General features: G+C 36.1%; 14 protein-coding genes, 1 long non-coding RNA gene and 1 pseudogene across 19 annotated transcripts; 5 read left to right on the top strand and 11 right to left on the bottom strand.

Annotated features, from left to right (window-relative positions):
• Positions 1-2,827: 2,827 nt before the first annotated feature.
• Positions 2,828-10,756, bottom strand: LOC137733567 (cyclic nucleotide-gated ion channel 1-like). 2 transcript variants are annotated; one of them, XM_068472702.1, is made up of 8 exons: positions 10,497-10,756; positions 9,804-10,242; positions 7,058-7,279; positions 6,320-6,606; positions 5,867-5,978; positions 5,410-5,688; positions 4,431-4,692; positions 2,828-3,250 (listed from the first exon to the last, which is right to left on the bottom strand). In XM_068472702.1, exons 1-8 carry the CDS (start codon positions 10,574-10,576, stop codon positions 3,027-3,029), a joined length of 1,905 nt encoding a protein of 634 aa, XP_068328803.1. In that variant the 5' UTR covers positions 10,577-10,756; the 3' UTR covers positions 2,828-3,026. The 2 variants fall into 2 exon arrangements, 1 of the variants encoding a protein (XP_068328803.1); XR_011068496.1 differs by having other exon boundaries at positions 3,137-3,355; positions 4,137-4,692.
• LOC137735779 (U4 spliceosomal RNA) lies at positions 8,523-8,652 on the bottom strand (annotated as a pseudogene).
• A 4,435-nt stretch (positions 10,757-15,191) lies between the features above and the next one.
• Positions 15,192-15,717, bottom strand: LOC137733566 (uncharacterized). Its single transcript, XR_011068495.1, has 2 exons — positions 15,597-15,717; positions 15,192-15,515 (listed from the first exon to the last, which is right to left on the bottom strand). It is a non-coding gene; the product is annotated as an uncharacterized lncRNA (long non-coding RNA).
• A 13,529-nt stretch (positions 15,718-29,246) lies between these two features.
• On the bottom strand, positions 29,247-30,032 carry LOC137734415 (putative wall-associated receptor kinase-like 16). Its single transcript, XM_068473689.1, has one exon. It carries the CDS (start codon positions 30,030-30,032, stop codon positions 29,247-29,249), a length of 786 nt encoding a protein of 261 aa, XP_068329790.1.
• A 3,645-nt stretch (positions 30,033-33,677) lies between these two features.
• On the bottom strand, positions 33,678-37,922 carry LOC137734667 (protein MAEA homolog). Its single transcript, XM_068473927.1, has 7 exons — positions 37,543-37,922; positions 37,028-37,222; positions 36,247-36,369; positions 35,458-35,643; positions 34,748-34,881; positions 34,082-34,268; positions 33,678-33,993 (listed from the first exon to the last, which is right to left on the bottom strand). The coding sequence occupies exons 1-7, from the start codon at positions 37,861-37,863 to the stop codon at positions 33,892-33,894; spliced, it is 1,248 nt and encodes a 415-aa protein (XP_068330028.1). The 5' UTR covers positions 37,864-37,922; the 3' UTR covers positions 33,678-33,891.
• Positions 37,923-40,300: 2,378 nt separating this feature from the next.
• LOC137735078 (uncharacterized) lies at positions 40,301-45,174 on the top strand. Its single transcript, XM_068474451.1, has 6 exons — positions 40,301-40,648; positions 41,287-41,370; positions 41,780-42,107; positions 42,242-44,132; positions 44,256-44,462; positions 44,658-45,174. The coding sequence occupies exons 3-6, from the start codon at positions 41,848-41,850 to the stop codon at positions 44,970-44,972; spliced, it is 2,673 nt and encodes an 890-aa protein (XP_068330552.1). The 5' UTR covers positions 40,301-40,648; positions 41,287-41,370; positions 41,780-41,847; the 3' UTR covers positions 44,973-45,174.
• A 206-nt stretch (positions 45,175-45,380) lies between these two features.
• Positions 45,381-45,905, bottom strand: LOC137733508 (embryo-specific protein ATS3A-like). The gene has a single exon (XM_068472656.1). It carries the CDS (start codon positions 45,903-45,905, stop codon positions 45,381-45,383), a length of 525 nt encoding a protein of 174 aa, XP_068328757.1.
• A 1,924-nt stretch (positions 45,906-47,829) lies between these two features.
• Positions 47,830-50,137, bottom strand: LOC137734982 (deaminated glutathione amidase, chloroplastic/cytosolic). The gene is made up of 9 exons (XM_068474329.1): positions 49,867-50,137; positions 49,621-49,757; positions 49,402-49,530; positions 49,249-49,307; positions 49,002-49,114; positions 48,824-48,916; positions 48,609-48,711; positions 48,391-48,473; positions 47,830-48,107 (listed from the first exon to the last, which is right to left on the bottom strand). Exons 1-9 carry the CDS (start codon positions 50,065-50,067, stop codon positions 48,066-48,068), a joined length of 960 nt encoding a protein of 319 aa, XP_068330430.1. The 5' UTR covers positions 50,068-50,137; the 3' UTR covers positions 47,830-48,065.
• Positions 50,138-51,988: 1,851 nt separating this feature from the next.
• On the top strand, positions 51,989-56,134 carry LOC137734949 (probable protein phosphatase 2C 38). 3 transcript variants are annotated; one of them, XM_068474290.1, is made up of 5 exons: positions 51,989-52,529; positions 52,901-53,328; positions 53,999-54,381; positions 54,982-55,218; positions 55,396-56,134. In XM_068474290.1, exons 2-5 carry the CDS (start codon positions 53,007-53,009, stop codon positions 55,618-55,620), a joined length of 1,167 nt encoding a protein of 388 aa, XP_068330391.1. In that variant the 5' UTR covers positions 51,989-52,529; positions 52,901-53,006; the 3' UTR covers positions 55,621-56,134. The 3 variants fall into 3 exon arrangements, with proteins under 3 accessions (XP_068330391.1, XP_068330390.1, XP_068330393.1); XM_068474289.1 differs by having other exon boundaries at positions 52,915-53,328; positions 55,396-56,133; XM_068474292.1 differs by having other exon boundaries at positions 52,915-53,328; positions 54,014-54,381; positions 55,396-56,132.
• A 293-nt stretch (positions 56,135-56,427) lies between these two features.
• On the top strand, positions 56,428-58,363 carry LOC137734414 (glutathione S-transferase L2, chloroplastic-like). The gene is made up of 7 exons (XM_068473688.1): positions 56,428-56,568; positions 57,452-57,550; positions 57,628-57,730; positions 57,789-57,868; positions 57,990-58,097; positions 58,166-58,240; positions 58,331-58,363. Exons 1-7 carry the CDS (start codon positions 56,428-56,430, stop codon positions 58,361-58,363), a joined length of 639 nt encoding a protein of 212 aa, XP_068329789.1.
• A 1,143-nt stretch (positions 58,364-59,506) lies between these two features.
• Positions 59,507-62,711, bottom strand: LOC137734716 (CDP-diacylglycerol--glycerol-3-phosphate 3-phosphatidyltransferase 2-like). The gene is made up of 7 exons (XM_068473983.1): positions 61,900-62,711; positions 61,393-61,490; positions 61,234-61,284; positions 60,973-61,086; positions 60,317-60,373; positions 60,110-60,195; positions 59,507-60,002 (listed from the first exon to the last, which is right to left on the bottom strand). The coding sequence occupies exons 1-7, from the start codon at positions 62,483-62,485 to the stop codon at positions 59,882-59,884; spliced, it is 1,113 nt and encodes a 370-aa protein (XP_068330084.1). The 5' UTR covers positions 62,486-62,711; the 3' UTR covers positions 59,507-59,881.
• A 4,728-nt stretch (positions 62,712-67,439) lies between these two features.
• Positions 67,440-74,725, top strand: LOC137735117 (uncharacterized). The gene is made up of 18 exons (XM_068474493.1): positions 67,440-67,742; positions 68,298-68,367; positions 68,673-69,293; positions 69,381-69,566; positions 69,678-69,791; positions 70,398-70,456; positions 70,678-70,744; positions 70,837-70,888; positions 70,980-71,072; positions 71,168-71,251; positions 71,385-71,803; positions 72,118-72,179; positions 72,661-72,730; positions 73,294-73,374; positions 73,472-73,573; positions 73,771-73,892; positions 74,070-74,181; positions 74,327-74,725. The coding sequence occupies exons 1-18, from the start codon at positions 67,687-67,689 to the stop codon at positions 74,444-74,446; spliced, it is 2,490 nt and encodes an 829-aa protein (XP_068330594.1). The 5' UTR covers positions 67,440-67,686; the 3' UTR covers positions 74,447-74,725.
• A 460-nt stretch (positions 74,726-75,185) lies between these two features.
• Positions 75,186-78,457, bottom strand: LOC137735022 (probable serine/threonine-protein kinase PBL7). The gene is made up of 5 exons (XM_068474379.1): positions 78,314-78,457; positions 77,362-77,552; positions 76,727-76,916; positions 76,031-76,422; positions 75,186-75,800 (listed from the first exon to the last, which is right to left on the bottom strand). The coding sequence occupies exons 1-5, from the start codon at positions 78,411-78,413 to the stop codon at positions 75,513-75,515; spliced, it is 1,161 nt and encodes a 386-aa protein (XP_068330480.1). The 5' UTR covers positions 78,414-78,457; the 3' UTR covers positions 75,186-75,512.
• A 1,680-nt stretch (positions 78,458-80,137) lies between these two features.
• On the top strand, positions 80,138-82,306 carry LOC137735573 (elongator complex protein 6-like). Its single transcript, XM_068475002.1, has 5 exons — positions 80,138-80,432; positions 80,633-80,702; positions 81,103-81,299; positions 81,396-81,542; positions 81,973-82,306. The coding sequence occupies exons 1-5, from the start codon at positions 80,217-80,219 to the stop codon at positions 82,093-82,095; spliced, it is 753 nt and encodes a 250-aa protein (XP_068331103.1). The 5' UTR covers positions 80,138-80,216; the 3' UTR covers positions 82,096-82,306.
• Positions 82,307-88,850: 6,544 nt separating this feature from the next.
• On the bottom strand, positions 88,851-100,122 carry LOC137734054 (two-component response regulator-like PRR37). Its single transcript, XM_068473309.1, has 9 exons — positions 99,721-100,122; positions 98,840-99,219; positions 97,980-98,141; positions 97,739-97,872; positions 97,411-97,581; positions 90,736-90,832; positions 90,194-90,650; positions 89,314-90,100; positions 88,851-89,210 (listed from the first exon to the last, which is right to left on the bottom strand). Exons 2-9 carry the CDS (start codon positions 99,144-99,146, stop codon positions 89,103-89,105), a joined length of 2,223 nt encoding a protein of 740 aa, XP_068329410.1. The 5' UTR covers positions 99,147-99,219; positions 99,721-100,122; the 3' UTR covers positions 88,851-89,102.
• A 1,807-nt stretch (positions 100,123-101,929) lies between these two features.
• LOC137735220 (probable adenylate kinase 6, chloroplastic) lies at positions 101,930-104,367 on the bottom strand. Of its 2 annotated transcripts, XR_011068621.1 has the most exons (5): positions 103,953-104,367; positions 103,728-103,868; positions 103,077-103,349; positions 102,596-102,873; positions 101,930-102,258 (listed from the first exon to the last, which is right to left on the bottom strand). XR_011068621.1 is itself a non-coding variant. In XM_068474630.1 (4 exons), the coding sequence occupies exons 1-4, from the start codon at positions 104,259-104,261 to the stop codon at positions 102,730-102,732; spliced, it is 867 nt and encodes a 288-aa protein (XP_068330731.1). In that variant the 5' UTR covers positions 104,262-104,367; the 3' UTR covers positions 102,326-102,729. The 2 variants fall into 2 exon arrangements, 1 of the variants encoding a protein (XP_068330731.1); XM_068474630.1 differs by lacking the exon at positions 101,930-102,258 and having other exon boundaries at positions 102,326-102,873.
• Between the last annotated feature and the right edge of the window lie 4,179 nt (positions 104,368-108,546).

The raw sequence follows: 108,546 nt of genomic DNA, 5'->3' as shown, positions 1-108,546 counted from the left end.
AACTCAATATATAACTCAAAATCCAGTAAGCTCTTGAACGTATACTACTTGAAATCAATTAAAATCTTAGGATTAAAATACTCATGGAATTACCGTCTATGATATCATTTTCCATTTCATTGAAATATGGCGAAGATTGTCCATGCTCATTGCTCCTCTCCTCTGTACGCACGCTCCTTTTTTTTATTCTTACCATTTTTTTCTCTTTGAATTGTAATATTTTGTATGTCTTTTATAAATGCTTTCAACTTGGAATTTTAACAAGGAGAACTTGACCCCAATTGGCTCCAATCGACTCTTCCAAGTGACAAGAAGGATCTGATTATTGGGATTTCTTAGTAGGTAATAATGTTTTAATCTTAATCTATGATTGTGTTGAAGTAAAATATTGGATTTTATTAATGGGTTTTGGATTTTGATTTTGACCCAATCCACACATTGATACATAAAATCGAGCTGAATGAGAATATATGCTTTGATTGCACTTTTTAATGGCATACAATTGTACCTTTATGTTTGTAGATTACAATTTTTTCGTTTCACAGTAGGCTTATATCTTCTACACTCTTGTGCAAGAATATCAGATTGTAATATTGTATATATATTTTGACTTCACATTTGTTCGTTTGATTTCAGTAGTTTTATGGGTGATACGATTACGAAGGTACTGTAGGAAGTTACAGAATTTCATGAGAACTTTTAAGGTTCTCTCTCACTTTTTACTTGAATGTTGATCGGGCTTTAAGTATTGTTACTTAGTTATTTTACTTTGTTCTTTTTCTCAATCAAATTTTTTCACTGGAAAATTCATTTTATATTCATCAATAAATAAAAATAAGTTAATGTCAATGATGTGTCTTTCTATCTGTACGCTATCTCACTTAGTTTGGGGTTAACTAATAATTAGGACTCATAAGAAATTTATAATCCACTCATGGGAAAAGTTTTTCCTGCACTAATCACTACTATAGTTTTAACATCTAATTAGATTGGGAAGTCATTCAAAAATTCAGAACAGAAGTTCATTGTAATCTCTGTCTCTGTCTCTGTCTCTATCTCTCTCTCTCTCTCTGTCTCTCTCTCTCTCTCTCTCCCTCCCTCCCTCCCTCCTATTGCATTTAATTTTGGGTTTCCCATGTTTCTCTTTCTGTTGATCTAATTTGGGGTGAATTTGTTGAATTTTGGTTGAATTGGAATGTGGGTTTAATTGTGTTGAGTTTTTATTTAACTTTTGGAGTTAGTGGATTCACAATTAAGAAATAGTAATTGGTTGTAGTTAATCATATAAAAATTGTGTATGATTTTCATATTGCATGTGAGATGTTAAAATACAATAATTTTATTCTTAGTCTTGCTGTTAAAAGTTGTTTCTTTGGTGTATTTACACCCTTTTTTGTTGTGGATCAGCAGGTCCAGTTCAAGATATAGATAAAAGAATACAAGCTCTTACAAAAAAAGGTAAATTTATTAACCCTTTTGGCAGGTTAGGAATATGTACCCCTTTCCTTGCTTCGGTATGACTATAACAATTCTTTGGCAGGTTAGGAATATGTACCCCTTTCCTTGGGGTTTTCAGTGGTGTTTTTAATAGAATAACAGATTTGAGTGATGAGTTTTTTCAGTGGTGTTAATTTTTTAACAATTTCTGATGCTACTTGTAAAATTTAGTCAGAATTTTTATTAACAACTATTATATTGTTTTTTATTCCAATTCGTAATTACTTCTTTTGTTAAATTTAAGCTTGATTATTTTAGTAAATTTTTATACCTTATATCCAAATACATATACAATACTGTGTATGTATAGTTTTCATAATGTTGCTGAGCATTTTGATAGCATTTTTTGTGTAGAGTGAAGAATGTACTGTTCACAAAGGCAAAACAGGGAACTACTACTAGTTCATATGGGAAGAAGAGGTTAGTTTAATTGTAATTATTTTTTTTTATTTGATTAAATTTGAAGTTGGTTGGCTTGCATCTAATTTGATTGTTTGCTTGCACAGGTTGAAGTCACTAGTTTTATTAATGCTGGTGACCGAAATCAATCCAAGTTAATGTTAAAACGATATCATTATTTTTGTTATGGTGAGGACTGAGAACTGAGAACTTTTTTCTTTATATCTTTCTCAATTTTTAAATTAAGAAATTTTCTTTTTAATACCTCTTTTGTGATCATTTACTGAGAATTTGTTAATTGTTTTAATATGTATGAGGTAGGATTTCTTTGTTCATTTCTCATCTTTGGAGATTGCTGGATTTCAACATTCATTTCTCATCTTTAGGGATTGCTGGATTAAATATTATCGAATAGCTTATGAATTTTTTATATTAAGTGCGTTAATATGTTCTTACTTAAAACAACTCTTGCTTATATTGTTTATTTTAGATCATTATCAACTTTCTCCTGTCCATTCTGCTGCACAAAGAACGTTGAATCTTCCTTTTGAACAGATGTTATTTTCGCACCTCTAATCTACATGTATCGAACAATGTTTCTCTTATTTTTTTGGTATGTAAATAACTCTCTCTAATCTAGGTTAGACAATATTTTTTGCATGTACTAGCCTAGCAATTCTCATATTTTGTATCTAAATGCTGGTCCTGATCTGTTATCTAGGTTGAATAATATTTTTTGCATGAACATAGGCCGGCATTTTCTAATGCTCTCTGTCTAAATGCTGGCAAAAATTGTATAATCTAGGTTGACTAATATTTTATGCATGTACTTAGTCTAGCATTTTCAAATCTTTTGTGTACAAATGATGGTCCCAGTTGAAAATTGGGTGAAGATAATGAACCGCAGTGAATGATTACAGTGTTTTGTATATCTAAATTTATCTTCTTGTTTTCTTCAACTATCTCTGCATTTTTCAGGCATAGTGATCAACACAATTTTTAATCTCGCAGCAACACACGGGCAGCATTGCCTAGTATAGCACTAACATGACTCAAACCGAATACAACAAACTAACAGATTACATACACATAGCACTAACATGATTGGCTAATCTATATTAGAGGACTAACTAAATGTCATGAATTCGCTTCCGCTTTACTTTTTGACCTGTGCTCATATCTGATTTGTGATCATGAAAATAATGTTCATAAGCATCAATTTGCTCTCCAAATCTAAAGCGGATACCCTCCATATCTTCAGCCATGATAACAAGGGCTTCAACATCACTAAACGCCTTAGCATACTCCCCATTTGACCGAGATCCATATAGAAGAAGATCTTGTCCACATAATTCTCCTGCACCTCGTTGTGAATTACTACAAGAACCATCTGAATTTCTGTTTTCAATGTCTACAAGTCCATCCACAATGAAGACCATCACTTCGAGTGGTTTACCCCCTTCAATAATGATATGATTCTTCAGAAATTTTTTGGGTTCAAGATGCTGACAGATTTCTCTCAACACAATTTCATCCAGCCCACTAAACACTTGTGATTAGTACATAAGATGCATTTCAATGTGCATCGAGTGTAAATGAGAAATGGGATTTTACTTATTAATAGTAAGAAATGTAAATAAGATGGAGCTAGCTATATAATTAAGATTGTATCAATATTATTATATAGCCTATATAGGTGTGGATCAAACTTAACTAATTTTTTACGATTTTCAAATTTTGGATTGGTTTTGGTTTTTAGTTTTCACTTTTTGGGAAACTGGGTACCAAACAAAAATGAAAACTAAAAAATAAAATGTGATTATAAAACAACCCCTAAAGTTTGCAAAAGCATCTTCAATGTAAATATGCAAATTTGAGATGTCAAAGTCACATTTACATTCCATTTTACATTCTCGAAAAATATAATATTAGTCATATTTCAATGAGAGAGATAATTTTGAGATCTAGTTTAGTTTTATCTTTTTGACTGGTAGTGTTCATCTCTAAAAGATGTAAAAAAGATTTTTTTTTTTTAAATGCAAAATTTGCATATTAACATTTTTCGGCCACAATACGTATTTTAGATCCGTTCAATAGAGTTTTCTGGCAAACCAAAATGTAAAATGTCAATTTTAAAACATTTTGCATTTCCCATCAAAGATGCTTTGAATAAATCTTATCTCACATATGGCAAAGCTACTGCTTAAACTAAGTCCAAGGCTTGGATCGAGGAAACTTACTTGCTTGAGTTTAGTCAAAGGCGTATAAAAAAATGTACGCCCTTGAAAATCCGAGAGACGAATGTGGAGAACATCATCCAAATTAACATCCATGTTCGATTCAATTACTTTTTGTACGTTGCAACTTCATCTCCTTATGCGACCTTGTCGGAATGCCATTTGTAAGTAACAACTCTATTTCTCGACGGAGCTGTTCTGTCTTTCGTTTCTCTTGCAACTTGTGGATATGCTCTTCAAATCTAGAGCGTACATTCTCTATTTCTTCAGCCATGATAACTAGGGCTTCAACATCACCAAACGCCTTAGCATACTCCCCATTTGACCGAGATCCATATAGAAGAAGATCTTGTCCATATAATTCTCCTGCACCTCGTTGCGAATTATTACAAGAACCATTTGAATTTCTCTTTTCAATGTCTACATGTCCATCCACAATGAAGACCATCGCTTTGAGTGGTTTACCATCTTCAATAATGATATCATTCTTCTTAAATTTCTTAGGCTTAAGATGCTGATAGATTTCTTTCAACATAATTTCATCTAGCCCACTAAACACCTGTGATTAGTACATAAGATGCATTTCAATGTGCATCGAGTGTAAATAAGAAATGGGATTTCACTTATTAATAGTAAGAAATGTAAATAAGATGGAGTTAGCTATATAATTAAGATTGTATCAATAATATTATATAGCCTATATAGGTGTGGATCAAACTTAACTAATTTTTTGCAATTTTCAAATTTTGGCTTGGTTTTGGTTTTTAGTTTTCACTTTATGGGAAATTGAGTACCAAACAATAATGAACACTAAAAAAATAAAATGTGATTATAAAACAGCCCCTAAACTTTGCAAAAGCATCTTTAATGGAGATATGCAAATTTGAGATGTAAAAGTCACATTTACATTCTCAAAAAATATAATATTAATCATATTTCAATGAGAGAAATAATTTTGAGATCTAGTTTAGTTTTATCTTTTTGACTGGTAGTGTTCATCTCTAAAATATGTAAAAAAGATAAATAAATAAAAAATGTAAATTTGCATATTGACCTTTTTTAGCCAAAATGCGTATTTTACATCCGTTCAATAGAATTTTCTGGCAAACCAAAATGTAAAATGTCAATTTTAAAACTTTTGCATTGTTTACCAAAATAAAAAAATAAAAATAAAAGCATTTTGCAGTTCCCATCAAAGATGCTTTGAATAAATCTTGTCACATATGGCAAAGCTACAGCTTAAACTAAGGCCAAGGCTTGGATCGAGGAAACTTACTTGCTTGAGCTTAGTCACAGGCGTACATTTTTTTATACGGCTTTGGAACGCCGAGCGAAGAATGGGGATAACATCATCCAAATTAACATCCATGTTCCCTTCAATCGCTTGTTGTACCTTTTCACTGACCTGCGACTTCATCTCCTTATGCGACTTTGTCGGAATGCCATTTTTAAATAACCACAACTGTATTTCTCGACCAATCTGTTCCATCTTTTCTGTCACTCGCAACTTGCGGTTACGCTCCTCTCTTTTTGCATTCTCAAATTGCATATACATCTATCCACAGCAACCAAACCAACACATAGATGGTCAGTTCATTACTTCACAGCTCGCGTTTTACGTGATTAATTAACAGTTAGTTATTTATCAATCCTAATTAAAATTTAAAACTAACCAACGATCCATGTAATTAAGAAAAAAGACAAAATTATAACATTAAAGATTCGGCACAAACCTGCAAATTTCCAATGAGATATAAAAACAGGAGCAAACCAATTATAGAAATAGAAGTCGTAAAAAGGTTTTCCCATCCATTTATACTGGGTTCAAGGTTTGAACCGAGGGAACTGCAAAAATGAAATGAAGTTATAAATTAATTTTTAATTTATTCTAAGTAAGAAAGTCTGCAACCATTTTTCTAGCATGGGAATTCCGGAAGATAAAGAAACATGGTAATATATATAGATATAGTAATTAAAAGCAATTCATGAAGATCCTCTTGGAATTACGAAACATATGAGTTGCATTACAAAAAGAGCTCATTAAGCAAAACATATGAGCACCACATCCCCACATGTAAGACTTTCGTCAAAACTTGTGTATTTTTTGTTTTTTGTTTTTTTTTTTTTGTGGTGCCACGGTTCTGCTTTATATATATGCCTAAACAAACAAGAGAAAATGTTCCAACCTCAAATTTCGTAAGCCCCACCAGAAACAGTTTGAGAACTTTTGAAAATAATTGGTTGATCCTGTTATGCCGGATTCAAGAACACTAGTAAAAATGCCAAGATCAAACATTTTTGCGTCTGACGGATTTATAGGGCATAACTCATTTAGAATTTTGATCTTTCTAAATGTGCGATGGTCATGACAATCAAAACTACTTCTCTCACATCCATCTTCTTTTTGACATGCAGAATGCCAACAATCTATCATTCGTTGAATAGCAAAAAAGTACCATACGGCTCCGAATACCTAAATAATCAACAAGTTAATTAATTAGATCAAACTGTAGAAAAGATTTAAAAAATATATATATTCACAAAAATTAAATGCAACTTCACTTAAAGTAACAAATTAAATAACGTCTACAGGTCTTAAAAAAAGTAGTATTAATAAAGTTTACTAGATCGGATGAAAAAAATTATTTGTGTAACACTTGCTAACCACTTATTTGATAGAAGTATGTAGATTCCACTTATGTATGCGACATCCACGTATATTAGAAAAGTGGTCAAACAATATAAAATAAACAACAGACAAATTCACAACTGTTTTCCAACTGGGATTCATCTTCCCATTTAAGCAGATCCCATTAATGAATGAACAAGAACCTAAATGTTAATTTATTTAAGCAAACTTTGATAAAACTTTTAGGAGTTCAGTTAATAAAACTTTTAGGAGTTTAATATATAGTGAGACTTACATGACTGGCAATGATGTACATAGAGAAATTCAGTATAGCTTTAATCCATATGGGAGTCTGCTCAATCCCGTCTTTAGGAATCTTTTTCAGTTCACTGCATGAGAGGTAGATTCGAAGAACCCGTGGCACATATTGTAACAGAGTAAAAAGGTTCATGATAAACATCCTTGTAGTCAAAGATCTCAAGTCCCTCATATTTGAAAAGAATATGAGAATTACTACCTGGATAACGTACATTGATTACAAACACTCAAATCTAATTATCATCAATAATAAACTTGTAAATCAATAATTAAGATATTAAGCATATTGAGCCGTTTTAATTTCATATATATACCAAGTTGTGTTATGAATATTCTTAATTGTGGTTGTGTAAATGCATTCAACAATCTCTCTGGTCTCTCTCTTTGGCGTACCCTCTTTTGGTCCGCTTAAGGCCAGTCACGACCCAACCTTATTCTACACTTCAGTTGATACCTAGATACGAGCCTGGCATCTCGCATATCCACGTCTTTGGTTGTGCGGTCTATGTGTCGATTGCGCCGTCTATACCTACCAAAATGTGTCCTAAGAGAATAATGTGAATCTATGTTAGTCATGATTCTCCTTCAATTGTTCTTTACTTAAAGTCTTTGACAGACGATCTGTGTCTAGTGGCAAATTTTGAGTAGATGGTAGTGCCACGTAGCTATGTCTAGTGGCAAGTTAAGCCTTACATAAGTTTTTCTTTCAAGTGCCACTCTTATGAAACAGTTTCTCTCACCTTTCTCTTCTTTTGAATGCCCATCATCTTTAATTCAGGCTCCAACTTGGAATGTTACCATTTGGAATTAACTTGAAGATTTGATTTTTTTTTTTTTTGGTCAAACAATAGATTTGTCATATTAGATAGTCGACCGGGTTTGAACGCACGCCGGGTGCAAGGGCGACACTTTTCTCCACCACTGTGGTAGAGGGCCACTTGCTAAAGATTTGATTTGTTAGAAATGCCAAATTTCAAAGATTGGACTGGGTTTTATCACAAATGGTCCATGAAATTGACTCTCACTATCAAGATGGTCCTTGAAATTAAAAATCAATCAATGTAGTCCATGAAAATAGGTGTTGCAAATCAATGTGGTTCTTCCGTCACAATTCTGTTTAAATTTTCATTAAGTGCTGATGTAGCACATAAATGGGCCCCACAAGATTTACGGATTTTTATTACAAATGATCCCTGAAATTGACCCATATCATCAAGATGATCCCTGAAATTGACCCACACCATCAATATGGTCCTTGAAATTGAAAATCAATCAATGCAGTCAATGAAAATAGATGTCACAAATCAATATAATCCTTCCACCACAATTCTGTAAAAAAAATTTGTTATGTGCTGATATGGGTTTAATAATTAATTTAAAAAGTTGTCTAAATACCTTTTTGCACAATGGAATTTTCTTTTTCTTATAGTAGGACCTACTATGAAGATAGCTCCCTTCCATAAATTCTCAAAGGTACAAGACTTAACCAAGGCCTAAGAGGGGGTGTGGAAATAGTTTTCAACCAACAATGGAGGCATCTCGGTTATAACCTCATTATCTCAAGGCAAACCTTGTCATTCTTTGCATCACTAAACCACCAAGGAAGCGCCAAACAAGCTCTCTAAAATTAAGGTTGTGAAGATGTTGATCGCCTAAATGTTAACAATGATGTCCCAAAATTCATTGCCAATGGGCCAAGCAGTCACCAAATGTGATCTCGATCCAAATTCAATTCGGTAAAGGGTGTCGAAGTGTGTAAAGATGAGTGTATTGAGATTTTTTTTTTTTAAGAGAACAGAGAGTGAAGGCGGTATGTAAATGTGAACTGGGATCGGAGGTGATTGCAGGACTGGATTTTTGGTTGACAATTTTTTTATTAACTATTAAATTATTAAGCCTATTTGTAATTTTTTTTTTAAATTTAATTAGACTTGTGTCATTCATTTATGTGTCACATCAGTACATAACAGAATTTTTGACAGAATTGTGACAGAATGACTACATTGATTTGAGACACCTACTTAAGGGGCTACATTTATCAATTTTCAATTTCAGAGACCATTTTGATGTCGCGGGTCAATTTGAGGGACCATTTTGATGTCATGAGTCAATTTCAAATCCCATTTGTGAGGGAAAAAAAAATTTAAAAAAAAGGACTTATGGGGCTCATTTATGTACCATAACAGCACTTAACTGGTTTTTTTTTTTTTAACATAATTGTGACGGAAGGATCACGTTGATTTACGACACCTATTTTCAGATACTACATTGATTGATTTTCAATTTTAAGGACTATCTTGATGGTGAATGTCAATTTCAAGGACCATTTGTGATAAAAACCTTTTTTTGTTTTGCATATTGAATTTCTAGAGTTATTGTGTAAATTAACCTGATTTGTACATTTGGTTTGGTAGTGAACTCTAATTTTTTGTTTGTCCTAGTTCCTTAACGGTTATGATTTATGGGTCTTATTACAAAGCATAAGTTTAAAAATATAATGACTTTTTAGTCAGTAAATGGACTTACATCTAATTATATCTAGAATAAAAGTGTTTTTGAGAGAAGCATGACTGGCTATATATCCTAACATGGAGAAAATAATTTCTCATGCTTTAATAATGAAAAAAAGATGGTAACATGGAAACCCCGCCGCAAGTAAACAAATAGAGAGATTGGGAAATCAATTAACTCCAACATGAGGGGAGGGGGATTCGCATAGTTACCTGTGGAAGGGGGAGAATGGCTAAAATGTCGATTAAGATGTTCCATATCGTTGGCACACAAGATCTCCGGGTAAGTAATGAACGTAGAAACCTGCTTGGTTGCTTGATAAAACCCGAATAGTTCTCAAATCCATAAATCCGAAAGATAATGTCCAATATATAGAAAAGATCGGTGACTGATCTTAAAATTACGGCGGCTATCTCCAACTTCCGATCCAAAAACAGGCACTTTACATCATCTTTGATTATTGGAACGTAAAGGAATAATGGATCCACTAAAACACCACACAAACATGATGCTACAAATATCTTTTCCCAGTACTTTTTAAGGAAAGACTCCTTTTTAGGAATCTCGTCCACCTTCTCTGAGAATATGTTCCATTCATGGTTGTCTTCAGATTCTTCCTTCATGTCCTTGGAACTTGAATCAGGATTATTACTGGACAAAACACAAGGAAATATAAATAAATATGCTTAAACATATATATATATATATATATATATATTAATGTGTCTATCAGATAGCAGCTTTTATGTAATTAAATATGCTTAAACATGTGAAATTGGCCTATTGGATATTTAGATTTTTCATTGTTGGAATAATTACATGTTTAGATACAAAGTTTATTCAGCCCTGGTGATTTCTGAATACAATTCACATGTCAGACTCCAGAGATTTAAAAAACATCTAACCTTGTAACTTTCTCTTTCTGGTTCTGCATGTCTAAAGCTATTTCGGAGTTAGCTTTCTCTTTCGGGTTCTGCATGTCCATAGCTCAAACCTTTTTCCGTTTTTTGGGCAGAAACTGAATCTTGCAGCTACAACTCTGGAAATTTGCAAGTTCCCTTTGAAACCAAAAATTGAGATCTCAAATTTGTAGAACCCAATTGACGTTTAAGTAGAGAAGTTCTGCACGGTTTATATAATTCATTGACTTCAAATTTTATTTATTTTCTATTTCATTATCGCAAGTTAGTTTTAATTATAAATTATATGACTAGATAGCGAAAAAAAAAAAAAAATTATATACATGGACTTGGTGTTGTTGAGAATTGATTACCCAAATTTTTTTTTTCCTAAATTCATGGGCCAAGATCTGCTGTCCCCGGAATGGGTGTCTCCTTCCATGTTTCCTAGCTAATATTGCTACACGTGTCTTTACACCATCAGAGCATTCACACCGTTAAATCCTATATAAAAGTATAATTAAAAAAATAAAAAAAATAGAAAAGAAAAAGAAGAGATTAATTTCATAAAAGTCCTGCCTAGTAAAATGTAAACCCATTAATTTGATCGAGTAGTATCCTCCTTATATCTTCAGTCCGCGACGGTCTCGTCTTGATCCAAGCACTAGTTCCTGTGTTCTTCCTCAAAAGTGTTTCAATTTGCTTTTTAAGCATGTCTGCAAATCCTAACTCTCATGTTCTTATAAACTCAAATTCTTCAATTTTGAGAAGTTGGAACCTGTAAGTTTAGATTGAATCCAATAATTTGTCAAGAATGAATTTTATCTGCATCCGTTCACACCCAATCTCTAGAAATCTCTCGTTTGGGCCTTTCGGACAAATGGTGACCAAAGATAGAGAAGCTCGCAAGAGATTCAGAGCATAACACCCCGTATCAAGTCCGGCGATAGCTGACTTCTATGACGTTGCTAAAGCAATCGAGTCCAGGCTGTGTAATGAGACATGGAAAGGAGGTTCATTTTTTGGTAGTACGGCTGCGGTGGCGGCGGCAGACCGGAAAGACAGGGAGAGGAGATTGCTCGCTGAGATCAAGACGAGCGGCGGCGGAGGACTGAAGAAATAAGGAGGAAAACGACAGGGTGAAATTTAATGCCTTCAGACTTTTAAAGGCAGAAGGACTTTATCAAATTAATCTTCTATTTTATTTTTAATTATACTTTGATATAGTATTTAACGGAGTGAATACTCTGGACCTCTGGTTTCTGTAAAGACATGTGTAGTAATATTAGTTACGAGACATTCACTTCGGGACATTCACTTCGGGACAGCAAATCCTTGGGCAAATTCATGATGTAACAAACGATGCATATAATCAACATTTAATTAGATCCTTATTAATTGACAATTTGATATGAAATGTACATATCACTTATTACATCAAATAAGATATCAATGAGTAAAAAAATGTTTTTCTTCGAAAACTCTTTCTAATAAATAAATAAATTATTTTCCTTTCTCACCAATTGGGATTATTGTGGGACGGATCAGATCCAAAACAAGTGTGTGACATAGGAAATAAATTAAGAGTTCATTATGGCAATTAAGATTTCATAAAAGGATAATGTTAAGAAGATTAAATTTTGTAAACTAAATGACATAAAAGCTTATGATTAAATTATTATTTAAATGTTGATTAATGTGCTCATTTTTTCTTGATAACATGTCATTTACTTTGCAAATTTAGTCTATTTAAAAAAAAAAATTAAAGTCACTCTTCTAAATGCACGGTAAAAGTGCACACATGCAACATTTTTTTTTACAACCGATGTAATTTTTTTTATTTTTTATTTATTATTAAGGGGTTGAGACGGTTCAAAACTATTATAATAATTTGGACAATGAGTTTCAAACTCATAACGTATGTGAAGAAAGTCAACACCTTAATCATAGTCACAACTGATGTAATCCAAGTTTATTGTACAACACATATTCACACAACATCTATCTGTGCAGTAGTCCAAATTTTATATAACTGATTCTTAATACATTTATATTAAAGAAATAGGTTGGTTAAATAATACAATAAGTTAGTAATGATTTGGTATTAAATTTGCTATTTGCAAATCTTCAACTTTTGGGTTAAAACCTTAAATTTTTAACTTAGAAAATTGAGGTTTTAACCCAAAATTTATTTTTTTCTGATCCAACCCTTCTAGTTAAATTTTTAGCCCGAGATTATTAAGAAATGAATTTAGGCTAAATTATGTCCATTAACTAGTTTAAAAATAAAATTTACGTAAATTATCTTAATTTAATTTTTATGAACGTTTTAATCTAAAAACATTTAGATTTCGATATATAATGAAAAATCATTAAACCGACCATTTTCTCGAAAAAAAGCATTGCACTTAGTTGTTGATTTAATTTTAGATCATTATATTTTTATTTTTTTTTGTTAGATTTAATCATATTAGATCTCACGTATTGAATTTAATGTATTTATAAATTTAAAATTAAATACTTTTAAATCAAGACGGTTGGTAACTGTCCAATAATCTATGTCGTCGGATCAAAATAATGCAATTGGGATTGCACATGGGCGGCTGACAACCTCATAACTACTACTGACATGCCCATGTGGGTGGACCTAGGGCTGTATGTTTTGAGAAAGTGTGGGACCTTGGGCACGTCACTCCTTGCGTCTGGCCAAGTTTTTTTAGTGCGTCACTCATTGAGTCTAGTTAAGTTTTTGGGCACACTCACTCTTAGGCCATCTACAACTGAAGGGTCCAGAGGATCAGAGGGTTCATGGAATTTGAGAGAGTCTCACGGAATCTGAAAGGGCCAAAGGGATAGCCAGAAAAAATGAAAATCCTATCAGTTAAAACCGACATGAATGTTTTGATTTTTTTTTTTTTACAGTTTTATTATTTTTTTTTATTTACAAAATTTTTTTCTATAACTTCTAATTTTCATTTTTTTAAAATTCTATTTTTTTTCTATAACTTTTATTTTACAAAATTTGTTTCATTTTTTTTTAATTCCATTTTTCTTATAACTTCTATTTCATAAAATTTGTTTCATATTTTTTTTTAATTCTATTTTTTCCCTATAACTTCCTAAGCCATTATACAACATTAAATTAAATTAAGTACCATAAAACAACATTAAACAATATGAAACAAAATTAAATAACATTAACCAACATAAAAATTATACTACATAAAAAAACATTGAACAACATGAAACTTAAACAACATTTAAGTTGTAGTTTTTAAATAAATTATGTTTGGCCCTCAGTTGGAGACAGTTTTTTGTGACATGACTAAAACGAGTCATCTAACCCTTTGGCCATCGGTTGGAGACGAAGGCAAATATGATTCTATACTGTTCATTAAAATATTAATATCTTAGAAGACTAGAGAGCTACAACGAGTCATCTGGCCAACCCTCGGTTAGAGATGATCTTAGTGGACCAGCCCACTAACCCAATCTCAATTTGTAGCCAAAATTTGTCCTAAAAATGAGTTTTAACTCAAAATTCATTTTTGGCACATGAATTAGAATAAGTTAGAATAAATTTAACTCTAAAAGTTGGAGTATGTCTAAAACCACTTCTAGCAAGTTTTTTCTTTTTATAAATTTTAGTGGCTAGGGGTTATTTCTTTGATTTAAAGCGTTCGGTAGCATTGAATTTGAGGATCAGGTAGTATTGAATTTAAGGATGGATCCAGAATTCTATGTCTTTTCCCTAAATCTTTTTTTAATAATCTCTCAAACCAAAACAAATTTTAGGGCAAATGTTTTTTAAATGATTAAAAGCGTTTTTAGATAAAATATTTTTGAAACTAAATTTAGTAAAAACGTAAATTAATTCTAAAAAAACACTTGAAATGCTTCCAGCAAAAAGCTCATAACAAGTGCTTTAGCAGAAAACACTTCAAACGTTTTTTAAACTCAAAAACATTTTCTATTAAAACGATTTCGATCATTTAAATGTATTTACCAAATGAGCCTTTAGTTTTACTGCCAATAGATCAACTTAATTAACAAGTCTTCCAATAATCGGATGAGATCATACATGATGCATCAAAAGCAAATAAAGATTTCAATCCCTTATTTGCCGGTTGATTGTTGCTAGTTGACAAACCTCCAAAACGACAGGAAAGAAAGTAATAATAAAACTACCAATGTGTAATATGCAAATTGCTATTTAATTTGGACCTGTAGACAACTTCTTTCCAAGTCTTCGCTTGAAAGTAACATTCAATATTCACTGTTTGTCTCAGACAAGACCAATATATTAAGAAACTTGGAATTATTCAGGTAGATATGCTGTGATATAAAAAGGAAGACCAACCATCACGATAATTTATCACTTGTGTATGGTTTGCAGTTAAAACTTAAAAAGTAAAAACAACTTATCGTTTAAACATCTTAACGTGATCACATAAATATGTGACTTACCATCGTACATCTTGAAACAAGAATCATGCACTTACCATATTTTGTATACGATATATGTAACACTTCTTTAATAAAAATGAGACACACTTGTCTTAGCTAATCTTATTTCTATTAGAAGTGTTGCAAAGATGATAACTGTAAAATTACTCATCTTGAAATGACCTGCTTTTCAGTTCAATGAATGCCAAATAATTTAATTCACCATTAAGAAATTTAACATGAAAATAAAGTGTGAAACGTAATCTACGCTTATATGCATGTTTCAACTTTCGAGTGCCCAAGAGGAATACAAGAGTAAGAGTAGAGCATCGATCCCGGGGCATAGTTCTTATTAACCGAACTCAATATGGCAGGGGAGGATTTATGTACGGATAGCACAGGACATTATAACAGCTACAAATTCCCGTATAAATAGATAACAAACCAGAACGACTGAACAGGCCATGGTATGTAGATTTACGATATATATGCCTTCACCAGATCAGTGTAACTGCAGATCAAGCCTGTCTTTGGGCTAGTAATCTCACCATCATTCTTCCTTGCCGTTTCTTCAAGAGCCTGCCGCCAAAACATGTTAAAGAAGAATATTTCAAGACTAAATAGCCAAGAACATTAAGTACTTGCAAAATGCAAGCGAACCTTAGAGCTGTAGACATAACCGTTGGGCAAAACTTGCGGTGGGTTCTCTGTGTCCATTAGTTCCTTAGTTATGTAGCAAACAAGCTTCGAGTGAAGCTGCTTAGATGGTAAGGGCAGAGCTAGTTTCCGAAAATAGTGTCAGTTTTATAATGATTGAGTATTTATTGATTACATCCCTTAATGCATTTGTTAACAATATTTCATAAAATTTTGAAGTCACTCATTGAAACAGTGTAAAGATGCACACATGTTAGTTGTCAGTTGCAAAGTCAATGTGAGCTCTCTGGAAATCTGTAAAAGAAGATGCATGCGGCACGCCCCCTTTGAAACCAAATTAATCTGACAACTGATGTAATTCAAGTTTATTGTAAAACACATATTCACAGATGAGGATTTTCTCTGGAATTTCTTTGTAGGAATTATAGGGTTCTTCACATCCTAATCATTTATCGTATATCATTCGGCTATTTTCTTTAGGTACTATTTGTGTTCAATTTTAAATTAAAAAAATCAAAATGATTTCTGACAGTACAATGTACGATGAACAACTTAAATATTATGATCTCTAGGATCCCCATAATTTAAATCTGGATGGATCCAAATCCCATATTCACACAACATCTTTGTTTGCACTAGTTTATATTTATATAATTGATTGGTTAATCCTTATAATAGGCTATTAACAATTTAATATTTAATTCATTATTTACAAAAATTCAATTTAAGATCTCTCACTTATGTATAAAAGAGTAAATTGTCATTTGACCCCTTGAACTATTACTCAAGTTGAAATTGACCCCTTGAACTGTTTTTTGGTAAATTAACCCCCTAAACAATTTGAAATCAACCAATTGACCCCTAGTTAGTAGATTTCATCCACTATTTTGTCAAATTCAAAGGAAAATTAGCCTTTCCTTCATCAATTATTACTTGTTAATTATAATCACCAGTGAATTTATTACATTTGAAAATAGAATAATGTGTAATGACAATGTATCTCATTATAGCTGTGTCCATGTGTCAAAAATTTTATTGGTGATTATAGCTTATAAGTAACAATTGATAATGAAATGACTAATTTACACTTCAATTTGACATAATTGATTCGGCAATCTAACATCAAGGTGTTTAGTGACTTATTTTAAATAGTTCAGGGGGTTAATTTACCAAAAAATGGTTTAGAAGGTCAATTTCAACTAGGGTGATAATTTATAGGATCGCACCACAACGGTACCCTGTATAAAAATTATGCATCATTCTAGCAAGTTTGTTTTTATTTTATAAAATTTCAGTAGTAGCCAGTGGTTATTAAAAATAAAAACTTTTTATTCAGATTTAAAATGTTAGGTAGCATTGAATTTCAAGATAGATTAAGAGTTTTAAGAATTTTGTTGTACCGAATTACCTTGAATTCGATTAGCCATTTAACTTTTAAAACTTTTCAGAATATATATTTGTTTAGTGTGAACATATATCACATGCCACTTTTTCCGAACTTATCACAATAGTACATGATATATATTAGTAGGCCCCACATGTTAATAATTGAAATAAAAGTTTTCTTATCTTTTTCCCTTATTTTTTCTTTAGTGTACCACATTGACATGGACGACAGTGCCCACTCACTAATTTTTTCTTTGAACATGACTAACAAATTCATTTTTGTTTGGTTTTCATCATGAAAGAGCAAGTTGTCGTTTTCTTCCATAAAAAGAGGGCAGCATCCCCTTTTCTTCTCAGCCGTACGTGTGGCTAGTGGGACCCACTCTTTCCTTTTGTTTCTTCTTCCTTGGTTGATTGATTCTTCTTTTTCTTTTTCTTTTTTTTATTTTTTATTTATTTATAATTTTTGGGCTTTTTGGTCTGCCATGCACTTGTAAAAGGACAACATGACCTTTACCTATTTTGTTTCTTATGTTTATCCTGCTGCTGCAACTTTTGAGAAAAAGAAATGTTAAGAAACTCTTTTAAATTAGGATTTTTATAAATTTTTTGTCGTTTTAAGAATAAAATTTTCTCCGAATTCTTTTTATGAAGTTCTAAAGCATCAATTAATCGAGTTTGTTCATTGTTACGAAATTAAATTTTAAGGAAAATTCATTATAATGGTTTGAAAACTTTGAGTTTTAATCAAAAAGACAAAAATATGTTGCAAGTGAATAGTACTAAGAGTAACTTTTTAGAGCAAAAATGTCATTTTCATTAAAAGTAATAGTACCTGGAGTGTTTCATTAAAACTCCCTAAATTTTAATATTTGGTTACTGATATAAAATTATAAAATAGTAAATGTGAAAGTAATAATTTGAAGTGAGAAATTTATACTATGTTTTCTCGTTTTCTTAGTTTTTAGTTTTCAAAATTTTCAAGTGATCTGGATCAGATATCAACAGTTTTTCTTCCATGGTACGTATTATTAAGCGGTCTCGAAAATCAAAGAGATCGAATAGATATTTGCAATATTTAGATTTTACATAGAGTCCATGCCATTGAAACTATAGTTGATGATGTATGGGTGACACCCCTTATCACGCAAAAAATTCATCATGTAGAAGTATATGTTGCGAAGTTTATAGGTGGCAAAACCCATTCTTCGAAAATCCATGTTTTCTTGTAGCGTAAAAGGGCAAGACGTAATATGTTTGAGAGAATTTTTAATAGAGATCTTTGATGAAAAGAGCTTGAAATAAATTTATTTTAATCAAAAATCATCCTCATCAATCATCTTTAATCGTTAGATTTTTATCCAACGACTACAAATAAGAAAGTTCCTTTAAAGTTATAATAATTATAACCGTTGGATAAAAATCCTACGATTAATAATGATTAATAAGAATGAATCTCCATTAGCTAAGTAGAGGATACAAATCCGACTTGCATGAAGTTTATCAGGGCCACTCACCCATTAAATATTTGTTTGGTTGTGTCCGTGTCTTTGTCTGTCACATTTGTTTTCTTTTTCACGTGGGTCAAATCACCTTTGTTTTTTTGTTTTTTAGGGGTCAAATCACCTTTATTTTCTATATTTTATATGAGTTTGGACGTCTGTGCCCTCACCCTTTTGTCTCTTTTTGTATTTTCCTTATCAATACAATTGTTATTCTTGACCAAAAAAAAAATATATATCTAGGGAACAATATTGAGACTAATTCATAAACCCGAGAATATATTGTTCAAAAGGGACATGTCAATGGGATGTATGACTTGACTTGTGAAGTCGAGGCATGCTCAACCTATCACAATAATGCTAATTATCTGCCAATGAGATGATATTATCAGGAAAATAAGTAAAGTAGTTATGAAAAGTAAAGAAATAATTTAAAACTCGTTAGTGCTCTTCAAAATCCTTATCCAAACACAACGTAGTCAAAATCTTGGCTTATAAGATTGCAAATCTCTTAGTTTTAATACTCATTATTTTGGTTTAGTTTCAAAATATTTGTAATTTTGTTGCAATTTCAAAAATAATATGGGTTATTTTAGTTTTGTTTCAAAAATAATATTGGTTTTTTTTCGTTTTGTTTTAAAATAATGTGGGTTATTTTGTTGTAATTCCAAAAATAATGTTTATTTTGTTTCCTTCCAGAAATAATGTAGATTATTTTGGTTTAATTTTTAGAAATAGTGTGGGCTATTTGGGTTCAGTTTCAGAAATAGTGTGGCTTATTTTGTTGTAGTTCCAGAAATAATGTGGGTTATTTTGGTTCAATTTCAGAAATAGTGTGGTTATTTTGCTATAGTTTCATAAATAGTATGAGTTATTTTTCTGTAATTTCATAAATAGTGTGAATTATTTTGGTTTAGTTCCATAAATAGTGTGAGTTATTTTGCAGTAGTTTTAGATATAGTGTGGTTGTTTTACTATAGTTTCAGAAATAGTGTGAGTTATATTGGTTCAGTTTCAGAAATAATGTGGTTATTTTGCTATTATTCCAAAAATAATGTTTATTTTGTTCTATTACAGAAATATTGTGTGTTATTTTGATTTAGTTTTCAAAAGTGGTTACAATCAATAATACTAAAACCAATATAAGAAGCTATTTGGACCCGATTTTACATTTTCAGCACAAGCAATCGAGACCGTTGGATGATTATGAAGAATTCTAGATGTTGGAATGTGATCAACTTTGTACCCAATTAGGCTTGTTTCTAATATTCTTCTAGATATTACTATCGGATTATTGTAGTAATTATCTTGTGAAAATATTAAAATGAGCTTGAAGAGTGCAGATTGAAGTCAAGGACTTCTCTTCCTCCATAGGTCTGTTCTGGATTCTCGTGCTGGAGTTTTTTAAGCATATTGGGAGATTATCTTCCAATAATTCAAGCACGGAGGAGTTCAAACAACATGTGTAGATATGGAAGAATCACAGCCACCGAGTATCTTGGCAGGATGCCAAGTATTTTAATTAAATGGGGTTAATGAAATTGCATGCATTATCACATCCAGGAAAAGGTGGGATTGCATGCAAGATGCAGAGTTAAAGTCGGATTGCATCACGTGGATTTTGAATGATGGTGATGACGCAAATAGGATTGAATTGGAAGGTCAGGATGGAAAAGATGGGTTCAAGCTTTGGTTGAGGTGATAAGGTGTGGACTTATATGCATATGAGACAAAGTTTTCAGAGCTTTATTTAATTATAGTGATTATGCATGGTATAAGTGCGTGGTCAGCATCAACAAATAAAGACTCAGAGTCACAATGCAATTAGGATTGGTTTGTACGGCTTGGGTATTCAAGACTCTATAAATACAGTGCGACGAGCATCATTCAAATGACCTCGAATTCAACACACAACTGCCCTGCGCAAACCTCTCAAACATCTTGAGATTTTTTTTATTTTCTTTTTTCGCCAACACATCTTCAGTTTGGATAAACAGCACTGTGAAGGCAACCGGCGAACACTTGCAGTTTGGATAAGCAGCACTGTTGCCGTCGAATCAGCCGACCGAGGAGCACCTTCAGTTTGGATAAACAGCGCTGCGTCGAGGCCAACTAGTTACCTATCTAAGAATCGGTCGAGAAGGGTTTCCGAATCCTTATTGGTAGAGGTCATCTTATTAGTCTTTTCGGCAAAGTAAGATGTTATGAGTTACGACATTCGGCGCATTAAACGCCAAGTGGTTTTATGATTGGATACTCCCAAGTGAGTTTTAGTGTTCGGCATTCTGAGGGCTGAACCACATTTACCATTAAAACATACATTACCTTTGAATACTTGTGTCTATATAGTTTGGTGTTGATTCGACATGCTTATACTCTCACGAATATAATTACCGTGACCGAATCCGACGCTGACGATTCATGAAATTCGCAGAACTAGCAGCCTTGTCTTCAGGCTCGAGAATCTAAAGGCCAAGATTTGTTCCTTCCTCGGTCGCAATCGCAAGATAAAGAAGTCAGCAACGCGCTCAACACAACATCAACAAATTTTACTCCTCGGTCGAGCTCAGCCGATGAGTTGGCACGCCCTGCATTCGGTAGTTAGCCTATTAGTTATTCAGCTTGCGCGCCACGTAGGCTTTGTAATTTTTAGGGTCAACATTTTGGCATGCCCAGTGGGACCCAATGCTAAAACTACGAAGTTCATATAATATATCAAGATTCCAATATGGCTTAACGTAGCCAATTGTACAAGCTCCTAGAGGAATTGAAAAAACACAATGAGGAACAAAAAAGATCTTTGGAAGTAGAAAAAGTTCTTCGTGGTCATAAAGAGATGCAAAAGTCATTCGCTTACATGTTGAGAATAAAAGCTCCTGTTACCCTGCAAGAGCAATGAGTAAATGAAGACAAGGCTCGATTTAATGCCTGGCTAGATGGAGAATATTTTCCTTAAATTTTCGACTACAAATCGATTTCATTTGAGGAATGGTTGGTTGAAAAGACCGGGAGGCAATTTTCAACTCCGGCCGTAATCAGGCATCGGCCTAAGAAAATTGTTAATTGGGTCGAAGAACAAAGGCCACCTATTTTTTTGGTCGAGACTGAAAGTGTGGTAGGCCTAGAAGAAAATGTCCAAGTTTCTGAGCTAAAAATTAACTCAGAAAATGATTCGTCAAATGAGTGTTCCAATGACGAACAAGACCAATACACGACTTTATACCATAGAACCACATTAATTGATATGGTAATTGGAGACATGGTTTTAGATGCCGAAATTACGCCAATCAATATGATTATTGGTGATAAAGCCGATATGGAGAAATCCTGTTCGGCTAAGTTGTTCGAGTTGAAAGCTGAAATTGGCGAAGAAATTATGCCTGGGGGGCATAATAATTGTTCAACACATTCGGCGGCCAAAAATGAAAAATATTTCGCCCAGTAAAAAATATTTGGAGAAAATTATTTATTCGGCCTAGAGCGAAATCAATTTGAAAATTTTGTTATTACAAGATCTCAACTTGGAATAAAGCATCATTGGCCTTCTCCTGATTATGGTTCGGCCACTTTTCTGTTCGTTTGCTAAATATATATATATATATATATATATATATATATAATGAATAAATTATTTTCTTAAACATACGGTTGTACAAGCCGATGTAAAGAAAATGGGGGCAGACATTATAAGCTTACTCTCAATAAGCTCTCGGTGAAATTTAAGCGGTGGAGGCCTGATGCTCAGTGCAATATCCAATCGGTGGGAGCTAGGCCACGACATTTGGTAGGCTATGGCCGATTCTTGTGATGGTGGTTCCCCATATACTAAAGCTACGGCAGAAGAAAAAGAAGAGAAAAGGGATGAGGTATTAGGTGATAGGCCACCCATTTGTGGTAAGCCATCACGTGCCTAATCTTAGCAATTTGTGAGGGGTGCCATTCAATGGAATTGTCAACATGAAGATGTGCGCACCAAGACACGAATGCTTTGGTAATATCCACTCATTTGACCGACAGCAATTTGTCAGTTGAAGTAGCAGTAGGATCCGTTGGGGTTGAAAGTAAGGGTAGCATCATTTTTCGTTGTCAAGAAGAAGCCAACCGTGCACCCTATTTATTTCGCTATAAGCCGAGTTCGGTATCAACTCATTCGGCAACATCAATTTTGGTCATCAAAATCACTTACAGTCAACTTGAATTCCAAGCCTGGATTCAAGATTTAATTTGGTGTTTCTTCCAGTTCGATGATACACGACCATATCCAGTTCGGCAGTGGTTAAAACTGATTTTCGAATTTTGGTTGTGCTTCGTAAAGTTTGGTGGTGTGCTCATCCAATAACATCCCATCAAACGAGACAGAAAGAGAGATAGCATGCAAAAAGACAACGGCAAGTTCATGAGATTAATGGAAAAAGCCACCCATCTTAAGTGGTAGGCTTCCACGTGAGCTAGCCCTCTCATTCGGTGATGTAGTGATTCGGTGGAATTTGTCCAGGAACCTTGTTTCAAATACAAGTCCATCTGGGGACTCTTTAACAGCATCACATGTTATTCTTTGGCCGAGAAAGAACTTATGACTAGAGCAAATGGTCTTTGTTGCAAAACAAATGATAAGAGAAAATTCGACTGGGATCTCTACAATGGAGACTTAGCCGAATAAAAGAAAATTTGGCGAGCTCAGCAAGAAGCATTATGGGGCGTTTTTGTTGGCCGAAGTCGATTTGTCACGATTTGGGCCAGGCAGGCCAAGCTACCCCCTAGTTCTTCTCGACCTCAGTACAATTTACCCTCAGCTCTCCAAATTTTTCTCAACCTTGGCAGGCTAGAGCTGCGGCATTTCTCTCCGTTTCTGCTCTCCGCTCTCCACTGCAGCTTTTCGGCCATCACAAATGGGCTGCTGAAAACTAATGGTACCCATCCAAACCAAAGCCCACGGAATGAGCCGGAGGATTCTCCTACTTGGATTTTCCACCTTAACAGTAATTTGGACAGGTGGTTGCAGATTTTTTCAACAAAAGTGGTTTTACCATTTTCTTTTTTGCTACAAGTGAAAAGTTAGTAGGAGTTGCCTAGTTGTCTTCAGTGAGGAGGTGTTGGTAGTAATTCAAATTCAGGAGCAGCAAGGACGCCGAGTTCGACCTTAGTGATGCTCGACCAACTGCCGACTCCCCTTGTGTTCTCCGTTATCACTGGGGTGAGAGAAATGGTAGTCCTTGGCTCATTTTGCTTAAAGAATGAAACATCAACCAATATGTCGCAGTAAATCCGAGAGTTCATTGCCTTTACAAGCCATCTTGGGTGCTCCTTGAAGGATTCGTTCGGAAAAGTTGTTTTTGGCCGAGTTGGCGAGTTATGTGTGTACTCGGTGAACAAATATTATTTGCGTAGTTGGTGGGCAGGTTCAAGGACGTTATCAATTCAGCGGAAGTACTCAGTAATGGCCAAGTTCAACTGCAAAATGCTTAGTTTCCTTAACCATTCGGCTTACGAGCCAAAGCTTAAGAAAACTGGGGGGCAATGTTTGGACCCGATTTTACATTTTCGGCACAAGCAATCGAGACCGTCGGATGATTATGAAGAATTCTAGATGTTGGAATGTGATCAACTTTGTACCCAATTAGGCTTGTTTCTAATATTCTTCTAGATATTATAACTATCGGATTATTGTAGTAATTATCTTGTGAAAAATATTAAAATGAGCTTGAAGAGTGAAGATTGAAGTCAAGGACTTCTCTTCCTCCACGGATCTGTTCTGGATTCTCGTGCTAGAGTTTTTAAGCATATTGGGAGATTATCTTCTAATAATTCAAGCACGGAGGAGTTCAAACAACATGTGTAGATATGGAAGAATCATAGCCACCGAGTATCTTGGCAGGATGCCAAGTATTTTAATTAAATGGGGTTAATGAAATTGCATGCATTATCACATCCAGGAAAAGGTGGGATTGCATGCAAGATGTAGAGTTAAAGTGGGACTGCATCACGTGGATTTTGAATGATGGTGATGACGCAAATAGGATTGAATTGGAAGGTCAGGATGGAAAAGATGGGTTCAAGCTTTGGTTGAGGTGATAAGGCGTGGACTTATATGCATATGAGATAAAGTTTTCAGAGCTTTATTTAATTATAGTGATTATGCATGGGATAAGTGCGTGGTCATCATCAACAAATAAAGACTCAGAGTCACAATGCAATTAGGATTGGTTTGCACGGCTTGGGTATTCAAGACTCTATAAATACAGTGCAACGGGCATCATTCAAAGGACCTCGAATTCAGCACACAACTGCCCTGCGCAAACCTCTCAAACATCTTGAGATTTTTTTATTTTCTTTTTTCGCCAACACATCCTCAGTTTGGATAAACAACACTGTGAAGGCAACCGGCGAACACCTTCAGTTTGGATAAACAACAGTGTTGCCGTAGAATCAGCCGACCGATGAGCACCTTCAATTTGGATAAACAGCACTGCGTCGAGGCCGACTGGTTACCTATCCAAGTCTCGGTCGAGAAGGGTTTTTGAATCCTTGTTGGCAGAGGTCATCTTATTAGCCTTTTCGGCGAAGTAAGGTGTTACTAGTTACGACATTCGGCGCATTAAACGCCGAGTGGTTTTATGATTGGGACTCCCAAGTGAGTTTTAGAGTTCGGCATTCTAAGGGCCGAACCACATTTACCATCAAGACACACATTACCTTTGAATACTTGTGTCCATGTAATTTGGTGTCGATTCGACGTGCTTATACTCTCATGAATATAATTACCGTGATTGAATCCGATGTCGACGATTCGTGAGCTTCGCAGAACTAGCAGCCTTGTCTTCAGGCTTGAGAATCCAAAGGTCGAGATTTGTTCCTTCCTTGGCTGCAGTCACAAGATAAAGAAGTCAGCAACGCGCTCAACGCAACATCAACAAATTTTACTCCTCGGCCGAGCTCGACCGACGAGTTGGCATGCCCCGCATTCAACCGAATGACGTAATTAGCTTATTAGTTACTCAGCTAACGCGCCACGTAAGCTTTATAATTTTTAGAGTCAACAGAAGCGTATACATTACCTTATAGTTTTCACACCTTCCGGCCATGCATATTTGAATAAGTTTGGCACCGGTGGAACCTATTACATTTTTACACTATTTTTTTGGTATATAAAAAATGCATAAATAAAAAAACTGTGTCCCAACAGAAAAACAAAGTTTTTTCCTTCTAAAATTATTATTTTTTATTGTAAATCAAATCAATCACCTTATTAGACTACAATATTTTATTGAATCTACATTTTTAAAATAAGAAAACTACTCTCCATAACCCATGTGTTCTCTACATCCATCATCATTTTCTATCTTGGTCTTCTCTTTCTCTCTCTAGTCTTCTCCATCTAAGTTTCAACTTTCTACCGCTAATGGGCGGCATATTGCTGAAGCGCAGTAGCAAACCTTCTATAGATGACCACAATTCCTGCTAGAAACATCAGAAGGGCTTGTGCATTTTAAAAATAAATAAATAAACGCAGCGGCATTAACGCAGCGCTGCAAACCAAAAGCAAACCCAGATTCCGACAGGGTCGAAAGATCATAGGGGCGGAATCCTCACTCTCAATGGCAATTTCCGACGAGCAAAAGGGTGGCCGCCATTCCTCGTCCCTTTGCTCATTTCTCTTCGACAATGGAGGAACTGCTTTGTATATTTGCTTGGGCACCTCAAGGCTCAAACTGTAGCAGGGTACGAAAACGTAGATTGGGTAGAGATCGAGAGAGAGGGAGGGAGAGATTCGATCGATTCGATCGATTCAATTGCAAAATGGTGAAATTGGAATCAAATTGAGAATAAATACGATAGTAGAGATTAGACGAAGAGAATGAGGGTTGGTTTTGGTATTGCTGTTATTTGAAAAAAAATTGTTTTGGCAAGCAGCTGTGAAATAAAACAGCAGAGTGTTTGGTAAACTTTTTTGTAAATGTGCTTTTGAAAAAAAAAAAAAATATTATAGTGTTTGGTAAACTTTTATGTGAAACAAATGTGAAAAAAAGCCGATTTTTCAAAGCTAAGTTTTGCAGCTTCTTGTTTTTTGCTTTTTTTCACTCAAAACTATGAAAAAAAACTGAAGCTGAATGTTTACAAAATACAAAAACAGCTCCCAGCTTTTTTTTTATACCAGTTTTTTTCAAAATCACCTCAATACCAAACCAGGCCTGAGAAAGGTTGAGAATATTAAACGAGCAAAGACTAGAAGTCAAGGGTAAAATTGGAAACTAATTGCTTGAACCAATCTTATTAGGCTGGTTTAATGTTAGATTTGTACTAACCATTAAATAAACTTATAACATGATTTTTTTGTTAAAACTAAAAGTTTTCAAATTCTTTTAATTAGTTTTTTTTTAATATATTTATTTAGTGTTCTTGTTTTATATTTATAATGTTAATTTTATAATGATCGAGTATTTATTGATACTGTCCTTATAATGCATTTGTTAACAATATTTCATAAAATTTTAAAGTCACTCATTTAGGCCGGGTAAAAGTGCACACATGTTAGTTGTCGGATGTAAAGTGAAGGTGAAATTTGTAATTGAAGATGCATGCAATACTACCTATTTGAAAGGAATAGGATCCTATTCGGATCCTCTTTGTCAGGATCCCAGAGATCATTTCATCGCGTTCATTCATTTGTCATCCTGCGATTAAAAATCATTTTGAATTTTTTTATTTAAAATTCAACACAAACTGTACCTGATGAAAATTGACTGCATGATGTACGATGAATGGACATGATGAAGTGATATCTGAGATCCTCATAAAGAGGATTCGAATCCCCATCCGCATTTGAAACCAAATTAATCTGACAACTGATGTAATTCAAGTTTATTGTACAACACATATTCACACAACATCTTTGTGTAGTAGTCCACATTTAACCACATTTTATGTAATTAATTATATCATTAATTCACTTATATTAAAGGAAGGAGTTGGCTAAACTTTACAATAGGCTAACAAATATTTGGTATCAAATTCGATATTTGCAAAAGTTCAATCTAAGACCTCTCACTTAGGTCTTCCACAGTGGTTTAAGTGAGTGTGATTCCTATATATAGGAATCAAGCATCCTGAGTTTGATTTCTATAACCAGGGCCAGCCTAGGCCCAGTGGCAGTAGGACGATCGTCTGGGGCCTCAAAAAATCAGGGGCACCAAAAGTATTAGAGCGGTATATTGATATGTTTTTACAAGAGTATAAATTTATAAGATCTAGTTAAATGATCAAGAAGTTTAAGGTGGTTTCTTCTCCTTAATATTAAGCAGGAGGTCATGAGTTGAAAACCTTGTGTGTTTGTGTTTTTTTTTTAATTTTTAATTTTATTTAAACTTTCCAATTTTTATAAATTTCTTTCCATAATAGTATAAATTTACAAAAAATGATTAAATGATCGATAAGTTTAACTAGAAGCGGTGGTTTCTGCTATTTAGAATTAATGAGTAGGTCCATTGGTAAAATTTGCAATTTTTTTTAATAAACAATATTATCTACACTAAAGAGTAAGGGTGGGCTAAGCCCCACAATAGACTAGCCAATTTGCATTTTTGTTAATTACAAATGATATTTAGCACTAATCTACTACAGAACGGGCAGAGGGAACAATTTGAATCCAAGATGTAGTGATTTGAAGATGAAGGCTCTGACCACCACGACATCCATCTCTCATGTAAAGTGTGCAGTTAAGACAACTTGCCATTTGAACATCTCAACGTGATCACATATTATGTTACTTACCATATTTGTATCACCTCTCTAATAAAAATGAGACCTACTTGTATTGGTTGATCCTCTCTATTAGAGGTGATACAAATGTAGTAAGTGTAATATTACTCATCTTGAAATGACCTGGTTTTTTCAGCTTAAGGAATGCTATATTATTTACTACACCATTAAGAAATTTAACTTTGAAAATAAAAGGTGAAACGTAATCTAAGCATATATAAATGTTTCAAGTGCCCAAAGTTAGACTAATTCTAATACTGGGGCATAAAATTAGACTAATATCAAATTTCTCTAAAAATATTGAAGCAATCTAAAACTGTTGAAGCAATTTATACTTCCAACAACTTTGCATTGAGAAAGGAAAGGTGGAGTTGACAAAACCTGCACCAAGGAGGAGGTGGCCTTGAGGCCCAACAAAATCAAGTCACCCTCTCGCAATTCTGTCCTTGATGTGGTTGGAGGGCCTACCAACAATTTGTTATGACGTGGGAAGAACCCATTAGTAGTAATTTTATATATATTGGAATCTAATAACAATTTTTACCAAAAAAATAAAATTCATATGACCAGTAATTGATCTCTGATGTAGCTAGCAAATGGTTGTGCACCTAATTGATTTTTGAGTGATTGAAACAATTATATATGTATGAACAGTTGAGATCATAATCATTAAAATTATTTAACGCCAACTTTGAAAAGGTTAAATCAGCTAGTACATGCATGCAAACAAGAAAAAGTTATGTAACATTTTTTTTTTTTTTGTCAAATACATAACTTTATTTCATTAACGAAAAAAAAAAAAACCAAATACATAATTTTATCACCATGAACAAGTCGATTATAATTAAACAGCCTCTTCCCCAGCTGGGTTGTTTGCCATAATCTGCATTAATCCCTCAAGCTTCATGGCTACATTTTTCATGGAAGGTCTTTCCTTTCCTCTTAAACCTTAAACATCTTTTAACGAGACCAGCCACTTTCTCAGCTGTCTCAAAATTTCTCTCCTTTATTATTTCAGTATCAAGTATTTCATTCCACCGACACTGTTCACTGAAAGAACAAAGAGGGTTGCTAAGTGTCTCTCTCCCTTGGGCCCGTCATAAGAATATGCCACTTTGCTTGTTAGCAGCTCCGCTAGCAGAACTCCAAAGCTATAGACGTCGCTCTTCTCTGTTTGCATGTTTGTATAAAGATATTCAGGGTCCAAGTATCCGCGTTTATTTATCACTACAGCTGATACTTGGTCTTGATCTTCAGGAACCAAATCTGAAGTTGCAAAGCCCGACACCTTTGCCGTGTAATCCTCATCTAGTAGTATCTTAGTTGTCTTCAAATTCCTGTGCAGGATTGGCATTGACATGGAGTAATCCCATGGCAATCCTTTCGTACTATGAATGTGTTCATAAAGATTGCCGTTGGGGATGAACTCGTAAACCAGTAAAGGCACTTCTGTCTCTAACCAACAACCCACAAGTTTGACCAAATTTCTGTCATAGATTTGAGAAAGAACAATTATAATATTAGCAAACTCATGACCATGAGCCTCAGAGATAAATTTATACTTCTTTATGGCGACTATTTTACTATCATATGGTAGTACTCCTTTATAAACAGTTCCAGAGCCTCCAACAAGAATTCGACTTGCATTGTAATTTTTTGTGGCCTTACTAAACTCGTCTGAAGTAAAGATTCTGGATAGCGACTGATGTGATCCACAATAAGTAGCTAGTTTTTGCAGTAGAAGTGGACCACCATTTTGCTTAAAGTATCTCTCCGCTAGGTCTCTTCTCTTCATTCTGCAATGTAATGAAAAAGATTCCAACCGCTAAACAAAGAAAGCTTACCCTGATACCTGCACATGATTGAAAAATCACAACCGATTTGACAATATATACATAGCTAGAAGTACATACCGAATAAATTGTCAGGGAAGCAACTAGTGTTCTTCGATGAGAGATTGTATTTTTTTATGTAACCCGTGAAGCCCTCGTTTTTGTACCCTTTGTTATTATGACAATTAACAGAGGAAAACTGCAACCGCTACTTTTACCCTTAGTTATTTTTGGAGTGCTCTCATAATCTGTGACTTGACGTTATCCTTTGCGGTTTTTGGGATGAATATGAGATTCTCAGATAAGCACAATGATACCTCTGGACCTTTTTCTTCCACCTTCCGTTCAATTTTAATTTTAATTTTGCATGCAGCTTCTGATTGCATATATGTCTATTAATTTAAAACAGGTAGCTCGGGATCAGGTCGTTAGTTATCTATATGTAACAAACAAATTCATAATTGAATTGCAACGACATTTGAACTCATCAACGGAACTAGCTAGGCAAATTCATTTGCATGCATACTTACAAACCTCAAATTTCAAAGGCCCCACTAAAAACAGGTGGAGAATTTTTGCGGATGATCTGTTGACTCGGATATACCAGATTCAAGGACATCAACAAATATACCAAAATCAAAAACCGTTGCATTTGGTGGATTTAAAGGGCATAATTAAGCCGGTTAGAAATGTCGTATATATTTCTGAACTGGGTTATCAGAGCATATAAAAGTACCAGGTTCATTTTACCTCAAAAAACAAAAAAGTACTAGGTTCACATCCATTTTCAATTTGACATGCATCTTGCAAGCTGTCATTCGTTGAATAGCAAAAAAGTACCAAAAGGCTCCGATTACCCAATAAACAAACAAGTAAAATTTATCATACTTATTAACGAGAGACTGCGATATATATTTCATTTATTCACAAGGTTAAAAATGATGAGATTATTTTTGCAAGGATATAAACTAAGTATATGTTTGTAATTGTTGTCATAGTGTGTTAATTAAAATTTTGACTTAGAAAACCCTAAAGCGCTGACCTAAATCCAATTAAAGAATGGTACCTCAACTTGATGAGAAAAACTTACATGACTACCAAGGATGTACAAAAAGAAATTGAATACACATTTAACCCATAGTGCAATCTCTCCATCGGGACCCTCTTTGAGTTCCTTACACGAGAAGTAGATGCGAAGAACCCGTGGTACGTATTGCAATAGTGCAAAAATATTAATAGGCATATTGGTATTCAAAGCTCTCCAGCCTTCCACTTCTGCGAAAAATAGGAGAATTACTACCTGGACACGATACAATGTTTAAACCAGCAGTTAAATTGAAACCCTTATGACGTGCGTGAGAAGAATATCAAATCATCTATAATATATTAACTGGTGCTACAGCCCTGTTTTCAAATATATCGCGTTGTGTTGATGAATCTGATCTATATTGTTAACAGACACAAAACCTCAAGCATGAAGTGTAATTTGCACATAACTACAAGGAATTCTCCATGAGAGTAACAAAAAGAGAGATGAGAACAGTTAAAATATCGCTTGTGCCGTCGAGGTTTCTCCAAAAAAAAAAAAAAAAAAGAAAAGTGAACCTCCCCAGCAAAAGAAGTAAACAAAGAGAGAGATGAAAACAGTCAACTCCACAAAAAGGGCTTCTCTTTACCTGTGGAAGTGGAAGAATAGCTAAAATGTCAACCAGAATGTATGACCTCCAAATCGTCTCAACTATTTTGGTTGATCACCGGGAAAAAAGAAAAAAATACTATAAGAATTTAACTTTGAAGCAGTTTGTGAAACGAAATCATTTAATTCAGTGCGAAGAGTACTTGCGTACCTAGATAAAATTGAATAATAATGTCGACATGAGATTATGAATATCTTTTTCCACTTTGGAAGGATCCAGCGAAACAGCAAACCCGCAGGAACTACAAATCCTGCAAGTTCCCCCCCCCATCCAACCGCGAGCTCTCCACAAGTAGAGTTATTTCAGCATTTGCTTCGGGGTTCTCCACATCTAAAGTTACTTGGGAGTTAGCCATAAGTCGAACTTATTTGGATATATCCGAGCTGTGGACTATATTTATTTATAGCTAAACTGATTTGGTTTTTCGTGTGAACAAGTTCTTCAACGATGCATTCTACAGGGTGGAGCATGAGAGAGAAGGGGAACCTAATAACATGGGCAATAGTCTCCAATGAAGATGCAACCATTCCTCACTGTAAAACCAGATCTCAGAACCAAACGAGTCGGAGAGTAAAGTTGTCAGTTTGACAAAAAAAAGAGAGTGAAATAGTAGTTTCTGTTAACTTTGACTAACTGCAGGGAGGAGTACTTGAGTGGAATTTCAATGAACTAAGCGCTGTATAACTAGAATGAAAGTGCTATTTACATTTATTTTTACTTTTCACATGTTTTTATTAATTTTTTATCATTAATCTTTTTTAATTCATTTAATCTGACAACCAAAAATAAGTGCGTAAGAAATAAAAATAAATGTGTAAATAACATTACTCAACTAAAAGTAGAGTGCTCACGTTTTATCAACATGTGATAAGATTTTTAACCCCTGTAAAGTATGGATAAAACCACCTAAAAATACTTGTAAGAGTAAAAAGTAATTGTAGTATAAACAACTCATATTCGTTCTCCAAATAGATTTAATGAATTATTTGTCTTTAAAACCAAATCTAAATTAATTACTTAAAATAAAGTTTGGAAAAAGTTGATTTTAGAATTTAAAATAATAAAAACGAAAATAAAACAATTGAATTAAACTTTTAATGAAAATTGGCAATACAAAGAAAAGTAAATTGTTTTGGAAAAAACAAAGGTAAAAGGTAACAGCAAACAATCCTACGTGATTTTACCAATTACTTATGAATTACACATGCAACTTTAAATGTTAGGTTTTCCTTATGCATATTCTACTTGTGTCGTTCAAGCTATAACGTATATTCAACATGCAATCCGTCTTTGGCATTTAGATCAAATGTATACATGCATAACTCATTGTGCTTCGTGAAAATCCCTTGAAAAACCATGCAACCGTTAAGACGTGGCATTCACCCTAAGTGAACATACAATTATTAGCCATAAGAAGCATTCCTCAATTTCATAGTGACATTCCAACATAAATTGCATCCAATTATTTATCTAAACATCTTAATGATCACGAAGCATTAAGGCACAAAGATAGTTTAAGCACAATGATCAATAAAGCATTATTAAAACTATGATTCTAATGTCATGTTATTGTAATTTCAAAACATGTCTTGCACTGACCACCAGGGCAATTCATCACTCATGTAAAGTTCGCTGTTAAAACAACTTACTATTTGAACATCTCAACGTGATCACAAAATACGCAACTTATCATTCTATATCTTGAAACAAGAATTCCACACTTACCTCATTTTGTATAACATATTTGTACAACCTCTCTAATAGAAATGAGACCTACTTGTATTAGGTGATCCTATCTCTATTAGAGGTGATACAGAAATGGTAAATGTAAAATTCTGACTTGGTTTTTCAGATGAACGAATGCCAAATAACTTAATTCAGTGTTAAGAAATTTAACTTGTAAATAAAGGGTGAAACGTAATCTAAAGCATATATACATGTTTCAAGTGCCCAAGAGGACTACAGAGGAGTAGAGGTTTTATCACAGGGAAAAGTTCTTATTACCGGAACGCAATATGGCAAGGGAGGATTTATGTACAGATAGCACAGGACGTTACAACAGTTACAAATCCCGGTATAAATGGATAATAAACTTGAACGACTGAACAGATAACGGTATGTAGATTTACGATATATATGCCTTCACCAGATCTGTGTAATTGCAGATCAAGCCTGTCCTTGGACAAGTAATCTTACCGTCATTCTTCCTTGCCATTTCTTCAAGAGCCTGCCGCCAAAACACAAACCAATTTAAAGAAGAATATTTCAAGACTAAATAACCAAGAACATTAATTACTCGCAAAATGCACGCTAACCTTAGAGCTGTAGACATAGCCGTTGGGCAAGACTTGCGGTGGGTTCTCTGTGTCCATTAGTTCCTTAGTTATGTAGCAAACAAGCTTCGAGTGATGCTGCTTAGAATAAGGTAAGGGCAGGGCTAGTTTCCGGAAACCCTCCTGCGATAGTGGATCCTCCTTGGTGCAATCATCATCATAACAATATCTGAATCAGGTCAGGGCAAAACTACATATCTGAATGCAATTAGCAGCTATAAAGCATGCACTGAAGGTACTGAAGGTGATTGAGAATTGCTCAAAATTCATTAAAGGGAGCTACAGTGTTGGGTTGTAAACCACTGACCACCTAATGACTTACAACCCTCAAGTCAGCGAGACATGAAATAACGCGAGATCTTCACAATGGATTAAGTGCTTGTCAATGTCCTCCATTCTATGTATTCACAAGAATGAAAATGGCTAGTGAAGTAGAGTATATTTTGGTCGCTATTCTAATCAAATAACCATGTGCACAATGCTATAGCTGTTTCACCCTCCCCTTTAGAGTTTTGTTCTGCATAAGAAGTTTTGGGAGTTAACTCCATATAAATTTAACCTAACTGTACCAAGCCTACTACAATCCTGACTAAGAGGTAAATGTGGCAAGACTGAACAATGTATCAAATAAAAAATGAAAAAGGATACGGGGTTTTAAGAGCAGAAAGGCCTGCTTGCAGATAAATATTGAGCAAAGGCTCAAGTGTCATGCCATATAACTTGCAGAATTCCTGTTTAAATTGATCAACCAGGTAGTCCCATTGCTTTGGCTCAAATAACACCTGGAAAACATAACCACCCAAAGAAAAAATGAAATCACAGACCAGAGATTAACCTGCAATATACAGCTCTAAATATGTAATAAAAGCACCAAACCAAAACATTTCACTGAAATGTATAGTTCAACGCATATATCTCCCAAGGAGATGGCACAGATATTGAGTCATTTATTCTTTAAAACCTAGTCCTATATATCAACTGTTCACGAACTGATGACATCTTAGAATTCCTTAATATGTATGCTGAAGGCGGGATAACCAACAGATACAAAATTTAATCAGTGGAAACTATATCCCAAAGGGTACTACCATCACAAAGAGAAGAAGCAGGCAGATACATGCTAACTTGTAGTCAATAAGACAACATATTTTCTATACAGTAACTTCAACTAAACATGGGTATGATTCAGCACATTTTTCTATTCCAGAGCCAAGTTAGTCTAGTTCCCACAAAATAATATGGGAAAACTGAAAAGTGAAAACTGTATGTCTATTCCGACAAAATCTGTAGCGCAATTAAATTCAGAGAAGTAGAAACTGAAAATGCTACTAGAACATTATCAGAAAGAAAAGGATCACCTTGTATGTAGCACATTCAGTAGTACTCTTATAAGCTACCGTTACAAAGACCCGCTGCAATTCTTTCATATGAGTAGTTCCCCAGGGTGCAAGATATTTCCGAGCATATGTGATAGCGATGAAGTTATTTTCAGCTCGTACCAACTCTATAAACTCTTGAAGTCTCAGTTGAAACTCAAATTTACTCTGCCATCAATAAAGCATTCAGCATTAGACAAACTAATAACAAATTTTCGATGTGGTGCACTAAGTGCAATTCAATTGGTATAACTGTCAATAGGAACCTTTTTGACGAAGGAAGCAGTTCAAGCGTTCAAGATACCAACTACTACTAACTTAAATAAATCAATTTTAGGAACCATTTTATCAGTAATTCACAAGCAGTTAAAAGAAATGTAGCAGAAACAACATACATGTGGGAGCAATATCTTTTACCACCATAAAAGCAACAAATGACTTTGAAAATGACCTAGAATCTATGAAAGATAAGTCATCTCTTTTACGTTCATCTCCTACTATGTATTCCAACTATGGCGAAGCATAAGATAGAAACCCTAACTAGAACAAATAGTCCCTTGCAATTAGGATACCTAAAAAAAAAGTTGAAAAAAGATAATAATAAGTCAAGATTCAGATAAATAAAGGGTACCTAAACCCTTCGCAACGTTCTTCTGAACACAAGCAACAGAACAGATCATTTTAAAGACAGAATAGTAGTGTTAGCAAACTCGTCTAACCCACCAATTAAAAGCAAGATTCCCCTCCCCCCAAACCAAAGGGACTACAGACCTTGGATTTCTTTAACCTTGACTTGTTCTCAGCGCACCAGGCTAGGGCAGGACCCACGTCCTTATTCTGAAGGGCTTCAATAACCTTTTTCGCTTCTTGGAATACATCAATATCAACAAGATCCTGACACATAAGAAAGTAATCAAGTTGCCAACATGTACTAACAGAAAATATGGAAAACTTATGCAAACTGCAGTAGCAATAAGAGAGAAGGGATTCTAACAAGCAATGAATCTGGGAGAATAAAAGCTGTTATCCCCTATTTATTCTACTTACCTTCCTCACTTCCTAACTTCTATACTAGACCATAAAAGATCCAACCTATCAATTATGAAAGCAACAAGCTGCTTTCTTTCATTCACTTTCGACCAAAAAAAATACACTATAGTTTCACTCCTTTTTTCTTTCTGTACAGAACTCCCTTGGTCAAGCTATAGTTTAGTCGAATAATTCCTTCACTAATCTCAGTACGATATTTTCTTTCCATCGTTAGAAAATGTGAAGATGAATCTCGTTCAAATTGTAAAGTAGCGTAAGCAATTGGATAATGAGCATGAAGATAATAACAAAACCGTTTGCCAGATATATAATATTAACATTATAGTCACCCTTTCCAAATTCTTCAATCCCATTAATGCATTCAAACTACAATAACTCATGATATTCAAACCTTCCACGAATTCATAAACTTTGGAAAGAACAACACTTATGACAGAGCACACTGCATAAAGAGCCACAAACATGTAATGTAAACAAATATACGACAGGAAATCAAAACTACCTGAATATTTCTACTTTCCGCCAGCTTCACTGCGGTGTCATAATAAGACATCCGCAACATGTAGTCCACCAAGATCCGATTCACACGTGTGTTATTCCATTCCGCCAGACTCTCCACATCTGCCGATTCTAAATGATCAAGCCGAGCCCGGCACCTCTGCGCCTGCAAGTGCTCTGTCTTACTCCCCTCTTCCAACTTAATCACGAAAAACAAACACCAATCAGCATGAAAATTCCAATAGCCAAATCCAATCACTCAAAGCACAAATACAAACAAAAGATAATCTCTTCAATTCTTAAAGCACGAATATCCAATCTCGATTAGCTCAATGTCGATTAAGATCAATGAATTTCAACAGTTTAATAGTCAATGTCCACTCGAGCTGACAAATCCCGAATTAACCTCTGTTTGGTTGCCTCGAATTCATCGGATACTCGTTCTTTTTTATTCCCTCTCACTCCTCCCCCATTCAAACAGGACAAAACAATCCAATCTAGGGTTTACAAATGCAGTACCTTTCGTTTTAGCCCCTGCAGCCTGGAAACGAGGGAGCTGAGATGATTAACGGCGTCGTCAGTCGACATGTCGTTCTTGTCGGTGGCCTCGGAGACGCCGTTAATAACGGCGGATATCTCCTTCTCGACAACGCGGTGGTTGGCGCGGATCGTCTTCTTGTAGTACTCGAATGGGACTCTGAGGAACTGGTGCTCGAGCTTCAGGGAGTCGGCGAGTTGGCTCAGTTTCGAGGACGGAGGAGGACCTGCGGCGGTGGGGCCCGACCCTAGGGTCGGTCCCGGCGACGCGGCGGTGCCGTTGGGGAGGGAATCCATTTCCATTGAAGAAGGAGAAAGAGATGGATGGAGAGAGTGATTGGGAGATTTGAGTGTGGGAGTTTGATGAATGACAGAGAAAGAGTAGGGACAAAGGCATATAAGAAGACCTTAAACGACGGCGTAATTATTTCGTGGTTATTTCTAGAACGGTTCCAACTGTTTTTTCTTTTTTGGGTCAGAAAATGCTTCATCAGTGAAAGGCCCAATAAAAGCAAATATATGGTGAGGACTGGCCCAAAATAACACCTCTACCAGTCCAAACAAAAATCCCAAAACTAGAGCCCAAATAAAACGTTTACTTTATTTGACAATATATCGGCCCACCATTGTGCATCTAGAAGTGATCAGCTTAACCATACAAACGTTCTTCTTTTTTTTAACAACCGGTAACGTCAGTGAATTAAATTATTAATTGTTTGTGATTAACGTAACAATACAAATGTTGTTACCAAATCAACCAGTCATTTTCTCGATCATAAGTTAAAGATTAGAAAAAATTTATTTGAACCAGTTGCCTAATCTCTACACTGGTATTTTTTTTATAAATTTCATATTCCAATTATGCCCTAAATAAAAATGGGTGTGGTGATAAAATGTTGAATTACAAGCCAATTTGATTAATTTTTTTAATTTTTTTGCAGTTAGTGAGCTTTAAATGATAATTAAGCAAATAAATACTTATGATTTATGTACGATTAAAATACATCAATCACAATCGAGTGAATAAAGAAATGCTGATGTAGTGGACCAAAATATTTTTCTTATTTATGTGCAATATTGTTACGCTTATAAGAGAAAAAATTAATTGGTACGAATAAGAACGGTGACATGATAAAACTTTCTTTTTATAAAGTAATTTTTCCACAATTTTTGTCACTTGAGCAAACCCTAAGTTCATGATCACTAAAGATACAATGTTGCAATGTGAAAAAAGCTAAACGACCTATAATTGCTATTCATCATGACTTATACTCAACGACGGTACACGCCACATAATTTATAGGATGGATGAGGACCCATGTAGAAATTTCATAAGTCATAAGACCTATCAAAATTTAAATTTCAAATCGTGTATTTTAGTTCCAATGGGTTTTTTTGATATGTTATTTTCTTTGTAAATCCACTTTTTTTTTCCAACTAAACACTCGGAATTTAATTATTTGATCAAATCCCTATGTATTGTCGTCAAGGGGGTTGCTAGGTCTCGTGACATTTTTTTAATACATGTCAATGGTAAAATGTATTTGCCATATGCAATAACCCATTTTTCAATATAACGATATGTTTATACTAAGAGGCTGGGGATTTGAACTAAAACACACAATGAGCTAGCTAATTTCGTATTGAACTTGTTATCTACGTGAGTCCAACTCAAGACATTTCACTTATAAGTGTAAAGGAATACTACTAAACTGCAATGCCAAGTAGTAACAAAACGCTTTTAACTTCAAACGAAACAAAGTAACATCATGTAACAGAAGATTCTCTACGCTGCCAGATAAAATGTGATAATATTATGTTGTCAGACAATCTGACATTTTCTAGCATCACGTTTTTAATATATCCGCACAAGCAAACAAAAATTGCACCTGATTTACATGAAATTTTTTTTGCAACCCCCCAAAATTCCAACTAAATAGTAAATGATGGATTGTCATAATAGATAAAACATTCATCTTCAATCCACCCCGTCTCTAATTAAAACTCTCCCCTTATTATAGTTTAGCTTACAATATTACGTGTATCATTAGTATAATTTTTTATTTTTAAAGAAAAAACCTGTACACACCAGATTCCGGGCTCTATTAGACACCCGCTCCTCCCCCGCTCTTCCCGCAGACGACGACAACTTTCAAAACTTTCGATTTCTGACTAATTTACCCTCCCAATATATCACTAGCCCAAAATAACCCCAAAAATAAATAATTAATTAAAAATAAAAACCAAAAAAGCCTTCTAATTGGACCGGGCCATATCATCATCCATTGACTCATTCTCACTCCCGCTCTCACTCTCTATTTTCTTCCCGTCATCATTAAAAGAGCAGCCGCGCACCCAAAACTCGCCGTTTGGAGCTTAACGGTCGAAACGCCGGCCCCTAACGCCGTTTATGCAGCAAGACTCTATTTCCTCCTCTACGGCTCTACCTCTCTCCCGCCCGTTTAAATATCCGTTTCCCATAAAATTCGGGTTTCTTAGTTGGAACCCATTTTACCCAATTTATTCAACTTTTTTGAAATTTGAATTTCCAGTAGCAAAATTGCGTATCCAAAATCGGACCAGCATTTTTAAGTAAGTGAGTAACTCCTCAAGATTTACGGGATTTAATTTCCAGATTTCTTCATTTTTTTTTAATTTTCGGTATTTGAATCGCTGCTGGATTATCTGCTTGCTGACCGTTTGCAAAAGCAGAGTAAGGAATTTTCTTGACTCTTTTTCTTTTATTTTTCTTTTTTCGTTTTCGTTTTGCTGTTTGGTTGCCGAGAAAGTTGAGGAAACTGATGGGTGGAAGGGGAATTTTTGTTCGAGAGAGGTTTATCTTCTCCGATTTTCACTTTTTCCAGTGAAAGAAAATTTTGCAAGACGTAGATGATATGTTTCTTTGATTCTTGGTGATGAAATCGTTGGAAGTGTGAGTAACTCAATCGTTTGTGTTTTTCTTTTCTTGCGTTTTCTCAGCGGCCAAACAGGAAATAAGTTGATTGTTCGTAGAAGATTCTCGAACTGAAGAAGTAATCGTTTGTTACTTTTTCTTTCGCCTTCTTTCATTTTCTTAGTAGCCAAACAGGTACTAAGTTGATTACAGAAATTGTCAGCAGTCATATAGTTATAATTTTTTTTCTTCATTTTCTCGGTAACCAAACACTCGTCGTCTATTACTTGTATTTCATTGTAGATATCTGGATCTGGTTTTCTGTACAATCTTTTGTTTAACTGCAGAATTGATTTGTTTAGGATTAGGATCGTGATGAAATGCCTCGATTTCGTCGCGAAAAGTGTTTAATAATTTGATCCTTTTGTCGTCAGAGTGCACAGATAAAATGTCAGTTGTTTAATCTTAGGCACCAAATTGCCCTCCCTGTGTAGAGAAGATTAGGGTTTAAGGATGATGAAAATGATGAGGCTATTACTGTCTTTTCACTACATCTCTGGCTCAGCTGATAAAGCCCAGATTGAGATCGAATCAGACCTGCTGACACATATGTTTTGTTAATTACTTTATGTATTTCATGATTTTCAACGTGACCTCCTAATTTAAAATGCTACTATTTGTTTATTTAGTTTTTAATTTTTCTTCTGTTCTATTTTTTAACTCTGTGTGATGCATGAAGCTAGTTGCTATTGTTAGTATCAGGATGTTGATGCATTAGGCTCCAAAGTCCTCTGTAGTTAACTGAACTAATCTTCTTCTGTTTCCGGTTGCAGTTACGGGTTTAGCAATTTCATATATTGGTGTATCGTTACTTCAAAGATCGTAGTTACTGAAGATTCTGGTTTTCGAGAAAAAGGGTATGAATTCCATAAAGATTGAATTACAGTGTGTTTAGGCAAGCAATAGTGATAATCAACTATGGTTTTGGCAAATTTTTCGGTAGTAGAAACTTGAATGATTTTGGCCTTTGGGTCCTGGCATTCTTTTTTAATCAATATCCTTCACTTTCTCTGTTTTCTGTACTTATTTCAGCCAATTTTATTACTTTCCGGTTCATGTTTGTCTCATGATTATTTTGCCCTTTGCTACATAATGTCTTGGTTTCTTTTCTTCTGATGGGCATCTTAAATCTTATTACTTATATGTTGAGCATTTTGTAAGGTTGGCATTTCTGAATTGATTATCTGTACAATGATTCATTTGCTTTTCTGCCATCCCCACAAATTTTAATGGCAGTCTTATGTTTTCTGTTCTAAATTATTTTAGGTTCAGAGAAATCCTTTTGGACAGAATTTAATGTGCCGCGATTAGCATTTTCTGCCGAAGATTCAAACATGAAGAAGCTCTTCTTTTTCAGATCTTCTGCTTCTAGTAATAACAACAATGTTCCTCCACCAACTGATAAGCAGATATCTGATGCCGAGAACTCCAATAAAAGTCCGGCTCTTAGAAGGAGCCGGTCATTGTCATCAGCAGCATTTCTTGGAAGTGAGCCAACGCAAACAGATTTTTCTTCTTCGAAATATCAAAGCAGATCTCCTTGTAGTAGTAGTGCAAGGAGCTTTCCTCATCAGCAATGCGACCAACCATCTTGGTGAGGCTTTTGTATCAGTTTATTTGTTAATGTCATGAACTTGTTTACTAGAGCTCAAGTACAACATTTAGACTCCTGTTTAGTTAAAGTTTTCTTCATGAAGCTAATTTTACTGGTTTTGTGATATGTACCAGTTGTCGAACTCTTACTCCTGAGAGGCATAGGACTAAACATTTTGAAGTTCCATCTCTCCAAAACACACATGGATTGGAGAGGCCTGGTTCTGCTGGTTCTTCTAGAATGCGCCATGATTCGTCAGGGAGCTCTTCCACTTGCTCTAGTAATGTATCAGCCAAAGTCTTGGACCGTTACATTGACGGAGAGCAGGAGGAACTGAGCAGACAAAAGAACAGTTCTTCCCAGAGACACTTGACTGGGAATGGTGGTGGTGGATGGCGTCCACCGCGAACTCAGTTTACAGCACCCATTTCACCTAGGGCTCATTCATATAGAGAGACAAAAAGTTCTCGTCTTCGTTCATCATCCAAAGACGGGGCAGAAAATGGATTTGGGCATGAATCTCCCCGGAGGCTTGCAAAGAATGTCGTTGAGAGGCTCTCACAGTCTCACGTTATTCAACCAACACGTGAGAAGGAGTTTGACCATGATATTCCACTCACCATTGAGGATATTTATGGTAGATCAGATCTGATTGCCCAGAAAAATTATCCTGGAGATGACTACTCAAGCCTGCAGAAGTTGTTCTATGGTGAAAACTGTGATGGTATAAACACCGATGAGACTGAAGAGGACATGGATGTAGAATTACAAAGAAGATTGAGGGAAGCAGAGGAGAAGGTCATGCTACTTTCTGACGAACTTGAACAGGAAAGCTTTCTTAGAGATAGTGGGTACAATGTTCCATCACTGATTCAGACAATTAGAAACCTAACTGAGCAGAGGGTAAGCTTGGCACTTGAGGTTTCAAACCTCTTACAGTTGCGAATTGCTGAGAGGGCTTCTGCCAAGAAAGAACTCAGACTGGCAAACGGAGAACTGGAGTCGCGAACGAAAAAATTAGAGAAGGAGAAGAATGAGTTGCAGTCAGCATTGGAGAGGGAACTAGACAGAAGGTCGACTGACTGGTCACTTAAGCTTGAGAAGTATCAGTCAGAGGAGCAGAGGCTTCGTGAGCGAGTTAGAGAGCTTGCAGAGCAAAATGTCTCACTTCAAAGAGAAGTCTCTTCCTTTAATGTGAGGGAAACTGAGTATAGAAGTGTGGAAACAAAATCAGAGCAACAGCTTAACAGCCTTGTTACAAGGGTGGGGGAAATGAGAGAGGAGAATCAAGAACTGAAAAATAATCTCTCAGACTTGCAAGAGAAGTATAGAGCAGCAGAGGAAGACCGTGTTTGCATCCATAAAAATTTTGATGAGAAGGATAAGGAGTGCAAGGATCTGCATAAGTCCATTACAAGATTACTGAGAACCTGCAAAGAACAAGAGAAGACAATAGATGGCTTGCGTGAAAGTTTTAGCGAGGAATTTAGGAAGAACCAATCCGTGGAGAGGTTTGATAAGCACGTCACCAAATTGCAGATGGAGCAAATGAGGTTGACAGGAGTAGAACTGGCCTTGAGAAGGGAGTTGGAATCTCATAAGCTTGAAGTTGATTCTCTTCGGCATGAGAATATACACTTGTTAGACCGGTTGAGAGGAAGTGGGAAAGAAAATGGTGCCTTAACTTTCAAGCTAGATAAGGAAATGTCGGCACGAGTCTCCTACATGAAGAATCAAGGGCTATCAATTCTAAACGAGAGCTCCCAGTTATGTTCAAATTTACTAGAATTTGTTAAAGGGAAAGCAGGCCAACTTCCAGAAGCTAACCATGGCTTGGATGGGCAATTTTTTGTTGAATCTGAAATGAAAGTTCAGGGCATAAAGCGTGGAACTGAAAGCTTTGCAAGAAGTTTGCAGACAATGTCCACTTTGCTGCATGAAAAATCCAGTCTGTCCACTTCAAAATTAGCATCTAAGTGCACGAATGCTGATGGACCAGCACATCCAGATGATCAGGCTCCAGAGGTTAGTATTGTTATAAGAACACACTATATATGAATTTTTCAGTTTCTTATTATGTTAAACAAGTTCTTTTGTTTCCATTCTAAAAACGAACTGTTACGGATGCTGTCACTCTTACTTACGTAGGATGACATGAGATATGAGCTCAAAGCAGAAACTTTACTAACAAGTCTACTGAGAGAAAAGTTGTATTCAAAAGAGCTGGAAGTTGAGCAGTTGCAAGCCGAACTTGCAGCAGCTGTAAGAGGAAATGACATTCTCCGATGTGAAGTGCAAAATGCAATGGACAACCTTTCATGTCTCACCCACAAGTTGAAGGACCTTGAAATGCAGGTAACCGTTAGTATCACATATAAAATTCAATGTTAGTGATCATTATATATTTGGATCTGATGCGTTGTTTTTTATATGACGTACGTGATGAAATTCTGAGAATGATCTTTCAGTATTGTTGAATGATGAAGCATCTATTACAAAGATTAAGGCATGTAACTAATAACTATTTCCCTGCTTATTCCGTAATAACAGATGCTTAAGAAGGACGAGAACATAAACCAGCTTCAGAGTGACCTCCAGGCGTCAACGAAAGAATTAACAGTTACTCGGGGGATACTGCCTAAAATTTCAGAGGAGAGAGACATGATGTGGGAGGAGGTGAAGAAATACAACGAGAAGAACATGTTGCTGAACTCAGAGGTTAACATGTTGAAGAAGAAGATCGAAACCCTTGACGAGGACATACTTCTAAAGGAAGGTCAGATCACAATTCTGAAAGATACCATAGGGAACAAGCCTTTCGACCTTCTGTCCAGTCCCGATAGGCGAGAATTTTTGCTTCATTGATTGTCAAATGGCAGGGGTTTCTTATAGGGTGAGTAAATCACATTGTTCATAGCCCCATACTCCCCAAAGTCTAATAGCTTTTCTTTCTTATTTTCCATCTGTACACTTTTCCCTCCTTTTCGTCGATAGATAAAGAAGCGAGAAACATATCATTATTTGGTTGTAACCCGTCTTTATAGTTGTTCATAGTTGGTTTGGTTTCGCTTGTCGGCGTGATCAAGATATTCTCTATATCTTGACAAGCAAGTTAATGAATTTGTTTCACTCTAGAGATTTTCTGTGTGTTCTGTTTTCTGGTATGGTCGAACCCGATGAGGTTTTCAAAATTCATTAAACTGTTTGCCTTCGTTAAACCAAATCGAAAGACAGCAAAAACCCGGAAAAAAAAAAAAAAAAAAGAGAAGAAGGTTACTCATTAAAACTAACAACAGGGGGCACAAAACCACCACCTTTGGAGTGACAATAATCAAATCCATACCATACATTTTCTGGAACAAACGTTCTAAAATAGAATATGTAAGAACCCGGCACTACCACCCGGCCGCCATCCTGTCGATGAAGCACCTTCACCCAGCCAGGCCGCCAGTCATCCGACCCAACCTTCTTCAGGTACAGAGAGCACACCCTCCGGCTCATGCATTGTCCACTGGCCTCAAACATGTCTATGGCACATCGTCCAAAGCCGCCATACCCCCGACGTCTCACACCACCGTTTGCAGCATACAATGGCTTAGGGTTGTTCAGATGCTTCACTATGATCAAATTACCCTCGGAGACCCCGAACCTGACGCTGACATGGTCCGAGGTTGCGGCTGATCGTGCACATGTTGTCTCAATCTCGACGGAGTAGGAGCAGTTTGTGCTGGATCCTTGGACTGGCAGAGAAGTGATGAAGGCTATTGCAACGACAGTTAAGATGCTTAGTCTCTTCATTTTTGTGGTGAGAGGTGGTGAGTGAAAGTAAGAAACAACTGACTAGTATATAATGCAAGAGGTTTCTCTCTTTTGTTAGATTCTGTGAGTACTAATTAAGTAAAGGTAATACAGATGGACGTACTTTGAGAAAGAAGAGATTCCCCATTTCCCACTACGTCCACTCTCTTTTATTACTGTTACAGATTCTCATCCAACCTCTTTAAGAGTAACTCAACCCGTTTTAGAAGGGCAAGGCAGGGCAAGGGCAATAAAAGTGCACCGACTAATTACTCTGAATAGGAATTGTCTTTGTGCAAGTTCACTCATTTGTGAAGAGCAGGGACATCATTCATAAATATATATTTTATGCTTTGTAAGTTTGTTCCATGAGACTAAAATGATTGTCTAATTTCGATAATATATTTCAAATACAAGGAATGAAGATGGCGGTAGGGTCTTTATAGAAAAAATTTGGGTATTTTTTGGTATTTTTTACCGTTAAAATAATTATGATCTTTGAATTTCAAAATTATTTATGTTGGATGGTCCAGATTGCGCCACGTGGTAGTTGCAGAAAAAATTACAATTTTTTTATTATTGAAAATCCAATGGTCCAGATCATTTAATTGTTGAAAATACAACGGCTCAACTTGGAAGAACAAGGAGCCAATTGGCTTTGGGGTTGCGCACGTGGGTGGTCCCCGCTCGGTCCATTTTTTGTAGGAAAAGGATCCTTGTTGGATCCCTTCCTTCTAATCGACCAAGTCCAGGGATCCGGATCTTTAAAATTTGATCCAACGACTAAAGTTATTATAACTTTTAAAGTGGGCCCCTGTTTGTAGCCGTTGGATCAAATTTCAATGGCCCAGATCTTCGAACTTGGTGAATTATGAGGAAGGGATCCTATTTGATCCCTTTCGATTTTTTTAGGAATAGGATCCTCTCCGGATCCTATTTGTAGGGATCCAAATGATCAATTAATCATGTCCGTTCATCGTACATCATGCGGTTAGAAATTATTTTTAATTTTTAATTTAAAATTAAATATAAATAGTACTTAATGAAAATTGACCACACAATGTACAATAAACGGACATGATTTATTGATCATCCGGATCCCCACAAAAAGAATCTGGAGAGAGGATCCTTGTCCATTTTTGTAGGCAGCGGGCGCAAGCCCAGGTGATTCTTGCAAGGTCAGCTGAAAGGATAGAAGCCCTGGGCCTAATTGCCCAGTCAACCCAATTGCTAGGGCAAATGGGCGAGTGCTGGAGATGCTCTAACCAATGTAGTAGCAGAGAGAGATTATTGCCTCCGACGGTCGACTGGTTTGGTATTGCTGTGCTTTGAAAAAAAGCTGCTTCTGCTGTGCTGTGAGAATAAGCAGCTGTGAAATAAAGCAGCAGAGTGTTTGGTAAACTTTTTTGTAAAAGTTCTTTTGAAAAAAAAAAGCAGTATTAGAGTGTTTGGTAAACTTTTATGTAAAACAAATGTGAAAAAAAGCCGGTTTTTCAAAGCTAGGTTTTGCAGCTTCTTGTTTTTGGCTTTTTTTCATCCAAAACTGTGAAAAAAAGATGAAGCTGAGTGTTTACCAAACACAAAAACAACTCCCAGCTTTTTTTTATAGCAGCTTTTTTCAGAATCACCTCAGTACCAAACCAGGTCGAAACCACTCCCAACGGAGTGGGACTCTTACATTTGAGTTAACAAGAGTTTGTAACATGGGGCGAAACTGGCTCCTAAATATAGTGATTTCCGCACGCTCTTTTCTTTGCAAGTTAGAGAGTCCACCTGGTGACGAGGACTCGCAAACCTGTAGCCATCCAGCACATGAGGACAGATCGGTATTGACATTTTCCATGTCATATGATGTGAGTTGAGTCAGCTTTATCAACAGTAATTAAAGAAACGAAAGCTTTAATTTTAATACAAAGCCTGAAGCTACAAATCTTTAAACAGGCTTTATTAAGTGTAATGAGATTGAAGTTTGAATAAGAAAGCTATAATAAAAGTGTACACAGAATCAACTACAAAATAAGAAATAATCCCTTGTTTTGAGCTGCATCGACGCCCGTCATTCCTATAGTAACATCCTAAAGATTCGACTCGCTGCGTTATTCTTCATCTACAAGTACAGCAGAAGTTCCGAATGGCTCACAGGGAAAACCGTCCCAAAAATCAAAGGGATGCAGATTTCCAGAACTCGACAGGCTTCCGGTGCTGAAATAGGAAACGAATTAAAAGGACTTGGTTACAAGATAGGCATAATCATCAATGATCCAACATAATTCATCAACAGAACAAATATACACAACAGAGCAACGGTATATTAAATATACACACGACCCTAAGAATTAACGGGATCAAATAATTAATGCTGATTAACAACGGGGGAACCACAAGGGCCATTTATCCCATCATTTCAAAGTCAAACAAGTTTTCAAGCGACGTTCTGGTTTACATATTTCATTGTCCAAACTAGACAAGAAAGAACTTAACGTACCTTGGCAATTGGCATTTTTTCTCTCACTGAATCAATCAATGAGAAGTCGATATCGGCTATAGCAATCCCTGTTGACAGTCGATCTGAGAAAGAGAGCAAAAAGTTCAAATTATGTTACAGCAGTGGCTAGTATAAGTACTATGGGCATGAGTTTAAACAATTAGCCATGATTTAAAGCCACTCAAGCAGCTTGATGTGTAAGGTAATCAAGTCCTCACCGGGCAGTCGGCCAACAACTGTTCCCCAAGGATCAATAATTAAAGTTTCTCCGTGGCTTTCTCTATTATCATTATGCTGTCCAGCTTGTGCAGAAGCTATGACCTAATAATACATAAGTAACATAATCATCCCAACGTGACATTGTAAGAAAAATCGTTCCCTAGAAACAAATATGAAAAGGTTACGTTGATGGAGAAGAAAAAGGGATTCATACGTAGCATTGAGTCTCAATTGCACGAGCACGTAGAAGAATCTCCCAGTGCGCCTGCCCAGTTACTTTGGTGAAGGCTGAAGGTACCAAAAGAATCTGCGATCGTAATGCAAGATGTCAGTGCGAGATGCTAAATTACCATGTATAACTTTAAACCTTCTAAAAGAAAATGTAGTTTTACCTGTGCATCATGTTGGAACCTGAGCAGCTGGTAAATCTCCGGGAATCTCAGATCATAGCATACCGTCAAACCCAAACGGCCAATAGGGCTATCAACTGCCACAACATTCTCCCCTGAAAATGTGAACAAACTAAGTCTCTGACTATCTCACACCAAAAAGATAATCAACACCAACAATAGTAACAACATTTTGATTCATTAGCACAACCCCGTATTTTGAACATTTCACATACGGGCAAGAACTTACCAGGTTCGGTAAAGCTGCCTTCCTTGTACACCCTTCCACCAGGAATATCCACATCAAACCTTCCACAATCAACAACTTTTTCTAATCACATTTTTCACGAAATTTCGGGGTAGCGAAAATTGCATTGCATTGAACTTAAAACAGCCTACTTACAAGTGAATCTTTCTGTAAGTACTTCTGATGTTCCCAGCATCATCAACAACAACATGGGTGTTAGACAAATGTTCATCATCCGACCCCTTTTCTTGAAACCCTCCAAGTGACAACCAAATCCCAGATTCTCTACAATCCATTCACTCAAATGGGTCACTTCAATTTCCCCAAAAAATCAAATTTATGACACAAAGTTTCAATTTTTATTCTAATTTTTACCTTGCCAGGGAGCAGTACTTCTGCAAAATTGGACCCTCTAGAGGTTCTGCTATTTTCAGACTGTCACCATCTTTGGCACCAATAAATGAAAAGCTTTCCGGAAAGCAAATCAATTTTGCTCCGGCAGCAGCTGCTTCCTTCACATGATTTATAAATTAATTAATTATTAATTACATAATTAATATGATAATTACATAAAGTTTGGAAGGGGGAAAAAGAGAAGAAAAAGAAGTGAAAGATGGGTACTTTGACGAGGCGAGAGCAAGTGGCAAAATTGGCGGCGAGGTCGTTGATGGAGGTCATTTGGGCGGCGGCGACTCGGAGTGAATTGGCGGCCATGTTCGACTCTCCAGCGATAATAACGCGGGCGGACTGGGAACGGATCAGAGCGCCGTCTCGGAGGAGTGGGCTGACACGATAATTAGGTAGGGAAAGACAAAACGGCATCCTCGGTCTATGCCATCGAATAGTCAGCCGGAAATGTTTAGGCAATGGTCACGTCGGACAGTTTGTATTTTTCTGTTGTGACCACTTCAAAATATCATTTTATACTTTTATTCGTGAAACAAGTATGGTAACGTATACTTCACAAGGATGACCACAAGTTAACAAGGTTTTCAGTTTTGCATGTATTGGGGAGGAGAAACCTCTATCGTACATAGTTTTATTCTTATTTTGCAAAAAAATTATTTTCACGATCCGAACCTATGAGCTTTCAATCACAAATAAACAATACTTTTGTTGCGTCTAGCTCGCCCTCTACCTTACTTCATAAGGCATTGCTAAATATTTCAACTTTTATTTTCATTTGGCTTGATAAATGTGCATTCTCGAATTACACGACAAGTAGTAAAATTTCAATTCTCATAATAAATACCAAAGGTGTCAAATAAGAAACATAATCTTGTTTTTTGAATCAGAAATATAATATTTATTCCAACACAATAGACTAATGTAAATAATAAGAGTGTACAAGCGTTAAGTTAGTAACTTAATACGATGCTAATCACTCGTCGCACGTGTTCGATAAAGTAATGTATTGATCTCAACAATTCACTGTTTAAAACGTAACAATTGATTAATGTCGTATTAAGTTACTAACTGATTAACATTTAGGTGCTTTTGCATAAGTTGTTCACTTTGGACCAAGAAGAACATGAGATCAACAATACACTTATTCAAACACATCAAAATCTTATGTTGCTAAAACAAAACACACGCTTCGATTTTCACCAAGTACAACTAGAAGATAAATGTCTCATGTTCTTGGATGGAAGTGCTTGCCGTTACAAGTGATTGCCGAAATGCCGAATTCTTTTGTTTAGTAAAAGGGGTGCATATCGATGTAAACTATGTGTCTAATGTGAAAGAAAAATCATGAACGAGAATCATGTACCAAGTTGTTTGTTGACATTAACAATTCTAGTAGACGGCAACGGTAGTTCACCTGATCTCAACAGTTCACTTTAACACACAAAAAGATGTTCGATTTTCGCCAAGCGATAGAAAACTAAAAACTCCCCTTGTACTTGGAGCCTGGAAGGAATGATCCGAGTATATTTGCTCACCGTTATTAATTGATGATGAATATCATCATATTAGTTGTCAGTAAATGAGTTTAAGGTTCAAGACATCTGTCACATTTCTCGGAGCATAATTTTAGTGTACTTGAAACACCATCACGTGATGTTACTACTTTATTGCACTTATATCAACCATGACGTCCAGGCTTATTATAACATGTAAAATGACAAACTACGTAACTTGTATTCTTAATACCCATAAAAATAGAAGTGGTCCCTAAGTTTGTCAATCATTAATCATTTTGGTCATTATGTGGAAAAATCTATGTTAAACATGGACCAAAACGACAAAATATCTTCAATTTAATAAACAATGAGCCAAAATAATTTGACAAAAATTGGGACTATTTTTGTCATTTTATCCCTTATTTAATGGATATGGTTGATGATAGACAAACTCAGAGACCAGTTCTATCGATTTTAAATCTCATAGACCATTTTAGCTAAAAAGCCTTACATTAAATTTGTCTATACTATTGAAGTGGGGTTCAGACTTAAATATATTTATGTATCACACTGCTATAACTAACTTGACCAAATTTAAATTTAGACAACAAAATATGTTTTGATTAAGACCGATGCAACATGATACAATTATTTATTAATTATTATGTGGTAATAGATAGGGGCAACAAGTTGACAACTATATTCCCAAGAAATTCCCAATCACAGCACAAAATAATTGGCAAAGTGGGCAAAAATTCTTTTCTTTTGATGATTATTCTTGTTTAGAACAAGTTAATAGAAGGGAGTTGTTATGTTACTAAATAAAGGTTGGGGAAGGGGAAGATGAGCAAAAGTTGCCTAAAATGGTGGTTTGTTGGAGGTCAAAGTCAAAACCCCAACCCATAAATTAGAATACCAAAACTGAAAATCCAACCCAAAAGGCCTCAGCTCTCTCCCTAAACATGGTTTTTCAAGCCGAGGGCGAGGGGTTGGTTTCTTGTAATTGTATTCTTCCACCTCCATGCTTATTCATCTCTTTCCCTGCAAGAAACAAAGATTAAAACTTTGTTTTTAAATAATAAAGAGAACCAATTTATTGCTCCCAATCCCCCACCCCCTCTCTCTCTCCTCTCTTCTTTCTCTCTTCTTTCTCTCTCTACCCCTCTCTTTCTCTCTCTTCATTCTTTCGATCTAACCCTTTCCACGCTTCTGACAACCTTTTTTCTGTCAGAACATTCCAAATCTGTTTCATTGGTTCTCAGTCTAATCCAAATAAAAATGTTCTTCTGAGCTCTCGGATGGTAATTGAATTGTGGTGGTCTTATAGACAAAGGGCCAGAAGAATCCCCCTCCAAGGCTCCAACATATATTGAATACAAGGTAGGTTGCAGATTTTGTTTTTTCAATCCCAAAGACATGAACTTTTGTTGTTTGAGTTATGATTCGATGTTGTTTTTTCAAACCCCAGATGTTTGTTTGGTCTTAAATTTATGTTGGACGGTTGGATTTATGGTTTTGATGTTTTTTCATGACAAAGTTCATGTCTTTTCTGAAATACCTATTAGTTTTTAGTTTGCTTTTTAATTATCTGGGAATATTGTGCTTGTTTCTGGACATGAACATTTTATTTATTTGTGCCCCATTTCAATTAATTACCTGCAAGTTAATTACATCCTAAACTCATATTATCTGGTTTTGCACCCCTTTCAATTCGACTTTGGTTCTGTTTGCAATTTAATTTTTACTCTTAGTTTTGTAATTGTAGGGAAGCTAGAGGCGGCGCCAGGATTAGTTCTTGTTCACAATGACTCGTTGAATAATTTAATCCCGGGTCATTTGGTTGAGAATATGTAAGGGATGGTATCAGCTAAGTTAATGAGGCTTGTGTCACCTTGCTGGAAACCTTCTGTCGAGGGTGAAAATTCTAATAGGGGGGACGTGAGTGGTCGAATTGATGGTTTGTTGTGGCATAAAGATTCAGGACATCATGTTAATGGAGATTTCTCAATGGCAGTAATTCAAGCAAACAACTTGTTGGAAGACCATAGCCAACTAGAATCAGGGCCATTGAGCTCACTCGACTCGGGTCCTCATGGAACATTTGTTGGAATTTATGATGGACACGGAGGTCCAGAAACAGCCAGGTTTTTAAATGAACGTCTGTTCAATAACATCAAGAGTGCGTTGTTCTTTCCCCTAAATTCATCTTCTTCTTCTTTTTTATACATATATATCTGTTGAGAAATTTGGTAATTGCGATAACTAAACTAATGCTGCTATTATCAATAAACAACTGAGAAACTAGTATTTTCTTATGTCTTGCACCATATATAGTCGTTTTGGTGCGGTTTGCATGTTGCTACCTATATAATTATCAAGAGCTATTTCATATGCAGCCCAAATGTAACTTTTCGAAAAATTTGCAGAGACAGAAAACTCTTCTGTTTTTTTCTTTTTCTTTTTGAATCGTCTGGGAGCTTTATTGTCTAGGAATATATTTGTAGTGACAGTTTATTCATTTTGCAATGCTCGGCCGATGATGTTTGAGTTAAAATCATGATCAGTGGGGATAAGAATGGCGTTATTAATTAAATGGAAATTGTGAGGTTCCAGAGTGAGGTGTAAAACATGTGGTTTGGACAGGATTTCTTATCTGCTTTTACTAACAACCGCCTTGATCATGAATTATATATCATAATACTAATCATGAAAATTTACAAACAATTGAGGTTCTGGTCACGTAATAATCCCTATTAATATCAGTTTTTATGATATGATTGATATCGTATTTATGCAGGTACCACTTCCAGTTTTTAGATAGCTAATGCTTATATTTACTGACTTGACAGCTTTCCGTGGTGCAGAGTTCACATCAGAGAATCAGGGAATGTCAGCTGATGTTATCACGAAAGCATTTTTGGCGACCGAAGAGGAGTTCCTCTCTCTAGTAAAGAAGCAGTGGACAATCAAGCCACTGCTTGCTTCTGTCGGTGCATGTTGTTTGGTAGGCATAGTATGTAGTGGGCTGCTATACATAGCAAATGCGGGGGATTCTCGTGTGGTGCTAGGAAAACTGGAAAAGACCGTTAAACAGGTAAAAGCGGTTCAGCTATCGATTGAGCACAATGCAAGTTATGAATCTGTGAGAGAGGAGTTGCGTTCGTTGCATCCCGATGATCCACAGATTGTGTTATTAAAGCACAAAGTGTGGCGCGTGAAGGGTTTGATACAGGTGATTATTTTCTTATCTGTTCTTAATTTTGTGCATTATCTTCTGAGTCATTTTCTGTTACCCTATACACACTTACATAGTGATCGCTTTCCCCTTTGACTTGTGTGTGACTGAGTAATTTTCATCTTAAGACTTTAGTTTTCACAAATTTTCCATTTATTAAATTTCCTGAGTAGGGGCATGGTGCCATTATTATCAAATGGATTTAGGAACTAAACAGTTCTGATCACGGAGTTTCAAACAATTTTAGCGAATTTGCAGGAGGAATGCTTTTGTGAATTTTAGCAAATGATTTGAGATCTTTTGAACATTAATATTGATGAAAAGAAATGTTAATAGTCATTCGGTGAAAGTACATGTGATCATAGCGGTCTTCCTCTCTCTTAACGGATTTCTTTTACTTAAACTAGAACAGAGTTTCTTTAAGATAAACTATGAGACCTAGTTTAATTCACTCAATTTTTGCGTTTAAGTTTTAGGTAATTCTCATTCATTGAAATCTCTATGCTCGTGACCAAATTTGCATGTCCCCTTCACAAAGATGGCATGGGATGCACAATAGAACAGCACTCATCTTAGAGATGTTTGCTTGTCTTGCAGATTTCAAGATCCATCGGTGATGCCTACCTAAAGAGGCAAGAATTTAACAAAGAACCTCTATTGGCAAAGTTCAGATTATCACAACCCTTCAACAAGCCGATCCTTAAAGCTGAGCCAACAATATTAGTCCAAAAACTCTACCCCGAAGATCAGTTTCTCATATTTGCATCAGACGGCCTATGGGAGCAGTTAAGCAATCAGGAGGCAGTTGACATTGTCCAGAGTTATCCGCGTAATGTACGGTTCCTATGTCAAGTTTTGACTTTCTTTTATATTTACTCGATCATGTTCTGCATCATGGTCGATCTGTCTTGTTTTGCCTGTATGAGATCATAATTTCAGTAGCTCGGTTTGGAATTGTCTTTTATTGAAGTTGCTATTACACCTGCGATAATGTTCCCCATATTTGTGCAGGGTAGCGCAAGGAAACTTGTCAAAGCTGCACTTCGCGAAGCAGCGAAGAAGAGAGAAATGAGATATTCGGACTTAAAAAAGATAGACCGAGGGGTGAGGAGACATTTTCACGACGACATCACAGTGGTAGTTCTGTTCCTAGATTCGCATCTGGTCAGTCGTAGCTACTGCCACGGGCCTCTGCTATCGGTTAAGGCAGCTGGTGGTGTCCCTGCCGGCACCTAGATTTACGAGGTTCAAATGCATCTCTCTCTCAAACCCCCTGGTTTTCTTCACTTGTACTAAGAAACAAACGAAAGCTTTTGTTTTCTTTACAAAGAAGAGAGTTAAAGGCAGATTTTGGGTCTTTTTTTTTCCTTTTCTTTTCATTTTTCTTCTCTCTTCTGCTGATGTATAGCCGTGCTCTATGGATTTTTTTATTTTTATTTTTTATATTTTTAACTTTTACATTTAATGCCACATGAATTTTGAGTATAGATGGAAAGTGAATAGCTAGAGAACTGAGAGTGCCTCAGAAAAAATTTCTGCAGAAAGTTCCTAGCCATTGGATCGTGACACGATGATTATTGTTATTTTTATTATTTTCCGGAGCTACTATTTGCATGAATTGTATGTTTGCCTTGAAATATAAACTTGGAAGCGTTGTGTCAATCGAAATTTCCAATTCAACTTGCACCTCGACTCTGTACCAAGCAATACTTCATGCCTTTTCCTACTTCAAAAATGAAATGCTTAGGGGTAGGCAAGTTCTCGGAACACCAAGGATAAATTTAAAGCAGCATATTGCTCAACGTTATTAACTTTTGTTCTAACCAATGGATAATCCAAAAGTTATTGTATAAGAGCATCTCCACCCGTTGGTAATACCAAGCCAGTATAAACAAAATGGAAACCATATCGGTTTTCCTGCCGTACTCTTTTTCCTGAGTTACCAATATTGGATGGATATCGATTTTGTGGGAACCTCTTCATGTTTGCTTGTTTGACTGACGATATTTACTACATTGACGCTGATGGTAACTTGGGCTATGCATGTTCTCACCAGCAAGACCAAGTCCTTTAATCGTCGATGATTGTTATGAACAGGGATCGGGGGAAAAGATGCAATTGGTTCCTATTAATCTGCAGGACAGGCCTGCTTGGTACAAGGAGAAAGTCTACCCTGCTTACGAGGTGAACTTCTGTGACTAGAGCATATGCTACAAGGCTGATTTCATTTCTTTTGTGTGCATTACAACGAAATGCTCTCTCGTATCGTAAGGCATCTAAAATACCGTCCTGTGATGGAGTTCAGAAAAGCCTCACCGGTTAATTAGATGAAGGAGAGAAGACCATGACAATATTTGTTGAGAATGAGTCATGCGTTGATGGTATGAAGGATCTTGCATGGGCTTTTAAGTAAGTTGGACTACTCCCCATATTACCAGTTGGTTTTACGATGGAACCTCAACTTTTTTCACGGTATCAGGGCAGGTTATCCCACTTATCCCACATGTGAAGCCCAACGGTCATACGTGCTCCACATCATCCCGTTGTGTTGTCCACGTGTTATGCTTAAATATTCGCCACACGTGAGGGAGCGTGTTGAGGAGGGATCTTGCATGGGCTTATAAGTACTCCTCGTATTGCCAATTGGTTTTATGATGGAACCTCAACTTTTTTCATGGTATCAAGGCAGGTTGTCCCACTTATCCCACGTGTGAAGCCCAACGGCCATACGTGCTCCACATCATCTCTTGTCCACGTGTTAGGCTTACAAATTCTCTGGTAGTTGTCTCACTTGTCCCGCGTGTAAAGTTCAATGGTCATACGTGCTCCACATCACCCCGTTGTGTTGTCCACGTATTACGCTTGAAAATTCACCATACGTGAGGGAGCGTGTTGAGAAGGGATCTTATATGGGCTTATAAATACTCCTCATATTACCAATTGGTTTTATGGTGAAATCTCAAATATTTTAAGGCCATTTCTGCACAAAGTTTCTTTGTGATCCGTATGCTTAATTAACCGTTTTATTTTCTGTACGAGGTGTGTCTGACATGAAATTTGAACGCAGGTGCCACCACTCGAACACAATAACGAAGTAAAAGGAGAGAGTCTTGATTTGATCGGATACATTGACAGTCACTTTGAAGGGCCTTCACTGCTCCCTGATGTGAGATTTCGAGAATACTTGGTTAATGAATGTTGGCTTCTGTATGTTATACAAATGCTTACACTCTGCAGATTTAGGATCCTCGGAAGAAAGAGTTTGGAGACGAGTTGCTGTCCTACACGGACTCCTTCAATAGATCTGTGTTTTCGTCGGTTAAACAAGATGAAATCGAGTCAGATGGTGAGACGATCACTTGCTTCTTTCGATGTTATTTAAGTTGCGGTTAAGCGCGCGTAAGCAGATTGGACATTTGACTATATCAAAACTGCTCTTTCCAAATTTGAAGACGGACCTTTCTTTCTTGGCAAGTTTAGTCTGGTAGTATGGCTGCCATATCCGCTCTGTCAACTAGTAGTTCATATGAAGCTTTCGCCATGCTTCCGTGCAAATTTCTTATGAAGCTTTCACCATCATTTTGAAGATTGTTCTTAATTTTCAGGTGGATATAGCTTACGCTCCCTTCCTCGAAAGGTTTCAGCTTTCCTTGATGGACTTGAACAAGTATGACATCGCTGCAGGGAGACCTAAACTGGCAGCATGGATTGACGTACAAAACGATTGGATTCGGAATTTGATAGAAAAGGTTACTCATGTGAATTCATCACTTTTTTGTAGGAGATGAACAAAAAATGTAGCTTACAAACAAACCCCCCCAAAGAGCTTTTCGAACTTTATAGGAGACGCTTTTCGGTAATAATCTTCTTGCAGTGTGTTAGCAAGTCAATTATCGTCGTTGCCAAATGCTAATCTCTTATGCCTCGTTTACTAATCCGTATTCAGATTGAGAGGGGAATTGAATTAACGAGGGATTGAATTGAGGAGAAATTGGTTTACTAATTCTCCTTTCTTCTTCTTGTTCTAAATAACTAATTAATTCTTTAGGAAAACTAATGAAAATGACTTGAAAACTTTGAGTTTTAATGATAAGGACAAAATAAAGGGTAAAGTGAATAATATCATGATTGAATTTTTAGTGTAAAAATATGGTTTTTCATTAAAGTAAACAATATAGCAGACTTTTCGTTAAAACTCCCTAATTCTTTCTCTATTGTGTCTGCTGCTGCACTGGGTATTGATGTGAAACCTGAAGGCGCTGGATGTTTTGAACGGCACCGTATGGAAGAGAGAAGAAGATACAGGTATTTTGGGTAGAAAAAAACTGATTTCGGATGAAGGCTTTCTCCCGGAATCGAAATACCACTAATCTGATTTCGGGAAAATCAGGAATCTGATTCCTTATTTTAGGTGGGTCGCACCTATAATTTCATTCCCCAATGTTGGTAAACGCTTGAAGCGCTTAAAATAAGTGCAATACTCATTCCTCTCACTCCATTCCCCTTACGTAGAGACGCCCCTAATGCATTGGCACTGCAGATGTTCCGAATTTTGCTCGTATGCATTTCCATGCACTGATGGTTCAGACTTCAGAGATCCTCGAGAACCAAATCATAATTCTCCCAGAAACTGTGGTTGTAATTGTTGAAGCGAAACTTCATTTCTTGTATAATAAGTCAGCTGAATTGGTACTTTCCTAGTCTTTTACAACAAAAATAACCTTTGCACTTCAATTGCTGGGGGCATGTCTCAAAACTATCTTAGGCTTGTTTGGAATTTGCTTCTGGAAGGGCTAAAAGTGCTTCAAGTCAGTCATAGAAGTGTTTTCTAAAGAAGCGCCTATTAGATGGTTTTTCAAGAAGCACTTTAAAGTGGCTTTACATGAAGCACTTACATTTTTTAACAAAACACTTCGAACAATAGCAATTAAGAACATAAACACTTTATAAACACTTTAAGAAAGCTGCTTTATTTAAACCTGGATACTTTTGTTTACACTTTCTAAAATCAACAAACATATAAACCTTCTCCAACACCAAACCGCAGAAGCAACTTATTAACGCTACATCATCCATCCTAACCTCGCTTCAAAGAACCAGAATATTCCCGAATCAGTGAACAGGTAAAAATATTGAAAAACCGCCTTAAATACGATATGTAATGAGGAAATTTTGTTTCAACATCTCTATCCAGGTATTATCCCAACAAAATTAGATCAACCTGACATGACATCGGTGAGAATATAAAGTTGCCGAGGGCAGTAACTAGCCAAAATTAGACTACCCACCCAAAATATTAAAGCAAATTTTACTCAATACTGCAGGATTTTAGCAATAATGTGTTATCCCCTCCATCGATTATCAGCATCATGCTCCGTGTGAGATTGATCATTTCTGGGTTCATGTACAGAGCACTGACAATTACCTCTTTGCATTTGAAAGGGTCACTTGATCGAGAAGTATGTATATGAGTGAACACAGAGCAGTTGCACGCACACTACCTCAGCAGTACTTTCCATATCTTGCTCATATACACGATCAAAGACCACACAGCAAGCCCCGCTGAAACATAAAGCAAAAAAACACCAGAAGCTACGATAACATCTGGTCTTCCAAGACTGCACAAGTTGAACAAATTGGGGTCAGAAACTAAATTAATAAACTCTTTCAACTGTATTGGCTGAAGAAGAATAGCTGAAAAATCCAATAAAAAAAGACGATGCACCTGTTGTCTCGGGTTGCCAAGAGGATAGTCAGCGCTATCATCTGTGTGGCTGTTTTCCACTTTCCCAAGTTACTTACAGCTACAGCCTGAGAATATTTATCATTTGAATGAAAACTTATTTTACGATCAAGTTACAGCCGATATCTTCTATCGGTTCTGAATTGAGAAGGCAGTTGTTTGGAGGTATCATGGGGAAGGAAAACAAACCTCTAAAAGTTTAGTGTTCTGAGAAGCAGCCCATTCTCTGACTGCTGACATGGTTATCTAAAAATATGACGCAAAAGTGATTAGTGAGACAGTGGTATCAACACTAGGCATCCATAAAAGTACAGGATAAAATAATTGCATAACAAAAACGTTGGGTGGGGGAAGAGAGAGTAGTTGATAAGACAAGTACTCATTTGAGCAAATATAGGTTAAAAGGATTTGTTCATTGAGCCCAAAGCAGTAGAAGTTGGGAACTCACAACGCAGAATATGCACATCCATGCACAAAAAACGAATAAAAGGGGCACACTCAACCTAACATGGATGAAAAAAAACATGCCAATGTATTTGCAAATTGTAATTCAGCTGCTGTCTATATACGTGATATATGAACCCCAACATCTTTAGGAAGAGACCTTGTGCTTTCTACATGCAAGATCATGCCCAAACATTTTCACGTTAAATACAATCACACTTCATTTTTCTACTAACTATAACTTCCTAGTGAAAATACAATCAAATTTAATTTTGACAATTACTAATACACTAGTGAAATATTTTATTGGCCCACCAATACAAGACATACAAGAAAGCAAGCCCTAAATCGTTTAATTAATAACTAAGGAAATAGAGAAGACAGATGGAACAATATCATACCTCTCTACCAATTATGGCAATTGAAGGAACGACAAACAGCCATGGAACTTGCCCAAACATGGCAACGTCCAAAGGCCTAGAACACAATAAAACCAGTGTCGCTGCAACCATGAGCTGCATTCAGCAGGAATGACAATCAATTTAGAACTCTAGAACAGTTTTAGAGAAGAATTATAATAACCAAAGCACTCCTTTTTATTTTGATAAGCTGAAAGTGACAATAGAAGTGTTTAATTTTAACTTTAGTATGGAAGACAATACCTTATCAGCCACCGGATCCAAAAATGCACCAAAAGCAGATCCTAATTTCATCTGAAACACAAATAAACTCTTATAAAGTCAATAAACTTAACACGGATGAACAACCTCAAGCAATAAAATTCCCAAAATCAATTGAAAAGATAAAGAAAATAAGTTAACCTTCCGAGCAATATACCCATCGAGCCAATCAGTAATTGCTGCAGCAATGAAAATACTTGTTGTGGTAGTTGTTCCCCACCAACTATCGACATAGAAAGCTAGGCCAATGGAAGGGAAAAAACCAATGTTAGCCGAATCAAATGCAAAGGCATCATGCTTCCAAAAACAAAATCTGCAGAAACCGAAAATGCATACAAAACCAGATGTTTAAACATCTCAATTGCCAAAATATGACCACTCCAATTGTATTGGAGCTCCAACAGTGACATCAATGTCAAAAAGCAAACAAAACCCACATGGATAATTAAAAAAAATTGGCAAAATACAACATCCAAATCAACATCATTGCCAAAACATGAGTGCTCCAATTGCATTGGAACTCCCAAGAGAGACACCAACGCCCAAAAAAAAAAAAAAAATTACCCAGGCAACCTAAAATTTAGCTAGTTACACAATTGCAATCAATACAATTTGCAACGAAAACGAAAGATCAATCGAAAGTCATACTGCTAATGAGAACCGGCACGGCGGCGACGCGGCCGAGAGTTAGAATGGTGGGCAAGGTGAGGAATTTGGAGGAGGATTGGGATTGCTGCTGCTGTTGTTTTTGTTGATGTGTCAGAGGAGAAAGCAATTCGTCTTGGTTCGGGTACAATTGGCTGTCGTACCAATCGGTGCCCTTATGATTCTCCGAACCCATGTCGGCCATAAGACCACCAACACCACCTGGGCCGGACTCGGAGCCGGACCTACCAGAGGACTCTCCGCGATCTTCGAAGGAACCGCCACTAGCGTTGCTGCGGCTGCGGGAGGAGGAGGAGGCGGAGAAGCATTTAGGGAATCTGGGGGCTAGGTTTGGGGGAAGAGGGAGAATTGGGGGCGGGAGGGGTGCACAGGGGGTTATCCTGCACCCGGAGTATTTACGCGTGTGCGTTAATGCCTCGATGAAGTTTTTACCAATTGGGGGTGGAGAGGGACAGGAGGAGGACGGGGTGGAGGTGGAGGAGAAGATGGAATTGAAGAGAATTTGGTAGGGCTTTTTGGGGTATATACAGGAGGCTGCTGTGGTCATTTTGAGCACCAGGGGTGACATGGCTGCCAACCAAAGTACCAAACCGACTTCTACAAAAAGTGCTTTTTAAGTTTCAGCAGGACTCTCTCTTTCTCAGGGGAAACGGTTATAAAAACCAACGCAACTAAAAGCCGGTGAGCTCTGCGTTTGCTTATTTTAGCAGCTCTATTTCTTCTTCTGCTTCTGCTGATGATTTTATTCCGTTTGGGAGGACGGAAGTTCGGTTGCTTTGGTTTTGGATGGACATTTCCACAACGAATTTTCCCATGATTCCATTCCACTTGTTAGTCCTTTATTGTTTTCTAATAAAATAATAAAAAAATAAAAAAGAGAGAGCCATGTTGGAATTTTATTTTTTTTTGGGGTAAAAAAAAGTTTTTCGCTCATTTCCTTTGCACTTTCAATTTTGAATTTGTCTACGGTACTTACATGTATTTAATATAATTATTATTTTAATATTAAAATGATCATGCTATTATAATTTATATACATATATTCCACATGGATCATGTCTGAGGGATTTTTTTTTCCTGAAAGATCATATAAACTTATACACATTTTCAATTTGTCGTATGAACTAAAGTTTTAAGCGATTTGTCATATTAACTTTCTTAAATTGTTAATTAGTCATCTCACCCTAACTCTGTTATTTTTCATTCAAAATAAGTCACATGATTTGCGTTTAGGATTATTTTGGACATTTAAATATAAAGAATATCATCCAACTTTACCATACATTGGAGGGTCCCCAATGATTATATTTTTTAGTCATCGTCACTTCGAAACACATCGAATCGAGTGGGTGTCGTTCCTCTCTTTCGAACGAAAAATCCTTGTATACGTTATACTAGATCAACCATTTTTTTGTATCTTTTGAGAAACCCTATAATTATTTATGGGGAGTAAAATGTTGAAATGTCCGGAATAACCTTGAACGTAAGTCATGACTTATTTTGTATGCAAAACTTTACGTAGCTAGGGTGAGATGACAAATTAATGACTTCGAAAAGTTGGTATGACAATTTGCTTGAAGTTTTAGTTCATATGACAAATTGAAAAAGTGTATAAGTTCATATGACATAGACTTTGTGCTTCACTCCATTGTTTTATAGATATAATTATTCCTTAATTACAAATAGTGGATAGTCACGGTGATTAACGCATTCCTCTTCAAACTATTGCATTCCGGTTCAAAACATCCCCATACTCTTGGTTTAGATTTGTAATAAAAAATATTCCTTAATAAAAGTTGATATTGTTTTAATGTTTTTAGCTATTTTTCTTAAAGGAAATTGTTATTGGCACTCCAAAAATCTCATTCTACACTCCAAACTTTCTATATTTGGAAACAAAAATACGCTTGTGAGGAGTGTAGAATGAAATTTTTGTAGTGTCAATAACACTTCCATTTTTAAAAATGAAGGTATATATCTAAAAATATTAAAAACACAGATGTTCGGTTCCATCTTAGCTCATTGGGCCCCCCAAATCCCACTCATCTTGATTTTTAAAGCCCAATAGTTGTTGATCCTCTAACAAGAGAAAATTTAAATGATTAATAGCTTGATTGGATGTGCTTTTAAAATGACTGAAAGCGATTTTAGAAAAAATATTTTTGGGTTTCAAAAACACTTTAACTGCTTTTTAAGGATTTACTTGCATCTTTACTAATGATTGATTTTAAAAACATTTTTACCAAAAACTCTTTCAGTCCTTTCAAAAGCACATCCAAACGAGCTTTAACTTTAGGGAGGTGCTACCGGTATATTCTTTTTTATTTTGTTACACACATCTTTTAATTTTTACAGTCGATTAGAGGATAAAAATTAATAAGGGCATGAAAGATAAAAAGAGGTGTATAGATAATACTCCCGCAATTTAATTATCTTAAAAATATAATATTCTTCCACTATCATTTTAATCAAAAACGAGAAAATCTGATTCTATTCAGTGAGGATAAAAATTTCAAAGGCTATATTTGGTTTGGGGGACAGTGTTGCCTTATTTTTTTTTCATGGGAAAATAGGAGGAAAGTGAAGCCTCTATACTTATTACACTTTATATACTACATTTGTATCCTATCTCTAATAAATATAGTGTTATTACTTATTAGTAAGACGAGATTGTGACCAGCAACCGTCATTCATAGCATGGACAACAGAGGATCGTCACAGTAGTTAATATTCTATAATTAAAGAGAGGTGATATATACACGGTATGCAAAATGTAGTAAGAGTATGACATGATGCCAATATATTTCTCCCAATACAGTTTGACACAGTTGCTAATCTTAAGCCTTAAACACAGTTCATGTTTCGGTTAAGGGTCGATGTATGGACACCTCCATCATAACAGAATTTGATTAAGTTAGCTTCATTTGAAAGCAGAATAAATATTTAATTTCGCCTGGACTTTAAGCTTTATTAGAAAATAAATAAACAGATTTTCAGCTGGTTTTTGGTTGAAAACGGAACTCAAACAAAATCAAGCAACTATCAGTCGGACATGTCAAGGCTCAAGCCGATCTTCACAAACAAAATTATTCAAACAAAATTTAGAACTACTCCTACATGCGCTTAGCACCAATTTATATTTGACTGTCATACTTATTCCTGCTTAGTTGATTGACGGAAAACTTTTTAATCAAATTTAATGGTCAAATACGTGTTAATACTATATAGTTGTTAGTACTCCAAAAACCAACAGGATCCTCTCCGGATCCTTTTGGTGAAGATATTGTGGATCCGTGAATTGTGCGGTCAGTTTTTGTCAGGTATTGTTTGTATTTATTTTAAATAAAAATATTTAAAATAATTTATGACCTTACAATGTACGATGAAAGGACACGATTCACGATAAACGAACATAATTTATAGATCTCTGCAATCCTCACAAAGAGGATCCGAATTCCTCCCAGAAGTGATGAAAACTGGTTACTTCAAGATCATTGGAGTAGTTGCAAAAATATTACTACAACAAATATCTACATAAGAACAAAATGTTTCAAATTTCAGAGGTCCATGCATAAAGGGAACTCAATTTGTTGTCTTGCACCGACACAAACTCTGTTGATCAAATCAAAATAATAAGGGAAGTTTGGCATTTACGAGAAAAAGGTCCGTTAGACAGAAGGCTCACCTGCCGACAGGAGAAGCACACAGCCTCGCCAGTTAACTGAGTTAAAAATTTAAATCAAATTAATTACAAAAATCAAACAATTACACCCACTTTGCTAAATTGTGAGTGAGGTAAATAAATTAAGCCCTCAGATCCCTCAGATCCCTTTTTTGTAAAGGCAAAAAAGGGTAAATTTTGTTTTCGAGGAACAAAGGTAAAACTTTAGTTGAGATGCATACGCTACTCACATTGCATATGGATACGAAGTGCGAATGATGATATTGGGCCTCCATGTTTGGCGCCTTGGTGGTTTACTCATATTGTGCGCACCAATAATTTTTTTTTTTTTTTTTTTTACTTTTTTTTTTTTCATCTGACCCAAACGAAAAGGAAATAAGAGATTACTAGTTTTTGTTTGAGAATAAATTATTTAAGTTTCCACCACTCCGAATTATATGTGATGATGGTTGTGGCTACGATGGTGATGGAGGTGATGGAGGTGGCGTGGTGGAAATTGAAGGTGAAGTGGTGGAGTGGGGTGGATGATGTTATTTTTAAAACTAGTACGGTTATATTGCAAATTGAAAAATTATTATTAAAAACTTAGCTGAACTAACTCAGTTTTTCAGTGAAAAAAAAAAACACAATTAAATGGAATGAGTCTAAAGCTACAAGTCAACTAATTTGAAGAACCAATAAGGTAACAAAATAATTTTCCATTTTCTAAAACATGAACTTTTGAAACAAGGGAAACACATGGAATAATAAGGTAAGGGCTATCTCTAATGGAAATATGCAAAATTGAGATGTAAAAGTCACATTTGGATTACTCATTTACATTTTACGTTTTCAAGATTTGTAAATTTTAATTTAGTTTTACTGTAATGAGAGAGATGCAAATTTGTAATCTCATTTATCTTTTTCTCTTTAATTGGCTGGGTTTGCATCCAAAAAATGTAAAATTGCATTTTTATTTACGTTTTTAGGCCAAGATGAGTGTTTTACATCTCTCGAACTGAAGAGTTTTTCGGCCAACAAAAAATGTAAAATGCTCAGTTAAGGCATTTTGCACAATCCATTAGAGATGCTCTAAACAATCAAATTTCTTTACTGTTTCCTAGCATAACATCATACTTAATTTCTAGGATTAAATTTTTAAGAAAAACAAGAAAATTAGGTAAACAATTCAACACCATTTTCAAAACTGTTTTTAAACATTGATGTACATTAAAGAAGTGAATCCAATCATCCCAAATCCTTAATAAATTTATTCCTCTTTCTATTGAAGTCTTTAACCATGATGCTCCCACATTTACGTCAAGGTTTCAATAAATATTCTTTATTTTTTGAGTTATTTTTTTTTATATGATCGACATGTCAAATAACTTTATTGATCCACTCATGTTCTAACATGTGTATTTACATATGTATTCTCTCAAATGGTGAAAAACTTTTACTATACCACATATTCATGACATTATCAATCATGTTGTCCACACAATTTAACACATGGATTACTATACTAATGCAATGATGTTGACGACATTTGTGACGAAAAACAATTATATTTATGCATCGTGGTGTGCGTTTAATCTTCACCAATTTTTCTTTTTGTCATAACTAACTATTTAATTTTTTTAGACAAATAACTAACTATTTAATTCACTATTATAAAAATGCAATGGTGCCAACACACAAAAAAAAAAAGATTTATCAAATTTTTATTTCTCAATGAAAAGTCAAACCATTTCAATAAAAAATCCAACAAAAAAACCAACCATTTAGTAAAATAAAATTTGAATTTTCTATTTTACTCTTGCTTCCGCAGAAAATAAGATCGTCTCCCTCATCTCGAAGCGCGTGTTAGAGACATGGCGCACATATAATAAATGTGACGGCAATCTCGCCCCTCAGTGCATGTGCCCCTCTCTCTCTCTCTCTCTCTCTCTCTCTCTCTCTCTCTCTCTCTCCTCCCCACCTCTCTCTCTCTTTCTCTCTCTCTCCCACGCACGCACAGACGCTGAGTTGAAAATTCAGTTGCAGAAAATCCAGGGCCAGCCGCGGAGCCGAAACCCGATCTCTCCGCGCCGTCGGACCCGATCCAAATGAAATCCGCCACCAAAGTCTCGCTCAACCCGTTCGTCGCCTACGAGCACAAGAGGTAACGCTTCTTCTTCCGTGCTACCCCCTCCTTTCCCGCCACGCGTCCCCCTGGGTTTTTTGTAATCTTCATCATTTGCTTCCTTCGCGCTGAATTCGCAGAAATGAGTTGATTGTGATTTAAGATCCTAACCGTTGGATGTTGATTAGTGTGTGATTTGGTTGGATTTGTATGATTATATGACCGTGAATGTGCATTGAGGGGGTTGATTTTCGATTGTTTAGTGTGAAATGTGGTGTGATTTGTAGTATAATTTATTGCGACTGAGCTGAGGCAATGCCGAGTGCTCCGGGAACTAGAATTGTCGAGCCTGAGTCCGGGATCGAGACTCGAGGCGTAGCACATTCGTGCTCGGATTTTCTGGTGTTTTATGATTTGGATTGGAATGGTATTCATAATTGGGCTGTTTGCATTGCCATATGATTGTGAAGTGATTATTATGATCTTGTTATTGGAGCTGTTGTAATGTTTGAGGTTAGATAATTTTGTTGTTTGTAAAAGAAGATTTCTATATCGGTAGAGATTTCGAATGAACGGGCATTGGTGTTTGGACAGGGATGCTTATGGATTTGCTGTGAGACCTCAGCATGTACAACGATACCGAGAATATGCCAGTATCTACAAGGTTTTGTTCTTCTTTCGTTTTCTTCTATCTTAACATGTTTCGGTTTGGTTTCAATAAAGATTGATGGTCATGGAAAAGAGAACGAAAATCATATTTTACGATTTTGTTCTCTTAGTTTCTTGAACTCTTAAATGTTTAGCGAATAAAGTAAAAAGCATATGTTAGGCATTGCCCGCAAATACGTATTTAACAAAAATCACGAAAAAAAAATCAGTGTAGATGTAGATTCTAGCGTGTTCTAGAACATCATGAAAAATTATTTGTCCAAATGATGTTGTACTCTATGTAATATACTTGCGTTTCAGGAAGAAGAGGAGGAAAGATCAGAAAGGTGGAAGTCTTTCCTGGAACTACAAGCAGAGTCTACTGAATTGCCCGTTGATGGATTATCAAAGGGACAGGATAACCAGACCTCGCTTGTAGAAGCCTCAGAGAAAGAACTAGGCTCCAAATTGGAGAAGGGTGGTGATGACGATGATTTAAGTGCCCAGAAGACGGGTTCTGATTCTCCAACCAAAAACGATAATGACAAGGAGGAACTGGCAGATAACGACAAAAAAGCTCATGGGATTCAAATATGGAATGAGATTAGACCTTCCCTTCATGCCATTGAGAGTTTGATGAGTATTCGTGTAAAGAAGAAGAAGAGTATATCAAAGCATGAGCAGGACACAGGAACTGGGAAGCCACTTACTTCTATTGAAGAGGCTAGATCCCCAAAAGGAGCATCTGAGGAGGACTCTGAGGATGTGTTTTATGACGTGGAAAGGTCAGACCCAGTTCAAGATGTCCCTTCGAGTGACAGTCAGAGTGCGTCTGCAACCGGTGTTGCTTCTGACACGGTTGATTCTGAATCTTTATTTCCTTGGAAAGAAGAATTGGAGGTTCTTGTTCGTGGTGGAGTGCCAATGGCTCTCAGGGGAGAGGTGCATATCTATTTCTTTTATCTCTTTTTTATTTCACAAATTTCATTATAATGAGTAAACTTGATGATTGCTTACTTCAACTTTCAGCTTTGGCAAGCCTTTGTGGGTGTGAAGGCACGGCGTGTGGATAACTATTACCAGGATCTGCTAGCTTCTGAAACTAATGCTGGTAGTGATGTGGAAAAACATAGCTCGGAATTAGACAGTAATAGCAAATTGTCAGCAAGAGATCCTGTATCTGTACCTGAAAAATGGAAAGGGCAGATTGAGAAGGTTGTCCGCTACTTTATTTAAAAAGCTTCTGTCTTCAGTATGACTACACCTTTATTTAAAAAGAATAATCAAATGAAGTTGTTAACTTATTGGCAATGATCTTGTTTGCAGGATCTACCTCGAACATTTCCTGGTCACCCTGCTCTTGATGTAGATGGTAGAAATGCTTTGAGGCGTTTGCTTACCGCATATGCACGACACAATCCCACTGTTGGGTACTGTCAGGTAATTGGTTCCGGAACATGTTCTATGCTCAGGTAACTGCTAAGTTGTAAAGATACCATTACTGTAATTGGCTGTGAGATTTGAGGATGAAAATAGTAATTTTTTTTCCCAAGAACTGACACTTTTTGTGATTATTTATACAATTATACCGAGAATGTACTGCTCGTGAGTTTGATTTATGTATCTATGAATAACATCTTACGAATAGGTTATGTTTTTTTTATAAGTTTACAAGTTTATTGCAAAGGGAGTAGTTTTGATGAATACATGATCTGGCCGTTGTAGGCCTTAAAGGCTATAGTATTAATTTGTGATCCACATAGAACTTTAGCCATATATTGACTTCTAAATGTCTAGATTATTAGTCACATTAAGTCTGCATATTGCCGAGGGTTTTGGATGTGACTTAGATGGAGCTGTAACTGAACCCCTTCAATAATTTTGAGTGATTGTAATGCGTCAAATTAGCTTCTTGTGCTGCTCCTCTATAAACAATTTCAAATTTGTGTTTATTCGATCTTTTTAAATTTAGCCAATATTATCAATTATTTTCTTTGTTTCACGTCTAACCGACTTTAATGCTTGTTGGACTTAATTTACATGCAGGCCATGAATTTTTTTGCCGGCTTATTACTACTTCTCATGCCTGAAGAAAATGCCTTTTGGTAAGATCTGAAACTTGATTCACTGCTTGTTAACTTCCACATAAGGATAATCACCTTTATTTGTCACTACTTGACTTAATTTTGGAGGCCTAGCATGAAGAAAACAGAGATCAGTTTTGAAAGGAATAACAATTGTCCTTGAAATTTAGAAGTTTTTGTTGCCATTTGAAGTGATACACTTGTTTGGCTTTGTGTAATTACAAAATTGGAAAAACTTTCAGGGCTTTGATGGGACTCTTAGATGATTATTTTGATGGCTATTACTCAGAGGAAATGATAGAATCTCAGGTAAATTAACGAAACTGAGAAAACTATGTTGTTAATTTATAACTGCAGATGGTTGGCATTTAAACATGTTCTGAGGGTCTGTATTTTATCAGGTGGATCAGCTTGTTTTTGAGGAGTTGGTGCATGAGAGATTTCCTAAATTGGGTTTGTATATTATTATGTACACATTATATCTTCTCTTTGTTTGATATATTTGTTAGGTGATCACTTAATGTCACCTTTAATCACGTTGCAGTCAACCATCTAGATTACCTGGGAGTGCAGGTGGCATGGGTTACCGGACCATGGTTCCTTACCATTTTCATGAACATGCTTCCATGGGAAAGTGGTCAGGTTTTATATGTGTCTTTGTAATTAAAAGTAACATTTCTGTTATAGGTACTTCTTATAGCCTACCTCTAATATGATTGTTTTCTAATTCAGTTCTTCGAGTCTGGGACGTTCTTCTTTTTGAAGGGAACCGCGTGATGCTATTCAGGACAGCACTTGCTTTGATGGAGTTATATGGTACTGGGTAAATCAAATTTATTTTTCCTTTTATTTTTATTTTATTTTTTAATTTTATAAACATGAATGTAGTATTATGTGGCCTGTAGGCTTCTCTGGTTTATGAAACTTAATTTGGCTCAGTTACGTGTAGGCCCTGCGCTAGTTACTACCAAGGATGCTGGAGATGCAGTTACTCTTCTGCAATCACTTGCTGGCTCTACATTTGATAGCAGTCAACTGGTATTGACAGCTTGCATGGGTTACCAAAATGTAAATGAAACTAGATTACAAGAGTTGAGAAATAAACATCGGCCAGCTGTAATTGTCGCTATTGAAGAAAGATCGAAGGGACTTCGGGCTTGGAAAGATTCTCAGGGTCTAGCATCGAAGCTATATAATTTTAAGCAAGATCCTAAATCATTGATAATAGAGACAAAGAAAGCAGAGCGAAATACACAGACAAATGGTGATTTATCTCGTTCAGAGTCTGGGTTCTCTAATGCAGATGAAATTCTAATTAGCCTGACTGGAAATGGGGAAGTAGATTCTGTTCCAGATCCTCAAGAGCAGGTTGCTATTTTTTTTAAACCCCACCACACCCTCTTTACAATCTTCTTTTGTTTGGCATAGTAGTGTAGTGCATTTTGTTCTGCCATTTTTTCAGCTTATTTGTTTGACCTTTGTGCTGCTGATATCTACATCTTATGTCCATTGTTTAGACCTGTGTATGGGTTGTCACTTGATCTGCATTAAATACAAAAGAAAAGAACACATTCCTGCATAATTGTTGTGTTACTCATGTATTTCGTCTTTGTTCTTATAGTTTTTTTTGGCTATTTATTGAAATATTTTCCTCATAATCAAACTTTGAAATCTTTGTGCAGGTCGTATGGTTGAAGGTTGAATTATGCAAGCTGCTGGAGGAGAAAAGATCTGCTGAACTCAGGTTCATATTCTCTTTATCTTGTTAGTGGTTATTGTTTGTTTTTTCCTTGTAAAACCTATATTCACTAAACAGAATATTTCTTTTTGATATGTTGGATGCCAATATAAGATGTCCTCGATGCATTGGTTACATACTTTAAAAAATAGCTCATTTTAAGCCAAGTAAATTTCGATAATAATTCAGCTTAATAATTATTTCATAGTAGGTATTAATGTTTACAGTTCAAGGCCAACTAGGATTTGGGGGTCAAACACTATACTATCATTCATTGTAGTGTTCAAGGCCAACCAGGGTATGATGGTTTCCGCAAACACTACTATGACCATTCATTGTAAGCCTTCTAGAGACCATCTGGGAAGAGTTGTGAGTTGAGCTGTGTTGTCCTGCATTATGAACAACAGGAGTTGATGTTCTGTCTTTCCTACCGTTTATTATTATTGTGAAGTGATGTTGATATTCTGTCTTTCCTAACTTTTTTCAGAGCTGAGGAGTTGGAGACAGCATTGATGGAGATGGTCAAGCAAGATAATCGTCGGCAATTGAGTGCCAAGGTACATCCAGGAAACTTGTATACATGCCAGCTTTGTTCAATGAAAGAGATGGTTTTGTAGTTACTATTTCTTTTGTGAATCTGGCTTATTCACTGTGGATCATCATTTCTTGAAAGTGGATGTTTTTCTATTTAGCTTTTTGATTTTCATTCTGTTATTGTTAGTTTGTAGTATCTTCTTTATCATGCATGCTTTCTTTCCTTCATATTTGTTTATATCTTTTCTGGTAGTTTTGAATTTTGATCTCATGCGTGTAGATGTACTCTTGCAGTTTCTGTGTGGATGTAAATAGAACATGCTCGAACCCACTTTCCTTGGTGAATAATTTTGGATATGTTACTGCAGAACTTGTTTATTTCTTGCTATATCTAATATTAGGGAAACAAATCATTTTAATTATGAGGATGAAATTGAGTAGCTAATATGATCTCAAATCAGGTCTTTCGCTTACTCTAGCATCAACTACACATTTTTGTTTCTAGTGTGGAATTCCCGTTTATTTGTCCTTGTACTTGAAAAGTTACCAGTAAATATACTTCACACAGTCTCTCTTGCTATGTCAGGTTGAGCAATTAGAGCAAGAGGTTGCTGAACTTCGCCGAGCCCTTTCTGATAAGCAGGAACAGGAGAGTGTCATGCTCCAGGTTTTTTCTTGTCATCCTTTGTCCTTCGGAGTTCTGTTTTTTCCATACTGGTTCTGGGTTTGTGAGCAAAATTGAAAGATCACTTGCTATCTTACAGGTCTTAATGCGAGTAGAACAAGAGCAGAGACTAACAGAAGATGCCCGCAGATTTTCTGAGCAAGATGCAGAAGCACAGAGATATGCTGCTCAAGTGCTTCAGGTTGCATAGATAAACTATATACGACTTGTTCTCTAATGTAATAATGAAAAACTATTATGTTAGAACCACATGTATGATTTTAGTTTGCTAATTTAACGCATGTAGTTTTACCAAACTTTTCTCCGACAGCAGAGTGAAAAATTTTCTGGTCAATATTTTTTGTTCTTATTTTATATGTTGTAAACACATTCTTGCAGGAGAAGTATGAAGAGGCTGCTGCTGCGCTTGCGGAAATGGAGAAGAGAGCTGTTATGGCAGAATCTATGTTGGAGGCTACTTTGCAATACCAATCTGGTCAAATTAAAACACAATCTCCACGGTAACAGTCTGTGCAGTCTTATTTATTCATTGTTGAAAGTTACTCGATCACCTTTTATTATTATTGGTTTCGTTATGTCCACCTTGATTTAGTCCTTCCTTTATTTGTGGCGGAGATAATAAGAAAGTTTTTATAAATTTCGGTAGTTGGAAATTGAAGTAAAAGGTTGTTGTGCAGATCTGTATCTTCACCAGTACAAAGCAATCAAGAGCCGACACAAGAAATTCCTGCTAGAAGGATTAGTTTGCTAGGTCGACCATTTGGCCTTGGTTGGCGCGACCGGAACAAGGTTAGTTCTACTTGTACCCTTGAAATCTAACTTTTGTGTGACAAAAAGTGGGAGAATACGATTGATAGGTCTTTGGAGTTTGGACTAAGATCATTGGTATGTTTCCATACCATATGCGGTTAATATCACCTATTGAATGCACCAGGGAAAACCTGCTAACAGTGAGGAGCCAAATGATGGCAAATCGACCGGTGAAGGACAGAGCCCCACCGCAGAAGCAGAAGTAAAAGAGACGAATGGCGTTAAAGCGGAAGATAAAGAATAGGGCTCAGAGCAGAGTCCGTACTGATATATCCCTATAGATTTCGCTGCCCGATAGTAATACTCAAATGTGCAAAGCCTTGGTAGTATGCTATTCTGTGTCCGTCGGTCCAGGGAGCTATAGTTTTGGTTTCCTTTTTCGTCTGTAATTTTTTGATAGACAACCAATTTTATCGATTCATTGTTTGATTGTTCATTAATTAGTGGTAATAATAATGTAAGGGAGGAGGAAGAAAATGTAAAAAATATGGATATATCGTTTAGTGTATGATTTTTGTGTCAACGGGGTCCTTGTATTGTATCTATATGAATTTTCGATTTTAAAATGTTATTTAAACCCAACAATTTTCTCTTCCGACCCAACGTTCTTTGGGTACACTAACACCACACCAAGTCGGGTCATTTTTCTCTTTGCTTTTGAGTTTGTCGAGTGGTTTCTGTGATAGCCAGTAGAAACACTTCCACTCAAGGCTCAAAGCTTTTAGATGAATGAAGGGAAAGTGATTTCCGCACTCTCTTTTTTCTTTTTCGCCTGTGCACTTTCTTTGTTTAGCCCTTGGGTTTGATAAATAAATAAAAATCGAGGAATAGGAACAAAGCGAGGAGTACAGAAGGAGACAACGGAAGTGAAAATCACTACCCGTGAATGATACATGCACTTGCATAGGATGAGGCTATGCACGCACAAAATCTGTAAAAATTCTATCAAATAATTTGGATATATTTCTATGATTCTATAGGGAGGCCAGTTTATATATAGGCTCAAAAATCTCAATGCGTACATCAAAGAATCTTGTATAAGTCGACTGAAAGAAAGGGGCGGAGGAGGAAGCAATGAAAAACAGGAAAAGCGGGAGCGACCACTGCACCTGCTACCGGAGTGAGCAAAATTCCGATAATCAGGCACCATTACATTTACAGCCAACAAATTACTGAGCTCCAAACAACTGACTTTGAATCAAAACTAAAACCCCTTATGGAAAGGAAAAAAAAAAACCGAAAGCAACGCGATGCCTATAGTCGTGACAACAATCTCGCTCTCATCACAAGCTTCCGAAGATGAAACTGTATCATAAAGTCTTCCCTTGTGAACTTAAAACTTCCCTCCTAGACCTAGGAGTGGACGATGCGGTGTGAGAGCTGTGTGATTGCCGTGCTTCAGGATCATACTTTTGGGAAGCAAGGTAATTAAGGGCTGTGACCACATCTGCTATGACAGGTCGCATATTAGGGTGTTCCTGGACACACATTGCAGCAACGGCAAGAGCTTGATACATTCCCCTCACCGGATACTGACCTTGGAGCATTGGATCAGCAATCTGCCAAAATTTCCTCCGATCTCTAAACAAGGGGCGGGCCTGCGACAAAGAGTTTATGAGCAGAAAGTTCACAAGAGTTGAGACTGACATTTAGCAAGAACTAGATTGTCCTTCCTATTGTTGATTTCTCTCGTAAAATAGTGCAACTGTTACTTGCAAGTATTACCTCATACCAAACTCATTTGAGTGTTTCGAGCAACCCTCATACATTTCTATATAAGCAGAGAATAAAATGTACCAAAGCAAAGAAGAAGACACAACTCTCTTACCCATGTGACCAAATTGTGTTCCCCAGCAGCCCTGGAATTGTCAATTGCCTTTCTTCCGGTAATGATTTCCAGAAGAACAACCCCAAAGCTGTATACATCTGATTTCAATGTGAGCTGACCAGTCATTGCATATTCAGGGGCACAATATCCATAGGTTCCCATCACCCTAGTGGAAACATGAGTATTATCTCCCACAGGACCCAACTTTGCCAAGCCAAAATCCGATAGCTTAGGATGGTACCCTTCCCCAAGTAAAATGTTTGAGCATTTAAGATCACGATAAATAACAGGAGGGTTTGCTTTCACGTGCAAATGCTCCAAGCCTTTTGCAGCACCAGCAGCTATTTTCATTCTCGTGTTCCAGTCAAGATGTTTTCCATCTGGCGGTAGATCTGGCATATGGCGATAGATAAAATTAACAATGTTAAAAGATACCGAATAAAAGGTAGACAGAAAAAGAAAATGGGTGCTTAAGCACCGCACAATATGCCCTCTGACACATTGAACATGCCACAACATGGTAATAACTTGTGAGCTTGCAAGATTTCTATTTCTTAAATAGACCTAAAAATGTCAAATTGTACTGATTTCTATAGCATTGTATTGTTTCTATTGCAACATCCAGTTATATCATGTCATCATCCATTTATCAATAAGTACAGAAAGAGTATCTAATGCAGCTACTGTTGTATATACCGTGCAGATGGTCTTCCAAAGATCCCAATGGCATGTACTCGTATACCAAAAGCCTCTGATCCCCATCAGCACAATAGCCTACTAAGTTCACAAGATTGGGATGGTGAAGTAGGCTCAACATTAATACTTCGACGAGGAATTCCCTGTTCCCTTGAAGCCCATTGGAATCAAGTTGCTTTATGGCCACTACCTACACCAAAAGAAACGAGGTTCAGCTCTTACCACAAGCCAAGTATGTGAAGTCAAAGATACAAGACAGACAGAAAAAATCCCAATGACAGTAGATACAAGTACACCCCTGCAATGATAGAAGTGAATTGAACCTCATTAAATTGGAGATCACCCCAGATTTAGGCTTAGCGCCACACGTAAAATTTTCCAGTTTTACATCAAATGATATTCTTTCACCAAACAATATAGATTCAGTCATCTTTTGCAACATTCTACTTTATCAAAGCATAAATATGGAAGTTCATAGATGGAATAAGTTTTAATTTCTAAGACTTAAAATTTACAATGCCAGAAAGAAATACAGTTTAGGTGAGGTTGAGAATGGGAAACGAAAGGCATAAAGAAAAGGAAAAACAGGTAGTTCAATTTTTCATGGAGTTGATGGTCAAAGCTTTGGAAAGAACCTGATTCGTGCTCTCCAAGCGCCCCTTATAAACTTGACCAAAACCTCCTTCACCTAAAATACAATCTGCTCGAAAGTTCTTTGTTGCCACTGCCAATTCTCGAAATGTAAATGTATGTGCTGCAATGTGACCAGAGCCTCCGTCCTTAGAAGCCTCCTTTACAGACAGTCCTGAATTTTCCTTCAGTTTTTCTAAGTAAAAGAACAAATGGGAAGGATATGTAAACAACAATACATAAACAGTTCACTGTGTTATTAAATTCAAACTAATAATAAATTCAAACGAAACTACAATTACATAATAATCCAAAAAGTTCCTATTACCTAGTACCCTCATTGAGAGTTTTGAAAGAGACAAACGAGTAACTGAGTGAACTTATCATAAATTCATACTCTCTCTCTCTCTCTCTCTCTACAGTTTTTCTTCCTGATCAAAACATAAACATTTAAGCCATTTCTCTAACTCTAAAAAAAAATGATTTGATTAAACAAAATGGTTTGGCACAAAACCGAGCGCATTGGCGTTCTAGGATTCATACAGCTGACCCCACTAGCAGGATAAGGCTTTGTTGTTCTTCTTGATGTTTAAACAAAATGGTTACCAACATTAGAAAACCCAGTGCAGTCAAGAACACAACTTTATAGTAAAAAATTGAAAGTAACTCTTACCCAATAACAGTGAACGCTAAATACAAAAGTAAATCAAACCCAGAATGCCAAATACCACATGACAACAAACCTACATTATTCCCAACAATGTCAACATTCCAAAGGGATCGCATACATTAAGATTCAACCAATTACAAACATGGGATTCCTGAATTCATCAACAGTAAATCAATGCAGTAAAAAAAATGCACACAATTGGTTCACAAAGCTCAAATCTTCAAACATCGAAACAGTAAAAAATTCTGAAAAATAATGTCTTTAAAAAATGTTTCCAGAAATGTTACCTGAAATTGATGAGATCTGATCTTCTGGCTTGTTCTTCTTGATCTTCTTCTTCTTTGCAGCTTTACTGCTTAACTCGCCGGAACACAGGAACCAACTCATGGCTTCTCTTCCACCTCTTAGTGAGTTTTTTACCTTTGTATTGCTTGAGAGGCAGAGTTGGTTAAATTCTGACAGACCCTGTTCATTCCCACTATATACTTTTCATTCACGAAAACCCTTTTTTTGCAATGGTGTCCTTATAGTCTTTTGAAATTTGTATGGTGTCCCACAGAGTCTCTGTATTTCCATTGTTTTACTTTGACTTAGCTCAAGTGATCACTTTGCTCCAAAACTTGATAACATTTGACAACTATGAAGATTAAAATTATAATTCTAATGTGATCCACTGGCAAACTAAATTAGTGATTTATATATTTTTTTAAATGATGAAATATAATTAAATTTATTTGAAATGTTGAGAGATTTGGATTTGGGTGTATAGTTATGTCTACGCCTGCAACTAGATTAACAATTTAAACGATTGTCTTAAAAAAAATTGCTTCACAATCTTATATACAAAAATACATTTATACGTATCTTGGAATAAGTCAGTATTGAATTTGTAATTTACTATATTTGAACTTAAAATTTAGAACTCACAAGTGAAAAAAATTACCATTAAATTTTAATACTTAGTAGTTAACACCTCATGATTAAATATAAAAAAAACCCAATAATTGGCTTTCACTTGAGAGGAAAAAAAAAAAAAAAAGAAGTACAAAGGACAGCTAGATATGAATGGCAATATACTATTAAATAAAAAAATATATTGAAACAAAATTACAAAAATGCAGAATAATTTCAGTTTCAAAAACATCATTTTCAACATGACTTTAGCGGCAGGACCAATGCTTTGGAAGAGCAATTTTTAAGTTCAAACATGTCGTAATTTGAAAGGAATAATACTTAATCAAATTTACCTTTTAATTATAATTTGTGTATATGTATTTTATAAAAATTAGTAAGAAAAGGTGAAAATTATCGTCTTATGTTTCGTACAAGGGTAATGTTAGGGAGACAATCAATTTGAATCATGTTTTGTAAATCATATAACGCAATTGGTAATGATTGAATTATTACTTAAGTATTAATTAACTTGTTTATTTTCTATTGATTAGGTATTATCCGTTGCTTTTTGGACCATAAGATGGTGTTGGCTATCTAGGCAGCCGGTGAGCCCTACTATTTACCCACTTTTTTCATCATGATTCATGATTTGAATAATATAAAATTTGATATGTTAAGGACCGATGCTATTTGTAGATGTAAATTAGATTAGTTGGTTAATGAGTTAAGAGTATGAAGTTATTATTCCATTGGAATTTAGATTCCTATAACGTAAATTTGAGTAATTTTCCCTAAATCAATGTTAAGAGATGAATAAATTATAAATTTGTAATTGGAGTGGTACCGTAAGCAAAAAAAGATTAAGATAAGTTAAACAAACAATTGCGACACGTAATTTTTAGCTACTTGCACTTGAAAATGAATGTTTATGTGATTGAATACAATTGTATTGGCTAAATAAGATGTTTGAGTTTGAATCTTTTATTTTTCGGATTAACTTTTTGTTTTTATATTTATTTACTATTTCTCTTTTATAAAGGGAAGTGTTATTAACACTTCAAAAATCTCATTCTACGTGTATTTTTTTCTCAATATAAAAAGTTTAGAGTGTAAAATGAGATTTTTTAAATGTCAATAACAATTCACTTTATAAATTATAGGTTTATTTATTTTTTGCTAAAAAAAAAGCGCGGGTGAAATGGCTAGTCACTGTTTGAGAAGGCCTAAAACCGTTGAAATCACAAATTCAGAAACCCTAAACCCTAAAAGCTCAGTGCTTTGAAGGAAAAGACGAAGATGGATCAAGGAGGAGGCTTATTGGACGAAGCGCTAGGAAATCTCAGTCGCCGCGTTGTGCTCCTCGAAGACTGCGTCGACACCAGCGCCGCTTTCGTCCTCCACCACATTCTCAAGCGCTCTCTCTCTCAGCCTCCCCACTCCACCTCCAACGCCGTCGTTTTTGTCGCCTTCGCCCACCCCTTCTCTCACTACGATCGCATCCTCCGAAGACTTGTAACTCTCTCTCTCTCTCTGAAAAAGATTAAACTTTAGTTTTTATTTTTAATTAATAGTTCATAGTATCATGTTTAGCTGCTAATTTATGTGTTAATTTACTCTCTTTTTTGGTTAAAATTGATTAGTAATTGTTAAATTATTTTCCATTACATAATAAAAATGGGGTTTGTGAATTTCGGATGTGTTTTTTGAAACAGGGTTGCAATTTGGCTGCACAGAGGGACAATGATAGATTCTTTTTTCTTGACATGCTTATGGACTGCCCAGGTGAGAAAATCAGGTATAAAATGGTTTTTCTAAGTTTGCCGGCTCACCCCGGGTTACTCTTAATTACTAATTAATTTTCCACCCAATGCTATCCCCGAAATGTTCTTATCGATCTACATGTCCTGAGTAGCTAAAATTTAGTTAATGATCCTCATATAAGAGACCTGCTGGTACATAAAAATCTTCTTTATGTTGCTGTATCAATGTAGTTTGAAACAATGTAGGATTTACTGCAGGACTGATGTTAACCATTGTTCCATTTTCGGCTAATAAATCTTTGTTTTGTTAAGAGAAAAGTGTAAGAATGTTAGTATTGGTTATCAGAAATTGCTGAATTACCAGGTTTCCTTGTGTCATTGAATTCATGACAAGAAAATCATCTCATTCGATTGTGATGCAGACGAAGGAAAAAACAGTGATTGTGGACTAATGTCTTTGTATGGGAAAATCCAAAAGATTATAAGTGCCTTAGCTCAAGAGAACATCTGTGTCACTGTTATGATTGACGATATTTCCCTCATGGAGGTGGCTGCTAAGGGATCTACAAATCTTGTGCTAGACTTTCTGCATTACTGCCATACTTTAATATCAGAATTCGTAAGACATTGGTTGCAACCGTCTCAGTTTCCTAGCTTTTCATGCTTCCATTCCTTTTGTTCCGTTATTTATGTTATTTCCCTTTTCTTGTCTCAGGGATGTTCCTTAGTCATGCTCAATCACAAGGATATCTATTCAAGCACGGCAAAGCCTACCCTTATTTTACAAATGGAGTATCTAGCAGACATTCTGATAACGGCAGAACCGTTGGCCACTGGTTTAGCCTCAGATGTGCACGGGCAGGTATTTGCTAGAACAAATGTTAAGTCGCTCTTTATAGGGAGTTCTAGGAATTATATCCTATCACATCATTCTTGTTTGGTCCCCTCTTCTCATTTGTGGTTGCTTGCTTGGGTCTTTGGTTGTTCTGAAAACAGATAATTTGCTTAGCTTTGTTAACCATGTTATGCTCATATATATGATAGTTGCTTGTGTCATGGTCCTTTTTGTTGAGATCCTTGTTCTCTGATCTTCACAAACCGGTGTTAACAATTGAAAAATTGTGAGAACTATTTCCGTTTGTATTGCTTACTACCTTGCTGCTTGTGACTTGCTAGTTACGGTTGTAGTCTTCTATTACTTCACAAAAGGTTCATCCTAATAGTTATCGATAATACCTACACTGCTGCACGGATACAGGAGTTATGACCGTGATTGTTGTACTTGGTTGCAGTTGACAGTTGAGAACAGGGGGATTTATGATGGGCATGAGGGATCGAGAAACAAAGTGGCTAATTTTCAATTCAAAGTGAAGGAAATTAGTGTCGAATATTTCTATCCCGGTAGCAGGACTTGAGGACCATATATGCTTTGAGGAATTTCAAATTAAGGGTGGGTGAATATAGCAATTGAGGATCCTTTGGGATGGGGCAAAGTAGGGGTTGTACTACTGTGGAGACTCTTGTAGCGACATGAATGCTGGAATTCTAATATCATAATGAAAATGCTAGATTTCTTATAAATTTTTTGTTTGCATCTTGACTTGTACTGAAACCGAAATAAAAAGGTAGTGAATGTGACTCTTATCATTAACTAGCACATGCTTAGGGAGCAATAGATACTGTCTCTACCGAACTTCTTTGAGGATTTGCACATTGTTTTCCATTGCATTGTTGGTGAATGCTGTAGCGAGGCTGTTTGACTGACAATGTCGATAGTCAGTAGCGTTCAGTTAGGCACCGAGCCACCATCAGAGCCATCCAATGTGTTTCTCTATGCATGTTCGGAATCAAATGAATCTGCTTCTCTCCTATCATCAGGAACCAATTTTGTTTTATTTTTTATCTTTTCTATAACTGAAGGACAGTCGGATCCCAACATTTCTTTTTCATAAACAAATACAGTCGCAATGTGATTTGAATTTACCTTCTAATTTTGCGGAGATATCAGAACGTTGATGAGTTTGCCCCTCCCCATTTTACGTATAAGAAGGAGACATGATTAAAAGAGAAACATGCCAATTTTTTTTCTGAAATATCCCGAACTACTATAATTTGTTTTATAATCCTCTTAAATTCTAGTTTGATTACACACCTAGTTCACTATTTTGAGAAATGGGGATGATTGTAAATGAAATTCTGTTGCATTTTTTGTTTGTGGGGTTTCTTGATTCTCATATAAGAATTCAAAGTTAATGTTTTTCGTTTGCAAATTTGGATTTTGCATGTAATTTGTCTGCATAGTCTTCCTCTTCTCTCGTGCTCACTTGAATCAGGGGTGGGAGGGAGAATAAATAAGGATATTTTGGATAGAAAAACCTGATTCTGGAGGTTTTCTCGCAAAATCCAAATATTATATATTATTTGGTAATCTGATTTTGGAAAAATCAGGTATATTATTTTTTATTTTAGATGCGTCCCATATGTATTTTTATTTCTCAAAAGTTGGTAAACACATTTGGAATGATTACAGTTTTCAGTTATGATTTAATTCTTTTTACACTTACGTAAACACATCATAAAAGACAAAACACATTAGTCTTTGTAAGGTTGACGGTGGAAATTAATGGCGATGAGTGAGTTTGAAGTCGAACTCATTAAGTTCTTGACAACCAGCAAACTCGAGTCAAAAGGGAGAAGAAACATGAAAAGCAGCAAACTCGAGTCAAAAGAAGAAGAAACATGAAATAAATGAAAGGAGGTAAATGGAAACTTATGTCATTTTCATGATGCATTTTGCCGAACTAGTCAAACAAATTTTCCCAACGAACAATTTTAGTTCACTCTAATATCTCACACCACAATTTAGTCGGCGATGGGTCGATAAATTCAATTTCTCAGACATCTTTACTGCCATTATACTAAAAACTATCAAATTTATATATGCTTTTCATTCCGTTGAAGTAAAACCATGAAAAATGAATGAAGCTGCTACTTCATATATTTCTACTTTCTTACCGCAAAATCATGAGCATCGTGTTTTGGACTCGAATGATTGGTTTGATCGCGATTTTAAATTTTTAATGAATTACAGTTCGTTCTGCATTAATTATTAATTGTTTATTTATTTCCACTGCATAAGCAAAAATGGGATTTATGAATTTTAGATGAGTTTTCGAAACAGGTTTGCAATTTGGCTTTGTATATATGTTTGACACTGCAGGATTCATTTGGAAGTATTTTTTTTAAAATCTGAAAACGTTTTTAGCGAAAATGTTTCAGAAACCAATTATTGATAAAAATCCAAGCTAATTATGAAAAAAATTTTATGTGCTTCATGTAACAGACACATATTTGATGTTTCTTCCCAAAAAAAAATACTATTTCCGTTTGTATTGCTTACTACCTTGCTGCTTGTGACTTGCTAGTTACGGTTGTAGTCTTCTATTACTTCACAAAAGGTTCATCCTAATAGTTATCGATAATACCTACACTGCTGCACGGATACAGGAGTTATGACCGTGATTGTTGTACTTGGTTGCAGTTGACAGTTGAGAACAGGGGGATTTATGATGGGCATGAGGGATCGAGAAACAAAGTGGCTAATTTTCAATTCAAAGTGAAGGAAATTAGTGTCGAATATTTCTATCCCGGTAGCAGGACTTGAGGACCATATATGCTTTGAGGAATTTCAAATTAAGGGTGGGTGAATATAGCAATTGAGGATCCTTTGGGATGGGGCAAAGTAGGGGTTGTACTACTGTGGAGACTCTTGTAGCGACATGAATGCTGGAATTCTCATATCATAATGAAAATGCTAGATTTCTTTTAAATGAATGGAAATGCTAGATTTCTTATAAATTTTTTGTTTGCATCTTGACTTGTACTGAAACCGAAATAAAAAGGTAGTGAATGTGACTCTTATCATTAACTAGCACATGCTTAGGGAGCAATAGATACTGTCTCTACCGAACTTCTTTGAGGATTTGCACATTGTTTTCCATTGCATTGTTGGTGAATGCTGTAGCGAGGCTGTTTGACTGACAATGTCGATGGTCAGTAGCGTTCAGTTAGGCACCGAGCCACCATCAGAGCCATCCAATGTGTTTCTCTATGCATGTTCGGAATTGCTCTTAGAATAGTATACAAGCGCTTTTCTAGAATCAAATGAATCTGCTTCTCTCCTATCATCAGGAACCAATTTTGTTTTATTTTTTATCTTTTCTATAACTGAAGGACAGTCGGATCCCAACATTTCTTTTTCATAAACAAATACAGTCGCAATGTGATTTGAATTTACCTTCTAATTTTGCGGAGATATCAGAACGTTGATGAGTTTGTCCCTCCCTATTTTACGTACAAGAAGGAGACATGATTAAAAGAGAAACATGCCAATTTTTTTCTGAAATATCCCGAACTACTATAATTTGTTTTAAAATCCTCTTAAATTCTAGTTTGATTACACACCTAGTTCACTATTTTGAGAAATGGGGATGATTGTAAATGAAATTCTGTTGCATTTTTTGTTTGTGGGGTTTCTTGATTCTCATATAAGAATTCAAAGTTAATGTTTTTCGTTTGCAAATTTGGATTTTGCATGTAATTTTTCTGCATAATCTTCCCCTTCTCTCGTGCTCACTTGAATCAGGGGTGGGAGGGAGAATAAATAAGGATATTTTGGATAGAAAAAGCTGATTCTGGAGGTTTTCTCGCAAAATCCAAATATTATATATTATTTGGTAATCTGATTTTGGAAAAATCAGGTATATTATTTTTTATTTTAGATGCGTCCCATATGTATTTTTATTTCTCAAAAGTTGGTAAACACATTTGGAATGATTGCAATTTTCAGTTATGATTTAATTCTGTTTACACTTACGTAAACACATCATAAAAGACAAAACACATTAGTCTTTGTAAGGTTGAAGGTGGAAATCAATGGCGATGAGTGAGTTTGAAGTCGAACTCATTAAGTTCTTGACAACCAGCAAACTCGAGTCAAAAGGGAGAAGAAACATGAAAAGCAGCAAACTCGAGTCAAAAGAAGAAGAAACATGAAATAAATGAAAGGAGGTAAATGGAAACTTATGTCATTTTCATGATGCATTTTGCCGAACTAGTCAAACAAATTTTCCCAAGGAACAATTTTAGTTCACTCTAATATCTCACACCACAATTTTAGTCGGCGATGGATCGATAAATTCATATTCTCAGACATCTTTACCGCCATTATACTAAAAACTATCAAATTTATATATGCTTTTCATTCCGTTGAAGTAAAACCATGAAAAATGAATGAAGCTGCTACTTCATATATTTCTACTTTCTTACCGCAAAATCATGAGCATCGTGTTTTGGACTCGAATGATTAGTTTGATCGCGATTTTAAATTTTTAATGAATTACAGTTCGTTCTGCATTAATTATTAATTGTTTATTTATTTCCACTGCATAAGCAAAAATGGGATTTATGAATTTTAGATGAGTTTTCGAAACAGGTTTGCAATTTGGCTTTGTATATATGTTTGACACTGCAGGATTCATTTGGAAGTATTTTTTTTAAAATCTGAAAACGTTTTTAGCGAAAATGTTTCAGAAACCAATTATTGATAAAAATCCAAGCTAATTATGAAAAAAATTTTATGTGCTTCATGTAACAGACACATATTTGATGTTTCTTCCCAAAAAAAAAAAAAAAACACTGTATTTTTGGCCCAAAAATCAATTTCACCCAAAACGTCTAAAGGAACTAAGTAGGAGGGCCGGAACGGAACTAGAGGACTCTGTGAGACCCCATTCATTTCCTGTCCACCTCTCTGAATCCTGAGTTTTCGGAGCAGTAGAGACTTGTGCTTTAGCCCTTCGTCTAAAATGACGGAGAGCTTACAGAAGTCACAGCACCAGAAAATGACAATAGGCAAATCAATAAAAAAACAAGAAAAAGAGGAAACTAAATATCAAGCCCTGTACAGTGGGACTCACCAAAAGCTTTTTTAGTCATTAAAAAAATATTTTCAAATGAGTGCGTAATTCTTAACATTCTTCTTCCTTGCTTGCATATTTAGAGTGACAATGTTGAACATGTATACGTACAAGAGTCCCATAACTCAAGCTAACTATTACAAGTCACATACATCACGTGAGATAATTACAAGAACAAAATCTACTTATCGACAGAAGCAAGCTGAGAAATAAATAATAATAATAACAATGAGAACATAAAAAATAAAAACCAGAAAGTGATTGAGGCAATAGAACTCGAACCATGAAAAACTAATCTCGTAGAGCTCCAATTTAGACGTTTATTTTTACCGTATAATAAAATATTTGCACCATGATTTTATGGTAAAAAAGATAACAATGTTGAGCATATATAAGTTGCAACATAAAAAGAATTGTGATTACTAATTAGTCTCTAATATAATGTGACTCGTAATAGTAATTTGATAATTCAAGCGGTTAAGAGTTCTTAATTTGTGAGTTTCACATTTGCAAAGAATAACTTCCATTAGAGGGGGATAATGTGATTCAAATTCACATTTAACGAGAATCTAATATAAAGACCTCTTACTTGTAAGTGGAGAGGAATATCACTAAATCATAGTACTAAATGGCAGGAATGTCCATTTAATTAAGCCAAATTTTGTTTCGGCTTTTTTTATTTTATTTTAAATAAACGATATTATTGACGCTAAGAGGAAGAGGTGGGTTTAGCCCTCACAATAGACTAGTAATAATGTGGTTCAAATTTGTCTTTAACGAGAATCGAATATAAGATCTTTCACTTACAAATAAAAAGAAATACTATTAAACCGTAGTAAGTGACTTGTTTCGGCTTGTTTAACTAAATACGAAGTCTTGGAATTTGGAAAGACGATAACAATGCAGCTGCAGACACACTACATGTTCACGAAATCATATAGAAGTTAGGCCATAGGGGCCACCGAGTCATATTTTGTGCTTCATATAAGAGGACAGATTCTTTTTTCCGGATGGCCACAACCAAGATTTGATAGGGTATGGGAACCACCGGACGAGTGGACGAGACTACAATATGCAAGGCAAGTCGTCCATGGTATTTTTGTGAGTAAATCATAAAGGTGAAATGATCCAAGGGCTACGAGAGGGGAGTTTACGCTATTCAACGATCAAGACATACGACAAATCTCTGTTATAAAGTGGATATTATTTTATTATTAATATTTTTAAAACTTTTTACAAATCGTATCCTAAAAGAGATTGTGAGTTAAACTTAGGCCTGATATAACGAAGGAATGATCATTACCAACTAAACCACTCACCGCATATTTTCTTCTGCCGAACGATATTTTACGAGGGTAAACGCACCTGACACAGTTTTAATGAGTCGGTCTTTCAATTGCTTGATGGAATGGAAGTCAGTCCGCCGAACCATTTCTCTCCCTCACAAAATTCAAGTGTTCGTTACCTCTCTCCCTTTTCTCTTTCATTTGTGATTTATTTTTGCATTAAAATAGATTCTAATTAACTTTGTACATGCAATTAATCTTGTCTTCTGTGTGATCAGTGGTCAACGTTATTGATGATTTGACCGGTCATTTCACCACCACCTTCCCCTCCGTCAATAAGCGACAAGAGTAGCCCGACACCGACGGCGCCAGGGATGTGTGCGCACTGTGCAGGTGCTGAGTCTGCCGATAGAGAGGGTGACCGGAGTGGGTGTAGGGTGCTGAGTCTGCTGATACAGAAGGTTTGTAGCCCGAATTAAAAGAAACGTTTTTGGATAATTAGCACATGTTTTGCATTGTGAATAATAGTAAGGCTGGAATCCGGATATTGAGGATCCGGAAATCTGACAATCATGTTCGTTTATTGTATATCGTACACTAAAAAATTATTTTAAATATTTTTATTTAAAATTAAACACAAACAATACTTGACAAAAACTGATCGCACGATGTACGATGAACGAGCACGATTCACAGATCCTCAATATCCTCACCAAAAGAATCCGGAGAGGATCCTGTTGGGTGAGGCTGACCTGATGATGTTAAGGCACCCAATTTGCTTTTTCATAATTCATATTGTCGAGCGGCTCCCTAGGCTAGCCGCTGGACAATATGAATTACGAGTGCAAAGTGCAATCTCTGTTCTGTTTGAATGTACGAGGTTTTCATCGTTTGATTCGAGGAACATATATAAATCCATTAACATAAAACCCATTCAGTAATAATCGCAAAAGAAATTGTTCGATTCAAAAAGCAATAAACATAAATCCATGCGTGTTATGTTGTCCCCGCGCAGTAAATCTAGTCTTTAACCATATCAGTTCTATATACTTTTGAATGCCGAATGTTGTATGCCCGTATCCTGCATCAAGGAAACAGATGCTCCATCCGGTATACATAGCTATAGTGCTGTTCTCATGTACAAAACCACTAGTCAGCTTAGCTATCTGTGTCGTTGCCTTTGTTTTCATTTACCACCTGTCGAACAAACTGTCCACGAACACGCGGCCTTTGTTCCGCCAGTTTTTTCCTGCTCTGGTATCTCACCTGAAAAGGGTGAAGATTTTCTGGTAAATACTCAACTGAATTAACCATACAGGTAAGAATTACATATGACAAAACTGAAAACTCAAAACACGACTAGAGTTACCTTCTTCTCGAAACATCTATCTTTCCTCTTCTGGCGGAATTTATGCAAAGCAGCCTCTCTTTGTGCACGACGGTTTTGATCAACTCCACTTTTGCTCCCATTTTCAGTTGCACTGATGGTTCCTTCTTCTCCAGCTATGTCCTTACCAGATTCCGTGTAAGTTCCCCTAGAATTTATGGCAAAGCTACCCCCACTCTGCCCGTTGCTACTGTTGTTTCTTTCTAAGGCACACCCGTGCAAACTGTTACTGCCAACATTCTCTTCCATTGGTGCACACTGCACATCGGATGACCCGCAAAGTGGAGCTGCTGCCGCCAGATTTTTCAGTGTCAAATCATCATTATTCAGTATCTGCTGATGCTGACGCACGTTATACATATGGTGCTGCTGATGCACTTGCACATGCTGATTCATGTTCCATCCTTGTGACAAAGTTGTGTTATGGACTGCAGCATCGGCATAACCATGTTCTATTGGCTGGTTATACGCCATAGTCCTGTTATGGTCTGGTTGGAAGACAGAGGATTCGTGGAGACATTTCATTGTTGATCCCGGCTCTGCCTTGTCTTCGGATGCCTCTTCATTGATAAAGAACTTATTTGTGGCAGAGCCAGTGTCATTGTTATTGCTAGAGCCATTGGAACGCTGGTAGAGAGGAGTGCCATACGAATTATATTGAAAATTTTGAAATAATTTTGCTTTTGCTGCCCCTGAGCTATTATCGAGAGAAGAATAGCTACCAACATTCCCAGATGGGGCCTGCTTAGAATTTGTAGGAAAGTTGTACCTGCGCAGTACGAAAAAATATTTTCAGAGTAGAAAAAGTTGACTTAAACGTCGTTAGAGATGACTGTGATTCAATTTCTGAGTATCTGCATACCTTAAAAAGGCTGAATTGTCTGAATGTCTCAGAACATTTCGATCATGACCACTGAACCCAGTATTTCGAACATCTCTCTGCGTCATTAAAGTGAGCTCAAGAGAAGGAGTTTCTTTACTGTCATGGATGGTCTTAGCTTTTGTCTCTGGAACCTTGGAGACACCATTTGGGCTGTCAAACATAACACATTGCATCTGAGGATCGGTGGTACTGTTACCGATGCAACCCATTAGATCAGCAGCCTGGTTTCTCAATTCCCGATTTGGTTTTTCATTGTTGAGCTCTGGTTGTCCCTTCTCTATTTGTTCACCTCCGATCATTGAGTCAGTTTCTGAAAGTTTGTTTTTAGTAGCGCTGGCCATGTTGGTTAACCCTTTTTCTTTTGGTTCATCAAGCTGCAAAACTGAAGTTCTCGGAAGTCCTACAGCCAAGTCTTCTTTACCCACGACAATCTCATCTGAAGATAAAAAGCTAGCAACCTTTTAACTAGCAAAAAGACGGAGAAAAGGAAACCAATAGATAATTAGAACCAAGATGCCTACCAAGCTCTTCATCCTGGCCTTCGCACTCGCTAGTTTTAAATGCAGGCACCCCGTCATTGCCAAATGTGTCAGCCCTTGAAGGATTAGCCTGAGTGATCTGAAAAAATAAATCCAAGCTAATGCTTGGAAATTGATCAGTGCCTCTCCTACTCTCCTATCTCGCATATAACTTTATGCATAAATGTATGAATTACGTAAACAGATCCAACATAAAGGAAGATATCCAGCTACCAAGCTCTTCTTTTAACTGTATTCATGCCATTGGTTTCGATATTTCTCAATTGTGTGCACTGCCTGGTCTTCTCCAGGTTCGCAGCTGCTGCGAAGTAAGCTAACACCAGTCTAGATAATTAATATTATAAGCCTCTGTCCTGCAATATGTTAGAAGAGTACACACCGAATTCATCTTACATTATCTTACTCGGTTTACCTGTCTTAAAAACCATCATATAGTTTTCGTGATATCCCATACTTATTTTCCTACTATTGTCCCTATCTCAGATGCTTAATTGATAACTCATATATTTCATGCATTTATACCATCCATTTCTAGTCTCTTTGTGATGTTTTTGAGTTAAACTGGTTGCATTTTACCCTATTTTGTGTTAGTGTGCAGTTACATGTACTTTAAGATCAATTTGAGGGCAAAAGATGTGAAAACATGCCCTTTTTGGAGCTAATCCTTATTCAAACATGGAAAGAAGTTTAGTGGCCTGTCTTGAAGCCCAAATAAAGAATCCAAGACAAATTTGGTTTGTTAAAAGACCAGGAGCAGAATGGGAAAAGAATTGGAATATCTAGCCTAATTTGGAGGAGCCAAATAAGGAAAAACGTTCAAAACTTTGGCTTAATGGTTGGGATCACCTTGCAATCAGCTACAACCCCATTTAACCTATAAATATTAGGGTTTCAAATTACTTTTCCACAAGCCCCCCTTGGGGGTTGCCCAGAGGTCTCTCTCCTCTCTTTCTTTAGCCTTTCTACCAGAAACAAAACCCTATTTCCCTTCACCATCCGCTGCCACCGAAGAAACCACGCAGCCGTGCTGTTCTTGAAGGATTTCAACATCAGAATTGCTTCAAGGGGGTTTCTTCTATGAACTTTAGTTTCACTCCTGTTGTTCTTGATATTTATATTTTCTGTAATCATGTTGTGTAATTAAGTTCATAGCTAGGGATTTCAATGTAGCCTTACAAAACTATTCTACGTTATTAAGTTAAAGTATTCGATTCAACAATCTGTGTTCTTGTTTCATTCACTGATTTTATAGTTTAATGTGTTTGTTAATCTTAATGTTTGATCACCATTAGGGCTGCTTATGAATTATTTGATCAAGGTTATAGTACACATCATGCTTAATCTTGGTAGACATGTGAATGAATGAAGAAACTACTATGCATACATCCTGCCATGTGATTTCTTTGGTTCTTTGAAGTTTTATTGTTCTTAATGGATTCTTAGTTGGTAATCTAAGTTGAACATCGCCACTAGGTTGCAAATTAGGAGCACTTGATCACAACCACACATCAAATGGATGATCATATATAAGTAAAACGAACCCTAGTTGCAAATTGGAGAGTTGAAGGCGTTTTGACTTAATTTTCATGGAACTGACTTGTAATGGTGAAATCGGCATCCCTAGTTCCATTCCCATTATTTCTGAATCAACCTATCATTTATCTTTATCTTTCTTGCATTTTTAAGTTATTTAAACTTTTAATTGAAAAATCTAAATTCAGTTTACATTTTCATTGTTTAGTTAGGGTTCATATCAAGCTAGTAATTTGTAGATGTCTAATCAGTTCTTGTGGTTCGACACCCTTACTTGTGCCACTATACTATCCTTATTTTTGCACTTGAAAGGAACACAACAAAATTTTGGTGCTGTTGCCAGGGACTGATTTCAGTCCCCTATAATTGCTTGCTTTATAAACCCTATCCGTTTTTCTTTTCTTAGTTCAGATTTTTAATTTACATTTTAGGTTGTTTGATTTCAGGTGTTATAGAGAGATATATGGCGAATGTCCATTTGCCCAAAAACTGGCCATCCTCTTCAATTCTACCCAAGGAGAGATGAGTTTCCTACGTTTGTCTAAGAGCACTCACACCGTATGTGTTTCTCTAACCAAGAGCCATTGCATCCATTGTCAAACACATATAGCTCTGTTTGGAGAAACCCTAATCATGAATCTTGGAGCAGTATGGAAGCTCCAAATCAAGCATTTGCACCTCTCCCAGAGCAGACCCCCTTTGAAACTTCATTGGAGGACACTTTGGAGCTACTTGCTCAAAGCACTTTACAATTTCAACAATCAACGAGTAGCATGATTCAAGAACACTCCACTGCACTTACCAAGTTGGAAATTCAATTGGGGCAGATTGTCCAAGTGTTAAATGAACAACAACCTTGGGGTGATGGTTAAGATGTGAACATTGAACAATCATTGGAATCTAGTTGTGTCTATATACATAGAGAAGATCTTGAACTTGAATTTCTTTCCTAATTTGCTTGAATTTTTTTCAAAAGTTATGTTGGATTCTCCCTGTTGTTTTACATCTTTGCAGGTGCCATCTTTGGAGTCTTTTGGAGATGATTTGCTACCATATCAAGAGGAAAATATATTGAAGTTGGATGACAAATCATTGCTACCCATTCACCATAAAAAAGAAGATTCGGAGCTAAACGATGAGATTGCTGCCTTGAACGAATTTCATTCATCCTTAGCAGCCACAAACGCATCCATTGAAATCATTGCTCCAGCCACATCTTCAACAATTTTTGAGGATATGCTTCTTCGCAAGGAGAGACGAAAACACCATCACAATCAAGTCATTATGGAAATTCAACGCACCATATTCAAAGTCCCTCAAAAGAAACCACTTCTTTCGACCAAGGTTCGGGGGTACCTTGCCTTCCTGCCACCCTATTCAGACCCACCGCGTCTTGCCTTCTTGCCACCCTAGGCATTCATCCATCAGACCCACCGCGTCTTGCCTAGACGTTAAATAAAGCGCTTGCTAGGAGGCAACCTAGCTGGGTTTGTGTTTTTTCCTTTTATTTGTGTCTTTTAGTTTTATTTTATTCCACACACTGCCTATTTGCACTGCATTCATTCCATTCATTTTTAAGCATTGAGGACAATGCTTAGTTTAGGTTTGGGGGTGTGGGATTGAAAATTTTCGTTTGTTTTTAGTTTTGGTTAAGTTTACTTTTGCTTACTAATGTGAATGTATATGAGGGCTATGTTTACAAATGAAACTACCGTGTTGTCATGAAAAAGTTTCGTATCTTATTTTTGTTTTACAAAACTGTTACTCTTGGAATTATGATGGTAAAAGTACCATGCTCAAATTCTGGAAGAAGAATAGTGGAGACTACCCTAGTGAGTTATTTTGAGCCTATTTGCTTCTTTGAGAGGGTTTAAAGTGTTTTTGCTCCTATCTTTTTCTTTCAATTTCACTTTAAATTATCTCTTATTTCTGTTTGATTGAATACTAAGAATTATTCTCTTTTGCAGATACCATGTGTTTGGTATCACTCATGAATGAACTCAATGAGACAATGTTAGACTATGCATGTTTAAACCACCAAAAGGCCAAATTCCTTGCCTTTATGTGTGTGTCATTACCCCCCGTTTTGAAGCCAAACACTTTTAGCCTTTTTCTTTTCTCACCACTATATTTCCCTACCATTTCATCTCAATCAAAGATACTTAGCCCATTAAGCCATACCCTATAGTTTGGGGAATACCAAAGTGATGAAGACATAGATAGATTGAGCTCTAGATCAAGAATGTGGCGTGTATCGAGGTAATATGTGCTGGAATTGCAAAAATAGAAAGAAAAAAAAAAGTTAAAAAAAAATCAGAGAAGAAGCAATTCCCAAATCTTCCCATTATCATGCATGGGTCCTGGACTCCAAGAATAAACAACAAAGATCAATTCAAGAGGAGAGCTTGCTGGTTTCACAACAAAGACACTTTGGTATGTCCCAAGCTCTAGTATTTCCTATCCATTCTTTCATAGCCCCACCTAAGCCTTACATTACAATCGTGTGAAAGACCTAGCTGATCTTTGAGGATGTATTCATGGGTGATGGTAAGTATGTGTGTTATCCACATTCTTAGTGGTCGATTCATTTCATGAGATATGTTCAGAAATTCTGCTTTTATTTCATATTTCATATGTGAGAATTTTGATTCCCTTTTACATAATTTTATTCACATATGTTTGTGGAGAGACTACACCTTAGGATCTGAAAATTTGAGTGATATCTGAGAGGAATAGAGATGAGGCGAATTCTATCTTTAGCATTTGAGTATGGTGTCTTTGAAGTCATGAGTCATGGAGTAATATTTTTACACTTTACACATGATACGATTCTTTGAAGTGGCGGACTTTTGGTTTGAACGTATGACTAAGCTTTCATTGGTTCTTATTAGTTTGTTTTAAGTATGCTTTAACCAATTTGTTTGCAGAGTCTGTAGATGTTTGTGGGTGTCATCACTATAAATCCTTAGGAGACACAACTCTTCCGACTAGGGACACCTAGAGGTTTAAAGGCTTGTTGCACATGTTCAGTGCAATCGTTTAGCCAACGAAAGTGGTATAGTTAGATTTTATTGTTTTTGTGTGTTTTTAGTTATAGTTTTGCTCGAGGACTAGCAAAACTAGGTTTGGGGGTATTTGATAACTAATATATTTCATGCATTTTTACCATCCATTTCTAGTCTCTTTGTGATGTTTTTGAGTTAAACTGGTTGAATTTTACCCTATTTTGTGTTAGTGTGCAGTTACATGTACTTTAGGATCAATTTGAGGGCAAAAGAAGTGAAAACATGCCCCTTTTGGAGCTGATCCTTATTCAAACGTGGAAAAAAGTTTAGTGGTCTGTTTTGAAGCCTAAATAAAGAATCCAAAATAAATCTGGCTTGTTAGAAGACCAGGAGCAAAATGGAAAAAGAATTGGAATATCTAGCCTGATTTAGAGGAGCCAAATAAGGAAAAACGTTCAAAACTTTGGCTTAATGGTTAGGATCACCTTGCAATCAGCTACAGCCCCATTTAGCATATAAATATTAGGGTTTCAGATCACTTTTTCACAAGCCCCCCTTGGGGGTCGCCTAGAGCTCTCTCTCTTCTCTTTCTTTAGCCTTTCTACCAGAAACAAAACCCTATTTCCCTTCACCATCCACTGCCACCGAAGAAACCACGCAGCCGCGCTGTTCTTGAAGGATTTCAACATCAGAATTGCTTCAAGGGGGTTTCTTCTATGAACTTTAGTTTCATTCATGTTGTTCTTGATATTTATATATTCTGTAATCATGTTGTGTAATTAAGTTCATAATTGGGGATTTCAATGTAGCCTTACAAAACTATTCTATGTTATTAAGTTAAAGTATTCGATTCACCAATCTGTGTTCTTGTCTCATTCACTGATTTTATAGTTTAATATGTTTGTTAATCTTAATGTTTGATCACCATTAGGGCTGCTTATAAATTATTTGATCAAGGTTAAAGTACACATCATGCTTAATCTTGGTAGACATGTGAATGAATAAAGAAACTGCTATGCATACATCCTGCCATGTGATTTCTTTGGTTTTTTGAAGTTTTCTTGTTCTTAATGGATTCTTAGTTGGTAATCTAAGTTGAACATCACAACTAGGTTGCAGATTAGGAGTACTTGATTACAACCACACATCAAATGGATGATCATAAATAAGTAAAACGAACCATAGTTGTAGATTGGAGAGTTGAATGCGTTTTGACTTAATTTTCATGGAATTGACTTGCAACGGTGAAATCGGTATCCTTAGTTCCATTCCCATTATTTCTGAATCAATATATCATTTATCTTTATCTTTCTTGCATTTTTAAGTTATTTAAACTTTCAATTGAAAAATCTAAATTCAGTTTGCATTTTCATTGTTTAGTTAGGGTTCACATCAAGCTAGTAATTTGTAGTCCCTGTGGTTCGACACCCTTACTTGTGCCACTATACTATCCTTATTTTTGCACTTCAAAGGAACACAACATTAATCTTGTCCTAAGTTGAGGATTGCTACATGGGGTGGATAGAGCAAATGTGATTCGAAAAGTAGAGGATTGCTATATTATGTTATTGGAATGGAAGAGCTTCAATGAGATCCGAGCAAGTTATATTTGACGTCTGACTTATATTATATTCAATTCGTTTAAAGCATCTTCTTTTTCTCACACAACGGTGAAACATGATATAGTAGCTTAAGTGCTTTGCAACTCCAGTCTGCATATAACGATTCCTTTGATGAAGCTTCTCCAGAAAGATCTTTTGGGATATCACTTTTCGTTCTGGGTGGCACAGAACATTGCAGCCAAACAACCTCAACATGAAAAGGTATTTTTTACTGCAAATGATCATTTATCTTTCCGGTTTAAATTACGTTTAATTTTACTCAAGTTCGTGATTAAATGTTATGTGTACATATATTCAAATCGAGTGCAATGAAAAAGAATTCAAACGTTAGTTTACTCTTTTATATGATAGTAAAGTGAAGGCAATTAGTAAGCTGACTGATACTTACCAATCAACACCTAACATACTTGATAAATGAAATAGAATAAACCAGCCAAGAGAGGATAAATGATTAAAAACGTAGAACCAGAAAGATCCTAGACCGGACGAATTCATACCTCAGTGCCACTTCCATTGTCACCTTCATCCCTATCAGTCAGACCAATGTTTCCAAGGCCGATGTTATCATCACAATTACTGCCAGTGTTCTTGTCTGACTCCTCAAAACTTGACGACTCTGTAGATTTCTGAGTTCTGATATCACTTGCACTCCCACTACCACTAGATTGCTGAAAGGATGAGTAATGAGCGAAAAAATAGATATCAAAATTCTGCATGTGCTCTGGTGATGCACTGATGCTTGAATGTATAAACGAAATCCAAAATGAAAACAATAGTTCCACGACATAGTATCATACATAAAATGTAATAACTAGAGCCACTTACCCTGTGGCATTTCCTCCACATATGCCGCCAGAGGTTTTTGAGTTCATTCTTTCGAATAGGCTTCAATAGAAAGTCAACTGCGCCCATCGATAAACACCTGATAACTGTACTCATAGAATCTTGACTCGACATCACTGCACAAAACACAACAGGTTCAGTAGCTAAAGTATCGACCTTCTAAAAGTACTATAGGTAAATCAGTATTATGTTCGCCTGAGTAAAAATGTAAAAGTATACTTACTAATTACAGGAATATTCTTGCGACTTTTGTGGTCCATTATCTTGGTCAGGAGATCCATGCCTGACAAACTGGGCATGACAACCTCACTCAAAATAAGATCAACATGAGTTGTAAGATCTTCTAAGATTTCCCAAGCTCGTATACCATTATCTGCCTCTATTACTGCAAAGATCGAATATAATGTTAATTTTACCAAAAAAAAAAGAAAAAAGCAATTACAGGAAATGGAAATTAGCCTTATTTTCCCAAATTATTTAAGATAATTGGAAGTGAACTATCGAGTCTATTACTCTTGCAAAGTGAACTTTCTCAAAGAACCCTCAACTCTAAAGCATATGAAAATTAGAATCACAAAATCTATTTTTACGATTGCAAAAATGTTTTCAGTCACAACTTTAACATCATAAGGAAAGCCTTTGATTTGAAGACTACATAATTTGTATTATTGTCTGAGATCGTAGATGCCTCAGTTACTGACAACCTTAGTGGATTAAGCACCGGAGTCTGAGATCGTCGGCAGCGCACAAGGATGAAATTAAATGCCTTAATTCTTAGTGGATTAAGGTTTTTTTTTTTTTATCCTTTGTAAACAAAAAAAACCTAAATTCCACAATACAAGGGTGAGTGTGTTACAAAATAAACATTCTTGTTTAGTATTAAAAAAATACTAAATACTAATTGCAGCCTTTTAACTTTTACAACTAAAATACTTTTACTGAAATCTACACGTATATTGATCGATCATACAACTGAAAGCCACCTATAAACTTGAAATATCATGTCATACAAAGATCTACACCAGTACACTTCAACTGATCCTAGTCCTACACATAGGATCTCATGTGTTGCATTATACTAACCTTCGTAGCCACAATTTTGCAGTAAAGCACGAAGAATATTACGAGTTCCATCATCATTTTCCACTAGCAGAACCTTCAGAGACCTTACAGATAAGAACTCCTCCCACCCTTGGAGCTGTTGTTCTGCCCGCCCATCATGTACGCCTAGCAAGTCCGCATTATCCCAAAAATCATCTTCTTTTGGGAGCCCTCGCCCCTCTCCCATAACCCCATCCTTAGTTTCCTTGTTCTCATCTTGAATGTGGCAATTTACTTCCGCACGCTCTTTGGTAACAGGACTATTGCTACTCATCCCAACTTCCCCCATAAATTAGATTCAAAGAGACAACGGGATCACGTTGCACATCCCGTTGTCTTCAAGATACAAGCATTAACAAGACCTAAAATGGAGTAAAGCTCAATAAAAACCATCAGATTCAAAATAATTGTAAACTACATGCTCTATGAAATCGATTCGAAAGTAAGCAAACACCCTTCATCCCCATTGATTTATCTAACCAGAACAAAGATTACTTCAAGTTCAAACAATCTTCCCAATATTCTATTCACCATGAAAATTGATACAGCAAAATATTTTTCTCCCTCAATTTTCAAATTTAGCAACCAAACATACCAAAAGTTCAACAGATTTGCTCGATTTGCTCCTTTAACAGATATATAAAAAATAATAAAATAAAAACAGTAGGAAATTGAAGTGAAATTAACACTATGCTGCACTAAAATCAACTAAACCAAGTACAATAAACTGAATAAAATGTCAAAAGATTAAAATTTTAATAAACTGAGAAACTAATTTGATTACTTCGATTTTAGACCTCTAAATCCAGAAAATATAGCTAAAAATACTAAAAAATTAGACATTTTCTGAGCTCGATCCCCACCTTTGATTCAGATATTTTTACTACGAAGGTCTGAATCTTCCGAGCTGAGAGCGCGTTAGGGCTTTTCTCTTCTAAAGAACAAAAGAACAAAGAGAAAAATAAGCATCGGAGAAAGAAAAAAAAAACGGCTTCAGCGGTAGCGAGACGGCGGAGCAGAAGAAGCAGGGGAAAGGCGGAAGTCTCGAAAATTGAGATAAAGATATTATACGTAGATGACGTGGACGTAGTGGTGGTCGGGAACTCCACCGATAACATATGCCACCTGGGATAACTGGGGTAGTAGGACATGCCGGATTCGCGCGTGACACGTGTCGAGTTTTGGGGAGAGTAAAAGGTTATGGGACGCTTGGATTCGTCGACGTTGTAGGAGACGGATTTGGCGGGTTCCAACACTAACGGCGTAAAAGACTGTTTGTGGGAGGACTAAAATGGCTTCGGGTCTGCTGTCCCAAAAGTGGTATCTCCTTCATGTTTCCTTCATTATTTGTTTGACATGTGTACTATTACTTAAAATTCTAGAAAAAAATTAAAATAAGTCTAATTTTATATATTACTTTTTGAAATATATTCAATTTTTAGTTGCTTTGGATTTTTTGAAATAAGTTCAATTTTTAGTTATTTTGGACTCATTTCAAAAAGCCCCTTAATTCTAATTTAACTATGTTAACTTTTACTAAATTAAAAAAAAAAAAAGTCAAAAAAAAAAAAAAAAAAAGCAGAAACAACTCCCCATTTCCAGTCCCCACCCACCCCCTCCCCCTCCGCCTCCCCCTGGTTATGCAGTCAGAGCAGAAGGAGACATGAAGGAGACGCCACTTTCGGGACAGCAGACCCGGAGCCGACCAAAATGCCCTCCCTCACCGAATGGTCCACGTCATCGTAAAAATATCTGCTTGAAATCCCACGTCATCAATTTTCCGTTTTAAATGTTTAGGTTATTCAGCACCGTTTTAAATGTTTGGGTCATTTAGCATAAATAACTGTTATGTATTTAAACAGTAAAGTAACTTAATACTACGATCTAATAATATTCTTCTTCACTTGTAAGTGAGAGATCTTAGGTTTAATTCTCGTCAAAGACGAGTTTGAACCACATTATTACTAGTTCATTGTGAGGCTAAGCTCATCCCCTACCCTTAATGTAAATAATATCGTTTGGTCTAAAAATATAAATAAAATAAAAAATACATTATCCGTCTTTTTAAGAATTGTCCTGTTGTGTTATCGATTGCAAGAGAAAATTTATCTTCTATGAGATTGAAATGATCACTTCTAATAAAATTCAAACTCTATAATATAGGACTTGATGAATTAATATTTTAGCTTTTGTGCATTTTGGATTGAAACATTTTACAATTAATCATCCAAACTTTTTAATTATTTGATTATTTGATACCTTCATCCCTTTTCACCTAATTTCAATTAAATAATGGCACTTACTGGGTGCTTAGGCCCTTTTTAAGGGCATTCTCTACATTATTGAGGTATTTACAAGATTTTAGGGCTCGCTTACCTAACCACAATTAAAATAAGAGGAACTTGATTGAGAAGTATCAAAATTTTGATTTCTATAAAAGTTGTTTACTAAAACTTTCTAGAATCGAAATAAAAATGATATTGATTTCATAAAACTGTTTCTTCAATATGTTTTCAAATTAGGATTGACATTTCATTTACATTTCTTCAAGAAATATCATAAAAGTTTTTAATACTGATTAGAATGTTCTTAAAAACACCCATACTTAAACAATTTGCCACTATTTGCCATATACTTGAATGAAAGTGGACGCAGTGCCAAGTTGTCACACGACTTGAGATTTGGGTAGTTGATTGTACAAATTTTAGTTCACATGGGTGTTTGGACAAGTGTAAAATTCCAAGGAGTTTTGTTAAATTTTTCCTAGTTAATCAATTGGCTTGACAAACATTGTTCTAGGGTATAGCTTCTTCAAATATCATGAGGTAATTTCTTGCACATATGGGGCGAGGACAAGTCGACAAGACCCTCGCATTGCGAGGGTCGAGGGAAGGACATTTATCGTACACAACCTTATTTTTGCTTTGCAAAGAAGTTGTTTCTATGAATCAAACCTGTGACTTTTTGGTCACAAAAGAGCAACATTTCCATCGCACTAAGGCTCGCCCTCGGTGTAATTTCTTGCACATGTTTGGAGAAATTTTTTTGTAAAAACACACATATTTTCAAGGTGCAAAGTTGATTAATATACCTCAGATGGTTTACAAGTCGATAAATCTATCTTCTATTGACAAATACAGAAACAAAACTTTAAGCATCAGCATCAACCACCACCAGATTGGATTCCGAACGACGCTAACCCTCGTCCGATCCAACATTTTATTCTTTACATGGTTATAACCCACATAATGCAACAAGTCCATTCCCTTTTGTCCCTCGTTTGAGGGGGGAGAGGGCACTCTAACTTTAAACCTCTTCCGACGCTGGAATGAGAAGTATCACTCTGACCCAAGCAAATTGCAACGAGGGGGAGGGGGGGAGAGGGAACTCTAACTTTAAACCTGACCGTGAAGACATCGATATCGGTAAACCGAGTCTTTGACAGTTTAGAAGAATGTTCTCAACAAGAACCCAAGAGCAGATGCATGAAAAGGAAAAAAGATGACAAGAAAACAAATGGAAACTTTTTCATGTTTGTCTCCTCCTATGGTTTGTGTACATAATTCCATATTTACATTTGGTTAAACGATACAATTTCATTAAAACATGGCAAACTTGTGGTGCAATGAAAAATTTACTTCCCACGAAAGATAATCACTACAATCTAAAGCATCAGTCACACAAAGAACATGACTGAATATTACAAATGCTCAACTTTGCGAACGAATAATACCATACCTGCTTTTTATTGCACACCAAAGTTTTCCCCTTCAATTGCAAATTATATGCATCTGCTTCCATGACATTGCAAAGAATGATATAGCTTACCTAATGAAAACTTTGTCTAGTGTATATAGTACAGGATTTATGAATCATGCTGCTGCAGACCATTTGTCTTCAGGGTCTTCCAGATTCAAAGCCTGAAGTAGCTTTGGCCAGGATTCGGGAATCCCTCCAGGAAGATCAAACTCTAACAATTTTCCCTGACTTCGGTAGAACTCCTCCACGGGTTGACTCTGCAAGAAGAAGATAATATGTGATCCACAGATTAGTAACCGAACCAAAACTGAATATTATTGTTGCTATATCTAAAATTAAAGGACTAATAACAAAAACAATTCTTAATCTTAAACATTTTTAATCTTAAACACTGATAAGTTTAATGCTTGAATACTTAACAAGAATGTAAAAGAGCATTCCCAAGATGCTGAAACAATACCATATCATTGTATATACGAAGTCGCTCCTTAACAACTTCTTCAGTGTCATCGGATCTCGTGATCAGCTTTAATGCACATTGTGGAGGGGGAAGAAGTGGAGCCATGTACATGCCAGGGTTCCCATCCTCGGCCTTAATGTGAATGGAGGCAACATTGTAATTTCCTCCACACTCACTACAAATCCTCCTTCCAAGACACTTCGCAAGCAAAGCCTCTTCACGAAGCTTTAGGTTGACAACCAAGTCAATGTCTGTCACTCCCTCCAAAATTTCCTGCAAAATAATCAAAACTTAAAGGGCAAGTTATAATACAAAAGACAACCTTGTTTAAGACTTGAACCAACCAGCCGAATTCAGATTTCGGTCGAGACAAACATTAAATTCGTAAAAAAGCAATAACTTTTGACACGAAAAGAAGCAAGATGGAAATAGTAATTTAGCTATGCAGGAATTTGGATGGCAGTATAAACAAGCAATCATTTTTCAGACACCACAAATTTACTTTCACATTTCAACTCTACTAATCTCAACTAAATCTTCAATTCTGGCTACTACATTTTGTTATCTACACCTACGTGATCAATATGTCCACATATCAAGCAAATTCATGCTTCCCTATTCAAAATTTTGATAAAAAGGAAGATGTATTACCGCCTGTCGAATCGTCCTCGGAAAACCGTCAAGAATGAAGCCAGTTTCACCCTTAGCTGCACTAGCCTCAAGACGCTTGGACAACAAGTTTATTATGATCTCATCCGAAACCAATTTCCCCTGATTCACAACCTCCGCAAGCTGCAATTTCGCATAATTTTGTTAGGTTTTGAACGAATTAAATTTACAGAAATTGCAAATACCCTAAGGGCAACTGGAAGGGACCTGAAGAGCCAAGGGGCCGGAGGCAGCGAGCTCGTCGCGGACGAGATCGCCGGTGGCGATGTGAGGGACGCCGAGGAGGTGGCAGAGGCGGGAGGCGTAGGTGCCTTTTCCGACGCCGGGGCAGCCGAGGAAGACCCACTGGACATTCCTGTCGTTGACGTCGCGATGCAGGGGAAGGGGCTTTGGGATGACGGAGGCAGACGCTTTGAGGTCCGTTTCGGAATTTAGAAAAGACGAGGAGCGGAAGCTCCGGAGTGAGAAGAAGCTTCCCGGTCGTCGTGATCTCAGAACGCGGTTCAGAACCGCCATGGGACGGACCAAAAAGTCTTTTTTCTTTTGAGTTGCAGAGAGAGAGGGAGAGAGGGAGGAGAGAGAGGCTTAGGTAGTTTGCGGAGGGGGAGAGGGAGAGTGAGAAGGTGGATTAATTACGTTGTGATTTTTACCTACTTTTGGCGGTTTTTGTCGCTTAGAAATGCGCCACGACACATGCAAAAAAATCTAGTGTGCTCCGCGATTGCGAATGTCAAAAAAGTACGCATGTGAAACATGTTCTGTTTTCTGTTGGAATTTGTTGGCATTTTTTTTTAAAATAAATTATATTGAGAAACGTTTTAAAACAGATGTTAAAATCATAAATGAAATAACATGTGCTTATGTACAAAGGGACCGAGTATTTTTCTTAATCAACATCTAAGGATTTGTTTGGTATCTTATTTGAAAATTTTTATAATTTCTCAAAACATTTCTTAAATTTTTTTTCTTGAAAATAGTTTTCTTTAAGACTCAAAAACTTGTTTGATATGAGATTTAAAAATTTTAACTCTTATAACTTAAACTGGACAAAGAGATCCAAAAAAAGGGGGTCGAGAGAGAAAGATGAGAGAATAAAAGAAAGTAAGAGATGATTAGAGGAAAGAGAAAGAAGTGAGAGGATCGGAGGAGGTAGAGAGGAAGATAGTGAGAGAAAGAACCGAGAGAATGAAGAGAGCGGATTGGAGAAGAGATGAAAAAGGTAATAAAAAAAATGAGGGTTTTGATATAGACGCCTAGGTTTTCAAATTTTGAGATTAAACATTTATGCCTTTTAGAGTTTTGATTAAGCGTTTTCCTACAATTTAGGTGCCACATGAGTTAGAAGTAGCATTTTTTATAATTTAAATTACCCAACTTGTCATTATATAAATATACCTTTTAATTCCTAGATAATACATCAAAACTCCTAAAATCTTGTAGATAAATATTGTAGAATTTAATTCCAATAAAATGTCTTTCAAAATACCCATGAATGCGACTTGCCATTATATTTAATATACCTTTTAATTTTCTTAGATAATATCTCAAAACTCCTAAAATATTGTAGATAAATATTGTAGTATTCAATTTTAATAAAAAGTGTGACAGCCCGTCCCGAATTATTTGTACCGTAGGTGTGAAAAGACTAAAATGCCCTTGGACGTTATTTGGTGTTGTGGGGTGTTGTTTTGTTATTTTTGGGGGTTGACTCTACAGGACACACACACACACACCCATACTACACTCCCTTGCTTTCTCTCTTCTCTTTTGAACTTCTTCCATTTTCTTTACAAGGTGTACGGACGAACTTCAACTTCAATCTTCCACGCACGGATCAAAGGTTTGAAGGTGGGTTTTAGACTCTTAGCAAGCTCAGGAACTCATCCATACCATTTGTTAGGCGTGAAACCCTCGAAAACCCGAGAACCAGGGAATTCCAATTCTGTGCACTGTTCATGCACGCGTGATCATGAAGTTTTTAGGAGTTTTTAAGGTCACAAGGAGCTTTAGGAAGTCCTCACGAAGCTCGGGGAAGAAAGTTGAAGCGTTTTGGACGTCTGGAAGCTCAGTTTCAGTGAGTTGCGGGTTTGGCCGAAATATCGTGGGTTTTTCCGGCGAGATTCCATTGGTTTTAGGTCTCCAAAGTGGTAAGGTTTTGTTCTACTTGTTGTAAGCTTCATTTTGGTACCAATTTCATTGAATTTGGTTGAGAAATGAAGAAGATATGAAGTTTTGAAAATTTTCCCAGTTTCCGACAACGCAGATGGCGGCGGCTATGGCGAGACTCACCGGAGAAGACAGGGGATTATTCCGTTAAGTTAACGGAATATTCTTAACGGCGTCAGGTTAGTTTTAACGGAATATGCTTACTGTTGGACGGAATATTCCCTACGCCGTTAGGGGTTCCGTCCGTGTGTCAGGCACGTGCCTGCGCGTGGCCAGTGCGTCTGGCCGTGCCTTGGCCGACGCGTGGGGGCGCGTGTGACGTCAGAAAATTATTTTAAAAATATGGGGATGTTCGTGAGGTTGAGTAGATCACGTTGGTGTATTCATACACCCCATTTGAGCATTGTATGAGAAGTTATCACCTAATTTTGATTATGTGCTTTAAATTAACGTTTTTATAGTTGTTTCGCATATAGGTAAGACCTATCCCGATGACGAGTGCAGTCACTCGAGGCAAGGGGGTTACGACCCTTCCACATACCAGTGAGTGGGCTTTTGGTTTTCCATATATACCTATATACTGTGGTTTTTCCCAGAAAATGAAATGAAATATTTATATGTTTTAAATGCCATGCATAGTGTTTGCCAATCTATTTATGCATTAGTAGTTGCATATATGTATATTTGGTGCTGCAGACTCATAGGTAAGTGCTAAGTAAGTTATGGTTTATGATTTTAATTAGTAGTTATGTGAGATACATAGAGAGCTTATAACATGCACCCTCGATGTTAGTGCTCCCGCCCAGAGTAGGGCACAGTCCTTCACGTGATGTTCACCTCCCGCACCACACGCTCATCTTGGATCCAAGTTAGGTGCACAGTCCTGTCATACAGACCACTTTAGGTGGTTCCGACTCGTAGGTGACCCGCGATTATTCACCAGTCTTCACGTATTTATTTACACCCAGTCATGTCGTACAGACCACTTTAGGTGGTTCCGACTCGTGTGCAGGTATAGTTAGTGAGTTAGAGATTTGAGCTCTAAATTCAGCCGTACAGGTCACGCTAGGTGACTCCGGCTAACATATTACATTGCATTGATTGACATTACCTGGGTTACTTACAGTTTATGTAGAGGCATTCGACATGGCATATTTCTGAGCATGTATTCTATATATGTGTATATTCTATTTTCTGGGAAACTATACAGGTTTTACGGCGAGGGGTTAGAACGTTTGATAATGAAATGATTTTGAAAAACTTTGTTTTTGCCCACTCACACTTTCTGTTTTGCGCCCCTCTATGTTCTAGTTTGGATTGCTCTTTTGGTGGCTCTCGAGGAATTCACGGCATATCTGACAGATTATCTCCAGTGTAGGACCCCCTCTGGGTGTGTTTAGTAGTGTTTGTTCCTATGGACTGCACTAGGTTTTCTGTGCTCTGAATATTGTTTTTCACACTTACGCTTGCTCATGTATGTTAACTACTTTGTGTGTAGTTTGATTTTTATTTGTTCGTACTTTTATTATTATTCTTAGCTTCCGCACTGTGCACATGGTTACGTCACCCTCACGTGACGGCCTGCATGCCTTGATTTCGGTTGGGGTGTGTCAAAAAAAATTTCAAATTACACATGAAACGTAGATTTCTTCTTGGTACATATTTGATACGTTACTTAATATATCTTCTTGGTACATATTTGGTATGTTTGTTTTTTTTTTTTGTATGTATTTGGTACGTTTATATTTATTTATTAAAAAAAAAAACTTATTTGGTACATATATTTCCTCTTGATTAAACATATATTTCTCCTTGGTACATATTTGGTACGTTACTTTATTCTTGGTACGTATTTGGTACGTTCATATATTATTTTGGTACGTTTATATTTATTTAAAAAAACATATTTGGTACGTTACTTTATATATCTTCTTGGTACGTTTAAATATATTATTTGAACGTACCAGCCTCAAGCCTTCGAAAATAGAGAATACGTCTAGTTATCTCACATGATATCAATATAAAATAGTGAAAATAACCACTAATTGAAATGGATAAGTCCATTCAAAATTCAAAATTGAGGATCACATAATTCTAATGTGGGAGAAGAAACCATACGGCTCAAACGTGAGAGAAGAAATTGGCTTCCTAAAAAAAAGGTCATGTACAAAAATATATCAACCTAAAAGGATATATATGGAATTTAATAATTAACATTTTAAATTAAAAAAAACACAATAATTACATGTAATCTAAATAAATATAAAAATGCTGACATGGCTATTGTTTAGGCGTTCTAATCAAATTTTAAAATAGAACCAATGTTTAATCTAAATAGTATTAGAAAAGTGTAGGGGATTCTAATTTTTCCTAAAAAAACGAGAAGGGGGAGAGAAAGAAGAAAAGAGAGATATATTTGGAATGAGAGGGGAGGAGGAAAAGAAAAGAAATGAGTGAGTTTAAGTTTAAAAACTCTAAAAAGTCACTTTTTATGTTTTTAGAGAATAGACTATTTTTGAGCTGGTCTTGAGTTCAGTTTTTTAAAATAGTTCTACCAAACAAGTTTTTAAAGCCTAAAACTTGAAAATTGTTTTTGAGTTTAAAAGGTTGGATTCAAGAAGAGTACCAAACAGAC

The sequence above is a fragment of the Pyrus communis genome, chromosome 5, assembly GCF_963583255.1.
Source record: "Pyrus communis chromosome 5, drPyrComm1.1, whole genome shotgun sequence".
NCBI classification, from domain to species: Eukaryota; Viridiplantae; Streptophyta; class Magnoliopsida; order Rosales; family Rosaceae; genus Pyrus; species Pyrus communis.
Note: the sequence above shows the minus strand (reverse complement) of the source record. Positions and strands in the feature narration are given on the sequence as shown.

Bases quoted from the DNA above. Each gene is read 5' to 3' on its own strand.
- LOC137733567 (XM_068472702.1), bottom strand. From the start codon at position 10,576: ATGGACATGCAGAACCCGAAAGAGAAAGCTAACTCCGAAATAGCTTTA. The intron at 10,243-10,496 runs GTTAGATGTTTT...TGTTTTGTCCAG, and splicing joins CAGAAAGAGAAAGTTACAAG to TAATAATCCTGATTCAAGTT. The intron at 5,979-6,319 runs GTTGGAACATTT...TCATTTTTGCAG, and splicing joins TGGGGCTTACGAAATTTGAG to TTCCCTCGGTTCAAACCTTG.
- LOC137734415 (XM_068473689.1), bottom strand. From the start codon at position 30,032: ATGAAGAGAAGAGACCTAGCGGAGAGATACTTTAAGCAAAATGGTGGT.
- LOC137734667 (XM_068473927.1), bottom strand. From the start codon at position 37,863: ATGGAAATGGATTCCCTCCCCAACGGCACCGCCGCGTCGCCGGGACCG. The intron at 37,223-37,542 runs GTACTGCATTTG...TTCGTGATTAAG, and splicing joins TGCAGGGGCTAAAACGAAAG to TTGGAAGAGGGGAGTAAGAC. The intron at 34,882-35,457 runs GTGATCCTTTTC...TATGTTTTCCAG, and splicing joins CTGAATGTGCTACATACAAG to GTGTTATTTGAGCCAAAGCA.
- LOC137735078 (XM_068474451.1), top strand. From the start codon at position 41,848: ATGAAGAAGCTCTTCTTTTTCAGATCTTCTGCTTCTAGTAATAACAAC. The intron at 44,133-44,255 runs GTTAGTATTGTT...TTACTTACGTAG, and splicing joins CAGATGATCAGGCTCCAGAG to GATGACATGAGATATGAGCT. The intron at 44,463-44,657 runs GTAACCGTTAGT...CCGTAATAACAG, and splicing joins TGAAGGACCTTGAAATGCAG to ATGCTTAAGAAGGACGAGAA.
- LOC137733508 (XM_068472656.1), bottom strand. From the start codon at position 45,905: ATGAAGAGACTAAGCATCTTAACTGTCGTTGCAATAGCCTTCATCACT.
- LOC137734982 (XM_068474329.1), bottom strand. From the start codon at position 50,067: ATGCCGTTTTGTCTTTCCCTACCTAATTATCGTGTCAGCCCACTCCTC. The intron at 49,308-49,401 runs GTAAGTAGGCTG...TGATTGTGGAAG, and splicing joins ACTTACAGAAAGATTCACTT to GTTTGATGTGGATATTCCTG. The intron at 48,712-48,823 runs GTATGAATCCCT...ATGTATTATTAG, and splicing joins CAATTGAGACTCAATGCTAC to GTCATAGCTTCTGCACAAGC.
- LOC137734949 (XM_068474290.1), top strand. From the start codon at position 53,007: ATGGTATCAGCTAAGTTAATGAGGCTTGTGTCACCTTGCTGGAAACCT. The intron at 53,329-53,998 runs GTGCGTTGTTCT...CTGACTTGACAG, and splicing joins TCTGTTCAATAACATCAAGA to CTTTCCGTGGTGCAGAGTTC. The intron at 55,219-55,395 runs GTACGGTTCCTA...ATATTTGTGCAG, and splicing joins TCCAGAGTTATCCGCGTAAT to GGTAGCGCAAGGAAACTTGT.
- LOC137734414 (XM_068473688.1), top strand. From the start codon at position 56,428: ATGTTCTCACCAGCAAGACCAAGTCCTTTAATCGTCGATGATTGTTAT. The intron at 57,551-57,627 runs GTGAGATTTCGA...CTGCAGATTTAG, and splicing joins GGCCTTCACTGCTCCCTGAT to GATCCTCGGAAGAAAGAGTT. The intron at 58,241-58,330 runs GTAATAATCTTC...ATCCGTATTCAG, and splicing joins TTTATAGGAGACGCTTTTCG to ATTGAGAGGGGAATTGAATT.
- LOC137734716 (XM_068473983.1), bottom strand. From the start codon at position 62,485: ATGTCACCCCTGGTGCTCAAAATGACCACAGCAGCCTCCTGTATATAC. The intron at 61,491-61,899 runs GTATGACTTTCG...CCATTGGCCTAG, and splicing joins CGTGCCGGTTCTCATTAGCA to CTTTCTATGTCGATAGTTGG. The intron at 61,285-61,392 runs GTTAACTTATTT...TTTGTGTTTCAG, and splicing joins ATGGGTATATTGCTCGGAAG to ATGAAATTAGGATCTGCTTT.
- LOC137735117 (XM_068474493.1), top strand. From the start codon at position 67,687: ATGAAATCCGCCACCAAAGTCTCGCTCAACCCGTTCGTCGCCTACGAG. The intron at 69,567-69,677 runs GTTGTCCGCTAC...TCTTGTTTGCAG, and splicing joins GGAAAGGGCAGATTGAGAAG to GATCTACCTCGAACATTTCC. The intron at 71,252-71,384 runs GTACTGGGTAAA...AGTTACGTGTAG, and splicing joins TGCTTTGATGGAGTTATATG to GCCCTGCGCTAGTTACTACC.
- LOC137735022 (XM_068474379.1), bottom strand. From the start codon at position 78,413: ATGAGTTGGTTCCTGTGTTCCGGCGAGTTAAGCAGTAAAGCTGCAAAG. The intron at 77,553-78,313 runs GTAACATTTCTG...TCTTTTACTTAG, and splicing joins TCAGATCTCATCAATTTCAG to AAAAACTGAAGGAAAATTCA. The intron at 76,423-76,726 runs GTATATACAACA...GCCATATGCCAG, and splicing joins TTTGGAAGACCATCTGCACG to ATCTACCGCCAGATGGAAAA.
- LOC137735573 (XM_068475002.1), top strand. From the start codon at position 80,217: ATGGATCAAGGAGGAGGCTTATTGGACGAAGCGCTAGGAAATCTCAGT. The intron at 80,433-80,632 runs GTAACTCTCTCT...TTTTTGAAACAG, and splicing joins ATCGCATCCTCCGAAGACTT to GGTTGCAATTTGGCTGCACA. The intron at 80,703-81,102 runs GTGAGAAAATCA...ATTGTGATGCAG, and splicing joins CATGCTTATGGACTGCCCAG to ACGAAGGAAAAAACAGTGAT.
- LOC137734054 (XM_068473309.1), bottom strand. From the start codon at position 99,146: ATGGGGGAAGTTGGGATGAGTAGCAATAGTCCTGTTACCAAAGAGCGT. The intron at 97,873-97,979 runs GTAAGTATACTT...TGTTTTGTGCAG, and splicing joins CAAGAATATTCCTGTAATTA to TGATGTCGAGTCAAGATTCT. The intron at 90,651-90,735 runs GTAGGCATCTTG...TTTTATCTTCAG, and splicing joins AGGCCAGGATGAAGAGCTTG to ATGAGATTGTCGTGGGTAAA.
- LOC137735220 (XM_068474630.1), bottom strand. From the start codon at position 104,261: ATGGCGGTTCTGAACCGCGTTCTGAGATCACGACGACCGGGAAGCTTC. The intron at 103,869-103,952 runs GTCCCTTCCAGT...GCGAAATTGCAG, and splicing joins CCGGCCCCTTGGCTCTTCAG to CTTGCGGAGGTTGTGAATCA. The intron at 103,350-103,727 runs GTAATACATCTT...ATTATTTTGCAG, and splicing joins CGAGGACGATTCGACAGGCG to GAAATTTTGGAGGGAGTGAC.